Here is a 141,901-nt window from a genome sequence, read left to right on the forward strand (position 1 = left end):
GAAAGCATCCGAATGCCATGGCAAATTTTTCTGCACTTTGCTGTAACCTGTCCATCTGCTGTCTACACCAGTGTGTTGGTAAATACCTTGAGTCACGACTATCTCTTGTTCTATGACTATAGAAACATGCAAGCATTTTCCATGGTGGAATAGTTTATTCAGGGCAATCTGAATTCTGGGTTCCTCGGCTATGGCCACTCATATTTGGCTCAGAATAAAGTCTTCGGGTGACAGCTGTGGTCTGTGTCTACATACATGTGATACACCCCCCCTCACTACGTAGCCCTGGCTGGCCTGAGCTTCCCTTGCCTCTGTCTCCTGAGTGCTGGGGTTAAAGAAAGCTCTTGCCTCCACACATGGTTTAGACAGTGCGCCCACTCTGTGCCTTTCCCTTGCCACTTGATGGCACCTTTTGATGACTAGAAATCTTTCTTATAGTCCAATTCATCAAATAACTTTTATTTCAAGACAATAACTCTCAATTATGGAGTGACTTTTTTGTACCCTTCAGTAGAAAATCATATAAAATAGAGGATACTCAAGTAAATATGGATACTAGGTAAACAGTAAACAACAACAACAACAACAACAACAACAACAACACCTTTCTGATTAAACGTAGGGCCATGTGCCTCAGCCGTATCCCCAGCCCCAGTCTTCTTGTGTAAACTTACAACTTTGATTACGTTTTGTTTATTTAGTGTGAATGCACTTATGCTCGCACAGTGTGCGCATGAATGTGTTTGTGTATGTGAGGAGGTCGAAGGCCAGCTTGTAGGGTGAGCCATCTCCTTCCACTCTGTGGGTCCCAGGGATTGAACTCAGGCTGTCAGACCTAGCTCAGGCGCTTTATTCACAGAACCACCTTGATGGCCCCATAGACTTTTCTATCATTTTGAGGTGAGAGCTTTCTTGGTTGCTCAGGGAACCAAGGGTTGATCCCTTCTGCCACAGCCTCCTGAGAAACTGGAATAACAGGTCTGTGCCATGGAGTCCAGTGTGAAAGATACCTCACTATTTTTCTGTGTGTTTACATGTGTACGTGTGGATGTTTGTACTTTTTCTTCTTTATCCAAAGTTCAAATTTAATAGGACATCTTGTTTTTCCTCCTTCCCTTTTAGGTCTTTCAACTACAGACCTTTTTTGTTGCTGTCTTGGACACATTTTTGTCATAATGGGCGATAAACAAGGACTTCTGCTGCCATCTAGTGGACAGATGCACACATGCTGTATAGACAGGATGTCTTTTGTGGCAGGAATTTATTAGTCCCTACCGTGCGAGGCAGAGAGCTGGCTTCGTGCTGTTTTGTGTGTGGAGAAGAAATCTGCCTGACCTGCCACTTCCTAAAAAGTGATGCAGGTATCTTCTTAGTGCATCGTCAGGGAGTTCTGCTTTGTTATTCACCAGCTCACGATCAGGAATTGGTTTTTGAGTCCACAAATGGGAGTCAGATTTAATTCATGGCATAGTTGTCCTTTCCCCTCCCCTGAACATCCGAGTGCTTATATGCCAGTGGGTCCCTTTCTGGACTCCATCTCGATTTTTTTTATTGCTTTAGATGATGCCTTTACAATACCACATTATTTAACCACAATACAAATAGTTAGATTCCTGGGCCTATTTTAGATTGGTCGTTCCCTCCTAACCCCCACCCCAGAAACAATCCCTGAGACAAAGATCTGAATACAAGTATTTTATCAGTGATGTGATTCCTAGAACTATTCCTGGAGCAGGGAAGAAATGAAACAGAAGGAAAGAAGAAAGAAAGCACAGTGCATGTTGGTGAGAAATTAACCTCTGCGGGCAACTGAGGGGTTACATTGGTTACCTGGGGACTGTGGGAGAAAGTGATGAAACTGGGCTCTTCATGCGCTAGTCTTCAACCATTATGATGAAGCTACTTCAGGGACATTTACTTTCCAATGTTGGTTGTCTGCTCTGGTCTGCTGTGTGCTGGTTGAGAATATTCCTGTAACCGAATAAAGGTGGAAAGGAGGGAGAAAGGGAGGGAAGTTAAGGGGAGAGAGGGAGAGAGAAAGAAGCAGAGAGACAGAAACAGTGACACATACACACAGACACACACAGACAGACACACACAGACACAGCACACACACACAGACACACACAGACACAGCACACACACAGACACACACACACACACACACACACACACACACACACACACACACAGAACAAAGGGAACAAGAAGGTCTTCTCAAGATGTCTGCTCTGGTGAGTATCGTTGGCAACCCTGGTAGGACAGCACTGGCCCCAGCTGCCCTCCTCCTGTGCAGGGGTCTGCCCCACTGATGCCCCATACCAAGTTCCTTTCAGTTGCCTTTTCACTTTTTAATGAAAAGCTTTTGAACGGATAAAGAAAACAAGGTGCATATGCGCAATGGAATTTACTTGGTGGTAATGAAAAATAAAGTACAAATTTTGTGGGAAAATTAGATGGGATTGGAAAACATTATGTTAAGTGAGGTGACCCAGCTATGGCAAGCTAATGGTTCATGTCTTGCATATGCAGATCCCGGCTTTGGGTTTTTATGTGTGTGCATTAACGTGGGAGCGAGTGTGTACATAGACCAGGGAACTAGAGCAGGGTCCATGAGAGGGGAGGGGTTTCCTGGTAGTAGGAAGGGAGTCGAAGATGTATGATATGAAAGAAGGAGGTGGAATGCTGGGGATGGGATTGTTTAGGTGGGGGCGGGGCAGACAGAGGAGGAAAGGATGGGGATGCTGCAGGGTGATGGCTGGGCCTGCTGGTAATGACTACATCTGGAGTTAACTAAAATCCGAGGTTGGGGCCGCCAGTGAGGGATTTTTTTTTTTCCCTAAAATCATTTGAAATGTGAAGACCCACTTTTAATCTAGATCTTCTGAGTTGGGGAAATCCACCTTTAATCTGGGCCACACCTTCGAGTGGCAGCCATAAAGGATGTGGGAGAAGGAAGATTCTGCTCTTTGCCTGCTAGCCCTCAGTCTCACTGGCAAGCCCATTTCTTCAGTGGCATCAGAGCCCACGTCTTTGAGATTCTAGTGTGTGCCCCAAACCAGCAGAGACATTCAGTCCTGCGTATTCACCAAGAACTGAGTTCTTGGACCTTACGTTGGTAGACAGCTCTTGTTGGACCACAGTCTGTAAGCCACTCTAATAAATCATACATCTATGTCTACACACACACACACACACACACACACACACACAAACACACACAAACACACACAAACACAAAAACACACTTATTTTATAAGTTCTGTTCTCTTCAGAACCCCAATAATACGTTTGGCTCAAACTAAGAGTACATGAAAAGCTGACACTTAGCAAGCTAATGAAAAGATAAAATTAGTAGCAGAGAGATGGCTCAGGGGTTAAGCACACTGGCCACTCTTGAAGAATTCCCTTTCCAGCACCAGTGTCAGGCAGCTCACAGCAACTTGTAACTCCAGCTCCTGGGGATCTCACCCTCTTCTGGACTCTGAAGGCACCCACCCACATGTACACACATCCCATCCGCCGACGTGAAACTAGATTGGAGATGCCACGCATAGGCGGGTAATGCTGTCCCCAGAAGCTACGGGTTCTGAGATGAAAACCACAGTGTCAGGGGCAGGCTACCTTCTAGGCCCCCCAAAACAATAAGACGATTGGCAGGGCTGTTGGCTGCCCAGCAGAGCTAGACGGTACGATTGTGGCTGCTGCTGGGAAGACTGAGGAGATGGGCAGGACTGAGAAGGGGACAGACTGTCTTCCCCAGGGAAGAGCACACCAGTTGGTTATCTATACCAAGTGGTCAGCTCTGAAAATACAGACAAGTAACATTATAGAGAGCAGGATGCATTTGTATATGTATAGCTGTAACTAACTATATAAGACCTGAACAGGATCAGGCCCTTGGACATCCTGTCATGGGCGAGGGACTCGCAAGGCCCCCTCTCTTTCTCAGGATCAGATACTTAATGGTCGCTGGAAGAAGAAGAGGTATTTAGGTTTTCTTCAACGGTAAGGCACTCATGTTCCTGGAAGCAACCCAAAGAAACCCATTGGGTCACACACACAAATATGTGCATTCACACACATGCATATGTGCATGCACAGACATGCATGTGATTATAATCTCAAAAATAAAACAACAACAACAACAAACCCTTGTAGGCCAAAATGTCCCTCTTCCCTTACAAAACTGGAAGATATCAGCAGGAATAGGAACAGAAGAGAGAGAGATGGGGGTAACTGTGATCAAAATTCATTATATATGCATATGAAAATGTCATGATGAAGCCCATTATTATGTATGATTAATGTGTTAATAAAAACATAAAAAGAACCTTATAAAATCCTTATTAGGATTCTCCAGAGAAGCAGAGCCAACGGGATAAATTATATCCTCTGTACATTATAGGTATGTATACATGTAAATGTAATACACAGATATATGAGAGAGATTTATTTTAAGGATCTGTCTTACACCTTTTGGGAGCTAAGTCCAAAATCTGTAGTGATGACAAGCAAACTGGTTGGATATTCAGGTGAGAGCGGATTCTGTAGTCATGAGTCTGAACCTCACAGGGCAGCAGATGGAAATTAAAGCAGGGCTTATTTTGTGTGTGTGTGTGTGTGTGTGTGTGTGTGTGTGTGTGTGTGTGTGTTTGTGTCTGTGTGTCTCTATGTGTGTCTGTGTGTGTGTGTCTCTATGTGTCTGTGTGTCTCTATGTGTCTGTGTGTGTCTCTGTATGTCTCTGTGTGTGTGTGTGTCTGAGTGTGTGCGTGCACGAGCCTGCGTAAGTAGAGACCAGAGATCAACACTGAGTGTCTTCCTCCTTGTTTTTTTGAGGCAGCCTTTCTCACTGATTCCAGCTCTTTCGCTGGCGGGTGAGTGCCAGGGACCTGCCTATCTGCAGCGGCCAGTTAGGTACCACCACACCCAGATTTTTATGTGTGTGCTGAGGATCTGAACTCAAGATGAGAGGCCAAACCTACTTAGGGGGGGAAAAAACACAGAAAAGACAGTTTAAAGAGCGGAAGCAGCAGACTTATGACCTGACAAAGATCCTGTTGACAGCCACGGCTGGACTGAATCAGAAGTCTGTAAGAGATGCCCGAAACAGATGGCTTCCAGAAAAAGAGATAAGGGGGCCCCTAAAGATAAAACGCCTCCACTTGAGAAAGAACCAATGTGCTTTTTATAAGAAAGAGGGTCACTGGGCTAGATAATGCCCCAAGAAGAAAAAGCCTATTCAAACCATCACCTTAAAAGATGCCCAGGGTAGCCCTAAAAATAGAGGGGAAACCCACCAGCTTCCTTGTTGATCATAGAGCCAAATATTCTGTCTTGCTAGAACCTAAAGATAAAGTCTGTCCAACAGTTTATGAGTCATCTCTTGGTGACAGCAGAAACCAACCAACCAAAAAAAAAAATGCCTAGATGAGAGCCAGGAGCCTCTGCCAACCACAGGCAACCTCCCTAAACCTGGGAGAAACATATTAAGAGAAAGTCAGAGGTGGTTCTCCAAGGCCAGAGAGGAATTTCTTTTTTTTTTAATATTTTATTTATTTATTTATTTATCTATCTATCTATCTATCTATCTATCTATCTATCTATCTATCTATTTATTTATTATATGTAAGTACACTATAGCTGTCTTCAGACACTCCAGAAGAGAGCATCAGATTTTGTTACAGATGGTTGTGAGCCACCATGTGGTTGCTGGGATTTGAATTCGAGACCTTTGGAAGAGCAGTTGGCGATCTTAACCACTGAGCCATCTCACCAGCCCCAGAGAGGAATTTCTACACCAGCTTTGGGATTGCCAGAAGTGACTAAACCTTTCGATCTCTTTGTGGATGAGAGATCTGAGACCCCGTTGCTAGATGCTACCCCACCCCTGTTTGCACATCATTACACTCATTGTCCTCCTGGTTAAGGATACTGACAAACTGTCACTGGGCCAAAGCCTGACCATCACCAATGCCAGAATGACTCATTACCTGTCTCTCCTCTTAAATCCCCCTAAGATAACCTTTCAGGCCCCAGCTGCCATAAGCCTAGCTACTCTGTCCCCTGCCTCAGACCTTGACAGGCTCCTACATGACTACTCAGACATTTTGGCCCACATCCATGGGGCCAAACCAGATTTTCAGGATAGCCCCTTGATGGATGCAGAGGTAACATGGTTCACCAGTGGTAACAGCTTCATTCTGGGCGGACAGAGATATGCTGGGACAGCAATGGTCTCAAACACCGAGATCATATGGGTAGAGCCACTTACTTGAAGCTAGAAGGTCATCCCAGAAAGCTGAACTGATAGCTCTAACCAAAGCATTGGAACTGAGAAAAGACAAAAGACGTGGAGAGCCAGTGTGACTCATGTCCATGGGGCTAGTTATAGAGACAGAGGCCTTCTGACAGCAGAAAGAAAGACTATCAAAAATAAAAAGGAAATCCTCTCCCTACTAAGGGTTCTTTGGGGTCCTAAAAGCTGGCCGTCATTCACTTCTCAGGATACCAGAGAGGGAAGGACCCAGTTTCAGAGGATAACAACAGATAAAGCAGCCCGACACACTGCCCAGAAATCAGACCTCTCCTGCTCCTGACTTCTCTGGATCTGGGGGATCCTATGCTCCCTGACCACCCTAAGCATACAAAAGAGGACATAATCTGGACTAGGAATTCTCCTATGTCCTAATGTTATGCAGATGGTGGAGAACAACAGATTATAACTCATTGTGGCAGGAAAATGAGACTACACATACTTCCGAAGATCCACCGCTCTCCCAACATGGGCATCTGGAAAACATGACATACCAATATCAAGAATTAGAGATGCCAACTCAAAGATAGCTGAGATGGTCAAGAACTATAAAGCCTACCAGTTAGCTAACATGGTGACTAATAGAAAGAACCCCGGTGATAGATTCAGAGACACAACGCCTAGAGCCTACTGAGAGATGTCACAGAGATAAAACCAGAAAAATGTAGATATAAATATTTACTGGTGTCTATAGAAACCTTTCCAGGTTGGACTGAGGCTTTCCCCGTCAAACATCAAACTACATCGATAGTGACAAAGAAACTCTTAAAGGACATACTGCCAAGGTATTCTCAGATGATAGGGTCAGACCAGGTAAGTCAGGGACCAGCCAGTATTCTAGAGATTGATTAAAAAACTGTATTGTACGTACAGACCCCAGAGCTCAGGACAGGTAAAAAAGATAAACAAGACTCCAAAAGAGACTTTAACTAAGTTGACCTAAGAGACTGACAATGACTGAATAACTCTTTTCTTTTCACTGTCTACTGGGTATGAAACTTCCCTCACCAGATGGGACTCACCCCTTTTGAAATCATGTTCGGGATACAGGGTTCCTCTGTGTAGTCCTGGCTGTCCTGGAACTCGCTCTGTAGAACAGGCTGTCCTCAAACTCAGAAATCCACCTGCCTCTGCCTCCCAAGTGCTGGCATTACAGGCATGCGCCACCACTGCCCGGCTCCCATTATTCTTAACACACAGGCCGAGGTCATCACTGAATTTGAGGATGGCCAGTTGCTGGACAATCTCAAAGATGTCCAAGGATCTCATAAACATATTTGGCCTAAACTTCTGTGTTCTCTATGAAACAGGTCCCCCTCCAGCAGGGGCCATTAGAGCCTAGTTGAAAAGGTTCCTATGCTATCATCTTGACCACACTCACAGCTCTGAAGGTCGATGTGATTACATTGTAGACCTACAACACCCATTTATAGTTAAAGATGACCCCCGACCAACAGGAGAAAATTCAGCCTCAGGACTCCCCTCTATCTCCCACTGATGGGGGCCCTACCCAAACCCCAGGGACACCACAAGGATTGGACAATGACAACTGTGACCCCCTCTAAAATATGATGGTCAGGTCCTTTCAGGTCACCAATACATCCAGGCCTGAGTTAACTGAGTCATGGAAACACAGCCCTGTTCCTGGTTGTTTTCATGGGCTTAGTTAATACTACCAGTCCCTAACAAAGCCCAGGAGCTTCAGGAAGTCCAATGATTGGGCCTTCTAGTTACCAGAGAAGCAGGGAAATGCAAGGCCAAACACACTCCATCTTGGGACTGGCCTCCATCTTAAAAGGAAAAAAAAAAAAAAAAGCTTAAGAACTTGACTTGCAGCTGAACCCAAGCTACACCCAAGTCCCAGAAAGGACCCCATGGCTTGTCCTTGGCCCATCCCCCAGAGTTACTTCCTAACAACAGTCAGTCAAACATTAGTCTGACTGTTTCAGATATACTCTCAGACCATTTGTGAGTGTTCATGGTTTTGCTTTAGAGTACCCACCTGTCGGCTTACAACAGTCATTCAATTATATGTTTACTAGGCTAGACACCCACTTGCTTACTCCCATTTCCTATAAAATCTTGTCCCAATGAGGGTTCGAGGCTTTTTCATCAAACCATCCTGCTTCGTTAGGGTCGGAGGTAAAGAGGCCCAAGCTGGTAAATAAAGACTCTACTGTGATTACATCAAAGTTGGCTCCTGGGTGGGCTTTCGGGCCTCAGGAACAAGCCACAACCAAGTCCTCAGGCTTGCACAGCAGATAATTTACCACAGAGCCGTCTCCCCAGGTCCATAGATAGGGTCTCCGAGTTGTAGCCTTGAGAACCCACTCTGTTGAACTGCACCCCTTGCTTTAAGCCCACCCATATTATAAGGGATAACATGCTTCAAAATCTACTAATTAAAATGCAAATACTATCTCAAAACACCTTTATAGGGACAAGCTGCATTCTGTACTGTTACAGTTGATCCTGAAGTCTTTATCTTTCTCTGTTAGCACTGTTTCTGTCCCTCCTCTTTGACAGGCCCTTCTGTTGGTTTGGGTTGCCATCCATCGGGATAACAAAGACCTCTTTATCTCTGAGGTCATTGTGCCTTTATCAGGATAGGCTTTCAGAAGTTTCACATAATAGTTGTCACCAAGCATAGAATCACCAAGAAGGAGTCCTGCTACACCCTGAGCCATGATTGCATTGTTATGTAGCAACAGCATCTCTGTGATGACCAGGGTTGCATGGTCACTTCTCTGTTGTGCACACATTTGTCAAGAGAAGCTTGGGATGGCAGGTGGAAGCTGTAGCTTTAGATTTAGTCTAGCCCTGGTTGTATACCTGGCCCTGAAGGTGTCAAGCAGAACCAAAAGTTGTGGAGACAAAAGAGCCAGGCTCTCCCAGTGATCGCTAGGGTGCCTCCTTGGGATTTGGTGGCTCTGATATTCAGCTCACAATGGGCAGCTCTGTTCATACATCCAGTTATGTCCTGAGGTCAATCAGCATTGACTAGAGGCTGCTGGTGTTGCAGGAGTTCACTTCTCTGTGGTAAGTAGTTTCCTGCGGCATGTGGCATGGCCTTATTACAGTATTTCACCCAGGGACTTCCTTCTTTCAGAGAACCTACCTCGGTTTGCCATGGCAGCTATGGTGTCCTTTGGTCAAGAGCTGAGGCTGCTCAGCAGCCAGAACCTGATGCAGGACCTGCTCCTGTTTTGGGAGATATTCTGAAAACTGATAGTTATCTGAGGCACCCGAAAATGGTTCAGTTTAGTATTTCCAAGTGTGCTACATGCTAGCTGCAAACTCCAAAGAGACCACACACTGCCCCTCTTTGGGCTCCGTGCCATTAATATAGTGAAGTACCCTGATGCCATTGAACCATCTGAACAGAGTCCTTCTGGACTATGTCAGGGGAGAACACAGGATACGCACAGTGAGAAGAACGTTCTCTGTACCCGGATGGAGACTGGGAAGACACACACTTCATCATCAAAAGCCACACACCGCAGACTTATGCCATTTAATCGTAAGGATACAACATGCAAATCAGCAGCAGGAGAGGCTACCAGTTGGTGAAGTTGACGGGGTCCGTTGCCATCCATCACTGCGCATTTGGTTCCCAAGAGACCACTCTCTGCATTGGTTCAAGTTTCTGAGTGTGCTACTAAGCTGTTATTTTACCTAGAATGCATTATTTCTGAGTTATCATCTTGGCTGGTGTGTGTGTGTGTAGGAACTGTTTCTGGGAAGACATAAAGAAACATCTTCTCAGCCGGGCGTGGTGGCTAACGCCTTTAATCCCAGCACTCGGGAGGCGGAGGCAGACGGATATCTGAGTTCGAGGCCAGCCTGGTCTACAGAGTGAGTTCCAGGACAGCCAGGGCTATACAGAGAAGAAGGAAATGACGGGGCTGGAGAGATGGCTCAGTGATTAAGAGCACTGACTGCTCTTCCAAAGGTCCTGAGTTCAATTCCCAGCAACCACATGGTGGCTCACAACCATCTGTAACGAGATCTGGTGCCCTCTTCTGGAGTGTCTGAAGACAGCTACAGTGTACTTACATATAATAAATAAATAAATCTTTAAAAAAAAAAGAAGGAAATGACAACAAAATAAAGCAACAGTAATGCCAAAGGGCAGCTTGGTGAACCAGAGAGTCCCCTGGGAGCCTGGGTGACTCAAAGCCAGCCGATTGACTGTAAAGTCTTGGGTGATTCTCCAGAAAGCTGGAACACTGGGGCTCTCTGTACAACGTGTAGGAGGTTTGGTAGGTTGGAGAGGCTGTCTCCTAAGCAGTCTTTTGTTTATGCCACCTTGAAGAGGACAGGACCTTGGAAGACTTCTGAGTTCTTCACACACACACACATAGACATACACACAGACACATACATGTACACACACACACACACACACAGACACACACACACACACACACACACACACACACACACACGAGTGCCAGTGCCTGCAGAGTCCTGAGAATCCCCTAATAGCTGGTGTTACAGGTAGTTGGGAGTTGCCCAATGTGCTCGTGCTGGCAACCAAACTTGGGTCCTCTATTCGAGCAGGACATTCTCTTGATGGTTGAGCCCTCTCTAGCCCTGCTTCTGGAGTCTGCATGAGCCAGCTTAGGCACTGCCTGAGTTCTAGGAGTCTCCCTCCAGGGTAGAAAGTTTCAATATGGAGGAAATTGCTACCCAACAGTGGTGCAGTTACACAGATGTTTATTCGGTTCTTCCTATCCTGGCCTCCTAGTTTATACATCAGGTTAACTCACAAGTATATACATCTCTAACATGCATGCAGAGTACACGACTTGACCCACAGGGTGGTAAGAGGCCTGGGGTTATCTGTCCTCTAAGTTGCAACTAAAGCAACAGGCCAGATTCTCTTTATTTGTTACCCAGTATTGGGCATTCTGTAATAATAACACAAGAGAGACTAAGACACCACTTCGGGTTCACTCTCCACCCAGCCCTGGGATCCATATTGGTGGGCAGTTTTGTGGTTGGAGTTGGCTACTGGAAGCTCTGGCAGGGGTTGGGCAGGAGGTTGGATTTATCCTCATACTCTCTCTGCCAGACTATTGAGTCCACTCTGAGCTCTCCCTGGACTGCACACAGCCCACAGCTCCTATGCTGCAGCCACATAAAGAGGCAGAGATTCTCCTCTCTCCTCAGAGCTCCCATAGCCTCTCCCTGGCCAGACCTCTGTGTTGAAGAGGCTGAGGCAATATCCCTCTGCTGCTCTGGGGTGCACCACACACAACCCCCCCATCAGTCTCCAGAACGCTGTCCCCTTTGCAAATAGTCCCTTAAGTGAACTTTCCTCAAAGTTTCCTATGTCATTGTGCTATCTGTCCGGACTGGCCCCTGGCTGAAGGGTCCTTTGAGAACAAAGGTCTGAAGGAGAAGCCGAGGTGACTGTTTCAGAGTCCAGAGCTGATGCTGATAATGGAAAACACGTCGTTGGTCTTGGTGTAGTTTCCAGCGAAGATAAGGTCATGTGCTGGATGAAACCACAGCAGATTTTCATCATGAAAACTACAAAGGTCTCACTGTGCTGGGCAGCTGCTCGTGGGTATAATTTTTAACGAAATGAATTTGAAGTCACAAAGCCAACTTTTCTATGTTTCATTTGATGGCCTTAAGTCCACATAACCAAAATGCAAACAAACAAAAATACTTCAACTATCTGAAGAAGTTAGAGGTACTGAAAGCTTGGGTAAGGCCGGAAGCCTCTTGTCACTTAAAACCATGGGCACACTAATAACGGCTCCAGCCAGAGATCAAACAATCGGGAAGATCTGTAGGCTTCTCTTTCCACGCCCTTCTAGCCTGGCAGCCTGAGAGATCTTGTGCCCAGAAAGGCAACCACAGATGGTTTTTATAAGTAACGTTCACAATCACAGGATAGTTTACAGCTGACCCTGCCCTGGAAACTACACCTGCCCATTTCTTTTAACTATGTACCATGCTGTCTTGATTAGACAAGGCATTCATCTTAGTCAGAGCCTGTGTTGGACAGCCCTAGATGACCCCTTCCCAGGGGATACATGAAACTGATTTTGTTAAGGCGTGAGGCTCACACAACTACCCACTCTGGTTTTCAGTAACTCTGAATCAAATCTTAGTGCCAGATGCTCTCATCTCTCCTGGCTACAGGTCCATGGGGAACATGTGATGGGGCCACTGACATAGGACAGCAGGCCCTGGGCTGTGGGCATCAGGGTTCATTAGTGCCCAGCTTCCTCATGGCTTTTTCTTGAGTGGCTTCTAAAGCCATGGGCCTGGAGGGCCCTTTGCCCTGGGGAACTGGCTCTGTAGTCTTCTGGAAGGATCTTTCTGGTTTATGCTCTGTTTCAGTTTGTATTCTGGACCCATAGGGAGATGTTTCAGACAAGACCTCTTGTTCTTTTTGTGTTCTGTGCTAAACTGATCACTGATTGTAAAAATGAATATGGCAACTTAGAGATTGTAAAAAAAAATACCTAATCAACTATAATCTCACAACCAAACACCTCCAATTTCACATTGATTCCTTTTTTAAAAATTGCTTTAACATTTGTTATTTGAGGACCAAAGCCAGGACAATGGTTCCATGTTGGAGAGGAGATGGGTTTTAGATTGGCCTTCAACCGTCTTCTACAAGGGGATGCTTTTTGGTTCCAGTGAGAAAGGTGAGCAGTCATGTGTAATTAGACACTGTAACAATGCACGCCCCTCTCCCAACATCAGGGCATTGTTCCATGTTCCAGGCAGCTCTGCAACTCACGGCAATCTCCCAGCCTCAGCATTCTGAACGCTTGGGCTTCAGCTCTGTGCCACCAAATAGTCACTGGCAGTTGTTAGCTGTACGGAGGGAGAGAATCAGCTTTCTCTAAGAGTGTAGTCTCTGTTGCCCATCCTCCAGAGGACGGACACTCCAAGAATATTGGTTGCAGACTGGAGAGATGGCTCAGTGGTTAAGAGCCCTAACTGCTCTTCCAGAGGTCCTGAGTTCAAATCCCAGCAACCACATGGTGGCTCACAACCATCTGTAATGAGATCTGATACCCTCTTCTGGGGTGTCTGAAGATAGCTACAGTGTACTTACATAAAATAAATAAATCTTAAAAAAATAAAGAATATTGGTTGCACAAACTGGTTGCATGGATTAAAAAAAAAAGAGAGAGAGAGAGAGACAGGAAGTTGGCTTTTCTTACCTTTTCCTATTGTTTTGAAGTGTCAGCTCAGGTGGAGCCTTTGGTGGCCTGGCTAAGATCTGGGAAGTAGGATCTTGACTAAGGCTTACCAGGCATGAAGTTGTGCGTAAGGTCTGGTTGATGGTCCCCTAGGGTATTCGTCTTCTTCCCTCTGGAGCTAGTGGGGGACTCCAAAATACACATGTTCCTGTCTTTACTCAGAGTAAGGACACATGTTCATACCGGGAAGCACACGCAGGGCAGCAGACAAACGGTGTACCTCAGGATTCAGCGCTCCGAGTTGACTTTCCACTTCTGTTGTCAGTGTGAATTCCCAGGTTCAACTTTGCTTCTGGAACCCTACCTCAGACACTTTTTATTTTATCCCCCCCCCTTTGTGGGAGTAACAGAGAGGGAGTTATAATATCTAATTACTGGAGGCTGAGGGCCAGACCTGCTGTTCTTAGAACCCCGGGGGCGGGGGTGGGGGTTGATAGCGGCATCGGGACTCTCCCGTCCATTTTGTTCTTCCATGTGGGACCTGGGACAAGAGTGAGGCCGGGAAGCATCCAAACCCCGAAAAATCTTATCTTGAGACCAAAATCTCATCTTGAGACTGGCAAGAGTAAGGATTGCTCCCTCCATGTTCTTGGCCTGCTTGCCAAGTAGCCCCACAACCTGGTCTCAGTCCTTTGTGAGGAAGTCACATAGCCTCTTGGTTAAATTACATGTTTAAGCACCTGGAATCCCTCTTCATGCAAATAAAGCATTCCTAGTAACTTAGTTCCAGCCAATAATGTATGCTCTCCTTGAAAATCCACTCCCCAAGGTTTATAAAGACTTTGTTATACCCCGCCCCCAATAGAGCTGATGTTGGTGGGGTGGTACCCAAAGGGGCTTCCCCTTCTATAAGGAGAAGGGGATGGGGTAATGGGGGGAGGGACCGGTAATGGTCAGACTGGGAGGGGAGGATGTAGGGGGGAGGAGATTGGGATGTAAAGGGAATTAATAAATGAATAATACATACATACATACATACATACATACATTAAAAAAGAGCTGCTGTTTCATATATCATCTAGAAGAGCCGTTTTGCCTCTCCCTCAATGAAGAAGCACTGGAACACTGAAAACCACTCCTGAACCACCTCCTTGAACACCCCGAGGGCAGAAGCAGAGCCCTGGTGCTTGACCCCCCCCCCCCCACACCCCCTGAGGGCAGAGGTGGCCACACTTCCACTTTCTTATTGTCTCCTTCTTCCTTCCTCTCTACTCGTGAGAAGGAGAAATTCATCATTCACTTCTTTTGCTGCCACCAAAGGGTGGTTTGTGAGGGAGAAAACAGTTATGCATTTTAATATGCTTTCCTTAATCATTCTACCAGTAAATTTTAAATCAAATCACTTTATCTTCATGTTATTAATCTATTTTTTTTAATCCAGATAAGCTCCTCTTTCTTTCAGTCTATTCAGTCAATCATGGCTATTATCTTTTTAATTTTTCTCTGACTAACTTTAGCCTGTTGTTCATTAACATTTTGACTTTATTTTTATTTATATGAGAACACTGTAGCTGTCTTCAGACACTCCAGAAGAGGGCGCCAGATCTCGTTACAGATGGTTGTGAGCCACCATGTGGCTGCTGGGAATTGAACTCAGGACCTCTGGAAGAGCAGTCAGTGTTCTTAATTACTGAGCCATCTCTCCAGCCTCCAAAATTTGACTTTCTTATATTCAGGGGTGTGCTCTAAGTATATAAAATTGTACTGTTAAGTCTAATTTTGTTTTACTGAAAAAGTTTTGTTATGTGGCAGTTCTTTTATTGTGTAACATAATTAATGTTTGCTATAAAAAATGTTTATCCTTGTTTTTTAAAGTTCAAAACATGTTCCTTTGAATTTTAAATGCATGACTGTGGTGGCCAAGAGCATGTGTCAATTATTTCTGGTTTTTTTTTTTTTGTTATTTTGCTTTGTTTTGTTTGTTTTTGATAGGGTTTCTCTGTGTAGCCCTGGCTGTCCTGAAACTTGCTCTGTAGACCAGGCTGGCTTTGAACTCAGAGATCTGCCTGCCTTTGCCTCCCCAGTGCTGGGAATGAAGGCATGCACCACCCTGCCTGGCTTTCTGTTCTGTTTTTTGTTTATTTTTTGAGACAGGGTCTCACTATGTGGCCCAGATTGGCCTAGAACTCACAGAGATCTGCTTGCCTCTATCTTGTAGGTGCCGCATCCCATCCCTGGCTCTAAATACATATTAACTGCACACATATTAAGTGCTTATCTCCAGTGACAGCTGTCACCTGTATTTTGTTCCAGCCATTCGATAGCCTAGGGATCCAAATACAGATTTCCAAAAGATTCCCCAAGCTTCTGCATTTTAATGGTGTCTGTTATAATATCTTGTTTTTGCTTTAACTTTAATTTGTGTCTTCTCTCTCTTTTTAAAGGTTGATTTGCCTTAAACTTGATGCACCAAGCGGAGCCTGGTGAGGCTCTGCAGAGGGACCTGAGAACTTCACCTTTTAACTCAACACAGCCGTGCCAGCAAGTCCTTCACATGGGCTGGGGTCCAGGAGCTGGAAGCTCAAGTACAGTTCAAGGAAGGGTGGTTTACGATGCACTGCTGAAGTACTTCCTGCTAACGTCATGAGCATGGGAGACTGGGAAAGACAAAGCCCGGGGCCAGGGCTGAGCATGAGGTTGCGGGAACAGCCTGTCAGATCAGACAGGAAGGCAGAGGCTGCCAACAGATGGAGTTCTCCGGGAGCAGAGGCTTATGAAAGTGCTGAGAGCCCTTAGGTGAACTGGTCACAGGGAGGTGAAATGTAACTAATACAGTGTGTGTGAGTGTGTGTGTGAGAGAGAGAGAGAGAGAGTGTGTGTGTGTGTGTGTGTGTGTGTGTGTGTGAGTGTGTGTGTGTGTGTGGTGTGTCTGTGTGGTATGTCGGTGTGTGTGTGTGTGTCCTTGTGCACATGTGTCTATGTGTGCCCATGTATGTATCCATCTGTGTGTCTGTGTGTGTTCTCACATTAAATTGTTATTTGCAGAAAAAGTAGATAGTGGGCTGGGGAGACAGTTAAGGTTGGTAAAGGGTGCTTGCTATAAAACCACAATGACTGGAATTCAACCCCAGCACGCACCATGTAACAAGCTGGGTGCTCCCTTTGGGCTGTGACCCCAGCTCGCAGGTGTAAGAGAGAGGGTTTGATGGCTTCCAGGCTAATAGAGAAGACAGAAGCTTACAGTTCAGGGAGAGACTCTGCTGGAAAGGAATAGGTGGAGATAAATTGGTGAGGACACTCAGTGCCCTCTCAGGTCTCTGTATGCATATAAGCCCATGTGCCCCTTGTCTCATCTCTCCCAACCCCATCCCCACACATGTATACAGTCACATGTAAATAAATACATTGCTTTAGAAAAGCAAATAGCACTTGGTTGTAAAAGAAAAAGAAAGATTCCTCTTCAAAGGAGCTGTGCATTCTGTGTCAGAGGCAGAGAGCTGACACCGCCCTGTCTCCAGTCCTAGTGCTGCTGCTCAGTGACCACCCTGAAGCCCAAAGGTTTAAGCTATAGGTAGGACCTCTCTCCAAAGAAATGGAACAGCTTGCTTCAGAAGGGCCATAGACAAGAGGTGCCTGCGGCAGTGGACACACAGGAACTTCTATTATCAGTGTGAAGACACTGAATCCCCAAACAACACAAACCAACACAACACAAAACAAAAACAAAATCAAAAACCAACAACTTACAAAGGGCTAACTTGAAGAACTAACTGTCCTAAATTGGTTTCTTTTGCTGAGATAAACACTGATCAAAACCAATTTTGGGAGAAAATGTTTATTTCAGCTCAGCTTAAAGGTCATAGTCTGTCACTGAAGGAAGCCAGGATGGAAAGTCAAGGCAGAGGAACCTGGAGGCAGGAGCTGATGCAGAGGCCATGGAGGAGTGTTGCTTACTGGCTTGCTTCTCATGGCTTGCTTAGCCTGCTTCTTATATAGTCCAGGGCCACCTGCCTAGGGATGGCATCACTCAAAATGGGCAGGGCCCTCCCCCATCATGTAACAATGAAGGCAAAGTCCCACAGACATACCTTCAAGTCAATCTGATGGAGGCAATTTCTTAACTGAAGTTCTCTCTTCCCAGGTGACTAGTTTGTATAAAGCTGATAAGAACTAACCAGCATTCCAACACAAAACGGAAATCTCACCCTGGAAGAGCTGTTATTGAGGAGCGTAAGAGAAGTAATACCTCCCCTTAAATCTAATGAGTAATCTCAGAGGGGAAAAACAACACTGAGCCTAAACAGGCTATGACAGTACAAAGCTGTTCGAGAATAGGACAAGTGCACATAAGGGGGCAACCAGGGGTTAAACAGCACCAGAGAATTTCACCCTTCCAGATGAAATATCGCAGTGAAGCCCACTATGTTACTATGCATCGGTAAAACCATTTATGACGTCACACTCTATTTAATTGAGATATCATAATTAACTGACAACTCATTTATAGATGGGTAAATTGCCTAATGTTTCTCATAAAGTTATGATTCACACTTTAACGTGTGAGCACAGTTCTAACTTCTTTCTTTGTTCATAAAGAGAGAAAGGCTCTCTCTCCAAGAGAGTAAACAATGTGTCGTGCTGTGCCATGCCATTGCGGCTAACGCTGGGAACCGGTTCTCAGCAAGAACGGCCTTCTCATCACCTGATGATGATGGTCACTGATGCTGTCTGACCTTTCAGCAGCGGAGGTAAGAGGAATCCTCGAATGACACTGTTGGTGGGTGAGGGGTCCTGGTGGCAGATGGCTTATATTAGACTCCTTTCATCTCATTTTTAACTTGACAAATAAAAACTGTATGTAATTATGCCACACCACATGATTTCTCTGTTACATGTGAGCAGGAGCAATGACTAAATCAAGCTAATTAATATATTAATTATCTTAGATACTTTCCAAATCTAAAATCTCTCAGTGAGTTCTAGTTATAAAATAGAGTGTTATTAAGTGGGATGCGGTGGTACACTCCTGTAATTCCAGGACTTTGGAGGCTGAGGCAAGAGGACCAGAGATTCAAGATCATCCTTGCCTGCATAGTGAGTTCAAGACTAGCCTGGGCTACATGAGATCCTATCTCAAAAAGAAGACAAAAACTAACTAAACAAAACCCTCAAACCATTATTATTAATTATACTCGCCATGGTCTCCAACAGAGCTCTAAAGCAGATCTCTGGCTGTGTTAATTCTCCATGCTTAGTTATGTTTTACTTTAATTATGTTTTACTTAGGAAACAGTTTACCTCTAATGTTAAAAACCTATAAGGGAAAATCATACAGTAAATATTCTATTCTTAGAAACTCCTCGTGATACCAGTGAATAACACGCACATGGCTTGAGCAGCAAGTGGTTTGACCTTCTGAGACATCTTGCTAATCCCTATTTTCAGTTTTCAAAAACAATTTATCATATAACTGTGGCTCTCCTTGTCCTCGGGGATCGTCGGCTGATATGATCCACAAGTGTAACAGAGAGCAGAGAGTGTGAACAGGGGAAGGGTGAGTGGAGGGAAGGGGGTCAGGGTACGAGTGGGTGGTTCCGGAGCTCTGTGAATATGAATGATCACTCCTGGACCAGCTGCGGGGAGTCATACCAACTTTATGTAGGGTGGTTCAAGGCTTATATAATTTAGGGGGCTGAGGGTAGGAACATCCAGGATGGGCAAAGGTTATTGGCTGAGAGCATAGGGACTCAAATGCCTCATTAGCATGGGAAGCATTTCAGGAAGCTCAGGTTCTAGCTAGTTCTTATCAGGAGAAAAGAATCTGCAATCTAACTAAGGCTACGTGACATTCCGAAGGTAGAAGGTTTTGAATTCCCCAGACAAGGTCTGAGAAGAAGCCCTGCATATGAAGGGAGCCCTCCATATGGCACTGAGCTCAGAGGCTGTCTAGCCAAGGGTGAACTTTAACCTTAATTAGTGGAGTTTCCCCACATCTCCCCCTGATTTATTTTTTAATGAGAAACATCACAAAGTATTGAACTTCTGTATTGGGACAGCTTGGTACTGAACCAGAACCTGTTTAGCCATGGTTTTCCCAATGCTATTATCTGCTGTTTTAAAACTGGAGGAGGCAGGGATAAAACACAACATAAACCAGAAGGGGCAGAGAGGGGTGGGAGCCAACAATATAATTGAAATTATTGAAACAATATAATCGCTCAGTGGACTGAAACCTCTAGAGCAAGTCTGTACAGAGTTTTCTGAGGATATCACATTGGTCTTAAACAGCATTGGATTCATTTACATTGATATAACATTCTTCCTCACTACTATGAAAAATGCCCCTAAGTTTAGCAGTCATTAGGCCCCAGCAAGAGAGTTCACCTGCCGCTGGAGGGACCCAAAGCTGTCATCATCTGTAGATACCACTGCCTGCTTGTCTCAAAAGTCTATAGTCAGATGGTGGGCCTGGATAAAGGCAACTTTGTGACACCACAAAGGTCCAAGGGAGATGGTGGGTCAGTCTCCATCTTGCCTGCAGCAGCAGTGTTGCCTTCATTTCCTCACAGACACAAACCTGTGGAATAATCATAACAGAAGTGCAGAACCCTGGCAGGGCGGTGTCTGTTCTCTCTCTCTCTCTCTCTCTCTCTCTCTCTCTCTATATATATATATATATATATATATATATATATATATATATATATATGTACTGGCTAGTTTTGTGTCAACTTGACACAGCTGGAGTTATCAGAGAAAGGAGCTTCAGTTGAGGAAATGCCTCCATGAGATGCAATTGTAAGGCATTTTCTCAATTAGTGATCAAGGGGGAAAGGCCCCTTGTGGGTGGGACCATCTCAGGGCTGGTAGTCTTGGTTCTATAAGAAAGCAGGCTGAGCAAGCCAGGTGAGGCAAGCCAGTAAAGAACATCCCTCCATGGCCTCTGCATCAGCTCCTGCTCCCTGACCTGCTTGAGTTCCAGTCCTGACTTCCTTTGGTGATGAACAGCAGCATGGAAGTGTAAGCCGAATAAACCCTTTCCTCCCCAACTTGCCTCTTGGTCATGATGTTTGTGCAGGAATAGAAACCCTGACTAAGACAAATATATATATATATATAATTTTTTACACCAAAAGAAGAGAGTGGGTAGAGCACATGCTAAGCCTGTAAGAGTTTGATTGACATCACACTAGTGCTTCATTGCTATAGGCCTAGGAGAAAGGCAAGGGTGTTGAGGAATCTTAATCCTGGAAGTGGGAAATCACCTAGTTGCTTTAAGGAAAGCAGAGGGGAGAGTTGGGAATTATTTATCTCATTTGCTTAAGGTAGCCAAGCAAAGAAAATACCATGTTAATAATATATCCAGAATGGGCAATAGCCATTTGTCTGTAAAAAAATAAACTGCCTTCAGTAGATGATCTCCCTTTTTTCAAATTGAAGATTAAATAATAGTTGTTAATGCAATCCGTGTGACCTGTGGGAGGTAGACAAAGAAGCTTGACTACCTAAGACTCCTGGCCTGGCCGTGGGGGATACAGAGCCTGAACCAGTTATCTCCTGAAACCAGGCAGACTTCCAGTGGAGAGATTTGAACATCCCCCCAGCCACAACACCTTTGAATTTGTCCTGCTTACAAGATCTGCGGGGGTAAAGATGGCACAGAAATCGTGCAAGTGGCCAACCAATAACTGGTCCAGCTTGAGATCCATGCCCCATGCCATGAGATGGAGCGCCCCCCCCCCCCCCCCCAGTGCCTGGAGGGTCAGGATCCAGAGGCTAGATAGTCAGAGACCCATGATAGAATCAAACACGATTGGAAAAAAAAAAGGCAATGAAACTACTCTTAATGCTACTCTGCTGTACTCATAGACTGATGCCTAACTCAATTGTCATCAGAGAGTTCATCTAGCAACTGATGGAAACAGATGCAGGGACCCAAGGCCAAACATTAGGTAGAGCTTGGGAATTCTGTGGAGGATGGGGAGGAAGGATTTTAAGAGCTGGTGAGGTCAAGGACACAAAAAAACACACAGAATCAACTAGCCTGGGCTCACAGGGGATCATAGAGACTGAACCCACAACCAGGGAGCCTGCATAGATCTGACCTAGGCCCTCGGCACATATGGCATAGTTGTGTAGCTTGGTCTTCTTGTGGGATGCCTAACAGTGGGAGCAGGGACTGCCTCTGACTCTGTTGCCTGCCTTTGAGACCCTCTCCTCTTATGGGGTTTCCTCATCTAGCCTTTATAGGAGAGGAAGTGCCTGCTTTACTGCAACTTAATAAGCCATGTTTGCTTGATACCCATGGGAGACTGCCCTCTTCTGAAGGAATATGGAGGAGGAGTGGTTGGAGAGGGGGAGAGAACAGATGGGGGAGGGTTTAGGAAGAGAGAAGGGAGAGGAAATTGAGGTCAGGAGATAGAAATGAATTAAAAGGAAAGAGAAAAGTCTATCATTTCTGTTCCTTGGCCCAGGGGACCTCAGGAAGGTTCAGCTTCTCTAGTTTTCAGGATGGCTCAGCTGTGTGAGCCGTAAGCACAGGATGCCCATGGAGCAGTGCTGGACCAGTGGGGGACTGGAGACGAGTGTATGCACTTTCCTGGTGCAGAGTCTATGGTCAGGACACACAGGTGTATCAACAAAGCACAAACTGCTGTTAGTCCTGTCCTCTAGAGACTATTTCCAACATTATTTTGATATAGCCACTTCCAGCAGTTTTTAGGATGGCTACACACCATATATAATTAAAACTGAGACGCTACCATGGAAAGATTTTCAAATTGCTTTTAAAAAAGCATTGTACTGAAATTTCTGCATTATTAAATATGTCTGAGAACAAATTATTAACTATCAAAACACTCAGCCCTGTAAATCTACCATTTAAATTCTGTTCCATGGATGGTATTCCAGTGTGCTTTAAAATTAAGTATGTTGAGATTCAAATCTTTATACAACAGTCTTCACACATGTCCCTTTCACTTCTTAAGGAATCCCCGGAAATAACTTGATCAAAGGGATCCACCCTGCCCTCAGAAGCCATGGCTGTTGCCAGCCTTAGCCTCTGATTGGTGTCCTCATGCTACCACAGGCTCTCCTCCAGCCACTTCTTTATGGGCAGATGGTGTCCTTATCCTGCTGTGTGCTTTCTGACAACCATTGCTCTTGCGGACAAATGTCTGTACTGAGCAATTTGTGGATGGGTGGATGTTGCTCAAGCTGGCCTTGTGATCATTTCTCATCTTGTTGTTCCTGGCCATCTGTTCTATGGCAGCGTCTGAGGGGCAATCCCCTCTGCCTCCCCTTAGAGCTCTACAGATGGGAGATCGCTTTTCCAGATGAGCTCCGAGAAGACTGTTTGATCCTAGCTGTCCTACCTGTACCGACTGTGTACATCCTAAGTTATTTAAGATGAAGTTCGTTCTGCACCTTTGCCCTCAGGGACATGGATCAATAGCTGGAGGGATTTTGTCTGGGTGTGTAGAGTGTTGCTACTGACATCTACTGGAGAGAGGCCAGAAATACTTTAAAGATCCCACATCCAGTTTGCTATTTAAAATATTCTCAGTGATTCTGAATTATTATATAAATTGGAATTGGCATAGGGTTAGTAGTTAAGTTAGGGAATGGGAGATGGCTCAGTGGCTAAGAGAGCTTGCTGTGAAAGCATGAGGACCCGAGTTTGAATCCCCAACACCCTTATAGAAAATAGTGTGTGGCTAAGTTTGTGTGTAACCCCAGCACTTGAGACAGGAGGATCTTTGGGGCTTTCTGACCACCAGTGTGGCTTCAGGATCATTGAGGAGCCTGTCTCAAAGGGTTCTGGCAGAGAGTGATAGAATAAAAGAAGAAAATATTTGATATTCTCTTCAGGTCTACTTGTGCATGCATAGGCACACATATCTGTACACACACATACACATCACAACACACACACATTTTACACACACACACACACACACACACACACACACACACACACACACACACACACACACACACACACCGCTCACTGAGAGACAGGTGAGAGAGAAAGAGATAGAAAGAGAAATAGTAAAGAGAGGATGGGTGTAATTTCTTGTTTAAGCTGGACATACAGACCTCGCCTACCCAGGAATACACTTAGTTTTACTTTGTTATTCCATATCTCTACCTTTTTCTTTAAGTATCTTTCTGTCTCTGCCTGGTCCTTCATACCACGCCCAAGCCCCTCATACCCTCTTCCAAATCCTAAGTTAGTTAAGGTGAGAATCAGATTGTTGTACACAGGGAGAAGAGAGCAGCTGAGAGGAGAGACACATTGCAGTTGACAATCTGGGTCTTTATTGAGGTTAATGAAGATGGTGGCTTTTAGGAACATTCTGTGACTTGTAAGAACCTTCTGGAAGCTCAGGGACCAGGCAGGGCTTCAGCAGGAACTACAGACAGGCCAGATCGCATGGCACACAAAACCTGCACTATTCCAGTTCCAGATTTCCTCACAGGCTGGCAAAAGCTCCAGAGTTAATTCTCCCTCAAGATCTTATTGATCCAGGGCCTGTAATGGGAGATTCTGGTAAAGACAGCAGGGGGCTTTGCATTCCGATGTACATAGGATGCAATGCCTTGGGCTATCCCAGCACACAGCAGAGGTCCTCCAGAGTCTCCCTGTTGGGGGTGGGGCAGAGAGGAAACATGAATGGATAGGAGGGCAGCCTCTACCTCTACCCACCCATTTCATCTTGCAGTTAGGTCTAGAGCCTGATGCCACATCATTGCCTTGGGGGGCAGCCTACTTATCTTCCTCATATCACCCCATGTTCTCTGTCTGAACAGCAGAAGAGGTGACCCAGGATAGCCCTGGGAAGATGGATACTTTGTTTCCTCACTTGGTGATTCCTAAACACTATGATTAGCTGACAATCTTCCACCCCACCCTGCTTCTAGAACTCTGGCTCCCAGGAGTGCTTTTAGGAAAACCTGGCAAGAGACTCACCTTGTATACATTTTGCATCTTCTTGGGGTTGCCCACACACAGCTGGGAATTGTGTCGAAAACTGGTGAAGTGTTTGCAGGCTTGGGGCTCCTGGAGTCTCATCTTTACTTCCTGCAGTGTGTCGGAGGCTGGCTCATTCACGTTTGTTCTGCCCCAGCCAACTGCCCTGCACATTCTCCCGGGTGGGATAAAGTTGAAGTTGGCAGAGAGTGGGAGGGTTCCCACACCTAGGGTTAGCTTGGCTTTCTCCTTCAACTGTGAAGGGAATGAGGGACTCTTAGCCAGGGCTGTGGACTAGGGGGTAGTTCCAGGCAACGTACCAAGTCTAACAGGGGAATAAGAGGGAGTGCTGTCCAAGGCAGGGCAAGGGATATTCAGGGCAATGGGGACCAGAAGAAAAAGTCTCCAGGAGTACAATGGAGGGAGAAGCCTGTTACCTTCAGTAGCATGATGTCGTGGACAACCAAATTCTCATCATATTTTGGATGAAGGAATTGCTTTTCCACCTCAAGCTTCTGCCACGTGTCTTCTTTAGATGTTTTGTTATGGGCTCCTAGGAGGACTGTTATAGACCTGTTGTGAGAAAGGATAGGGCCTGAGGATGGAGCAATGGGTAGAGTGCTTGCCTAGCATTCGGGAATCTTTGAGTTTGAGGCACAGCACTGTATAAACTGGCATGGTGGTTCATGCCTATAATCTCTGCACTTGGGTGGTGGAGGCAGGGGGATTAGAAGTCAAGGTCATCATCCTTAGCTACATAGTTGGTTTGAGGCCAGCCTGAGCTACAGGGGACTGTGCCTCAAAAGCAAGCCACCAATAAACCCAACATTGGCAACAACAAAAAGAAAGGGCAAGCAGAGACAGTGACAGGCTCAGAGATGAATGTATTTTGGAAAAAGGCTGGAATTCTTCCCTGGGTCAGGGGCCTCTTCCAATCCCCACTTTCTGGGCTCCTTGTGGTGTTGACAGGCTCAGTGTTTAATCGGGAGAGCAATGTGGAAATACCTGCACTTGGGCCTGAGTCAGGAGAGAAAAGGCTTGGAGAAAGGGTATTTTCTGGAGCAGACACACTTCCCAGAGCTGGCTCCCCAGGAATTGCTGGGGAATGAGCAAGAAATGGAGGCCCTGGGGGTAGGGTTAATCCTCCCCAATTTGGAGAATTTGAAGGGGGTCCATTTTCTACAACAAAAACTAGTCAGGAGTTCAGGAAATAGAAAGGGTCCTGTGGGCTTGTTCCTCCTTCCTTAAAAATGTTGGGCTGTGGACCTTGGAACTGATGGCCGGTGTTCTTGAAAATAGCAAGGAGAGACCCCCAGAAAACTACTGGGTAGATCCCGACAAGTGAGCTGTGGGCATCTTCCAGGTTTAAGGGGACATGGAGGGGCCATATTGGAGAATCCTCTCTCTCCTCTGAGGGGAGCTGCATTTATAGTGATTGAGGCTCATGGCATCTATTTAATGACATTTGTCAGTTGACCTAGGCTCAGGATCCCTCTCAGGTCCACTTGCATGTGTCCCAGGTTGCTATCCCGTGGTTTACTTCGTATTAAGGATAAGCAGCGCCTTGTCTCACCTTCCCGCACAGTGAGCTGCAGTCAGCACAAAGTTTCTTCTTATCAGGAAGCCACTGCAGGCCGACAGGTAGTTCTCAGAAGTGACAATTTCCAGATAGGCCATGTAGGGGCGGGAGTGTGGTATGCACTCCGTGCCTCCAATGATCTCTCCTAGAACACAGAACCCCACGACCTGAGATAGGCATGGGTGCTCTCTTTCTCGTACACAGTCGGGGAAAGGTTGAGAGCGGCTTCCCTTGGCTTCTTGCCCTAAACTCTGCCATACTTCTCTCAGGCATCTCTGTCAGCTCCTCTCACCCACAGCCCGCCCTCTGCCACAAAGTCACTTCTTTCTCAAGGATCCAATCCTGCCTTAGACTTAGGCAGTCTCCTACTTCTGATATTTTACACTCTGCTGTGTCCCTAGCCCATCTTCCTTCCTGCAGCACATGCTGTCCAGGTTCCTCTTGCCCTGCCCTGCTCAGAGGCACAGAACAGCAACATCACAAGGTGATCTTCTGTCTTGGGACTCAAAGATGAAGAGAATGTGCCTGGTATCCTGGATCTGTCTTTCTCCCAATGACTTTAGGATTCTCTGTCAGTCAGCACAAGCACCTGTGTTCCTAGAAACCATGCCAGCCTTAAAGGATGGGCAGGACATCCCACAAGAAGACTTCACTCTGAAGGTCTTGAGAAGGGCTATGAGTCCCATTTGAGAGTCCCAAATGACACACTAAGCTTTGTTCTTTTAGGAGCTGACCCTGCAGATTGGAGAGGGAGCGACCCCAGCACTCACCAGCTTTGGTGCTGGAACCCAGGAGAAGGAGCAGCAGATGAAGAGTAAGAAGATGCATCCTCTCAGAGGGCCTCCTCAGGGCTGCTGCAGGCTTCATATTTGGGCCTTAGGCTTATTACTCCCAGCGGGCAGGGGAGTGGCAGAGCTGTTATCACAGGAACTGTGTGGTCAAGGCGTCTTCTTTAAGTTGTCTTCATAACTGGACACTCCCCGGGAATACCACTGTTTTACTAGAGGTGAAACTGAAGCCTGGACTCTTGGATCCCAGATACTCAGATAGGTCCTCAACTGTGCCTCTGTGTGGGTTAGGAGTGTCAGGACGGAATATGAAGGGATCTTACCTTCCTAGTTAGGGCAACTTGTTATAGATCCCTAGAATCTTGGGTAGAGGATAATCTTTGCAGTGAGACTCCAGGAGCACAGAGGCTGTGATTATTATAGCCCTCACCAGGAAATGTGTTTTGGAAAAAGACTCTAAGGACATATACATGTATAGACATGTACAGGGGTTGAGTTAGGAAATGGATATGATCATATTTTGATGTATGGAAAATTTAAAAAGTAAAGAAAGAAATACAATATACACAGTTAGTTTTTATGCTATTTCATTCCATGTTATTTCACTATTTATTAAAACTTGAACAGCATTCTCCTTAAATAAGGGTTACCTAAAATCTGACATTAGCTTGCATTTCTTTTTCTTGGAACCTGTGGTTATTGCCTGAAGAAGAGACAGAGAGAAAAAACAACAAACACTAAAGGAGGAAGCCAAGTCTAGGATAGGACCTCAGGGACTTCAACCTGAAAGAGAAGAGATGGCATGACCATTTCCTCAGACTGTGTATGCAATTTAGTGTCATTCCGTTAGGAACATTGTTACTTTCATAGCAACCTCATCAAATACTTATTACTGTTTCAATTTGTTGACCTGACCTTTAGCTCTTACGGTTTAGAATTAGATCTTTCTGATTTCAAATTAAGGGTCCTTTCTGCTTAACCATCCTAGAGAAATATTCTTGGTAAGTGTGAGAGGAAGTTAGGGTTATGGGTATGAGGTAGGCAGTTTTCTCCAGAAGCCTGGATGGTTCTAAACTATGTCACTGTCTGAGAGTTAGCACCTTTTCTTTTGTTGTTAAAACTACCCTGGGAAATACCACTACTGTCTGTTTACAAATGTAGACTAGAAACTGAGACCATGATCATTCTACCATTAACTGTTAAACACATTTTAAGTATCTTCTCGATGCTTCTCTGGACTCAGAAGGAGTCTAATGAAGAGAAGGCCACACAGTGCAGTGCCATTTCTCTTGGAGACCGACTGGAGGTTTAGTTCCTAGGTGGGAATGTAACTGCAGGTCCTGTGTTTTCCTTTGCTAATGCTGAGAGCTGTCCTCTGACCCTGCATCACTAGCAGGGAAGAGGAGGAGCTGGAGCTGGAGATGTCTTGTCTGGCGGCTCTGCATCGGTGAGAGCAAGCCCCAGAGCCCAAGGCAAGGTTTTCCTCTTGTGTCCTTGAAAACGGAGGGATAGGTCATATAGAACTAGGGAGCTGGCTCCACAACACCATGGCTCAGGTCCACCAGCATTGGCTTATATCTCTTGGCTTGGCTGTAGGTGGGGGAGGAGATAAGGTTCAGTCCCCAGCAGGGCATCAACCTCATAAACACCGATCCCATGATTTTCCTGCATTCTCTTTGTCTGCTACAGTTTCCCAGAATTCTGCTTTCTCTGCTGCCTCCCTTGGCTGCTGTCTATGTTGTGCACTTCAGAGTTCAATTATGGTTTGAAGATCAGGAAGCTGGGATTGTGATTAGTTACAAAGCAATGGGGGTCAGTAGGAGATGCTGCCTTTACTTAAGGCAGTGACTGATGAAACCTGTTGTTTTTGTTGCTCCTTGAAAGGTGTGATAAGAAACCTCATGGCTACAGTTTGAGGACACAGTTCATGATGGAAACACATTGTGGCAGAACTGTGAAGGGCGAGTCGCACTGTATCAGCAGACAGGAAGTGCCACTCTGACATAAAACTTCACAACCAGCCTGCACCAAACAGCTTCCTCCCATGAGACTGCACCTCTTAGGGTTCTACAACCTTCCAAAGGCAGTACCACTACCTGGGGACCCAGTGTTCCAAGACATGAGCACAAAAACTGTTCAAAAGGTTTGATTAATTTACAGTGTAATAATTTATACAGAATATATTCAAAATTTCAATTATGTACATCATTGTAAGCCTGTTGGGAAAACTGACCTATCACAATGGAATGTGTTATAGAGTGCATGCAGCTCTGGCTGGGACAGCTGTCACCCAGGAGTGACTCATATCCTCCTTTCCTCCCTCCCTCCCCCCTTCCCTCTCTCCCTCCCTCCCTCCTTCCCTCTCTCCCTCCCTCTGTTCCTCTTCTTTCCTTCCTACTCTTTCCCCTCCCTTCTCAGCTGTTATTTTGAGGCAGGCAGGCTTTCTTGTAGCCCAGGTTAGCTGTGAACTCCATATGTAAATGAGACCATGCCTCAAATCGTGTTCCTCCTGCTTCTGCCTCCCTAATGTTAGCATTACCTGCATGCAATCCTATGTCAAGTTTAGGATTTGTTTCTGAGGAAATAATTTAGTAATGTAGCACTAGAAGAAATTGAGATGTTCAAGATGTATTCTGTGCACAACGGCGACTCCATGCTAACATGGAGTAGCTTTGCATTATAGGATGAAAAGCTGGGCAGAGTGGTGCACACTGGCATCCTCAGTACCCAGGAGACTGAGGCAAGAGTATGGTATTTGTTCAAGGCTAGCCCGGGCTTCAAGCAAGACCTTATATAAAACAAATCAGAATGAAACATAACTCAAACATTGTTTGTGCTTAAAAATGATATAAGGTCATATTCTTTCCTTCCTAAAAATGTTTCCAGAGCTACTAGAAATTTTCATTTACAAACTAATTAATAAAACCATTCCTTTGGGTGTCAGAAGAACAGATGGGGTCAGGTGGTAACATCTGCTGCAGGAGAGTAATAACCCCTGCTCACCAGAGGCTGGATTCTCCTCATTGTGAGCTTTTTGTTTTTGTTTTTGTTTTGTTTGTTTCTGAATGTGACTCTCCGTTAGTCACCGGTTAGCACTTACATCCCTTCCGTTGCACTCTTGTGTTTTCTGCACCTTCAGATTTACCTGTTTTTGCTTCTGGGCTATGTTTCTACTTTTGCCAAGCTTGGGTGAACACCTGCTGACTTCTTGGACACTTTCTTCAGCTGCTGTTGGCTGAGCTGTACTTTGTTTTGGACACTGTCTGTGTGTATCTGCTGCTAGGATACTCTTTGAGGTTTTCTTAAGCTAGGCTGCCCAGCACTGCTACTGTACCCATAACGGGTGCCTGTGTCCTTATCTGCATGTGTCCCTCGCTGACCCTGGGAGACCATGACTGTTCTCTTGTTCCCAATGTCCACTGGGCCTGCAGCTTTTGCCCCCCTTCCACCGTGCCTAAGCATGACCGTTAGAAGTCATGAGTACTGATGAGTCTCTTATCTTGATTTTGGAGCCTTTGGGTCACCAGAGGACCATGTGATGGAGTTTGCTCTGTAGAGGTGACTTTTCTGGAAGCCATTCAGCCTGTGCCCTCAGCTCAGCTCTCAGGAGTCTCCACCTTCTCCCCTATTACTGTGGGCCAGGCTACAGGATGGGACAATCACTCTCTCCTCACCTCCAGTTGCCCAACTTCAGGGAGGAAGACTGTCCCAAGTACATGTCCTTCCTAGACTGTGGGGAAAGAGGCAGTGTGCCCTCAGCTGCAGGTTAGTGAGTATTCACCTCTGCTAAGAAAAGACACCGCTCCTGTCTCTGATTTGTATTTCACATTTTGAGACTTTTGTATAAGCCAGGGGTGGTGGAGCATGCTTTGGGTCCCAGCACTAGGGAGGCTGAGGCAGAAGCATCATGAGTTGGTAGTCAGTCTGAACTACACTGTGAGACTATGTTCAAACCACACCAATCTAAGTAAAAATGGAAAAAAAAGGTTGTGCCATTTAGTTATACAACTATAAATAAGAGTTAGAAAAAAAAAAGGTCACTTATGTATATATAATCTGACAGATTCTTTAATTTCTTTTTTTGATTTTTCGAGACAGGGTTTCTCTGTATAGCCCTGGCTGTCCTGGAACTCACTTTGTAGACCAGGCTGGCCTCGAACTCAGAAATCCGCCTGCCTCTGCCTCTGCCTCCCGAGTGCTGGGATTAAAGGCGTGCACCACCACGCCCGGTGATTCTTTAATTTCTTAAAGATTCTTTTAGGTTCTTTAATTCCCATGTATGTTCCCTGCTCCCATAGAGTTAGAACAGAACTTATAGTCAGTATTGTATTTGATAGCTATCTTTACATCTGTACTGAACAGTGCTGAAGATGGAAACCCATCCATGAGTCTTGCAGGCTGTGGGGAGGGCTAAGGTGCTGAGGTTCTAGTCAGGGGCTGGTCATGGCAGCAGTTTTCATTGTATAGTAGTAGCCAGAGGGCCACGCCCATCATATTAAGCCTCTTTAGGGCACAGCAGACCTCATGTGTGGTCTTTTCCCCTTGAGAATCCACAGAACCCTGTAGTTAAAGCATTGCTTCCCTTGACTAAGGACAATGAGCACTTTGGCTCGTAAGAGGAGAGCAGGCCACTTAGAAGTTCGTCCAACTCAGGCATCCTTCTGAAAGCCTGGATCTTTGAGGAAGATGGCAGTTGAATGGGTGTGGCTCAGATGCAGGTCTAGAGCCACCATGCTGAATACTAGTACATGCAAAGTACTCGAGGGTCTCTTCCCATCACAGGCTAGTTCTGCCCTGTGTTTGGCTCCAGAAAGTTCTGATGCTCTCCATTGTGACTGCTACAGCCACAGTCATGCTCCAAGGACTTCCGAGGGCAGGCTCTGCTCTAGCTGCAGGTGCAATACTGAGAGGATGGTGATGGCAGGGTAGGTGGTGAGGACACAAGGATCAGCAGCCATATCTGACCTAGGCATGGAGTCTGTTATGATGTGTGGGAAGATGCAGTGGCTAAGGCATGGGGTTTGTGAGCAGAAGAGCTGAGAGACGAGGAGGGAGAAGATGAGAAGACAGGACAGTGGAGGGAAGAATAGAACAGTGCACATTACCCTGGATGTGAAATCTTACTGTTCACAGTCATGCGTGTTAGATAATATTCAATAATCCACAGTGTCACACCCTATGCCAGTAGCTGAGATTGCTAACATGGCAAGATAGTAGCTCAAATCAATTCTTCATTGAGCATAGAGAGAGACTGAGTGTTTAGAGCCCAGAGTGGAGTCACACAGCTGCTGGAGGTTAGGGCTTTACTGAGGTGCATTACAGGGAACAGTCCATCATCACAGACTTGTGTATTTTTGAGATCCTCCAAGGTTCAGACAGGCTGGGGTGAAGCCGGGGGAAGGCTGGGGACCAGCTGGGAACAGACTGGGAACAGACTGGGAACAGACTGGAGACAGCCTTGGAACAGCTTCGGAAGGCCTTTGTTGAACCCATGGGTTATCAGAAGAGCTCTCTCTTGGAGACTCTGACTCATGCAGGTCAGGCTTCTTACCTACAAGCTCTTTATGACTTTATTAATCCAGGGTACATATGAGGAGATTCGGGTGAAGACTGCAGGAGCTTTGCGTCTTCACAATCGTGAGATACAATACCATGGGCCATCCCAGCACACAGTAGAGGTCCCTCGGAGTCTCCCTGTATGTAAGAAATGACAGACTAAGATCAACGATTACTCTCCTGCAACTATGGACCCCCTCCCATAGCTAATTCCAGAGTGAAATAAGAGGTCCTGGCTCCCTGTAAGAATAAGTTAGCGATTGTACTGTCTGATTCCAGCCCCCTCCTAACCCCCCTCCCCTGCCTTGCCCCAGTGCTAACATGTCTCCCTTTACTCCCTTCTGTTGTTTTCTGGCGCCTCATGGGAAGGTTGTGGGCAGGGCTTTGGCACAGGGACATGAGACAGAGAGGGAGAATGTCAGTTCTCAGAGCCTCAGGGATAGGAGCTAAGAACACAGGTATTAGTCACTGCCATGGAGGGCTGTTTGGCACACTTCCTCCACTGATGCTGTTGCCTGATGAGGGGAGGAAGAGCGGGTGTGTCCTCACCTCATATGGTGATCTCTTCCTTCTAGGACTGCCCACGAAGACCTGGAAGCTATTGTCATAATGCCTTTATCCTTTACTGGCCTCTTCATTCATGATTCTCAGTTTCACTTTCTTGAGTGTATCTGAAGAAGGATCTGCCACTCCAGTTAGGCCCCACCCAGCTGTCAGGCACATCTTCCCAGGCTTGATAAGGTCAGAGCGACCAGGCAGGGAAATTACATCCACAGCAGAAGTCAACTCAGCTTGCTCTTCAAGCTGTTGGGGGAAGGAGAGAAGAGATGGCAAAGCACTGAAGGATGCTGGGAAATGGGTCCTTTCCCAGTGGGTCCTTAATGACATAGAATTCAGGATTGGGTTCTGAGGAAAAGGATTGGGCAAGAGAGAATTCAAAGACCCGAGTCGGGAGGAGAGTTAAGGATGGGAGACTTAAGCAGGGCAAAATAAGGGCACCTTCAGTAACATGATGTCATGGAGCTTAGAAGAGAAGTTGTATTTTGGGTAAGCAATTTGTCTTTCACCTTTTATCTTCTGTTGTGTGGATTCTGTCTTGTTCACATCATGTGCTCCGAGGGTGACAGTGATTTCTCTGTTGACTGAGAAAAGAAGCAATGAAAAGACCTGGTCTTAGGAGGAGGCATCCTTCCAAGGAGAGGGGCTGCAGGGTCTTTCTTCTCTATCCCATGGCAGAGTCCCTAGAGAGACTTGAGATGGTGCTCCCAGGACCACAGCCTTGCCAGAAGGACATGGCTCAGGGAAACACAGGGCTGGGAACTCTCCCCACTCTCAGTACTAGAATTGAACGCATGGTTTTTCACATGGTGGACAGGCACTCTAAACTGAGTTATACACTGCCCATATCTGCGCTCTGGTGAAACCAGGACCACACATGAGATGGTTCAGTGAGTGACCTTGTGCTCCCTTTTCCTCTCTGTGTAAGGAGAGCCCATCTGCAGATGAGCAGCGCTCAGAGACTCTCAGGCCTCTGCTGCTCTGGGACTCTGGTTCCTGCATTTCCTCACAATTAGAAAAGCCTCTTACCTTCCTCTATAGTGTGCAGCAGTCATCACAAATTGTGGGGCTATGAGAAACCCACCACAGTTGACTGTGTAATTTCTCTCAGTGCTGACTCTAGATAGGCCATGTAAGGATGGGGGTATGGTCCAGACTCAACACAACCAATAATCTCCTCTGGAACAAAGAAGCCCCTGTCCCTAGTCACAGAGTTTCAGGACCCCCCCCCCCCAACACTGTGCTGACACAGGAGATTGGAGTTAAAGCTGAGCGACTGCTCCAAGCCCACCCCACCTCACATGGGGCTCAGGCCCCTCCACATGTCCTTTGGTCTTTTCTCTCCTGTTGATCTTTGCTCCCCAGTCCTCCCTGTCCACCATCATCCTTCATTCAGAACACAATGCCCATTCATATTTCTGGGTTTCCAATCCATTAGGCATTTCTCCTCACCCTCATCCTGTCTTCCTCAACACTAAGGGAAGGCCACAGAAGAGCTGCCCATCAGAACAGAGAGTAATTTGATGAAGGGGAATTAGTTTTTCATTCTTGACCTACAGATTTCCCCTGGACTATGTTATTTTAAGATCCTGCCTCATGTTAGGGTCTCTGTTGCCAAAGATAAGAGATTAAGGTTGGTTTCTGAAAACTCAGAGGTTAGGGAGATGAAGACAAACTCACCAGCTCCAGCTCCAGCAGGCAAGAGAAGTGCCATCAGGAATAGTAGGGCCTGCATTTTGCCAGTGTTGAGGCCTTGGTGAGCTTCTAGGCTGTTCCTGTCCTGGTTCCTGCTTTTATAGATCCAACGTGGGAGAAAGGCAGGGCTGGGAACCACAGATCTGGCTTGGACAAGCTTTGTTTCCTTATCAGAAATTCTCATGACTCTTCCCTCTGGTGGTGTTGAATCTGTGGCTAGGTCTTGACACTCCTGGATCCCACAATGACGTGGTAAGTGCATCCTTCAAAGTGGCTCCCAGGAAGCAGGACAGCAACACAAAGGGAGGGGGACCTTGATCAGGGATCATGGAACTGTTCTTCTAAGCATCCAGGTATTAGTGTCAGCTTTTAGACTCATGTTGCATATGTGTAAAGTCTCATCTCTGCTGCTGAAGCACAAACACAGGCATCTGTAGTGTATGAGAATATGGGGGAGAGGAAGTACATTTTTACTACATCCACTCCAGTAGTGACTTGTGTGACAGGTTTAAAAACCTGGAAGCAGTCCTGAGGCAGAGTTTCAAGGAAACAGCTTCCTAGAACCTTGGCATTCCCAGAGCTAGAATGCCCCAGATTTGTTCCTGCAATATTGTGTAGGATCTTGCATGCTTTCTTACAGTATTTTACTGGATAAGAGTTAGAAGTCTCAGGGCAAGCTTAGGAAAGTATACTTAAAATCTTCATTACATCCAGGTATAGTAGACTACATTACATATTAGAAGAAAGTTGGTGAATTCTTCTGACAAATGGAGATTCTCTACAGATACTTAAAAGAACAGCCAAGTTACTCTCATATGCAAGAATTTACCAAGACCTAGGAAATGAGGGGTGGCTGTGGTATTGCATTATTCATGAGAAGGTCTGCTAGAGCAGAGCCCCCTGGTGCTAGCTTTCACAAGGCTCAAAGGAGTAGCATAAATTGTGACTAGGGTGTGAAATCCTTACCTGACATTACCTGACTCTAGGCAGGGCTGTTTTATCTTTACTGTAAACATTACCTGGTTCCTGTCAGTCCTTTGAAGTCATTCCTCTGTTTTGTGTCAGATTCTTCAATGTACTTTGCCTGCTGTGACACACTACTTCTTTGTTTTCTGTATTATATAAGACTGGTGTTTGCTTTGTGAAAAATTACATCCAGATACAGTAGTCCCTGTGTCTGTGTCCCTTTGTCAATTAGTGCCAACTCCATTCCCACCTGCTGGAACCCCTAATTCCCACGGATTGAGGGGGCCCAACTGAGCCTGGTCCATGGCACATTTTATTTACAAAAACTGGTGATGGGCTGATTCAGCCTGAAGGCCATTGTTTGTGTTGACCATCATGAGGGCACTTTATCTTTATTGAAATAAGTAGGACATGATAGAACGTGGCTGAGAGGTATGAAGGTGTGGGGAGAGTGTATTGAATACTCAGCATGTAGGGCATGACTAAGACCTCAATTAAGTCAGTGTTTCCCAACCTTCCTGATGCTTTGACTCTCATGTTGTAACCTCAGCCACATCATTTTTACATTTCTACCTCATAACTCTAATTTTGCTACTGTTATGAATCATATTGTAAAATATCTGATATGCAGGGTATCTAGTATTTGACATCCAAAGGGTTTTGAGAACCAGAGGTTGAGAACAGCTGCTGTAAATTCATGTTCTGATTTAATCATACTAACAGTCCCTTTGGTATATGTAGTAATACATGTTTAGGGAGAACTCAATGGACTTTTAGGATATCACAAAACAGGAAGATCATACATTTAATTAGTTACTTTCTATGACTTATTGTTTTCATTCCAGTGGGATGAACAGAAAACACAGTGGAATGTTTAAAGTACCCCCTCTGTGTTCCACAGGGGATCACAGGCTTGCTAGTTATACACGGAGAGTTCACTTGCTTGAGAACAATGTTGAATCTGTACAGATCAGTATTGAGACTTGGTGCTTTCATCCTTTCATGTGTTACTGGAAATTAAACACAGCTGGCAGGTACACAGGAACGTATCATTGATTATAAAGTTTATTCTTGCTTAATTAATGACCATTTGAAATTTTGTGCATTTTGGAGTAATTGACACAGTGTTTTATTTTTGGTCTGTTCTTTTTTAAGACCTCACCAACCCTGAGTATTGCTGTTTCCATTTTACAGATGAGGAAATTGAGCCTTGCTGAGATGTCATAGTCATTGAAATATCAGAATTTGGTCTCAAATTAGTGGCTACCTGATTCCACTCCAATAATTTTTTTTTTTTGTGCAAGCCTGCTTTACCTGGTTGCAAAGACAAAGTGAGAAGAAACAATCACAAAGATCCCAAGAGATCAGTTCACCTGTCCACAAGCTTATCAAGAACAACCTTAGAGCAGATCCTGTGTGTTGCTGTGTTGCAAAGCTTATACCACTTTCCTTCTCCAAGTCCAAATGAATGAGGAAAGAGAATGGGGGCAGGAGAAAAGCACTGTTCACATCTGCTTTGCCTTCTCTGTGGACTCTGTTGCATAGAGATCCTCATTGGAAGGAAGAATCAATGCATACAGAATCAATCTTCTGAAGAGATGAAGCCTTCATGGTTTGCATGAGGTCTCTTACTTAGGTCTGAGATGCTTCTCTTATGATCCTGTGATACTATCTGTCTGTTTGTCTGATAGTCTATCTGTTTCTCAGTTCTCAGCATCAGCCCTGGCCTCAGCAGACATCTTACCTCCAATCTATTAATGGTTTTCTCATATCTGGTAGGCTTTGGAGACCTACACTAGCTCAATCAGTCCTTTTCCCACGCCTCCATGAAGATCATTTAGCATACCATTGCTGCTGCGTGAAGTTCCCCAGTTTCTGAGCCAGTGTGACAGAGTCAGAGGCCCTGACCTCAGTGAATGTGCTGTGTGCTCCCTCCTGTGGTATCAAGTAGGGTGGGTACCTCCTCAATGGCGGATCCACTTGGAACATGTCCATTAGCTTGGGATTCCCTGTCTCCCACCCTCTTTCTCTTTCCTCACTCATTTGGATGTGGAGAAGCAAAGTGGTATAATTTTCATAACCTTGTGGATTAGACCACAGGGAGAGGTGATAAACCGAGGCTTCATCTTGAAGCTTGTGGAATGAAGTTCCTAGTCTGTGTAGAGACACCATGGAACCTCATCCCTCCTCCATTTGAGAGTCTCACTTTTCAGAAGAAAGTGAACCATGAATAGTATACCCAGGAAACCCCTCACTTCTGCCTTTTTAAAAAAATGCATCAACACCATCATCCAGAAAGATCTTTCTCTTAAAAACAAAAGTTCCTGAATTTTTGATCTTAGCCATTCTGACTGGTGTGAGGTGGAATTCTCAGGGTTGTTTTGATTTGCATCTCCCTGATAATTAAGGATGTTGAACATTTTTAGGTGCTTCTCAGCCATTCGGTATTCCTCAGGTGAGAATTCTTTGTTTAGCTCTGAGCCCCATTTTTTAATGGGGTTATTTGATTTTCTGGAGTCCACCTTCTTGAGTTCTTTATATATATTGGATATTAGTCCCCTATCTGATTTAGGATAGGTAAAGATCCTTTCCCAATCTGTTGGTGGCCTTTTTGTCTTATTGACGGTATCTTTTGCCTTGCAGAAGCTTTGCAGTTTCATGAGGTCCCATTTGTCGATTCTCGATCTTACAGTACAAGCCACTGCTGTTCTATTCAGGAATTTTTCCCCTGTACCCATATCTTTGAGGCTTTTCCCTACTTTCTCCTCTATAAGTTTCAGTGTCTCTGGTTTTATGTGGAGTTCCTTAATCCACTTAGATTTGACCTTAGTACAAGGAGATAGGAATGGATCAATTCGCATTCTTCTACATGATAACCGCCAGTTGTGCCAGCACCATTTGTTGAAAATGCTGTCTTTTTTCCACTGGATGGTTTTTGCTCCCTTGTCAAAGATCAAGTGACCATAGGTGTGTGGGTTCATTTCTGGGTCTTCAATTCTATTCCATTGGTCTACTTGTCTGTCGCTATACCAGTACCATGCAGTTTTTATCACAATTGCTCTGTAGTACAGCTTCCACCTCACACCAGTCAGAATGGCTAAGATCAAAAATTCAGGTGACAGCAGATGCTGGCGTGGATGTGGAGAAAGAGGAACACTCCTCCATTGTTGGTGGGATTGCAAGCTTGTACAACCACTCTGGAAATCAGTCTGGCAGTTCCTCAGAAAACTGGACATAGTACTACCGGAGGATCCCACAATACCTCTCCTGGGCATATATCCAGAAGATGTTCCAACCGGTAAGAAGGACACATGCTCTACTATGTTCATAGCAGCCTTATTTATAATAGCCAGAAGCTGGAAAGAACCCAGATGCCCCTCAACAGAGGAATGGATACAGAAAATGTGGTATATTTACACAATGGAGTACTACTCAGCTATTAAAAAGAACTAATTTATGAAATTCCTAGGCAAATGGATGGACCTGGAGGGCATCATCCTGAGTGAGGTAACCCAATCACAAAGGAACTCACACAATATGTACTCACTGATAAGTGTATATTAGCCCAGAAACTTAGAATACCCAAGATATAAGATACAATTTGCTAAACGCATGAAACTCAAGAAGAATGAAGACCAAAGTGTGGACACTTTGCCCCTTCTTAGAATTGGGAACAAAACACCCATGGAAGGAGTTGCAGAGACAAAATTTGGAGCTGAGAGAAAAGGATGGACCATCTAGAGCCTGCCATATCCGGGGATCCATCCCATAATCAGCCTCCAAATGCTGACACCATTGCATACACTAGCAAGATTTTGCTGAAAGGACCCAGATATAGCTGTCTCTTGTGAGACTATGCCGGGGCCTAGCAAACACAGAAGTGGATGCTCACAGTCTATTGGATAGATGACAGGGCCCCCAATGGAGGAGCTAGAGAAAGTACCCAAGGAGCTGAAGGGAACTGCAACCCTATAGGTGGAACAACAATATGAACTAAACAGTACCCCCCGGAGCTTGTGTCTCTAACTGCATATGTATCAAAAGATGACCTAGTCGGCCATCACTGGAAAGAGAGGCCCATTGGTAGTGCAAACTTTATATACCTCAGTACAGGGGGACACCAGGGCCAAGAAGTGGGAGTGGGTGGGGGAGTGTGTGGGGGAGGGTGTGGGGGAGCGTGTGGGGGACTTTTGGGATAGCATTGGAAATGTAAATGAAATAAATACCTAATTAAAAAAAATAAAAGCACAGATAATAAGATGCCTGGGAAAAAATGTAAATGAAGAAAATATCTAATAAAAATTGTTTAAATAAAACACACACACACACACACACACACACACACACACACACACACACACAGAGTTTAAGTCATTCTGCTTCAGACTCTCAGTATGTTCCTATACATGGTGATGATGCTTCCCTTTACTAGTGTTTGGTCTTCTTTCTTGAGGTTTATCCTGCTGGTATTGGAACTTCATCATGGCCTCGAAGGACAATAGATTCAAGAAAGGGCAGGTCCTATGGGGAATAAAAGAAAATCTATTTAAAAAAAAGTTCCATGGGTTACTGAGAAGGAAGCGTATTCTGTAGTGTTTGGTTAGACAGTTTTGTAGATGTCTATTAGTTCTATTTGATTTATAATATTAATTAACTCCAACATTTCTTTGTTTAGTTTTTATCTATATGACCTATCTATTGGCAAGGATAGGGCATTGAAGTTACTCACTATCATTGTGTGAGGGAGAATTGTGATTTTAGCCATAGTAGTTTCTTTCATTTAAGGTGTCCTTGTGTTTGGTGCATAAGTGTTTAGAACGGAGATGACCTCCTGGTGGATTTTTCCTTTAATGGACATGTAGTGATTTTCCCTATCTGTTCTGATCAGTTTTGATTTGAAAATAGCTCTTCTTCTTTGCTTCTTGGCTTCCTTTGCTTGGAATACCACTTTCTATTTTTTTACCCTAAGCAGAGCAGATGTCTGTCTATGGTGGTGATGTATGTTTCTTGGCTGTCGTCAAAGGATAGATCTTGTTTTCACATCTGTTCTGTTAGTCTATATCTTTTTATTGGGAAATTGAGACCATTACTATTGAAGAGTTATCTATGGGCAGTGTTTGTTGACTCCTATTATTCTGTTGTTATGTTGTATCCCCCACTCCAGATGCCTTTGACTTGCTGGTTTGGTATTATTTATTATTCCTTGAAGTGGAAGTTTCTGGTTTTGTAGGAGACTCAGCTGTGTCATGTGATCTTTTTCTGGAAGCTGCCTTCTGAGAGGATATTTTACTGAAGCAGACACATGAGAGGGTGTTTTGCTGAGAACAGACGTAGTGTTTTTTTCTGGAAGCTGTCTTGTGAAAAGGCAAGTGATGTTTTGCTGGGATTCACAGTTGAGAGGACACATGATGTGATGTTTGGAAAGGGTATAAGTACAACCCAACAGACAGTGAACGACGTTCTGGCATAGTTTTGCCATTCACTGTTCTTTTTTTGTTGTGACTTCAAAGAGAGAAACACACCAAAGAGCTTCTTGTGATATTCCGGTGGCTTCTTGCTGTTTCTGTGGACTTGTGTTGACTGAGCCACAGCTACTGATTCACAGACTGAACTATTGCTGTAGATTCATGCTCGGTGTAAGGCTACTGGACTGGATGGCTGACATCAAAGATTGAAGTCTCCCCAAAGATCCACATCTCCTCTGTCCTGTTTACCTTCCTTCCTCTCCAACGTTTGGCTGGTGGGCTATATGGGAGGTTGAAGCATTTAAGAATCCTTGTTAAAGTAGGGTTTTGAAAAATTTAAGCCTACAACTCCTTGTTTTCTTTTTTGAGTGTGGTTGACCCCTTCAGATTAAAGTTTTCCTTCTAGTGCCTTCTGTAAAGCTGGGTTGGTGGATAGAAATAGCTTAGATTTATTTTTATCATGATATGCTTTTCTTAGTTTTGTTGTGTGTAATAGTCTGCATTTGCATCTGTGATCTCTTAGAGCTTGTACAACATCTATCTAGGCCCTCTGGCTTTCAGAGTCTCCATTGGGAAGTTAATATTATTCTAATGGGTTGTTATCATCAAACATTCTTACATGTTCTTCAATTTTAGCATAGTTTTGTGGGTTATAAGAATCTGAATATTATTCTTATTCACAATAGCCAGTAATTGGAAACAACCTACATGTGGCTCAATCAAAAAATGGATAAAGAATATGTGGTACATATACACAATGGAATACTATTCAGCTACTGAAAACAAAGATGTCATGAGTTTTGCAGGCAAATGGATGAAACTTTAGAATATCATTCTGAGTGAGGTAACCCAGACCCAAAAGGACATGCATGTTATGTGCTCACTTATAAATGGATATTAGCCACAAAATACAGGATATTCATGCTGCAATCCACAAACTCAAAGAAGTTAAATGAGAAGGAAGGCACAAGAAAGGATGCTTGAATCTCACTTAGAATGGGGAATAAGATAGTCATAGGAGGCAGATGGAGGGAAAGAACTCGGTAGGAGAGGGGATAGTGAGAGGAATTGGGGAGTTTCAGGATCTCGTGTGAGGAGAGACAGGGAATATGTCCAGTTGGCCATCAAAATGCTTGGAAATCTGCAGCTGTTGGGGGTGGGGGCTATGGGGTTTGTGAGGTAGGGACACCTCAAGGATGTGCCAGAGACAGGGGGAGGCTCCCAAGAATCAATCGGGGTGACCTTATCTAAGACTCATAGCAATGGGGAGATAGAATCTGAAGAGACCACCTCTTGTAGCCAGACAAGAACCCCAGTGGAATAATAAAGAAAACAACCCAGCCACAAAACTTTCATGCCCAAATTTATCCTTCCTTCAAGAAGCCCAGGGATGAGGGATGGAGCAGAGACTGAGGGAATGGTGAAGCAATAACCAGCCCAACTAGAGACCTATCCCATAGGCAAGCACCAATCCATGACACTACTAACTGTTTTGCTTACAGTTAGGAGGCTAGCATGGCTGTCCTCTGAGACTCCACCCAGCAGCTGACTCAGACAGATGCAGAGACCCACAGCCAAACATTGGATGGCGCTTGGAGACTCTTACGGGAGAGTTGGGGGAATGATTGAGGGCCCCAAAGGGGATAGGAACTCCACAGGAAGACCAACAGAGTCGTCTAACCTGGACCCTTGGAGTTCTCAGAGAACAAACCACCAACCAAAGAGCACACATGGGCTGGACCTAGGCTTCTGCACATATTTAGCAGATGTAAAGTTCTGTCTTCATGTGGACCCAAACAACTGGAATGGGGGCTATCTCAAAAGCTGTTGTCTGTCTGTGGGATATATTCTTCTAGCTGGGCTGCCTCGTTTGGAGTCAGTGGGAGAGGTTGCACCTATCCCTGGAGATACTTGATGTGCAAAGGTGGGGGAATACCCAGAGAGGCTTCTACCTTCTCAGAGGAGAAGGAGAGGGGGGAGGGACTATGGGAGGGAATGATTAGGTGGGGGATTGTCAGGAGCCATCTAGAATAGGCTAAGGCTAGCAGGTGACTTTCCTGAGATGGTCTACTGTTTTTCCTTTTTTCTTCCTTTCCCTTCCCTTCCCTTCCCTTCCCTTCCCTTCCCTTCCCTTCCCTTCCCTTCCCTTCCCTTCCCTTCCCTTCCCTTCCCTTCCCTTCCCTTCCCTTCCCTTCCCTTCCCTTCCCTTCCCTTCCCTTCCCTTCCCTTCCCTTCCCTTCCCTTCCCTTCCCTTCCCTCCCCTCCCCTCCCCTCCCCTCCCCTCCCCTTCCCTTCCCTTTCCTCCCCTCCCTTTTTTCTCCTTCTCCTTCTTCTCCTTCTTCTCCTTCTTCTTCTCCTTCTTCTCCTTCTCCTCCTCCTCCTCTTCCTCCTCCTCCTTTTCTTCTTCTTCCATGGCCTGTGATGGATGAGTTCTGGGAATGAAGGCCCTAAGAGACCTTGTCTCAGGATTGAATCTTGCAGATGATATGCCTTTCCTGTCATTATTAAATTAATGTAATAATTCCTTAGCATTAGCCCACCCTATTGGATAGATTTCCTGCAGATCAACAAAGATGTACTCATTTGTAGCAATGCTATGTAGACAAATAGATGATTTCTTAATTCCTAATAAGTGGTTCTATAGACTTCTTAAGTTTATAATAATAATAATTGAACCTTTTTTAGAAAGGGATATAATTAAGTCTTTATGTGTTATGAGCTATTTGCACTAGGATAGGAAGCAGACATGAGATAGATTTACAATCTAGGAAAATATTTGTCTTAGTCAGGGTTTCTATTCCTGCACAAACATCATGATCAAGAAGCAGTTGGGGAGGAAAGGGTTTATTTAGCTTACACTCCCACATTGCTGTTCATCACTGAAGGAAGTCAGGACTGGAACTCAGGCAGGTCAGGAAGCAGGAGCTGATGCAGAGGCCATGGAGGGATGTTCTTTACTGGCTTGCTTCCCCTGGCCTGCTCTCTCTCTCTCTCTTTTTTTTTTTTAAAGATTTATTTATTTATTACATGTACACTGTAGCTGTCTTCCGACACTCCAGAAGAGGGAGTCAGATCTCATTACGGGTGGTTGTGAGCCACCATGTGGTTGCTGGGATTTGAACTCCAGACCTTCGGAAGAGCAGTCGGGTGCTCTTACCCGCTGAGCCATCTCACCAGCCCCTGGCCTGCTCTCTTATAGAACCAAGACTACCAGCCCAGAGATGGTCCCACCCACAAGGGGCCTTTCCCCCTTGATCACTAATTGAGAAAATGCCTTACAGTTGGGTCTCATTTCCTCAACTGAACCTCCTTTTTCTGTGATAACTCCAGCTGTGTCAAATTGACACAAAACTAGCCAGTACAATATTCATTTTTAGCTAGTTGCAAAACTATTATCTGATAAAAAGGTCATAAAAGGGAATGAACAATTTATTGTAGGTGCAAGGACAGAAGATAAAATATTGACTGGGCTTATCTATACAAAACTTCAATCAATACTAATGTGACACTAGGCAGATGAGTTGCCTTTTAACTTAGATATAAGAAATGTAGTTTAAAATTTTTAATGAACCTGTGGAGCTAGTGGCAGGTAATCAGTGTTTAATTAGATAACTACTCTTAATGGAAATTCACATAAACATCTCTGCTGTAACTCCTTATGCAATTTCTGATTTAAATTTATGTTTGAGGTTGTTGTGAACTTTTGAAAAAAGATACTTGGGGGGCTGGAGTGATGGCTCAGCAGCTAAGAGCACTGACTGTTTTTCCAAAGGACCCAGGTTCAAATCCCAGCACCTACATGCCGCATGACAGTTCACAACTATTTGCAACTCCTATTCCAGTGGATCTGAACCCTCACACAGAGATATGTGGAGGCAGAATACCAATGTAAATAAAACTATATATATATATATGAATGATACTTGGTATGCCATGTGATCATGTATTCTGCAAAAGTAGAGGAACTAAGAATGATAGAAAAAAGACAAAGCCGAAGTCAGAGAGAACAGAGAGCAGAGCAGAAGGAGCTGCAGAGAGAGCAGGCAGGCTTTTTCTTACCGTGGGACAGTTTTTCTCTTTCTTTTTTCTTTTTAGTATGTATTTATTTTATTTATATGAGTGCATACCAGACATACCAGAAGAGGGCATTAGATCCCATTAGAGATGATTGTGAGCCGCCATATGGTTAATGGGAATTGAACTCACAATCTTCAGACTAGCAATCAGTGCTCTTAACCACTGAGCCATCTCTCCAGCCCAGCCCAGTTTTTCTTAACAGCAGGGCTTCTTATTGACAAGGACAGGGTTTTTTTTTCTTACAGACTAGGGTTTCTTTCATTTAGCAATAAAAAGGTAGAAGCTTTCTCCTTTCTCTATGCAGTAAAGGTTGGAGCTTATTTTTCATCCAGAATGAGTGAGATTTTCTACACTGTTGCTTGGGTTTTGCTCCATCCACCATGTGTGTGTCTGTGTTTAAGTATGTAAGTTGATTAGAAAGATGGCTGGGCCTGACTAGAGTATGTATGTAATGAGTGTATGTGTGTATGAATGTATGAGTGTTTTTTTTGCATATTACTTGTGTAAAAATGCTTCATTCTGTGAGGACTTTCTCTAGCTGACAAGGAGTTAAATAAACTCCCAGCCTCAGGGCCTGGGGCCAGGGAGGACCTGCTGGGGTGGGGGTGGGGGGAGAACAAAGGGCCTCTTTTCTTAATCCCTGCTGTTTAACAATTGAGTGTTAATTGCTTGAGGTCTGCAGCTTCTGGTCTCACGATAACTTAGAGGCTAGACAAGTAAAAACCAACTTTTACTCTCCCAAGACCAAACCAAATTTTGTCCTCTGCTAACCTTTTTTTTTTTTTTTTTTTTTTTTTTCCATTTTTTATTAGGTATTTAACTCATTTACATTTCCAATGCTATACCAAAAGTCCCCCATATCCACCCACCCCCACTCCCCTGCCCACCCACTCCCCCTTTTTGGCCCTGGTATTCCCCTGTACTGGGGCATATAAAGTTTGCAAGTCCAATGGGTCTCTCTTTCCAGTGATGGCCGACTAGGCCATCTTTTGATATATATGCAGCTAGAGTCAAGAGCTCCGGGGTACTGGTTAGCTCATAATGTTGTTCCACCTATAGGGTTGCAGATCCCTTTAGCTGGGCTGGTGAGATGGCTCAGTGGGTAAGAGCACCCAATTGCTCTTCTGAAGGTCTGGAGTTCAAATCCCAGCAACCACATGGTGGCTCACAACCATCCGTAACAAGATCTGACTCCCTCTTCTGGTGTGTCTGAAGATAGCTACAGAGTACTCTGCTAACCTTTTATCCTTCAATCACCTCCCAGACAGAGCTTGGGCAGGTCCCCAGCAGAGGGCAGCAATCAGGATGTAAAGTGAGTTAAGGGAAAAAAAAAAAGATTCTGAGTTGGTAGTTGCCCAAAATTTGTGAGTTTAGTCTGTTCATAAAATCTCCGTGACTTGAATTTCATCTAAGCTCTTTTCCATTGGGGACATAGCTATAGAACTGGATATTTAGTAGGTTGGCAGACTGTATGGATTTTTCACATTGTTTGTGTTTTTCTGAGAGGAACTGGATATGTTAATTCAGACTGTTGGCTGTGTGTGTGTGTGATTTTCTCCAATAGGCTTGAATCCTAAGGTGGCCTTAGACTGGGTGTCTTGGTGTGTCTGAAGGGATGAAGCAGGAGCTGGGAATCTGGGTCTAGGGCAGTGTCCTACCACATCTTAGACTGGGCTAGGCCCACAGTAATTCTGTGGAGTGGTTGAGTCTGAGGTTAGAGGAGGGTTGTGAGATGGTATCACATTTGGGCTGGGATGAGGTCATGATGGTGTGGAAAACCCACCTGAGTAAAGGAACAACGTGATAGGAAACTGGAGGTGGAGTGGGCTTAGATTTCTGGGAGAAGATCACTGGTCTCAGGGTAGCATTGTGGTAAGGAACCAGAGGTCAGCCATGGCAGGTCAGGATCTTGCCTGGTTTGGAGAATTCATCAGAACTGGCAAAGCCACGTTGAATGTATCTTTTATTTTTAGATTTTTAAAAAAGATTTATTTATTTATTTTATGTATATGAGTACACTGTAGTTGTCTCCAGACACATCAGAAGAGGGCATCAGATCCCATTACAGATGGTTGTGAGCCACCATGTGGTTTCTGGGAATTGAACTCAGGACCTCTGGTAGAGCAGTCAGTGCTCTTAACTGCTGAGCCATCTCTCCAGCAAACATATCTTGATTAATCCCATTCCCACCAAATATTAACTGAACTATTAACCAATATCTGGTATTGTAACCCTGGCTAATAAGACACAGGGAAGGCAGTAGGCCTACATGGGAAGTACATATACTCCCCTGATGGTAAACTAAATTTACACAGCAGCAAACTTCCTTCCAAATACCCATGCTTTCCCCTCATAGAAGAAAAGGCTCCAGGCCTTACTCAGAGACGCCTCTCCTTCTGATGAATGCAGAGAAGCACAGGGGTCCAAGATGCACAGATAAGTGGTGGTTGTGGGACCCCTAAACAAGTCACTTAGCCCACCTCTTCTAAGGCCCAGGGAACATTAAGGTGAGAGCATGAGAAGTATGTGAGACCTGGAAGACAGGGGGGAAGGGCTGCAAATTCGATTCTCTAGAACTGGATATAGTTCACACCAACTGTAGTTTCTAGCACTGGGCCCACATAAGACTAGCCCAATCAACAACCAGTCAAGGAAGGGGGAGGGACTTACGGGGGTCTTACTCTTTATCTCTTGAAATATTGACTATTGATAGTTTCTGGGAGGGGAGGAGGAAGTCACTGTCTTTTTTGTTTTTTTGTTTTTGTTTTTTTGAGACAGGGTTTCTCTGTGTAGCCCTGGCTGTCCTGGAACTCACTCTGTAGACCAGGCTGGCCTCGAACTCAGAAATCCGCCTGCCTCTGCCTCCCGAGTGCTGGGATTAAAGGCGTGTGCCACCACCGCCCGGCGAAGTCACTGTCTTTAGCTGTGTATCCACTGCTGAAGCAACCAGGCTCCAATAGATATATGTAAACTCAGTCACACAGATGGTCATTGCTAATCTTAGTGGGTTACTAAACTAAGCACACAGACAAGAACACGAGAGCGATAGCTGTGAGGAGAGCCTAGGGTGTCCAGGGATGGTAGGGAGGTGAGAGGGGTTGAGAATGTTCACTATGCATGGAGTACATGGGAAAGATTGTTTTAAAAAGGTATCAGGCTGCCCCCATGACGAGGTACACAGGTGACTAAGACAGTAGCTATTGAGTGGATTGCTCATGACTCTAAGCTCACACCAGGGATCTGAGCCACGGTATACTATATGAGAGGTGCTGGCCTGGTCCCGCTGCAGAAGAAGTGAGTCTACATACTGGATTGAACATTCAACCTTTTGGTCCCTTTCTAAAGTATCTGATCTGCATACTGGGGCTGTCCTGTGTCATCTCCTGAGTCTCTTTGGGCAAGGTGAAGAGATGTGGCTTCAGTTCTGAGAAGAGATGACATCTTGGTAGAGAGGCCTTGCTGGAGCTGGACCAGGACCAGGGGGAGTCTCAGAGAACACTGGACTTCCCAGGATCATAGGCCTTCCTTAGAGGAATGAAGAGAGTGGGAGGTTAATGCTTTTGATCTTTCCCAGCCTTGGTAGTCTGTTAAATGTGAAGAATTAGAAAGAAAGAAGGCACCCTTGTCAGACAAAGGCAGGACATTCCCGTACTGACAGCACTGGCCTTTGTATGTGCTGTTATGATGGGGTCAGTACACAGGTATGGTGTAAAAGGTTAATGAGAGTATCTGAAGAGAGCAGCCAGGAGACAAAAGAGGGTGAAGAAGGGAGTGTACAAGTATGTTTTATGCTCCATATCCATGAAAGGAAGCAATGTCATGTTTTTCCTGCAGACATATTTCTTTATTAAGACTCAAATATCTATACCCCAAGATGCTAGAGTCTGGCCCAGACACAGCTTTGGTATTTGAGGATTGATGAAAGACTTTCATTGTTTTCTGAATCCAAGGTATAAAGCTGGAGATTCTAGTGAATACATGAGGAGGTGTTCAAGGACAGAAGTGATAACTGGCAATGCCTTGGGCCACGTTGTTGCACATAAGTGTCCCCAGAGAACCCATGTGAACAGAAAAAGGGAAAGTCTTAGTAAATACCCTCTTATCACCTCTTTCCAGACCCATTTTGTCCCTGTTCTTCTCTGTTCCCACTTAGGCCTGGGTTTCCAGAGGGAAAACACTAAGTGAGCACATTGACCTCCACCCAGGCATAGAGCTGAGGCCTTGGTTTATCACCTATCACCTTGGTCTAGTCCACAAGGTTATGAAGATTATACCACTTTGCTTCTCCAAGTCCCAATGAGTGAGGAAAGAGAAAGAGGGCAGGAGACAGGGAATCCCAAGCCTATGGAGGGGTCCCCAGTGGGTTCTCCACTGAGGAGGTACCCACCCTACTTGATACCACAGGAGGGAGCACACAGCACGTTCACTGAGGTCAGGGTCTCTGACTCTGTCACACTGGCTCAGAAGCTGGGGGCTTCCCATAGCAGCAATGGTATGCTAAATGAGCTTCAGGGAGCCGTGGGAAAATGACTGTTTGTGGTAGCATAGCTCCCTAACAGCCTACAGATATGAAAAAACCATTAATAGATTGGAGGTAAGATGTCTACTGAGGCCTGGGCTGATGCTGAGAACTGATAGTCAGTCAGTCAGTCAGACAGACAGAGAGACAGACAGTATTAGATAGTATTTCAGGATCATAACTGAAACATTGCAGACATACATAAGAGAAATTACCCAAACTGTGAAGGCTTCTTAAACACGATCATCATTGCCAAACACATTATGATTCTAAACAATCTCTCAACAATTAGACTAACATTTTTGAGCCTATCCTTATGTGAGCAGGGCACATCCCTGTGAGTCCCACTCCCATCTCTGCGTTCTGGGTGCACTGGGAAAGGACTGTGCCATCATCCACATGGCATTCCTTATGAATGTTAAGATACTCACCGAGTTCATCCTAGTCTCCTCCTCCCAATCCCCTGCCTGCTCTCCTCCTTCCTTCTCCAGCAGTTTCAGAGTCTCTAAGAAGAGACACTTTTTCTGTTATTATGGGTGAATAGTTTTCCTTTGAAAGGTAAGATCCCCAAGAGACTAGAGGTAAGGATCAGTGCTGTGTCCCAACAAACTAGGATCCTATGCCATGGGCTTGGAGCTGAAGGTCTCCATTCATCGCCCCTCATCCCCCATGTGGTGACTATTGACAAGATGATGGCTCTGTTTTTGTTTTGTTTTGTTTTGCTTTACAAGTGCACAGGCATCTATCATTGTCCAAAAGAAAACAGGAGTCAAGAAATAAAATTTTGGGTTGGACTTGTTATTATGGTTATAGATCAGGTGTTTTTTGTTTGTTTTTTTTTTTTAAGTTTGAAGATGTTTCTATTTTGGGTTTGAAATCTGTACATCGCTGTATTCCATGAAACCATGAGGTAGGATTGTATTATTCTAAACATCCACACTCAAGTTGGATGCTACTTAGGGAGCCATTCTGTGTGATCATTTTTTCCCCTCAGCCCACTTCCCTTCTAATATATGGAGAAGATTTTCCCTTTTCCCCAGAGATGGATCAGCCAGATGCAACAACCTGACTCAGGAAGAAAAATCTGGATATATGAAATATCACTGACCATGAATAGTTCTCTAAAGTCAATGTTCTTAAATGTATTTCCTACTCTGAGGCAAGAGTGTGTCTTCCCAAGGTGTCTGCAGTAGGTGCTACCTCCTGCACTCTAATCCCAATGACCACGGTACCATCAGTGTGACATGACTGGGTTTCCTGCAATAGACATGACTGCCCCTGATGGCGTACGCTGATGTGGTTCCCAGATTCTTAGCTGCCAGGCATGCGTCATTTGTAGCAACAATAAAACTACACCAAGAGCATCTACAACTAGATTCACCACACACACGTAAGTTTACAATAATCCACTGTAGTTCTCCAAGATGTGAATAGATATCCTGAAAGGAGATATAGCCGAGATCACCTCGTCTGCATCATTCAATAACACGTAACCACACTGTCCTCTGATAGCTCCATATATAGCATTGCCCTGGTTTCCTTTTTGGTAAGGAGAGGCTGTTGTGAAGTTTTCCACTAGTTTCTATCTCAATGCCCCCTCCTGACTCAGCCAACCACTATGGGGATGATACCAGTTGGTGACTATGCCTCTCCTACATCTGTCTTCAGGAATTGGAAAAAGGGATTGTTTGTTTGGAACCCAGTGTGTGTACCACCTTCAAAGCCTGTCCTAAAACTGAGGCTTCACAGAAGGATTTGAGGTCTTTACAAAGTATTATCAGGTCAGATACAATGCCCAGTAATAAAAAATATTGATTTACTTTTCTGTAATTCATATCACTGTGGTTTTATAGACCCTTGTAGTTCCAAGGAAGCAAAGGGAGGAAACACAGAAGGGTAGAGTTGGTGCCAGAACTTTCCTCAATGGTACTCAGTCTCCATCATGCGAAGAGATCTGAGTTGTCAGGTCCAAGAATGGAAACTAGTTGCGCCTCTATATGACAGTCAATGCCTCTTTTGTCAGACCTAGATTCTTTCTGTAAAGCTCTATGACTCTAGAACTTTGTTTCCAACTGTATGATTCATTGAGATGCATAGTTTTTAGTCTGCACAAATGCTTTTTTGAGTGGCTACATTAATCTAGCTGCATGATATCTTTTTACTTGTAATTTCTTCACAATAATTTATTTTCATCTTTCAGGAAGGAAGTAAAACTTTTCATTATTATGTAGACCAAAGATAAAGTCTAAAGCCCAGAATTTTCTTTGCCTATGTTCTTGAGTACTTAGACACAGTGAAGAACCACTGTACACTCTTATGATCTGTGGTTATAAATACCTGGTCACACAAAGTCTTATCTTGCATTGCAGACACCTATGGATGACATCATTTAAGTGGCAGGTTTGCTCTACAGGACCTAGAAATAATCTCACCCCTACAACTATGACTTTTTATCACTTACAACAGGATCTGCAAAGCCTTTAAATTACATCTAGATTGGTGAACAAAAACAATCCCCTGTTCTTCCTTACATTGAGGATCTCTGTTCTATAAGGTCCAGCCAGGAGGGAAAGCATGTATGAGCAGTTCAACACATGGGGTCAGTTCTAAGGTCATGCTCCATGAGCTTGTGGACAGGTGAGCTGACTCTACTGGGCCTTCGTGTTTGCTTTCTCTTGCTTTGTCTTGGCAATCAAGAAAAGCAGCCTTCCACAGAGAAAGGCTATTAGAGGGGGATCTTGTAGTTACTCTTTCGAGACCAAATTCTGATATTTCAGTGGCTGTGACACTCTGGAAAGGCTTGGTTTCCTCAACTGTAAAATAGAAACGGCAATAGCCAGGGATGGTGGGGTCTTAAGAAAGTAAAGACCAGAAAAGTGATAATATGTCAGTTATTCTAAAATGCACAGAATTCCAAATTGTTATTATTTAAGCAGGAATAATTTTTTAAACCAATGGTGCATTTCTGTGTAACTGTGAGCCATGCTTAATTTCTAGTGACACATGAAAAGATGAAAGCTCCAAGTCTCAATACTGATCTGTACACATTTGATATTGTTCTCAGGCAAGGAGACTCTCCACATATAACTAGCAATCCTGAGATCCTCTGTGGAACACAGAGGGGGTACTTTAAACATTCCATTGTGTTTTCTGTTCATCCCACTGGAATGAAAAGAGTAAGTTATAGAAACCAACTTAAATGTATGATCTTCCTGTTTTGTAATATCCTGAAAGTCCATTGAGTTCTCCCTGAATGTGTATTGCAACATCTATCAAAGGGGCTGTTAATATGACTAAATCAGAACATGCATTCACAGCAGCTGTTCTCAACCTGTGGGTCATGACCCCTCTAGGGGTCAAATATCAGACATTCTGCATATCACATATTTTACATCTTAATTCACAACAGTAACAGAATTATAGATATGAAATAGCAATGAAATAATTTTATGGCTGGGGTCACCACAATGTGGGAACTGAATTAAAGGCTCATATCATTAAAGTTGAACACCACTGATTTAATTAAGGTGTTGGTTATGCCTCATATGCTGTGTATTCAATACGCTTCAAATCTTTCTTCTCTCACAGCCACATTCTATCATCTCTGATTTATTTGAATAAAGATGAGATGCCCTTACACTAGTTAACACAAACAAGAACCTTCAGGCTAAAGCAGCCCACCACCAGTTTTTGTAAATAAAATGTCCTTCCTCTCACCCATATGTTCACAAACCACAGACCCCTGTGTTACAGGAACAGAGATGAGTCTTCACACATATGCAGCATGGGTCTATAAGCTGACAATAATACCTGGATGCTTTCAAGAACAGTTCCATGATCCCTGATCAAGGTTCCCCTCCCTTTGTGTTGCTCTCCTCCCTTCTGGGAACTACTTTGAAGGGTGCAGTCACCACCTCATCATGGGATCCAGGAGTCTCATGATCAGGCCACAGATTCAACACCATCACAAAGCAGAGTTGTGAGAATTTTTGATAAAAAACAAAACAAAAAAACTTGACCAAGGCAGACCTGTGGTTCCCAGTCCTGCCTTTCTCCCACGTTGGAGCTATAAAAGCAGGAACCAGGACAAGAACACACCAAAATCTCTCTCCAGACTGCGACCGACACTGGCAAGATGCAGGCCCTACTATTCCTGATGGCACTTCTCTTGCCTTCTAGGGCTGGAGCTGGTGAGTTTGTCTTCATCTCCCTAACCTCTGAGCTTTCAGAAACCGACCTTAATATCTTAGCTTTGGTAACAGAGACCCTAATATGAGGCAGGATCTTAACCTAACATAGTCCAGGGGAAATCTGTAGGTCAAGAAAGAATGAAAAACTAATTTCCCTTCATCAAATTACTCTCTGTTCTGATGGGCAGCTCTTCTGTGGCCTTCCCTTAGTGTTGAGGAAGACAGGATGAGGGTGTGGAGAAATGCCTAATGGATTGGAAACCCAGAAGTATGAATGGGCATTGTGTTCTGAATGAAGGATGATGGTGGACAGGGAGGACTAGGGAGGAAAGATCAACAGGAGAGAAAAGACCAAAGGACATGTGGAGGGGCCTGAGCCCCATGTGAGGTGGGGTGGACTTGGAGCAGTCGCAGGGCCTTAGCCCTATCTTTCCCTGAGAGTGCTGTGTTGGGGTGTTCCACAAGTCTGTGACTAGGTACTGGGGGTTTTGTGTTTCAGAGGAGATTATTGGTGGTGTTGAGTCTGAACCACACTCCCGACCTTACATGGCCTATGTGAATACCTTCAGAAGGAAAGGTTATGTGGCAATCTGTGGTGGGTTTCTCATAACGCCCCAATTTGTGATGACTGCTGCACACTGTAGTGGAAGGTAAGAGGCTTTTCTTTCTGTGAGGAAATGCAGGAGCCAGAGTCCTAGAGCAGCAGAGGCCTGAGGAAGTCTCTGAGTGCTGCTCATCTGCAGATGGGCTCTCCTTACACAGAGAGGAAAAGGGAGCACAGGGCCACGCACTGGGCCATCTCATGTGTGGTCTCCATTTTCAGAGGTCAGAGCTTTAAGCAGGGCTCTAGTCAGGAGGAAAACTACAGCTCTGGCTTGTCCTGGTGTCAGCAGAGCTCAGACAAAGGCTGGGGTGTAAGTCAATGCAGAGTGCCCATCAGCCATGCCCAAAGCCATGATTTCAATCCAAGCACTGGGGGTTGGGAGTGGGGAGAGTTCCCAGTCCTGTGTTTCCCTGAGCCACATCCTTCTGGCAAGCTGTGGTCCTGGAAGCTCCATCTCAAGACTCTCTGGGGGCTCTGCCGTGGCATAGAGAAGAAAGACCCTGCAGCCCCTCTCCTTGGAAGAAATCCTACCCCAAAGACCAACTCTTTTCACTGCTTCGTTTCTCTTTCAACAGAAGAATGACTGTCACTCTTGGAGCTCATAATGTGAGAAAGAGAGAATGCACACAGCAGAAGATAAAAGTTGAAAAGTACATCTTGCCTCCAAATTACAATGTGTCTTCCAAGTTCAATGACATCGTATTACTGAAGGTGTCCTTATTTTTCTTACCCATCTCAAGTCTTCCATCCTTAACTCTCCTCCTGGCTCAGACCTTCAAATTCTCTCTTGTCCAGTCCATTTCCTTAGAACTTAACTGCTGAATTCTATGTTGTTGCTGCCCCAATGGGAAAGAACCCATGGCCAAGCATCCTTTTTGTTTTGACATCTCTTCTCTCTTCCTTCATCAGCTTAAAAAGCAAGCTAACTTGACTTCTGCTGTGGATGTAGTTCCCCTGCCTGCCCCCTCTGACTTTGCCAAGCCTGGGACGATGTGTTGGGCAGCTGGCTGGGGGCGAACTGGATTGAAAAAAAGTATCTCACGTACCCTGAGAGAGGTAGAACTGAGAATCATGGGGAAAAAGGCCTGTAAAATATTTAAGCATTACAAGGATAGCCTCCAGATCTGTGTGGGCAGTTCCACAAAGGTGGCATCAGTATACATGGTGAGTACACACCTGCTTTTCCTCCCTTCATCAGGCAACAGCATCAGAGGAGGAAGTGTGCCAAGCATCTCTCTGTGGCAGTACCCAATGCCTGTGTTCTTAGGCTGCTATCCCTTAGGGAACTGAAATTATCCCTCTTGTTTCCATCTGCCTATGCCGAAGCCCTTCCTTAACCTTCCCATGAAGCTCCAGAACAGAAATGAAGGGAGCAAGGGAAACAGTCTCAACACTAGGACAAAGCCGGGGGGGCGGGGGGAACAATCATTAAATTCCTAACTTAAAACCCAAAGGGAGCCTGGAACCCTTACTACCCCATGGAGTTAGCTATGATGGGGGGGGGTCTGTAGTTGGGGGAATGTGATCTATGCTCATAGTCTGATTTTTCTCACCTACAGGGAGACTCTGGAGGACCTCTACTGTGTGCTGGGGTGGCCCATGGTATTGTATCTTCTGGACGCGGAAATGCAAAGCCCCCTGCAATCTTCACCCGAATCTCCCCACATGTGCCCTGGATTAACAGAGTCATAGAGGGCAAGTAGTGAAAAGCCTGACCTGCGTGCATCAGAGTCTTCAAGCCAGAGCTCTTCTGATAACCCTTGGGTTCAACAAAGCATGTGTCCATCCTGTCCCCTGCCTGCCCCCAGCATGTCCCTAGCATGTCCCCCGCCTGCCCTCAGCCTGCCCCCAGTCTGTCCCCAAGATGATCTGAAAAATAAAGTCTGTGATGATGGACTGTTCCCTGTAATGCACCTCAGTAAAGACCTAACCTTCAGCAGCTGTGTGACTCCACTCTGGGCTCTAAACACTCAGTCTCTCTCTATGCTCAATGAAGAATTGATTTGAGCTACTATCTTGTCATGTTTGCAATCTCAGCTACTGGCATAGGGTATGACACTGTGGATTATTGAATATTATCTAACATGCATGGCTGTGAACAGTAAGATTTCACATCCAGGGTAATGTGCACTGTTCTGTTCTTCCCTCCACTGTCCTGTCTTCTCATCTTCTCCCTCCTCGTCTCTCAGCTCTTCTGCCCACAAACCCCATGCCTTAACCACTGCATCTTTCCACACATCATAGCAGACTCCATGCCTAGGTCAGACATGGCTGCTGATCCTTTTGTCCTCACCACCTACCCTGCCATCACCATCCTCTCAGTATTGCACCTGCAGCTAGAGCAGAGCCTGCCTTCAGAAGTCCTTGGAGCATGACTGTGGCTGCAGCAGTCACAATGGAGAGCATCAGAACTTTCTGGAGCCAAACACAGGGCAGAACTAGCCTGTGATGGGAAGAGACCCTCTAGTACTTAGCATGTACTAGTATTCAGCATGGTGGCTCTAGCCCTGCATCTGATCCACCCCCATTCAACTGCCATCTTCCTCAAAGATCCAGCCTTTTAGAAGGATGCCTGAGTTGGGTGAACTTCTAAGTGGCCTGCTCTCCTTTTACAAGCCAAAGCCCCCATTGTCCTTAGTCAAGGGAAATAAGGCTTTTACTACAGGGTTCTGTGGATTCTGAAGGGGAAAAGACCACACATGAAATCTGCTCTGCCCTAAAGAGGCTTAATATGATGGGCGTGGCCCTCTGGCTACTACTATACAATGAAAACTGCTGCCATGACCAGCCCCAGACTCAGCACCTTAGCCCTCCCCACAGCCTGCAAGACTCATGTCTGGGTTTCCAATTTTAGCACTGTTCAGCATAGAATGTAAAGATAGCTATGAAATACATGACTGACTATAAGTTCAGTTCTAACTCTATGGGGGCAGGGAACAAATATGGTTTTATACAACCTAAAAGAATCCTTAAACTATGGAGAATCCATGTTGGATTAGGGTTACATATGTGACTATTTATGGTTTCTAACTGTTGTTCTTACCTGTGTAACTAAATGAGTCTTTTCTCACTTTGACTTAGATTGGTGTGATTTGGGCACAGTCTCACTGTGTTCAGACTGACTTTCAACTCATGATCCTTCTGCCTCAGCCTCCTTAGTGCTGGGACCCCAAGCACACTCCACCACCCCTGGCTTACACAAAAGTCTCAAAATGTGAAACACAAAGCAAAGACAGTAGTTGTGTCTTTTCTAAGCAGAGGTGAATACTCACTAATCTGCAGCTGAGGGCACACTGCCTCTTTCCCCACAGTCTAGGAAGGACATGTACTTGGGACAGTCTTCCTCCCTGAAGTTGGGCAACTGGAGGTGAGGAGAGAGTGATTGTCCCACCCTGCAGCCTGGCCCACACTAATAGGGGAGCAGGTGGAGACCCCTGATAGCTGGGCTGAGGGCACAGGTTTAATGGCTTCCAGAAAGGTCACTTGTACAGAGCAAACCCCAACACATGGTCCCCTGGTGCCAAAGGAGCAGTTGGTGACCAAAGGCTCCAAAATCAAGACAAGAGCCTGATCCCCACCACAGTGTTTATTCTTATGCATGTATTGGATTATGAATTATGGATGTGTGCACAGGAGGAGCAGGCCCAGTGCATTCTGGGAACAAGAGAACAGCCATGGTCTCACAAAGTCAGCAAAGGAAACATGCAGAGAAGATTTCCCCCAGGTGGGTGCAGTAGCAGTGCTGGGCAGCCTAGCTTAATAAAGCCTCCCAGTGCACTGTTAGCAGCAGATACACACTGAGGGTTTCCAAAGGGAAGATCAGCTCAGCCTCTAGCAGCTGAAGAAAGCATCCAGGAGGTCAGCAGGTGCTCACCCAAGCTTTGCAAAAGTGGAAACAAACCCAGAAGTCAGAGACTATGGGTCAGTCTTTAGACCAAAGCAATTGCAGTTGAGAGGAATGTGCAGGTCAAAGCCCTAAACAATGACTGAAGGAGATTTACATTCAGGAAACAAAAAAGCTTGCAATGAGGTGAATCCAGTCTCTGGTAAGCCAGGGTCATTTCTCTCCTGCAGCAGGTGTTACCACCTGACCCCATCTGTCCTCCTGCCATCCAAGGAATGGTTTTATCAATTATTTTGTAACTAAAATATTTTAATAGGTACAAAAACACTTTTAGGAAGGAAGGAATATGGTTTTGTGTCATGCTTAAGCCTAAACAACTTTTGAGTTTTGCTTCATTCTGATTTATTTTATTAAAGGTCTTGCTTGGAGACCTGGAACAAGTACCACAGTCTTGCCTTAGCTTTCCAGGTACTGAGGTCTGCAGAGTGCAATGCTTTTCACCCCGTATGTAAAAGTACTAAACTGTAGCATGTAGCCACCTTTATGCACCGAACAGGTCTTGAGCATCTTAATTACTCCTGGTGTCATATTACTGAATTACCCCCCCCCCCCCCCACCTTTTGGTGCAAAAGCTAGAGGTTCATTTTCTGGCTCATTGTGGTCAACCTCAATCAGTCCTCGGCAAGTGATGAGAAGGAGACCTCGAATGCCTATTACAAGCAGTTTTTATGTTTTTTAGGGGCACAGGTTACATCAGCAAGGTTATAATTCAAACTTACTGGTTAAGCATATTGACCTCTAAATCTATTGGCTAGCAAGCGTGACATGCATTTGAACTCTACCTGGGACTTTCCAGAGAGTCAGGTGACCATCAGTCAGTACATTTTGAGATTTCTTTACTCAAGAATGTCCTGTGGCCAGGTGGTGGTGGTCCATGCCTTTAATCCCAGCACTTGGGAGGCAGAGGCAGGCAGATCTCTGAGTTCGAGGCCAGCTTGGTCTACAAAGTGAGTTCCAGGACAGCCAGGGCTATACAGAGAAACCCTGTCTCAAAAAACCCAATATATATATATATATATATACATACATACACACACACATATATATACATACATATATATATGTTTCTGTGGGAGAATGGAACTTGGCCTAGCCTTGACCCCAGGAGGGAGGGAGAAGTTTTTAGGTGGATGTGGGACTGGAAAAAGCCCTTAGGGTCCCCCATTCCTCCTTTTTTTTCTTGTACAAACTCCAATTCTGGAGCTATGCTCAGGGGTCTTAGGTAACTAACTCATATTCTTCAGGTCCTGGCCTAAGAGTCTCATATTGTTGGCACAGGACCATCAGCTTCACTGCTCCTATTCAAAAGGTTTGATCAATTCACAATGTGATAATGTATACAGTATATGCTTAAAATTTCAATCATCTATAACATTGTAAGGCTGTTGGAGAAACTGAACTATCAAAATAGAAATGTTGTAGAATGAGTTCAGCACTGGCAGGGACAGTGGCAACTCAGGAGAGATTTATTTCCTTCCTCCCTCCCTCCGTCCCTCCCTCCCTCCGTCCCTCCCTCCCTTCCTTCCTTCCTTCTTTTTTTCCTCCCTCCCTCCGTCCCTCCCTTCCTTCCTTCCTTCTTTTTTTTCCTCCCTCCCTCCCTCCCTCCCTCCCTTCCTCCCTCCCTCCTTACCACCCTCCCTCTGCCTTTTCATTTTCCCCTTCATCCTTTCTGGTCTACTGCCTCCTCTTTGAGACAGGTTTTCATGCAGTCCAGGTTAGACTTCAACTCCATATGTAGATGAGGACTTGCCATGAATCCTGCTCCTTCAGGCTCTGTCTTTCATGTGCACACTACTATTTCAAGTTTAGGATTTGTTCCTTAGGAAATAACTCAGTGGTCGCCTTCTCATCACTCTCCTAGAAGGACTGATTGAGGGTTGACCCCAACAGGCCAGAAAATAAACTCCTTGCTTTTGCATCGATCTGCATCTCAGTGTCTCACTTGGAGGCATCTTGAAGTAAGTACCACTGTTTGAGGGTTGGTGTCTTTCATTTGGGGGCTTCTTCCGGGATTCTAGGAGAGACACCCTCCCCCCAGTGACCACTGACTAGGCTGACAGGGGAGTTGGAGACTGAGCTCAGCAAAGGCAACAAGCAACTAAGTAAGTGTCTCTCTGTCTTCTGTCTTTTGCTTTCACTTTTGGCTGTGCAGTGGTGGTGCATACCTTTAATCCTAGCACTTGGGAGGCAGAATCATGCAGATTTCTGAGTTTGGGGCCAGCCTGGTTTACAGAGTAAGATCCAGGACAACCAGGGCTACACAGAGAAACCTTGTCTCAAAAAACAAAACAAAACAAAACAAAACCAAACCAAACAAAACGGTGTCAACAGTAATACCTCTGGTCTAGTGCAGTCAATTGCAGAGGACAGACAGACCTGCTTTAACACTGTGACTGTGGGGAGTCTGGAGGATGCTTCAGCCCCCACCCCCGGGGGGGGGGGAATCAAGAGAATGCTGCTCCTTTTGGAAATGGCAGGACACAGTCTAGGTGGGAGCCGAGAGTCTTGCTATAACCAGGTTTCTGCGCCTGTGGCAGGTGTGAACTGTCTGTGTGTTGATTGTCTTTCTCTGTGTTTGTTGGTATTGGTTATCTTATTCTGTGTTCTTGGACTTGGACTGATGACATTTCTGGATATTGGACAAACTGAATCTACCCCATAAAACATCCTAGTTACCCACTGGAGGGAAGTTAGGGAAAGAGGAGGTGAAAGGAAATAAAACTGTAATTCATGTAATGTATGTTAAATAGCCCAAAGAGTTGTTTCTGAGCTTTGAAACCTGGGGCTGAGAACATAGCAGAACAGACCAGGACATGCCCGGGCAAGCCCATCACCTCCCTAGCTCCCACCCCTCTGACCTAAGTTAAATGTTACAGGCTGCTGATGTTTAAATGGACCAATCATGTGAAACCGCGCCAATTCCTCCCCCAGCCCCACTCCTTTTCTATAAAAACCCCTAGCTTCCAAGCCTCGTGGTCGAATCCACTGTCTCCTGTTATGTGAGATACGTTTTGACCCGGAGCTCCGCCATTAAAAAACCTCTTGTTGTTACATCAAGGTGTTGTGTTCTATTCGTGATTCTTGGGTGCACGCCGAATCGGGAGCTGAGTGGGGGTTTCCCCACTGAGTTCTTTCATTTGGAGGTCCCACCGAGATCTGCGTGACACCCAGGAACCCCGAAGGACCCCTTGGAGGTGCGTTTGTTTGTGTGAGTCTTGTTATGTTGTCTGTTGTCTAAGTGTCTAAGTGTGGCACTGCTGAATTTGTGTCTTAGTTTTTCAGTTCTGAGATTGTGGGTTTGAGCCCCACCTGTGTTACCAGTTCTGGTATTCTGTATTCTGGCAGCTGCCACTGCGGACCGTAAGGACCCTAGTGGCTGTGGGAAGACGACGGTCTATTTCCCCACAGGCTGCACCCTTGGAAGACATTCCGAGGGAGACCCTGGAGTGCCCGGGGTACGGAACAGTCAGGAGGACCTGGCTGTTGCCTGGCAGAGTGAAGAAGAGTGAGTGCTCTTCCTGCCAGAGGAGTGGAGCGGAATCCCACTCCATCAGAGGTAGCGTTTGGCTGGTTGTGTAAGTCCAGACGCAGACGAGTGTGCTTGGATGTCTTAGTGTTTTCCGTCTCTGTCATTGTGTTGTGTTTACTCTTATTCTTCACTATGGGACAGACCGTGTCTACTCCTTTATCTTTGACTAAGGACCATTGGACGGACGTTAGGGCTAGAGGACAAAATTTGTCAGTAAAAGTGAAGAAAAAGCCATGGATGACTTTCTGTTCCTCAGAATGGCCTGTTTTTGGGGTAGGTTGGCCAGCAGAAGGAACTTTTTACTTACCCACCATAAGGGCTGTGAAGGCCATTGTTTTTCAGGAAGGGCCAGGGTCGCATCCAGACCAACAACCGTACATCATGGTATGGGAGGACTTGGCACGCTACCCACCCCAGTGGGTTCGCCCATTCCTCCCGCCTCTCCGCCCTGGCACCAAGATTCTAGCCATCCGAGAGAATGGTGAGAAAGAGAAACCGAAACCACCGCTCGGGAGAGATGATGATCGCAGCACACCAGTGACGAAACCCCCCAAGATCTATCCAGAGATTGAAGAACTCCCTGAGTGGCCCAACACCCCTCAACCCCCACCGTATGCTCCCCAGCCCCAACCTTTAGCTCCCTCGGGACCCCTGCCTCAGGCCCCGGCCGGAGGAGGGGGTCCCTCCACAGGAAGAAGGAGTCGGCGAGGAGTCACCCCTGAGGGGCCTGCGGATTCAACCATGGCGCTCCCCCTCAGGGCTATTGGGGCTCCCCCTGCCGATCCAAATAGTCTACAGCCCCTACAGTATTGGCCTTTTTCCTCTTCTGACCTTTATAACTGAAAAGCTAATCACCCCCCTTTTTCAGAAAACCCTGCAGGACTCACTGGGTTGGTTGAATCATTAATGTATTCACACCAGCCGACCTGGGATGACTGCCAGCAGCTTCTGCAGACTCTATTCACAACCGAGGAGAGAGAGAGGATTCTCCTCGAGGCTCGGAAAAACGTCCGAGACGAGGCTGGGCGCCCTGTCCAAACTCCAGCTGAGATAGATGAAGGCTTTCTGCTAACACGGCCCCGATGGGATTATAATACGGCATCAGGTAGGGAACGACTGTCCAATTATCGCCGGGTCCTAGTGGCGGGTCTCAGAGGTGCTGCCCGGCAGCCCACAAATCTGGCCAAGGTAAGAGAGGTTATGCAGGGAGCGACTGAGCCCCCCTCAGTCTTCCTTGAAAGGCTCATGGAGGCTTATAGGAGATATACCCCATTCGACCCCACGTCTGAGGGTCAAAGGGCCTCAGTAATTATGGCCTTCATTGGCCAGTCAGCTCCTGACATTAGGAAGAAGTTACAGCAAATTGAGGGCTTGCAGGATTACACCATAAGGGATGTAGTTAGAGAGGCAGAAAAAGTGTATCATAAGAGAGAAACAGAAGATGAAACGTTAGAGAAAGAGAAAAGAGAGAAAAAAGAAGAGGAGGATAGGAGAGACAGGAGGCAAGAAAAGGTTTTGACTAGGATCCTGGCCGCAGTAGGAGAAAGAGATAATGGAAGAAGAGGTAGACAGTCAAGGAACCTGGGAGACAAAAGGCAGCAGGGACCAAGGAGACCCAGAAAAGGCGGGCAGCGCCTAGAGAGGAACCAATGCGCATATTGCAAGGAAATGGGCCACTGGAAGAGCGACTGTCCGAAAAAAAAAACAAGAGGTAAAGGTGCTTTCTCTTGGAGAAGATGAAGACTAGGGGGAACGGGGCTCGGCCCCCCTCCCCGAGCCTAGGGTAACTTTAGAAGTGGAGGGGACCCCTGTGGACTTTCTAGTTGACACGGGAGCCGAATTTTCAGTACTCAAAACACCTCTAGAAAAAGTAAAAAAAAAAATAAAAAAACCTTGGTGATCGGGGCCACGGGACAAAAATCGTATCCATGGACCACATCCCGAGTAGTAGACATAGGGCGAAATCGAGTAACTCATTCGTTTCTAGTCATTCCAGAGTGTCCTATGCCTTTATTGGGGAGAGACTTACTAACCAAGTTAAAAGCACAAATAACTTTCACCTCTCATCGACCAGAGGTTTTCTGGGGAATAAAAGCGCCCCAGACTCTAGAGCTGTCTTTACAACTAGGGTAAGAATATCGACTTTACCAAAATAAAGTAAAGCCCCCTGAGGGATTACAGGACTGGTTAAATCGATACCCTCAGGCGTGGGCAGAGACGGGAGGAGTGGAGATGGCAAAACTGGTCCCCCCTGTGGTGATTGAACTTAAGTCCGGGGCCACCCCTATAGGGTCCGACAATATCCCATGAGCAGAAAAGCTCAAGAGGGTATACGCCCCCAAATCAACAAACTGCTCCAACAAGGGATTTTGGTCCCATGCAAATCCCCTTGGAACACTCCTCTACTTCCAGTAAAAAAACCAGGGACCAGGGACTACCGTCCAGTACAGGACCTTAGAGAAGTCAACAAGAGAGTTCAGGACATACACCCCACGGTGCCAAATCCTTATAACCTCCTCAGCACCTTGCCACCTGGTCGGACATGGTACACAGTCCTGGATCTCAAAGACGCTTTTTTTCTGTTTGAGGTTACACCCCAACAGCCAGCCCTTGTTCGCTTTCGAATGGTGAGACTCCGAGAGTGGACAAGCCGGACAGCTCACATGGACGAGGCTGCCTCAGGGATTCAAGAACTCGCCCACTTTGTTCGATGAAGCCCTACACCGAGATCTTGCTCTTTTCCAAGCCAATAACCCACAGGTGACTCTTCTGCAATATGTAGATGACCTGCTCCTAGCTGCAGAAACACGTGAGGACTGTGAAATTGGGACCCAAAACCTCCTGGGCGAGTTAGGTAAGCTGGGGTATCGGGCCTCTGCTAAAAAGGCTCAGTTATGCCAGATAAAAGTGACCTACCTAGGATATGTCTTGAGAGATGGACAACGGTGGCTCACAAAAACCAGAAAACAAGCTGTTATGCAGATCCCGACCCCAACCACTGCTCGCCAGGTAAGAGAGTTCCTGGGGACCGCCGGGTTTTGCAGACTCTGGATTCCCGGATTTGCCACACTAGCAGCTCCCTTGTATCCACTAACCAAAGAGAAAGGGGAATTCACCTGGATAGAGAACATCAGCTAGCCTTTGAAACTCTCAAAAAGGCACTGCTGCAGGCTCCGGCATTGGCCCTGCCAGATTTAAACAAACCTTTCACCCTATACATTGATGAAAGAAATGGAGTGGCAAGGGGAGTCCTTACCCAGGTTTTGGGACCATGGAAGCGCCCGGTAGCCTACTTATCAAAGAAACTGGACGCTGTGGCCAGTGGATGGCCCTCCTGCCTGCGAGCGATAGCAGCCACGGCTGTGCTAGTAAAAGATGCTGACAAACTGACTATGGGCCAGAATGTTACTATAGTGGCCCCACACTCTCTTGAGAGCATCATCAGGCAACCACCGGACCGCTGGATGACCAACGCCTGAATGACGCACTACCAGAGCCTATTGCTGACAGAGCGAGTAAGTTTTGCACCCCCAGCCATTCTCAACCCCGCCTCCTTACTACCTGAGGCTGACGAGGCCCCTGCACATAAGTGTGAAGAAATACTGGCAGAAGAGACTGGAATCCGGCCAGACCTCACAGACCAACCTTGGCCAGGGGCGATGACTTGGTTCACGGACGGAAGCAGCTTTGTGGTAGAAGGTAAGCGGAAGGCTAGGGCGGCAGTAGTAGATGGAAAGGCTGTCATATGGGCCAGCAGTCTGCCGGAGGGTACATCAGCTCAAAAAGCAGAACTAATCGCATTAATTCAAGCCTTAAGGCTGGCAGAAGAAAGGGCTCTTAATGTCTATACCGACAGCCGGTACGCTTTTGCCACGGCTCATGTTCACGGAGCAATATACCGACACCGTGGACTGCTGACGTCTGCCGGCAAAGATATCAAAAATAAAGAAGAAATTCTCAGCTTATTAGAAGCTGTTCATTTGCCCCGTAGGGTGGCAATTATCCATTGCCCAGGACACCAGAAGGGAACTGGGCCCGTTGAAAAGGAAAATCAAATGGCAGACCAAGAAGCTAAAAAAGCAGCCCAAGGGCCAATGACTCTGGTGGTGAGAACCCAACAGCCCGCTGCTGAGGAAATAAATAAAAAAACCCTCACAGAAGAAGAGGGGCGAGATTACTTAGCTAACATACACCATCTGACTCATTTAGGAACTAAAAAATTACTAAAATTGGTTAGTAAGTCCCCCTATTACATTCCTGGATTAAAAGAAATTGTAAAAGAGATAGTAAAAAACTGCCGTGCTTGTGCACTTACCAACGCTGGGTCTAGCAGGCTCCAGGAAGGAAAACGACTGCGAGGAGACAGACCTGGAGCCTACTGGGAAACTGACTTCACTGAGGTGAAACCGGCTAGGTATGAAAATAAATATCTCCTAGTTTTTATAGACACCTTTTCAGGATGGGTCGAAGCGTTCCCCACCAAGAAAGAAACGGCTAATGTAGTGGTCAAGAAGATACTTGAAGAAATCCTTCCCCGCTTTGGGATACCTAAGGTAATGGGGTCAGACAACGGACCTGCCTTCGTCTCCCAGGTAAGTCAGGGATTGGCCAGACAACTGGGGACAAATTGAAAATTACATTGTGCATACAGACCCCAGAGTTCAGGACAGGTAGAAAGGATGAACAGAACGCTAAAGGAGACTCTGACTAAAATAGCCTTAAAATCCGGCGGAAGCGATTGGACAGCCGTTCTCCCTTATGCCTTGTTCAGGGTTCGAAATACACCTGGACCCCTTGGCCTAACTCCATTTGAATTAATGTATGGGGCGCCCCCACCCATTTTTATGACCGTAGGGGATAAGAATCGCCCGGATGTGTCTTTCTCTCCTTCTTCTAGTCTTTTGGCTCGATTAAAAGCTCTCGAAATAGTAAGAAAAGAGGTCTGGGAACAGCTAAAAAAACCTATGTTACTGGTGACACACAGGTGCCGCATCAGTTTAAAGTAGGAGACACAGTCCTGGTGAGGAGACACCGAGCGGGAAACCTAGAACCGAGGTGGAAGGGACCCTACTTGGTGCTACTGACAACGCCCACCGCGGTCAAAGTGGAAGGAATCCCCACTTGGGTCCACGCATCCCACGTCAAGAGAGCACCCCCTGGAGTCAGCCATGATGAGTGGACTTTAGAGAAGACTACTAATCCTTTTAAGTTGCGCCTGCTTCGTAGAAGCGATCCCAAAAGACTTCAACCCCCACAGTCCTGTTCAACAAACGTGGGAGGTACTCAATGAGGGGGGTAGGGCTGTATGGACAATCGCCGAGGTACACCCTCTGTGGACTTGGTGGCCTGATCTTTTCCCTGACATCTGTAAGTTGGCTATAGGAGCCCCTCCTAGATGGGACTTGGAGGGGTACTCTGACATTCAGAGGGCACCTTTAACACCCCCTCCGTACGTAAAAAAAACATTCGAGAGACCCATGGGGTGGTTGCTCTAACCAAAGGGATAAAAGTATGCTTCGAACCCATCCCTTCTATGTCTGCTCCGGGCCCCACCGAAGTCAGTCCCTCAATCCAACGTGTGGAGGTAAGGCTGACTTCTTTTATAAGAGCTGGGGTTTCGAGACTTCAGGTACAGCCCGCTGGAAGCCCTCCTCAAGCTGGGACTATATTAGAGTAACAGCCAACTATTCCCTAGCGTCTTATGTACCTAGAGGATTTGACCTAGACGAGTGTACTGACTGGTGCCATCCGCTCCGTGTCACCTTCACTGAACCAGGGAAGAAAGCTCTGGGATGGACAAAAGGGTATACCTGGGGTCTTAGGATTTACAAGAAAAGATATGATGAGGGATTATTGTTCACTATCAGATTAAAAATAGAGACCCCCTACAATCCTTTAGGCCCCCCAACCAAATTCACACCCCTCACCCATACAATTACTCAGCCTACTCCAGTGATTGCGGACCCCCTTAATATCACCCAACCTCCCACTCTTCAGGTACCTCTAACTATTACCCCCGCGATTCCTTCAAGACAGAGGATGTTTAACCTAGTGAGAGGAGCCTTTTATGCCCTTAACAGAACTGATCCAAGCGCTACTGAGGACTGCTGGCTATGCCTGTCCTTGGGTCCGCCTTATTATGAAGGAATCGCCTTCAATGGAGATTTCAACAGAACCAGCAGCCATACTTCCTGCTCTTGGGGTACAGGACAAAAACTGACCCTGACTGAAGTATCCGCGAGGAATCCAGGTCTCTGTATAGGTACCCCACCTTCCACTCACAAACACCTATGCGGTCAAATTCAGTCCGTGTCCAGAACGGAAGCTAATTACTATCTTGTACCTTCCCCGGTTGGATGGTGGGCTTGCAATACAGGACTTACTCCCTGTGTATCAACTAAGGTTTTTAATTCATCTCATGATTTTTGTGTCATGATCCAGCTGTTACCCCGAGTATATTATCACCCTGCATCCAGTTTAGAAGAAAGCTATGCTGGCCGGCGGTCAAAAAGAGAACCAATTACTTTAACCCTGGCTGCATTCATGGAAATAGGTATGGCAGTAGGAGTGGGGACGAGAGTGTCAGCTTTGATAGAAGGAAGACAGGGAATTCAGTCTTTGAGGGATGCTGTCAATGAAGACCTAGCGGCAATAGAGAAGTCCATTGACGCTTTAGAAAAATCTTTGACCTCCCTGTCTGAGGTAGTTTTACAGAACAGGAGAGGTCTTGATTTGTTGTTCCTAAAGGAAGGAGGACTGTGTGCTGCCCTTAAAGAAGAGTGCTGCTTCTATGCAGATCATACAGGAATAGTTAGAGACTCTATGCAGAAACTGAGAGAAAGATTAGAGCGAAGGAAACGGGAACGGGATGCTCAATGGGGGTGGTTTGAGTCGTGGTTTGAATCACGACCATCTTGGATAACTTCTTTAATTTCCGCTGTAGCCGGACCAATCCTTATGATATGCTTAGCTTTAGTTTTCGGCCCTTGTATAATAAATAGAAGAATGGCTTTCATCCAGAGTAAAATTGATGCAGTAAAACTCATGGTTCTTCAAAGGCAATATCAACCTATAGTTCAGGTAGATGAAGAGTTAGGGGACACCAATCTCTAAAATTCTATGATTAGAATTAGTCTAAACAGAAGAAGAGGGGAATGAAAGGAAATAAAACTGTAATTCATGTAATGTATGTTAAATAGCCCAAAGAGTTGTTTCTGAGCTTTGAAACCTGGGGCTGAGAACATAGCAGAACAGACCAGGACATGCCCGGGCAAGCCCATCACCTCCCTAGCTCCCACCCCTCTGACCTAAGTTAAATGTTACAGGCTGCTGATGTTTAAATGGACCAATCATGTGAAACCGCGCCAATTCCTCCCCCAGCCCCACTCCTTTTCTATAAAAACCCCTAGCTTCCAAGCCTCGTGGTCGAATCCACTGTCTCCTGTTATGTGAGATACGTTTTGACCCAGAGCTCCGCCATTAAAAAACCTCTTGTTGTTACATCAAGGTGTTGTGTTCTATTCGTGATTCTTGGGTGCACGCAGAATTGGGAGCTGAGTGGGGGTTTCCCCACTGAGTTCTTTCAGAGGAAACTTGCCAGTAAAGAAGGGCAAGTTAGCTATTGTCTGCTTCTCCAAATGGTACACTTTTAGAGTAGGGTGGCTACCTGTAGGGACCTTCGATTTGCAGGTGACCAAAGCAGTAGAGGAAAGAGTCTTTAGGACAAGATTCCCCCAGGCACCCAGACCAAGTGCCCTATATAGTTACCTGGAAGAATCTAGTAGAGGATTCCCCCCACCTCATGCATAAGTCTTTCTTTACCCAAGACCCACCTCATAGGTTCTGGCCATCAGAAAGAAGGGAAAAATGGGAGGAAGGATCTGGACCTGAGAAGAAGTCGATCCTCCAAGACCCTTCATCAGCCGACCTGTTGCTCCAAGAACCTCTTCCTGTATATCTCCTTTCCCTTGCCCCCATAGCCCCACCAGCATCAGCACCAGCCCTGGGATCCTCAGCCTATATGGGACCGGGTTTTACTAGAGGGAGGAGTAGGAGTAGAGCCCCAACTTCCCAGTCCTACCATGGAGACCTAAAGTCTGAGAGCCACCTCCCCTGAAACCATGATGACTCTCCTGCTGAGGGCATGTGGGTCTCTAGATAAGAGCAATCAGGCTATATAATATTCGTCCTTCTCTTCAGCTGACTTGGACAACTGGAAGATGAACACACCCTCTCTTTCAGATAACCCCAAGGGGCTGATTAATCTCTTTGAGACTGTTTTGTTTACTCACCAGCCCACTTGGGATGATATCCAACAACTCATGAGAGTGTTCTTCATAACCAAAGAATGAGAAAGGATAATGCAGGAACCCAGAAAGAATGCCACCTCAGACAAGGGGGCACCATCAATTGACCAGGCTGTCATTGACAGCGTGTTTCCCTTGACTAGACCTGACTGGGACTTTAATACAGCAGAAGGTAAGGGGCACCTGAAGGTCTACTGCCAGGCTCCATTGGCAGGTCTTAAGTGGGGCCACATGATGACCCACAAATTTGATCAAGCTAAGAGATATAACCCAACACTGGTGGACCTGAGCCATGGTGTTGTGGAGCTGGCTCCCTAGTTCTATATGACCTATCCCTCCATTTTTAAGGGCACAAGAGGAAAGCCTTGCCTTGGGCTCTGGGGCTTGCTGTCACCGATGCAGAGCCGCCAGACAAGACATCTCCAGCTCCAGCTCCTCCTCTTCCCTGCTAGTGATGCAGGGTCAGAGGACAGCTCTCAGCATTAGCAAAGGAAAACACAGGACCTGCAGTTACATTCCCACCTAGGAACTAAACCTCCAGTCGGTCTCCAAGAGAAATGGCACTGCACTGTGTGGCCTTCTCTTCATTAGACTCCTTCTGAGTCCAGGGAAGCATCGAGAAGATACTTAAAATGTGTTTAACAGTTAATGGTAGAATGATCATGGTCTCAGTTCCTATTCTCCATTTGTAAACAGACAGTAGTGGTATTTCTCAAGGTAATTTTAACAACAAAGAAAAGGTGTTAATTCTCAGACAATTTTGTTGTAGTTTGTAGTTTAGAAGCATCCCAGCCTTCTGTAGCAAATTGTTTACCTCATACTTCTAACCCTAACCCTCCGCTCACACTTACCAAGACCCGTTCTCTAAGATGGTTGAGCAGAAAATACCCTTAATTTGAAACCAGAAAGATCTCATTCTAAACCATAAGAGCTAAAGGTCAGGTCGACAAATTGAAATAGTAATATTTGATGGGGTTGCTATGAAAGTAACAATGTTCCTAACGGAATGACACTAAATTGCATACACAGTCTGAGGAAATGGTCATGCCATCTCTTTGCTCTCACACTGAAGTCCCTGGGCTCCTATCCTAGTCGCTTCCTCTTTTACTTGCTCTTTTTCTCTCAGTCTCTTCCTCGGCCAATAAATGCTGGTTCCAAGAAAGAAAAATGCAGATTAATGTGCAGGGCATTTGTCTGGGGGCAGAACACACATGAATGAACCAGCCTCTGACACACTGCAGGAAGTAAAGATGAAACTCCTGGAGCCCCAAGCCTGCAAACACTTCACCAGTTTTCGACACAATTCCCCGCTGTGTGTGGGCAACCCCAAGAAGATGCAAAATGTATACAAGGTGAGTCTCTTACCAGGTTTTCCTAAAAGCACTCCTGGGAGCCAGAGTTCTAGAAGCGGGGTGGGGCAGAAGATTGTCAGCTAATCACAGTGTTTAGGAATCACCAAGTGAGGAAACAAAGTATCCATCTTCCCAGGGCTATCCTGGGTCACCTCTTCTGCTGTTCAGACAGAGAACATGGGGTGATATGAGGAAGATAAGTAGGCTGCCCCCTAAGGTAATCATGTGGCATCAGGCTCTAGACCTAATTGCAAGATGAAATGGGTGGGTAGAGGTAGAGGCTGCCCTCCTATCCATTCATGTTTCCTCTCTGCCCCACCCCCAACAGGGAGACTCTGGAGGACCTCTCCTGTGTGCTGGGATAGCCCAAGGCATTGCATTCTATGTACATCGGAATGCAAAGCCCCCTGCTGTCTTTACCAGAATCTCCCATTACAGGCCCTGGATCAATAAGATCTTGAGGGAGAATTAACTCTGGAGCTTGTGCCAGCCTGTGAGGAAATCTGGAACTGGAATAGTGCAGGTTTTGTGTGCCATGCGATCTGGCCTGTCTGTAGTTCCTGCTGAAGCCCTGCCTGATCCCTATTCTTCCAGAAGGTTCTTACAAGTCACAGAATGTTCCTAAAAGCCACCATCTCTATAAATCTCAATGAAGACCCAGATTCTAGACTGCAATGTGTATCTCCTCTTAGCTGCTTGCTTCTCTTTGGGCACAGCAACCTCATTCACAGCTGATTTGGAAGAGGGTATGAGGGGGTGTGGGTAGTATGAAGGAACAGGCAGAGACAGAAAGAAACACATTGAAACAGGCTGAGAGATGGAAAATAACAAAGGAAAACAATAAGAATTTGCACAGAAAGGCAAGCTCTGTGTGTCCAGCTTAAACAAGAAATCATACTCATTCCTTATGTTAATCTCTCTCTCTCTCTCTCTCCTTCATTCTCATGTCTCTTTCTCTCAGTGAGTGAGTGTTTGTGTGTATGTGTACAGAGGTGTAGGTGCCCATGCATACACTAGCAGACCTGAAGAGAATGTCAGGCATTTTCTTCTATCACTCTCTGCCAGAATCCTTTGAGACAGACTCCTCAATGACCCTGAAGCCACACTGGTGATCAGAAAGCCTCAAAGATCCTCCTGTCTCAAGTGTTGGGGTTATATACAAACTTAGCCACACACTATTTTCTATAAGCGTGTTGGGGATTCAAACTCGGGTCCTCAATGCTTTCACAGCAAGCTCTCTTAGCCACTGAGCCATCTCCCATTCCCTAACTTAACTACTAACCCTATGCCAATTCCAATTTATATAATAATTCAGAATCACTGAGAATATTTTCTTTTTAAAATTAATTATTTTATCTATTTACATCCTAAATGTTGCCCATTCCCAATCCCCTGATCCCAGAGTTCTTCAACTCATCCCCCCTCCCCATCTCCTCTGAGAGGATGCCCCTCCCAGACATCCTGTACCTGGTACATGAAGTATCTACAGGACTAGATGCATCCTCTTCCACTGGGGCCAGACAAGGCATTCATCTGCTACATATGTGCCAGAGGCCTTGGACCAGCCTATATATGTTCTTTGGTTGGTGGCTTAGTCTCAGGAAGCTCCCAGGAGTCCAGGTTAGTTGACATTGTTGGTCTTCCTATGGGGTTTCCACCCCTTTAGTTCCTTCAATCCTTCCTCTAACTCTTCCATAAGGGTCCCTGGCCTTAGTCCAATGGTTGGCTGTAAGTATCTACATCTGTCTCAGTCAGCTGCTGGTAGAGCCTCTCAGAGGACAACCATGCTAGGCTCCCATCTGGAAATACAACATAGCATCAGTAATAGTGTCAGGATTTGGTGCCCTCCCATGGGATGGATCCCAAGTGGGCAGGTTACTGGTTGGCCATTCCTTCAGTCTCTTGCTCCATTTTTGTTCCTGCATTGTTTTTAGATGGAACAATTCTGGGTCAAAAATTTTGAAGGTGGGTTGTTGTCCCCATCCCTCCACTGGGGATCCTGTCTAACTACTGGAGGTAGTCTCTTCAGGTTCTATCTCCCCACTGTTGGGCACTGTGGCTAAGGTCACCCACATTGAGTCCTGGGCATCTCATCTCAGGTCTCTGGGATTTTCTAGAGGTTCCCCCAAGCCCCACCCAAACCCATCCCCAGCTGCTGCTTATTTCCATTCATTATCCTGGACCTATGGGGCTAATATCCAAAATATATAAAGAAATCAAGAAGTTAGACTAAAATAAAAACCCAATTTTAAAATGGGGTACACAGCTAAACAAAGAATTCTTAACATAGGAATCTTGAATGGTCAAAAAGCACCTAAAGAAATGTTCAACATCCCTAGTAATCAGGGAAATGCAAATCAAAATGACCTGAGATCCCACCTCACACCAATCAGGCTGGCTAAGATAAACCTCAAGGGACAGCAAATGCTGGTGAGAAAGTGGAGCAAGGGGAACACTCCTCCATTGCTGGTGGGATTGCAAACTGGCACTATTATTCTGGAAATCAATCTGGCTGTTCCTCAGAAAACTGGAAATAGTTCTACCTGAAGACCTAGCTTGTGGGCATATACCCAAAAGATGCCTCACCCTACCACAGAGGCACGGGCTCCATTATGTTTGCAGATGCCTTATCTGTGATAGCCAGATGCTGATAACAACCCATATGATCCACAACAGAAGAATGGATCAGAAAATGCATTCTTTTACACAACGGAATAATACTATGTAGCATGTAGTTAATAAAACAATCCACGCTAAACTGGCTAAGCATCGGCAACTTCAGTCTTGCCTCAGTAATTGCTTGCTTCAGTAATTTCCACGGCTAGCTTACTGCAAAGCTGATGGCACTTCCCTGGTTCCCGTGGCTAGCTGTGGGTGCTCTCACCAACCCATGCTCTGATGCGATGTGTCCTTTGACCAATCTCCCATTCCAAAGTCTGGTCGAATTCTGCCCTGGCTAAATTCTTTCCCTCTGGCCCATCTGAGTTGCCCCAGATGGAAAACACCAAGACAATCTTAGTTTAAAATCATCAGATGACTCAACCACTGAGCAAAGAATTTATCATCCTAATCTTATCAGCTACTCTCTGTTGGAAATCTCCTGGTGATGGAATTCACCTCCAGGCCTAACAGTTCTTGGTCTACATTTTTCCCTCTAGCTTCCCACCTAACCAAGGTTCCTTTCTCTGGCACCCCCTTCCCTCTCTCGGACCTGGAAGGCCTGCTTCCTCCTTTTTACCCAGCAATTGGCTTGTCATCCTTATTATCCAATTAATTAATTAATTAATTAGGGGAAAATTCCTCTACACTACTCAGCTATTTAGAATGAAGACATCATGAGTTTTACTGGCAAATGTATGGAAACTAGAAAATATCATCATCCATAGTCTCAGACCCAAAAGTATATGTATGGTACGTACTTACTAATAAGTGGATATTAAACAAAAAATACAGAATACCCAGGATACAATCCACAGAATTCAAGAATATTTAACTAGCAGAAGGGCCCAAGTGAGAATGCTCCAATCCCACTTGAGAGGGAGTAGAAAGCAGTCAGAGTAGGCAGAGGGAGGGAGGGGCCTGGGTAGGAGTGGGGAGGGGAAGGGGAAAAGGGGAACAGGGGAACATGGTCAGGTATTGAAGGGGTAAAGGAGAGAAGTCCAGCAGAATGAATGGAAATATGCAACCCCAGGGTGGGGTGGGAGGTGGGGGAACCCCTCTAGAATGTATCAGAGACCTGGAAGGTGAGAGACTTTCAGGAATCAAAGGGAGGGACCTTAGATAAAATGCCCAACAGTGGGAGATGAAACTTTTAGAGTCTACCTCCAATAGAGAAACAGGGCATCAAGTAGAGGGATGGGGTTGCCATCCCACAGTCAAAAACTCTGACCCAGAATTGTTCCCATCTAAAAGAACCACGGGGGGTGGGGGTGGGGGATGGAGAAGAGACTGAGAGAATGGTGGTCCAGTGACCAGCCTAAATTGTGATCCATCTCTAGGGACGGCTCCAAAGCCTGACACTATTACTGATGCTATGATGTGCTTACAGACAGGAGCCTAGCGTGGCTGTCTTCCAAGAGGCCCAACAAGCAGCTAACTTAGACAGACTCAAATACTTACACCCAACCAATGGACTGAAGTCTGAGACCCTTGTGGTTGAATTAGGGAAAGACTGGAAGAAGCTGAGGAGGAGGGTGACCCCATAAGAAGAGCAGCAGTCTCAAACTAACCTGCAGCCATGGAAACAGAGAGAAGAATAAAACATTTTCAAATAATCCTGACTGGAACTCGAATTTGTCGAGTCCCCATTTTCTTTTTGTTATTTTCATTTTTGTACGTATGTCTCTATATATGCATGAGTATGTAAGTTTACATGTGAAACTGTACATGGGTGTACATGTGTGCATGCATGTGTGTGCTGCTTCTGCAGGTGATAGGCAGATGCCAATCTCAGTACTGTTCCTAACGGGTCACCCACCTTGAGTTTTTCCAGGAAGGGTCTCTTACTGGTCTGGCACCCACCAGGTAGACTAGACTGGGTGGTCTAGTGAGTGAGCTCCAGCAATGCCCACCCCACTCTGTGCTTAAAACAAGCACCTGCCACTACACAAGGCCTTTGTGCTTGTTTCCAAGAGTTCTGAAGATCAAGTTCAGGTCCTCAGGCTTGCGCAGAAAGCATGTTGCCAACCTCCCCAGCACACCCCACCCCTGACTCCAGCTTGCCTTTCAAGCCTTGAGCTAATCAGAACTGTACTGGGGTCCTGTACAAGTAGATGCACAATAAATGCCCAAATATGGAGGCCACCATCCCCTGGTGTTCTTCCCAAAACACCAAGACCTGATTCCTGCCTCCTGTAACCCTTCAGATAAGGAGACAATGACATTTCAGCTCAACACCTTATTTCAAAGACAGATATGAAGTATTAATGTTTACATTTTATCATGTTGGCCTGGAGAGATGGCTCAGTGGTTAAGGACACTTCTTGTTCTTGCAGAGGACGGGTGTTTGATTTCAAGCATCAACCTAGTGCCCCACAACCATTTATAACTCCAAACCTAGGACCTCTTCTGACCTCTGCACACACATATGGCAAATATACATACATGCAGGCAAGACACTCATACACATAAAATAATACAATTTTTAAAAATTGTTTCAATTTTGACATTTTACAAATTGCTATCAGCTGATCTGAAATAAATTCACTGAGGATTTTTTTTGTGTGTAAAATGTGTTGTTAATGTGAATGTATAGCCAGATTATATTTCATTTGTTTTACATGAAATGTGCTTTGTGATATAATAGTAATATCACTGTAACTTTAATTGAATAAATATACTTGCTAGTGGTCATTCTCAAATAGTTTTGGCGACTGCTAAGAGAATAACTCAGTTGACAGAATTGTCTTCCATGCATGTAGTCCTGAGTTTGATATAAGCAGCATGACCTTGGCATGGTGATACACGCCTGTAATCATTGCACGCAGGAGGTGGAGGGAAAAAGATAGAAAATTCAAGGTAATTTTGGGGTATAAGAAAATTGTTCCAAAACACTGGCTCAGGTAAAAGTAGTCACATTTGGATTTGTATAACAACAAAACAGTGACTTCTATATTCTGGTGGCAAGAATTAGTAACTTAACATTCTTGAATCAGTAAGGTTGTCTATAGTGAATTAGATTATAGCATCTAACAAATAAAATAACTGAAACCATTTGGAAGTTAAATGTCTAAGGAACACCCAGCCAGTAATAGGCCAAGACCCAATATGCTGCCAAAAGAAAATCTTAATAAATTTTGCAGTTTTACTACCATGTAAAGTGGTGTGTAAAACTCACATGGGACTTTCTGATAGAGATGATATGGGCTCTACTGGTCCCACTTCTTAAACAAAGCAGATAAACATCTGCCAAAAGATGTTCTAAAGTAAGATTTTTAAATCTTTTTTTTTTTTTTTTACTAATTTTTGAAAGCTCAGTGCGTGTTTTGATCATATGTGTTATATTGTGTTATGATAAAAATCTGCTTCATTCTAAGAGACTGGGAGCTTTGCTAGACTTTACAGCCAAGTTAATGATACACCTTGAAGTCACAAAGACTTAAGACTGCTGTCCTACTGTGTGCTCACACTGCTGGCTTAACCTGCCTTTCAAAGAACAATGTAACAACCCAGCCTACTTGCCTTGGGTTCCCATGTAATCAGCTGTCAGAATCTAAGCTGTTACTTCCTTGCCCTGACACAGACCCATGCATGTGTATCATTTGCTGAAAGCAAGAATCACACAGTTTGAAAGGTATCTTCTCAAGTGAATACACCAGAAATGGTTAGCACATTTGTGTATATTGGTTGATAAACGGTGATGGCTGTTGTCTGAGTCAGTTGGGGTCTGAGATTTAATTCCTTGTACATTTCTGTTAAAGTTGTCTGTAAAGTCTCTCATTCCTCCCCTGTGTGATGCTTTCTGTGTTGTTCAGTGCATAGCGAGCAAAGCCCTTTGTGAAGGACAGACACACAGACATATTGGCACAGATACAGACATGGACAGAAATTTCATGCAGGAGTATTGTATTTAAAGCACTATCACACTTCCCTTTCCTCCTCAAACTCCTTTCATGCTGTACTTGACATTGCCTTGTGGGGAAAACCACATGGTAGGGGGATGAATGGAGCCCCTTTAGCTCTAAGCCAATGGCAGCGTAGGGTCCTAGTTTGTTGGGACCCAGCAGAGATCCTCACCTCCAGCTTCTTGGGAATCTTGCTCTTCAAAGGGAAACTAAACACCCACAATAACAGGAAAAGATGCCTCAATCTCTAGAAACACTGAAACTGCTGGAGAAGGAAGGGAGGGAGCAGGCAGGGGATTGGCAGGGGATGACTAGGATGAACTTGGTGGATATTTTCAACTTTCATTAGGAATGCCATGTGGATGATGGCACAGTCTTTCCCTGAGGTATCCAAAAAGCAGAGGCTGGAGTGGGAATCTCAGGGATGTGCAGTGCTCACACATGGGCAGGCTCTAAAGTGGCTGTGTTCTTGTTGAGAGATTGTTTAGGATCATAATATGTTAGGCAATGATGATCAGGTTTAAGAGAAGCTTTCATGGTTTGGGTAAGGTCTCTTATGTATGTCTGGGACAATTCTCTTATGATCCTGTCATGTGATATGTCTATCTGTCTATCAGTTCTCGACATCAACCCAGGCCTCATCAGACATTTTAGCCTTCAAACTATTAATAGTTTTCTTATATCTGGTAGGCTGTTGGGAAGCTATACTAACACAAACAAACATTTTCACATGCCTCCACAAAGCTCATTTAGCATACCATTGCTGCCAGTGGAACCTATCCAGTCCTAAACCAGTATGACCGAGTCAGAGAGCCTGGACTCACTGTATATACCCTGTACTCCCTCCTGTGGTATCAAGTAAGGTGTCTACCTCCTCAGTGGAGGGTTCACTAGGGACTCCTCCATTGCCTCCCCAGGATCAGAAATCAATTCGTCCTTAAATATGGTATTGGGATTCCCTGTCCCCCGCTCTCTTTCCCTTCCTCACTCATTTGGACCTGGAAAACAAAGAGGTACAATCTTCATAACCTTATGGATTGGACCACATTGGGGACTAATAACCAAGGCTACATCTCAGAGCTTGTGGAATGGAGGTCCTGGTCTGTGTAGAAGCACAGCTTATCCAAACCCTTCCCCATGTTGAAAGCTGTACTTTACAGAGGAAAGTTAGCCACTTGTAGTACACCCAGGAATGCCCACATTCTTGCTTTTATCTTGGATCAACACAGTCATCCAGAAAAGCCTTTCATGTAGAGACATTGTTCCATGGGTTACTGAGACGAAAGCATATTCTGTAGTGTTTGTAGAATGTTCTATAGATGTCTATTGGATCCTTTTGCTTGGAATACCACTTTCTACCCTTTTAACCTAAGTTGACATCAGTCCGTGGTGTTGATGCACTTTTTTTTTTGGATGCAGCCATAGGATGGATCCTGATTTCTCATCCATTCTCTTAGTCTATATCTTCTTATTGGGAATTGAGACCATCATTATTGAGCAGTTATCAGTGAGCAGTGTTTGCTGATTCCAGTTATTCTGTTGGTTTTTTTTGTGTGACCCACACAACATATTGTATTTAATGTATGATATTAGTTAACTCCAGCATTTCCTTCTTTAGTTTTTGTCCTGATGACCTGTCTGGTTGGCAAGGGTAAGGTACGGAAGTGACAAATCACTGTGACTATCACTGTGTGAGTGACTGTCACTGTGTGAGTGACTGTCACTGCGTGAGTGACTGTCACTGCGTGAGTGACTGTCACTGCGTGAGTGACTGTCACTGCGTGAGTGACTGTCACTGTGTGAGTGCCACTGTGACTTTAGCTGAAGCAGTTTCTTTTCTTTTTTTAGATTTGGGTGTCCTTATGTTTGATGCATAAATATTTCGAACTAAGATGTCCTTTTGGTGAATTTTTCCTTTAATGTGTATGTAATGTTTCTCCTATCTTTTCTGACCAGTTTTGATTTGAAGTCTGCTTTGCTGTATATTAAAATAGCTACACCTGTTTGCTTCTCTGATCCTTTTGCTTGGAATACCACTTTCTACCCTTTTAACCTAAGTTGACGTCAGTCCGTGGTGTTGATGCACTTTTTTTTTTGGATGCAGCCATAGGATGGATCCTGATTTCTCATCCATTCTCTTAGTCTATATCTTCTTATTGGGAATTGAGACCATCATTATTGAGCAGTTATCAGTGAGCAGTGTTTGCTGATTCCAGTTATTCTGTTGGTTTTTTTTGTGTGACCCACACAACATATTGTATTTAATGTATGATATTAGTTAACTCCAGCATTTCCTTCTTTAGTTTTTGTCCTGATGACCTGTCTGGTTGGCAAGGGTAAGGTACGGAAGTGACAAATCACTGTGACTATCACTGTGTGAGTGACTGTCACTGTGTGAGTGACTGTCACTGCGTGAGTGACTGTCACTGCGTGAGTGACTGTCACTGCGTGAGTGACTGTCACTGCGTGAGTGACTGTCACTGTGTGAGTGCCACTGTGACTTTAGCTGAAGCAGTTTCTTTTCTTTTTTTAGATTTGGGTGTCCTTATGTTTGATGCATAAATATTTCGAACTAAGATGTCCTTTTGGTGAATTTTTCCTTTAATGTGTATGTAATGTTTCTCCTATCTTTTCTGACCAGTTTTGATTTGAAGTCTGCTTTGCTGTATATTAAAATAGCTACACCTGTTTGCTTCTCTGATCCTTTTGCTTGGAATACCACTTTCTACCCTTTTAACCTAAGTTGACGTCAGTCCGTGGTGTTGATGCACTTTTTTTTTTTTGGATGCAGCCATAGGATGGATCCTGATTTCTCATCCATTCTCTTAGTCTATATCTTCTTATTGGGAATTGAGACCATCATTATTGAACAGTTATCAGTGAGCAGTGTTTGCTGATTCCAGTTATTCTGTTGTTTTTTTTTTTTGTGTGACCCACACAACATATGCCCTGATGGCTGTGACTCACTAGTTTAGCATTGTTTATTTATTTTCTCCACTATTTTTATTGGATATTTTCCTTGTTTACATTTCAAATATTATCCCTTTTCCTGGTTTCCCCTCCCAAAAAACCCTCCCCCATCCCATCCCCACTCCCCCTGTTCACCAACCCACCCACTCCTGCTTCATGGCCTTGGCATTCCCATACAATAGGGCATAGAGCCTTCATAGGACAAATGTCCTCTCCTCCCATTGATGTCCGACTAGGCTAGGCTATCCTCTATTGCATATGCAGCTGGAGCCATGAGTCCCACCATTTGTGCTCTTTTGTTGGTGGTTTAGTCCCTGGGAGCTCTGGGGGTACTGGATAGTTCATATAGTTGTTCCTCCTATGGGGCTACAAACCCCTTCAGCTCCTTAGGTCCTTTCTCTAGCTCCTTCATTGGGGACCAATGGATGGCTGTAAGCATCCACTTCTGTATTTGTCAGGCACTGGCAGAGCCTCTCAGGAGAGAGTTATATCAGGCTCCTGTCAGCAAGCACTTGTTGGCATTCACAACAGTGTCTGGATTTGGTGATTGTAAATGGGATGGATCCCCAGGTGAGTCAGTCTCTAGATGGTCATTTCTTCAGTCTCTACTCCATACTTTGTCTCTGTAACTCCTTCCATGTGTATTTGGTTCCTCCCTTCTAAGATGGATAGAAGTATCCACACTTTGGTCTTCCTTCTTCTTGAATTTCATGTAGTTTGTGAATTGTATCTTGGGTATCCCAAGCTTCTGGGCTTCCGGGCTAATATCCACTTATCAGTGAGTGCATATCATGTGTGTTCTTTTATGATTAGGTTACCTTACTCAGGATGATATATTCTAGATTGATCCATTTGCCTACAAATTTTATAAATAGCTGAGTAGTACTCCATTGTGTAAATATACCACATTTTCTGTATCCATTTCTCAGTTGAGGGACATCTGGGTTCTTTCCAGCTTCTGGTTATTATCAATAAGGCTGCTATGAACATAGTGGAGCATGTGTCCTTATTACAAGTTGGAGCATCTTCTGGGTATATGTCCAGGAGTGGTATTGCTGGATTCTCAGGTAGTACTGTGTCCAATTTTCTGAGGAACCACCAAACTATTTCCAGAATGGTTGTACCAGCTTGCAACAAACTCACCAGCAATGGAGGAGTGTTTCTCTTTCTCCACATACTCGCTAGCAACTGCTGTTTCCTGAGTTTTTGATCTTAGCTATTCTGACTGGTGTGAGGTAGAATCTCAGGGTTGTTTTGATTTGCATTTCCCTGATGACTAAGGATGTTGAACATTTTTTAGGTGCTTCTCAGCCATTCAGTATTCGTCAGTTGAGAATTCTTTTTTTTTTTTAACCTAATTTAAACATTTAATGGTTCAGGGAAGGATAATCTCAGCACAATGTAAAGCCAAGGGTCAGGTGATCCCTCTTTGCTTTTTCAAGAAAGGAGGGATGAAGGCATGATCAAAATTATGGCTGACAACTTGGACTCATGTGAATTACTTGTGGGTCATTTTGTAGGTAACTGGCAGGTGAAATGTTGGAAGCAAACCCACTGTTCTTAGAAACAACAGTATGCTTAAAAAAGAAAAAGAAAAGACAAACATTAGAGATCATATCTGAAAACAAAGAAAAATATCCACCAAATATCATGTACCCTATTTTTTTAAATAGGGTTATTTGTTTCTCTGGAGTCTAACTTCTTGAGTTCTTTGTATATATTAGATATTAGCCCTGTATTGGATTTAGGATTAGTGAAGATCTTTTCCAATCTGTTGGTTGCCTTTTGTCTTCTTCTTCTTTTTTTGTTTTTTGTTTTTTGTTTTTGGTTTTTGGTTTTTTGAGACAGGGTTTCTCTGTATAGCCCTGATTGTCCTGGAACTCACTTTGGATCCCAGGCTGGCCTCGAACACCTTTTGTCTTCTTGACAGTGTCCTTTGCCTTACAGAAGCTTTGCAATTTTATGAGGTCTCATTTGTAGATTCTTGATCTAACATCATATGCCATTGGTGTTCTATTCAGGAATTGTTCCCCTGTGCTCATATGTTCAAGGCTCTTCCCCACTTTTTCTTCTATAAGTTTCAGTGTATCTGGTTTTATGTGAGGGACCTTGACCCTTTTGGAATTGAGCTTTGTACAAGGAGATAAGAATGGGTTGATTTACCTTCTTCTACATGCTAACTGCCAGTTGAACCAGCACCATTTGTTGAAAATGCTGTCTTTTTTCCACTGGATAGTTTTTGCTCCTTTGTCAAAGGTCAAGTGACCATAGGTGTGTGGGTTCATTTTTGGGTCTTCAATTCTAGTCCATTGGTCTACCTGCCTGTTGCTGTACCAGTACCATGCAGTTTTTTAATCATAATTGCTCTGTAGTACAGCTTGAGGTTAGGGATGATGCTTCCTCCAGAAGTTCTTTTATTGTTGAGAATAGTTTTCACTATCCTGGGTTCTTTGTTATTTCAGATGAATTTGGACATTGCTCTTTCTAAATCTATGAAGAATTGAGTTGGAATTTTGATGGTGATTGCATTGAATAGGTAGGTAGCTTTGGCAAGATGACCATTTTTACTATATTAATCCTGCCAATCCAAGAGCATGGGAGATCTTATCAACTTTTGAGATCTTCTTCTATTTCTTTCTTCAGAGACTTGAAGTTCTTATCATACAGATCTTTCACTTGTTTGGTTAGATTCACACCAAGGTATTTTATATAATTTTGACTAATGTGAAGGGTGTTGTTTCCCTAATTTATTTCTCAGCCTGTTTATCCTTTGTGTAGAGGAAAGCCACTGATTTGTTTGAATTAATTTTATATCTAGCCACGTTGCTGAAGTTGTTTATCAGGTTTAGAAGTTCTCTGGTGGAATTTTTGGGGTCACTTATGTATACTATCATATCATCTGCAAATAGTGATATTTTGACTTCTTCCTTTCCAATTTGTATCCCCTTGATCTCCTTTTGTTGTCTAATTGCTCTGGCTAGGACTTCAAGCACTATATTGAATAGGTAGGGAGAGAGTGGGCAGTCTTGCCTAGTCCCTGATTTTAGTAGGATTGCTTCAAGTTTCTCTCCATTTAGTTTGATGTTGGCTACTGGTTTGCTGTAAATTGTTTTTATTATGTTTAGGTATGGGTCTTGAATTCCTGATCTTTCCAAGACTTTTATCATGAACGGGTATTGGATTTTGTCAAATGCTTTCTCAGCATCTAATGAGATGATCGTATGTTTTTTTCTTTGAGTTTGTTTCTATAGTGGATTACTTTGATGGATTTCTGTATATTGAACCATCCCTGCATCCCTGGAATGAAGCCTACTTGATCATGACGGATGATACTTTTAATGTGTTCTTGGATTTGGTTTGCAAGAATTTCATTGAGCATTTTTGCATCAATATTCATAAGGGAAATTGGTCTGAAGTTCTCTTTCTTTGTTGGGTCTTTGTGTGGTTTAGGTATCAGAGTAATTGTGGATTCATAAAACAAATTAGGTAGAGTACCTTCTGTTTCTATTTTGTGGAATACTTTGAGGAGTATTTGTATTAGGTCTTTGATGGTCTGATAGAACCATCTGCACTAAACCCATCAGGTCCTGGAATTTTTTTTGGTTGGGAGATTATTAATGACTGCTTCTATTTACTTAGTGGATATGGAACTGTTTAGATCATTAATCTGATCCTGATTTAACTTTGGTACCTTGTATCTGTCTATAAAATTGTCCATTTCATCCAGATTTTCCAGTTGAGTATAGGCTTTTATAGTAGGATTTGATGATTTTTTGGATTTTCTTCCTCGGTGTCTGCTGTAATGTCTCCATTTTCATTATTGATTTTGTTAATTAGGATACTGTCTCTATGCCCTCTAGTTAGTCTGGCTAAGGGTTATCTATTTTGTTAATTTTCTCAAAGAACCAGCTCCTGGTTTGGTTGATTCTTTGTATAGTTCATTTTGTTTCCACTTGGTTGATTTAAGCCCGAGTTTGATTATTTCCTGCTGTCTACTCCTATTGGGTGAAATTGCTTCCTTTTGTTCTAGAGCTTTCAGGTGTGCTGTCAAGCTGCTAGTGTATGCTCTCTCCAGTTTCTTTTTTGAGGCACTCAGAGCTGTGAGTTTTCCTCTTAGGACTGCTTTCATTGTGTTCCATAAGTTTGGGTATGTTGTGGCTTCATTTTCATTAAACTCTAAAAAGTCTTTAATTTCTTTTTTGTTTCTTCCTTGACCAAGTTATCACTGAGTAGAGTGTTGTTTAGCTTCCACGTGTATATGGGCTTTCTATTATTTATGTTATTATTGAAGATCAGCCTTAGTCTGTGGTTATCTGGTAGGAAGCATTGGGATCATTTCAATCTTCTTGTGTCTGTTGAGGCATGTATTGTGACCAATTATATGGTCAATTTTGGAGAAGGTACCATGAGGTGCTGAGAAGAAGGTATATCCTTTTGGTTTAAGATAAAATGTTCTATAGATATCTGTTAAATCCTTTTGTTTCATAACTTCTGTTAGTTTCATTGTGTCTCTGTTTCCATGATCTGTCCATTGATGAGAGTGGGGTGTTTAAGTCTTCCACTATTCTTGTGTGCAGTGCAATGTGTGCTTTGAGCTTTAGAAAAGTTTCTTTAGTGAATGTGGATGCCCTTGCATTTGGAGCACAGATGTTCAGAATTGAGAGTTCATCTTGGTAAATTTTACCCTTGATGAGTATAAAGTGTCCCTCCTTATCTTTTTTGATAACTTTAGGTTGAAATCAAATTTATTTGATATTAGAATGGCTACTCCAGCTTGTTTCTTGGAAAATTGTTTTCCAGCCTTTTACTGTGAGGTAGTGTCTGTCTTTGTCCCTGAGATGGGTTTCCTGTATGCAGCAAAATGTTGGGTCCTGTTTATGTAGCCAGTCTGTTAGTCTATGTCTTTTTATTGGGGAATTAAATTCATTGATATTAAGAGATATTAAGGAAAAGTCATTGTTGCTTCCTGTTATTTTTGTTGTTAGAGTTGAAATTCTGTTCATGTGGCTATTTTCTTTTAAGCTTTTTTTTTTTTTTTTGAAAGTTTACTTTCTTGTTTTTTCTAGGGCATAGTTTCCCTCCTTGTGTTGGAGTTTTTCCTATATTATTCTTTGAAGGGCTGAATTTGTGGAAAGATGCTGTGTAAATTTGGTTCTGTCATGGAATACTTTGGTTTCTCCAGGTAGGGTAATCGAGAGTTTTGCTGGGTATAGTAGCCTGGACTGGCATTTATGTTGTTTTAGGGTTTGTATGACATCTGTCTAGGATATCCTGGCTTTCATAGTCTGTGGGGATAAGTCAGGTGTAATTCTGATAGGTCTGCCTTTACATGTTACTTGGCCTTTTTCCCTTACTGCCTTTAATATTCTTTCTTTGTTTTCTGCATTTGGTGTTTTGATTATTATGTGACGGGAGGAATTTCTTTTCTTGTCCAAAATATTTGGAGTTCTGTAGGCTTCTTGTATGTTCATGGGCATCCCCTTTTTTCAGGTTGGGCAAGTTTTCCTCTATAATTTTGTTGAAGATATTTACTGGCCCTTTAAGTTGGAAATCTTCCTTCTCGTCTATACCTATTATCCTTGGGTTTGGTCTTCTCATTGTGTCCTGGATTTCCTGGATGTTTTGGGTTAGGATTTTTTTTTTTTTTTTTTTTTGCATTTTGCATTATCTTTGATTGTTGTGTCAATGTTTTCTATGGTATCTTCTGCACCTGAGATTCTCTCTTCTATCTCTTGCATTCTGTTGCTGATGCTTGCATCTATGGCTCCTGACTTCTTTCTTATATTTCCTATCTACAGAATTGTCTCGATTTGTGATTTCTTTATTGTTTCTACTTCCATTTTTAGATCCTGGATGGTTTTGTTCAATTCTTTCACCTGTTTGGATGTGTTTTCCTGTAATTCTATAAGGGATTTTTCTGTTTCCTCTTTAAGGGCTTCTACCTGTTTACCTGTGTTCTCCTGTATTTCTTTAAGGGAGTTATCTATGTCCTTCTTATAGTCCTCCATCATTGTAATGAGAAGTGACTTTAGATCCATATCTTGCTTTTCTGGTGTGATGGTGTATCCAGGACTTGCTATGGTGGGAGAGCTGGGTTCTGATGATGCCAAGTAACCTTGGTCTATGTTGCTTCTGTTCTTACTCTGCCTCCCACCATCAGATTATCTCAAGTGCTGCCTGCCTAGATATATCTAATTGGAGCTTGTCCTTTTGTAATCCCATTTGAGTCAGACTTCCTCAGAGTCCAGCTTTCTCTGAGATCTTGTGCTTCTGTGGTCCCGTGATCCTGAGATTCTGGGTGTGTCAGAGTTCTTGGCAGTCAAGCTTCCTCTGAAACCCTGAGATCCTGGTATGATCAAGCTCCTGGGATCCCGGGATCCTAAGATCCTGGGCGTATTAGAGCACCTGGAAGTGGTACCTTCTCTCAGGGTCATGGGGCCATCCAATGAGTTTTAAACTAAGGTAGACCAGTGCCGACTTGAAGAAACCCAAGCCACTGGTTGGGAGGTGTTCTTGTGTCCCTGCTCCTGCTAGTACCAGGCACTCCTGGTGGTGTTGGAGCAGATGTTGTGTTCTACTTACCAGTGATCCTAAGATCCTGCGTGTGTTAGGGCATCTGGGGAGTGAAGAGTCCTCTCAAGACTATGGGACTGTCTGCCCAGTTCGTGCCCAAGGTGGCCTGGAGATGGTGTCACTAGTATTGTTTATCATTCCTTGTTTTTTCTTGAGTGTGGTTGACCCCTTCTGATTGAAATTTTACTTCTACTGCCTTCCATAAAGCTGGATTGGTGGATAGAAATTGCTTAGTTTTATTTTCATTATGGTATGTTTTTCTTTCTCCATCAATTGTGATAGATAGTTTTGTTGGGTATAATTGCCTGGATTTGCTTATCTGGTCTCTTAGAGCTTGTAGAACATCTATTTAGGACTTCTGGCTTTCAGAGTATCCATTGAGAATTCAGTACTATTGTAATGGATTGTTATCACCAAAAGTTCTTATGTCATCTTCAATTTTAGTATACTTTTGTGGGGTATAAGTATCTGAGTTTGTACTTGTACATAATTTATTAGTTTAGTCTTTTCATAGACTGTCAGAGTTCTGTGTCTTGGATTTTATCTGAGTTTCCCTCCTTAGGGGACATTGTTATAGAATTGGTTATTTAGTAGTTGGGCACATTTTATGGATATTTCACATTGTTTTTATTTTAGTGATAGGAAGCAAACATTTAAATTTAGATTTTGTCTGTTATTTGGTGAGATTTTACCCCTAGGATAGAATCCCTATAGGATTCTATATTTACCTATAGGATAAAAGGTGGCCTTCAACTGAGAATCTTGGAGTATCTCAAAGGATGAGGCTCTGGCTTGGAATCTGGGGACTAGGGCTAGGTGTCCTACCAGATCCAATTCTGGTTTAGGTCCATGGCAATCCTGTGGAGTATTGGGTCTGGGATTAGAGGAGTGTTACTACATTGTACTAGAGGTGGAGCAGGCTGGGATCATGATGGGGTAGGAAAATTCACCCAAGTAGAAGAGCAATTGGAAATGGACTGGGCTAAAATTTCTGGAGAGAAATTCAGGATTCAGGGTAGCATTGTGCTAAGAAACCAGAGGTTGGTAACAGCAAGTAAAGATTTTGTGTGGATGGTAGAATGCACCAGAGCTTGAGGAATCATGTTAAGCATATCTTAATTAATCCTTTCTCAACACTGATTAAGTATTAAGGGTGGCCTTCTGTGATTGAGATGTGATAGGTGACCTCCAAAGAGCTATTGGCAGTAGAGGTTTCCAAGAAGGAGATAATCACTGGTGGCCACTGGGATGATTCCCATACTCTACTGCACTGGTTCTCAATCTTCATTGATTCTCAATGGTTCTTGACCCCTTCAGTGGTCAAATGGCTCTTTTACAGTGTTGCATATCATAATTCTGAATATCTGATATTTATAACCATAACAAAACTACAATTATGGAGTATCAATGAAATAATGTTTTAGTATGTGGTCACCACAACACGAGGAAGTCTATTAGAGAATTACAACATTAGGAAGGTTGAGAGTCCCTCCTCTAGTGGATGGATCCACACCCATAAATATATGGGAAGCACTAATTAGACTTGTGGGTTATAAGAAGAAATCCCTTCTGGCTTTAAATGTCTCCATCAAGTAATTAGCAATATGTGTGATGTATCTGCCCATGTTGTGACTTGGCCCATCTCTCAGGAAGCTTTCAGCACCCTTTCTTAGCCATATTACTTTTAGCATTTTGACCATAATGCACCATATAAATTTTATCTTCTTTCATGTTCCTCGGGCCTAGCTGCCCAGCAACTGATGAGTAGATAATAAAGATGTGCTACAAAGAAGAAAAATTAAAATTTAAGCACAATAGATGGAACGGGAATTTTATTTTATTTTTCTGAGTGAGATAACCCAGGACTCCAAACACAAAACCTGCATGTTCTCTCTCATATGAGGATCCTAGCTATGTGAATGTATGGTTTTGTGTGTCTAACATGGAGTAATTGTGGAAGCCAGGAAAAAGCAAAAGAGACAGCAGAAATTACCTTCAAGGAGGAGGAATAGAAAACAGGTAGTAAGAAGGGGGAATACAGAAGTAGAAAGATTTAGGCAGTAAGAGAGGCAAGGGGTTGAAAGCTGAGGGTTCAGGTTGGAGGGAAGAATTAACCAACATAAAAAAGTATAAAGGAACCATATGAAAGGCCAGATGTGCTCACATGTGTAATATCAGCTTCTCTATTTTGATGGTAACCAACTGCCTGTAATAAGATTCAAGACCCACACCATGGGGTTGGAAGGGATCAATGTTTGGTACTGCAAACCTGGCTAATAACATCCAGGGAAGTAAACTTAGGTAGCAACAAACCATCTTTCAAAGACCCATGTGTTGTGTCTGACTAGCGGCTCACATGTCTGGGTTCTGTTCTGGGAAGGCATCTTGGAATCTGGAAGAGAAGAGGGAGCTAGGTGGATGAGAGAAAGACAAAGCTAAGACAAAATTCTGATCAAAGCTCAATTTTACTATTTCTGACACTTAGTTATGAAGGAGGGGAAGGGGCCCGATACCCACCAAATCATCTTGGAGTAAGGTTGCAGGTGAACATGTGATAGGTCTGGAACAGCTAGTTGGCAGGCAGCGGCAGTGGGAGTGGCAGGATGATAGGGCGGCAAGCTCCGCCCGGATGCTCTCTAACACTGAAACCTGAGCAAACAGGTTTCAGGCTGGGGAGGGGAGGCTACATCTCCTCCCTGTTGTTAATATAAAAAAGAAAAGGCTGGGCTGAGGCATAACATTTATTTATGCTCTATAGTTCTGCCTGAATTTTAGGGCTAATGAAGAAACCCATCTCCGTGGGATTTCTTAACTTTTCTTATGGTAAGCCATCTGGATAAGACTGTCCTTTCTGTTTCAGTAAACGTCTAGCAGACTAGCCCTGAGCAGTAGGCTCCGACTTTTATAATGCTAATTGGTACTGAATAGGTAACTTCCTTGTTGAAAATTTTATCTGAATACCAAGTAGTCAGCTACACAGCATTGGAACCCTGGCGAAGGCTGACTGTACGAATTGAAAGGCACTTTATTATGAATAACACTGAAGAGAGTACATGGATATTCCTCCGCATTCTTGGATGACAGGCAGGGAACAGGGAGGAGGGGGTGACGACCGACCGGCTTCGTAGTACAAGGCCAATTGGCTTTTTAGGGTGGGAGGCTGTGAAGGGCTTGCCCTTCTAGCGGTATGGTCTCCAACCTCTTTCCCCCCTAATAATTAAGTTTAATAAGGCCATGCTTAACTGAGGTGATCAAATGATTTTCTCATTCGTAGATGAGTGGGCTTTAACTTTGGCTTGGGGGGAAATTGACCTGATTCCTCCCGTGGGTGCTGTCACGACCTACACTTGTGGCTCTTGGTATCTTTTGGGGAGGGGAGGCAGAGCCTTAGAAAGATATTTTTGGTTGTAACTGGAGCTAGATACCAACCTCCATCCAAACCGGGTGTATCTCACAGGGAACCCAGAAATGGTCAAGCTGGACCTTCCCCTGCAGTAAATTTCTGCACCCAAGCAGTACCCATACTGTATTCGTATGATCACGAATCAGTATGCACAGTTCTGAGTACTGTGCAGCTCCTAAAGGAGAATTGTCAACCTCAGATTTAGCAAGGCCTCAACAAGAATTATGTCACTAGTAACACCACAATTTGTGGCTCTTAGGCTATATTAGGAGCTGGAGGTCACCCTCCTCATCTCTGTTATTCCTACATCCTGAGGAACTAAGGGGACCTTGCAATAACAGCAAGGGTGGAAAACCAGAGACCAACTAAGGGACTAAGCCCGTCTATCAGAATAAAAACCAATCTCTTCTAATATTTGAAATTTTCGCCTTTCTAGCCCTTGTAGTAAACCTAAATCTCAAATCAGACCTAAAGCCACGAAACGTGCTGGAATGTCTTTAGAATGAAAATAGCAGTTGCTACCTGTATGCTCTTGGGGGCGGGGATGCATGCCCACTGCAGTCAGGCTGAAGGTGTTGATTGACCTGCTTGAAAAAAACCAAAACCAAACCAAACCAAACCAACCAACCAACCAACCAACCAACCAACCAACCAACCAACCAAACAAACAAACAAACAAAAAAACCGAGATCTAGACAATGAGAAAATAGCAATGCAAAGCTTCTTTTGGGGAAGTCCAGGTACTTTATTCAGTTGCAAATTAGCAAGGCTCAAGCTCAGTCTCTAGGCTGGTTTTAGAATAGTAAAAAGGCCAGAGATTCTCTGGAAGTGGGGGGTGTGCTCAGAATTAACTTTGCTAGGTAATTGAGAATATAGTTATCTACAATAGGAATCTCTAATATTGGACTGAATATTAGACCAGTCTAAGATTGAGTTAGAATGACTGGTCACACTGAAGAAAAGAGAAAAATCATTATGACTCTATTAAATGAAAAGTTAAAAGTCTTGAAGCTAGTCTAAACTGAAAAAATGGCAAGCAAGGATGGATCTAAAATATGAATCTAATTTAGTTTCTTAGTCATTTCAGTCAGGGCACTGAGTCAACTTACCTGCCAGCTTGTCACATAAATTAACCATCATGCTTCTGCGGCGTTCTGTGGAGAGAACCTGATTTTCCCTTCCCAAATAAGGTAGCTGTTCAGGATCAATCTATAAGCCAATAAGTAGATCCTTTTAAGATACTATAAAGCATTTATTAAATTCTTTGACAATTAAATTTTAAAATTTGAAAATAAAGGTATGATTTAAATAGTGTGCATGGGAATGCACTAAATAGAATGTACGGGGATACAATTTTCCCCTTCTTTGTCTTTTAAGAAGTTAAAGTTTTAAAGTTTCACAATATCTAATCCTTCGAATTAATAACTTGTTGACAAAACATTTTATTTTATTTTTTTTGATAGGCATTAAAGTTTTATATTTTTAAGTGACCAAATCTAATAAAATGAAAAACAAAACAAAACCAACCAAACCAAACAGGTTTACTAAACAGGGTGAAAAGACAACACAGGAGATAAGCAGTAAAACCAGAGCTCGAGTGGCTCCGTCCAGTCAACCTCAAGAGGGAGTTGAGAACCACCAGTCTCCCTCCTCCAGATCACATTTTGGTTTTTGCTTTCTCTTTAAGGTTTGTAAAAAGTGAAGCCCGGGAGTCCGGCAGGCCACCCTGTGCTCAGCAGCACGTCCTTCACGCCTGCATCAAGCTCTGGCCCTGTGTCCCTCGGCAGCAACTGTAGGCTGTGGCTTGTGACCCTCACTCCTGTGCTATGCTTCTCAGCACGTACTTGACCGTGTAGGCAAAGGCTGCAAACCCAACTATAACAAACAAGTTCGCCAACGCGCCGCCCAGGAGTCCATGATGCCTGTTGGCCTGTGGGAGCCCAGCGAGGTTGGGGCCAGCAGCGGGTGCGTGCCCATTGAGGAGCTGGATCCCATGCTGGCCACCGTGCAGCTCCCCATCAGGAACCACGTCTGGCAAAGGAAGATTCTGGGGCCTGTTACTTAGTTCATCTTGTGCTTTCTGTTTCTGTTTAATTTCCTCCACAACTTCAGGAAATAATTCACAAAAGACTTTATCTTTTAAATTAAACACTAGACTCTGTGCTGCCAGCTGTTTTTTCGTGAAGTCCGACGTCTCTATGCTTCCCAGGGTGGGGCCTTTCTCCACCATAAAGCTCAGGAGCCCTGTTAGAATGGTGGAGACGGACCACGCTGGATTCCATGTATCTGGGTGGAAATCTGTGATGGAGAGACACAGCCTCGTGTTGCACTTAAATCTTCCATTGGGGGTTATCATGTAAATACTAGGAGGCTTAAATGGAAATTCTCTGGGAAAAATTAGTTTTCCATGATAATAGCTACCTTCATAAGGAGTCATCTCAGGGCCTCGGACAACATAATGCCATTCAAGAATATTTGAAGGGAGGGGCTCTGCACAGATGTAAGGCACTGGGTCTTTCTTAATTCGAAGGTAGTCCTGCTTCAACCTTTGTGTTGCTGTTGTTGGAGCTCTCTTATTGCTGTTATTGCTCATCTTTCTGGCAGAATCAAGGGCTTTTGCCTGATGCATCCAAGAATGCTCACACCAGGAACAAGGTTACAGTCCAGCATGGCCAAGAAATGCTTCCAGAAAGCATTGTCCCTAAGTTCTTAGCTTCAGAAGCCATGTGGGCCAGAGAGCTCAACTTGCCCAGCACCTCTCCCTGAGGCCGCGGCAAACCAGATTGTAATGCCTTGATAAATTTTACCGTCTGATTGACTCTTTATAAACTATGAATTTGAACTTCATTAAAACAGCATCTGGCTAGATCTGTAAGAATTATTAAGTTTCTTTTGTAACATTAACTTTGGGAAAGTAAAACTCAATTTTAAAACAATTTATTACTTATAGAATTAATATTAATATTAGAAGCATTACTATCATATTATGAAGTTTGGCTGCCAATTAATACCTATGAATACATGTAAGCTTTAATGCTTTAATAAAGAGACATTGTTTTAAATCTTATCTTTGGTTTTACTTTTTAGGATAGGAACCACATTAATTATTATCTCAACTAGAAATATCTTTAGAGACCCAGCTTCTTGGCCTGCCTTATGCCACGTGTTGGAAAGACATTAAACTTGAGTTATCAATTTTAAGATTAACCATTTATAGCAATGTAACAATTATTAATCTTAACCAACAACTTATGAGCTGATTGTGAAAACACGCAGAGCACATTACCAATTTAAAAAAAAAACAAATGAAGCAGTTACATTTAGACCAATCAGAGAATATTAATTTTACTAGCTACAATCATGGAATAAAAAGCACTTTATCATTTGTCAAACAAAGCATGGCACTCCTGAAATTTCTCTCTGCTTTTTGGGACATTTTCCTCCTGCATGATGCAGTTTTTAACTGCGGACATCCGCCTGATTATTAATTTCCTTTTAATAAACACTTTCTTTTCTCACGCCTAAAAATGTAGCATCTGGGAAGCTAAGACAAAATTCTAATCAAAGCTCAATTTTATTATTTCTGACACTCAGTTATGAAAAAGGGGAAGGGGCCCGATTCCCACCAAATCATCTTGAAGTAAGATTGCAGGTGAACACGTGATAGGTCTGGAACAGGTAGTTGGCAGGCAGCGGCAGTGGGAGTGGCAGGACGATAGGGCGGCAAGCTCCACCCCGATGTTCTCTAACACTGAAACCTGAGCAAACAGGTTTCAGGCTGGGGAGGGGAGGCTACACCCATGCTCTTACCCATAGACAAAATTGGATCCTAGCCTTGCTCAGAGACACCTGTCCTTCTGATGAATAGTGGGGTGGATGCAGAGAATCACAAGGGCCCAGGATGCACATATAAGTGGTGGTTGTGTGTCCCGTAAACAAGTCATGCAGTCTACACTTCTAAAGGCCCAGGGAACACTGAGGTGAGAGCATGAGAAGTATGTAAGACTTGGAAGACAGGGGAAAGGGATGCAAAACTCCATTCTCTAGTCTGGATACAGTTCACACCAACTGTATTTCCCAATACTAGGCCCACATAAGACTAGCCCAATCAACAACCAGTCAAGGAAGGGGGAGGGTCTTGCAGTGTCTCACTCCTTATCTGTTGAAATATTGGCTATTGATAGTTTCTGGGAGGGGAGGAGGAAGTCACTGTCTTTAGTTGAGCATCCACTGTTGTGCCAACCAGGCTCCAATATATAGATCTAAACTCATAGTTATAAGATACCAAACTCAGTTACACAGATGGTCATTGTTAACCTTAGTGGGTTACTAAACTAAGTACATAGACATAAACATGAAAGCTATAGTTGTGAGGAGAGCCTAGGGTGTCCAGGGATGGTAGGGAGGTGAGAGGGGTTGAGAATGTTCACTATGCATGGAGTACATGGGAAAGATGGTGTGTGTGTGTTTTTAAAGGTATCAGGCTCCCCCCATGACTAGGTGCACAAGGTGACTAAGACAATAGTTACTGAGTGGATTGCTCATAACTCAAAGCTCTCACCAGGGCTCTAAGCCAAGATATACTATGTGAGAGGGGCTGCCTGGCTCCGCTGCAGAGGAAGTGAGACGACCCTTTTGTCCCTTTCTAAAGTTTCTGATTTACATACTGGGGCTGCCCTGTGTCATCTCCTGAGTCCCTTTGGGCAAGGTGAAGAGAGGTGGCTACAGTTCTGAGATGAGACGACAGCTTGGTAGAGAGGTCTTGCTGGAGCTGGACCAGAGGACCTGGGGGGAGTCTCAGAGAACAGTGGACTTCCCAGTACCATAGGCCTTCCTTAGAGGAATGAAGAGAGTGGGAGGTTAATGCTTTTGATATTTTCCACCCTTGGTAGTCTGCTAAATGTGAAGAATAAATAGAAAGAAAGAAGGCACCCTTGTCAGACAAAGGCAGGATGTTCCTGTACTGACAGCACTGGCCTTTGTATGTGCTGTTATGATGGGGTCAGTGCACAGGTATGGTGTAAAAGGTTAATGAGAGTATCTGAAGAGAGCAACCAGGAAACGAAAGAGGGTGAAGAAGGGAGTGTACAAGTATGTTTTATGCTCTATATCCATGAAAGGAAGCAATGTCATGTTTTTTCCTGCAGACATATTTCTTTATCAAGACTCAAATATCTATACCCCAAGATGTTGGAGTCTGGCCCAGACACAGCTTTGGTATTTGAGGATTGTTGAAAGACTTTCATTGTTTTCTGAGTTCAAGGTATAAAGCTGCAGATTCTAGTGAATACATGAGGAGATGTTCAAGGACAGAAGTGATAACTGGCAATGCCTTGGGTCATGCTGTCACACATAAAGTGTCCCCAGAGGACCTATATGGACAGAAAAAGGGGAAGTGTTACTAAATACCATTTTATCGCCTCTTTCCAGACCAGGTTTCTCCATGTCCTTCTCTGTTCTCATTTAGGCCTGGGTTTTCAGGGGGAAAACATTAAGTAAACCTATTGACCTCCAATCCACAAACATAGACCTGAACCCTCAGTTTATCACCTATCGCCTTAGTCTAATCCACAAGGTTATGAAGATTATACCACTTTGCTTTTCCAAGCACAAATAAGTGAGGAAAGAGAAAGAAGGCAGGAGACAGGGAATCCCAAGCTAATTGAAGGGTCCCAAGTGGGTCCTCCATTGAGGAGGTACCCACCCCAAAAATTACCACACTTGGGGGAACAAAGTACATTCACTGAGGTCAGGGTTTCTGACTCTGTCACACTGGCTCAGGAGCTGGGGAGCTTCACACAGCAGCAATGGTGTGCTGAATGAGCTTCATGGAGGTGTGGGAAAATTACTGATTGAGCTAGTGTAGTTCCCCAACAGCCTATCAGATATGAGAAAACCATTAGTAGATTGGAGACTAAGATGGTGAAACTGTCTCAGAAGCCTGGACTGATGTTGAGAACTGATAGACACATTATCAGACAGACAGATAGTATCATAGGATCAGCATCCCGGACTTAAGAGACCTTACCAGAACTGTGAATATTCTTCTTAAACAGGATCTTCATTAGGTAACATACTGTTTTCCTAAATGACCTATCAACAAGGAAGTAGCGGCTTTTGTGCCTAGCCATATGTGAGCAGGCCACATCCCTGAGATTCCCACTCCAGCCTCTGGTTGTTGGATGGCTCAGGAAAAGACTGGGCCATTGTCCACATGGCATTCCTCATGAATGCTGAAGATATTCACTAAGTTCATCCTAGTCTCCTCCTCCCAATCCCCTGCCTGCTCCCTCCCTTCCTTCTCCAGCAGTTTCAGTTTCTCTAGGGATTGAGACACCTTTTCTTGTTATTATGGGTGAATAGTTTTCCTTTGAAAGGTAAGATTCCCAAGAGGCTAGAGGTAAGGATCAGTGCTGTGTCCCAACAAACTAGGACCCTATGCTGCCATTGGCTTAGAGCTAAAGGGCTCCATTCATCTCCCTATCATGTGATTTTCCCCACAAGGCAATGTAAAATACAGCATGAAAGGAGTTTGAGGGGGAAAGAGAGGCACAATAGTGCTTTAAATACAACACTCCTGCATAAAATTTCTAAAACCAAACAGTTTACATTTAAAAAGTTGTCTCTTCATAAGATGAAGTCAAAAATAGCCCTGGTTATGCTTTACAATTGCACAGACATCCACCAAAAGAAAAAGGGATTTTTCAACAATATGATTTTGGCTGCTACTTGTCAGTATGGTTATAGACTACGTGGTCTTTCCTAGAAGTATGAGGATGCTTTTATTTTGGGTTTGATCTTCTATACATCACTGTCTTCCATGACGCCATCAGGTAGGATTGTATTATACCAAACCTCCACTCTCAGGTGTGCTACCAGAGGGAGCCGTCCTGTGTGAGCAGTTTGATTCTCAGTCGACCTCCCATCCACAGAGTCAGGGAAACCTTTGCCTCTTCCTTAGATATGGATGAGCCAGATGCAGCCGCCTCATTTAAGAAATGATGACTTGACATGTGACAATCACTGACCATGGGTACTTCTCTATAGTCAATGCTCCTAGGTTTTCTTTCCTACTTTGTGACAAAATGCCTGTTCCCCAGGTGTCTGCAGTAGGTGCTCCCTCCTGCACTCCAAACCCAATGAACACGATGCCATCCTTGTGACATGATTGGGTTCCTGTGAGAGATGCTCTTGCCCCTGATGATGCATGTTGATGCATCATGTTGATGCATGATGATGCATGTTGATGCATTCTCCAGATTGATAGGTGCAACAGATGTGTCATTTCCAGCAGCAATAAAGCCACATCAAGATCAACTTTTGCTGGAGTCACTACCCACTCGAGTTTACATTAATCCACTGTAGTTCTCCAAGATGCAAATAGATATCCTGATTGGGGATGTAGCAGGCATACCCACATCCTTATTGTTCAATAATGTGTTATTTGCACTGATTCCTGGATAACTTCATGTTTACCAAGGCCCTGGTTTACTTTTTGGCAAAAAGAGACAGTTGTGAAGTTTTTGACTGGCATAATGTCACTTCCTAAATCAGGGAGCCAGTATGGGGATGAGGCCTATTGATAACTATGTCTGTCCTACCTCTTAATTCATAAGCTGCAAAATGAGAATATTCATTTGGGATACTGTGTATAGACAGTATCAAGGCCTGTCCTCTAACTGGGACTACACAGAAGAATTTGGGGTCTTTATAAAGTATTATCAGGTCAGTTTCAATGCACAGTAATAAAGAAGTACATTAATTTACTCCTTTCTAATTCTTATTGCTGTGCTCAGACAGCCTCTTGTAGCTCTCTGAAGCAAAGGAAGGAACTACAGAAGGACAGAGATGGAGCCAGAACTCTCCTCAAGGGCAGCTGGTCTCAGTAATGCAAAGAGATCTGAGCTGTCTGGTCCAAGCATGGGAACTAGCTGAGGCTTCATAAGATAGTCAATGCCTCTAGAAATTTTCTGCAAAGCTTCATGATTCTAGAACATCAAGTCCAATTATATGGTTCATTGAGATGCACAGTCTTTGAGTGTGAACAAGTGCTTGTGTGGGTTACTACATTACTCTAGCTGCATAATATCTTTTTCTTTGAAATTTCATCCTAATAAATTGTTTTTATTCATAGAAAATTTTTCATTCTCATATTGAACCAAAAATAATGTCCAAAACAATCACCTTCTTCGACTCTGTTTTGAGTACTTGAACACAATGAGCCAATCACTGTGCACTCTTATGATCTCTGGCTATGAATACTTAATCCCCCAAAGCCTCGTGTTGCATTGCAGATTCCCAAGATCTTTTATTTTGTGATATTCTGAAATTCCATTGAATCCTCCCTCAATATGTATTACAATGTCTACCAAAGAGACTATTCGTATGATTAAATCAGGACATTTACTTATAGTAGCTGTTCTCAACCTGTGGGTCATGACCCCTTTAGGGGTCAAATATCAGATATCCTGCATATTACGAATTTCCTGTTAAAATTCATAACCATAGCAATATTAAAGTTATAAAGTAGCAATGAATTAATTTTGTTGGTGGGGTTACCATAATATGATCAGTACTGGCCATATTGGCACCACAATGGCTCCATTTAATAACTGTATTAAAAGGTCAGACCATTAGGAATGTTGGGAACCACTGACTTAATTAAGGTGTTGGTCATGCCTTACATGCTGTGTATTCAATACACTCTCCCCACACCTTCATCCCTCACAGCCACATTCTATCATGTCCTACTTATTTGAATAAGGATGAGATGCCCTCAAAGTGTTCAACAGAAACAATGGCCTGCAGGCTAAATTAGCCCTCCATCAGTTTTTGTTTTTTAAATAAAATATATGTCCTCTCCTCCATGTGCTCATACACTACAGATGCCCGTGTTTGTGTTTAAGCAGCAGAGGTGAGACTTCACACGTATGCAGCATGGGTCTCAAAGCTGACAAAAATACCTGGATGCTTAGAAGAACCATTCCATGATCCCTGATCAAGGTCCCCCTCCCTTTGTGTTGCTGCCCTGCTTCCTGGGAGCCACTTTGAAGGATGCACTTACCACGTCATTGTGGGATCCAGGAGTGTCAAGACCTAGCCACAGACTCAGAACCACCAGTGGTCAGAGTATGAGAATTTCTGATAAGGAAAATAAGGCTTGTCCAAGCCAGATCTGTGGTTCCCAGCCCTGCCTTTCTCCCACGTTGGATCTATAAAAGCAGGAACCAGGACAGCCACACCCTAGAAGCTCACCAAGGCTGCACCACTGGCAAAATGCAGGCCCTACTATTCCTGATGGCACTTCTCTTGCCTTCTGGAGCTGGAGCTGGTGAGTTTCGTCCTCATTTCCCTAGCTTCCGAGTTTCAGCCGGGAACCATAATCTGTTAGCTTTGGTAAAAGAGACCCTAAGATAAGGCAGGGTCCTAAATTGAGGTAGTCCAGGGGAAATCTCTAGATCAAAGAAGAATGAAAAACTAACTCTTCTTCACACCATTTCATCAAAATACTCTCTGTTCTGATAGGCAGCTCTTCTCTGGCCTTCCTTTAGTGTTGAGGGAGACCAGATGAGTGTGTGGAGAAAAGTCTAATGATGTTGAAAGTCAGAAACAAGAATGGTCATTGTGTTCTGAATGAAGGATGATGGTGGACATGGAGACCTGGGGAGGAAATATCAACAGGGGAGAAAAGACCAAAGGACATGTGGAAGTTCCTGATCCCCACTCGAGGTGGGATGGGCTTAGAGTAGTCGCTCAGTTTTACCGCATCTTCCCTTGCTGGTGCTGTGTTGGGGTGTTCCACATGTTTGTGACCAGGGACTGGGGTTCTTTGTTCCAGAGGAGATTATTGGTGGTGTTGAGGCTAGACCACACTCCCGTCCTTACATGGCCCATCTGAAGATCATCACGGACAGAGGTTCTGAGGACAGATGTGGTGGGTTTCTCATAGCCCCCCAATTTGTGTTGACTGCTGCACACTGTAAAGGAAGGTAAGAGGTTTCTCTTTCTGTGAGGAAATGCAGGAGCCAGAGTCCCAGAGCAGCAGAGGCCTGAGGAAGTCTCTGAGCCCTGCTCATCTGCAGATGGGCTCTCCTTACACAGAGAGGAAAAGGTGTGGGGAGAGTTCTCATTCCTATGTTTTCCTGAGTCCTGTCGTTCTAGGCACGCTGTGGTCCATCTCAAGAGTGACCAGGGGCTCTACTCTGGGCTCAAGAAGAAAGACCCTGGTGCCCCTCACCTTGGAATGAGTCCTCCTCATAAGACTTTTCACTGCCTCTTTTCTCTTTCAACAGAGAAATCACTGTCACCCTTGGAGCTCATGATGTGAGCAAGAGTGAATCCACACAACAGAGGATAAAAGTCGAAAAACAAATCATTCACAAAAATTACAACGTCTCTTTCAATCTCTATGACATCATGTTACTGAAGGTGCCTTTCTTTTTCTGGCTCTGCTTAAGCCTCCCCTCTTTAACTCTCTCCCGGCTTAGGACTTTGAACACTCTCTTGTCCAATCCTTTTCCTCAGAACCTAATCCTGAATTCTATGCCATTATAGACCCACTGGGAAAGGATCCATGTCCAAGCATCCTTCTCTGGTTTGCCATCTCTTCTTTCTTTCTCCCAACAGCTTGAAGAGAAAGCTGAGTTGACTCCTACTGTGGATGTAATTCCCTTGCCTGGTCCCTCTGACTTTATCGACCCTGGGAAGATGTGCTGGACAGCTGGCTGGGGGAAAACTGGAGAGAAAGAACCTACCTCAGAAACCCTGAGAGAGGTTGAACTGAGAATCATGGATAAAGAGGCCTGTAAAATGTATAAGCATTATGACTATAACTTCCAGGTCTGTGTGGGAAGTTCCACAAAGTTAAAAACAGCATACATGGTGAGTACACACTTGTGTTTCCTCACTACATCATGAGACAGCATCAGTGGGGGAAGTGTGCCAAACAGCTCTCCATGGCAGTGACTAATACCTGTGTTCTTAGGCTTCTACTCTCGAGACTCTGGGAACTGATATTCTCCCTTCTTTCTCAACTCCCTATGCCCAAGCCCTGCTCACAACCTTCCCATGAGGTTCCAGAAGAGAAAGGATGGGAGTAAAGGGAGACATGTTAGCACTGGGACAAGGACAGTGGGTAGGGAATCAGGCAGTAAATCTCTAACTTCAGACTCTAGACAGACAGGACCTCATACACCATTCCATGTTAGATTTTTTTGAGCTCATATTTAGGGGAAAGAAATTTTTGTTCATATTCTGATTTTTCTTACTTACAGGGAGACTCTGGGGGACCTCTTCTGTGTGCTGGTGTGGCCCATGGTATTGTATCTTATGGGGATTCACATGGAAAGCCCCCTGCAGTCTTCACCAGAATCTCTGCATATGTGCCCTGGATTAAAACAGTCATAAATGGCAAGTAGCTGAGAAGTCTGACCAGCCTGAGACAGATTCTCCAAGCCAGAGCTCTCTGGTACTCTTTGTGTTCAACAAAGCTTGTCCCCAGACTATCCCCAGTCTGCCCCCAGCCTCACCCCAGCCTATGTGCAGCCTGCCTTTAGCTTGCCCCCATTCTGTCCCCAGCTGTCCCTTTGAGGATCTCAAAGATACAGGAGTCTGTGATGATGGTTTGTTCCCTGTAATGCACCTCAATAAAGACCTAACCTCCAGCAGCTGTGTGACTCCACTCTGGGCTCTAAACACCCCATCCCTTTTCTAAGCACAATAAAGAATTGATTTGAGCTACTATTTTTCCATGTTAACTAACTTGACTCCTGACATCCTGGTACAGGGTGTGTCACTTTGGATTATTGAATATTATCTAACACGCACGGCTGTGAACAGTAAGATTTAACACCCAGGGTAATATGCACTGTTTTGTTCTTCCCTCCACTGTCCTGCCTTCTCATCTTCTCCCTCCTCGTCTCTCAGCTCTTCTGCCCACAAACCCCATGCCTTAGCCACTTTCCACACATCATAGCAGACTCTATGCCTAGGTCAGACATGGCTGCTGATCCTTGTGTCCTCACCACCTACCCTGCCATCACCATCCTCTCAGTATTGCACCTGCAGCTAGAGCAGAGCCTGCCTTCAGAAGTCCTTGGAGCATGACTGTGGCTGTAGCAGTCTTAACAGGAGAGCATCAGAACTTTCTGAACCAAACACAGGGCAGAACTAGCCCATGATGGGAAGAGACCCTCTAGTACTTAGCATGTACTAGTATTTAGCATGGTGGCTCTAGACCTGCATTTGAGCCACACCCACTCAACTGCCATCTTCCAAGGTTTTCCTTAAAAATGGAGGGATAGGTCATATAGAACTAGGGAGCCAGCTCCACAACACCATGGCTTAGGTCCACCAGTGTTGGGTTATATCTCTTAGCTTGATCAAATTTGTGGGTCATCACGTGGCCCCCCTTAAGACCTGGCAATGGAGCCTGGCAGTAGACCTTCAGGTGCCCCTTATCTTCTGCTGTATTAAAGTCCCAGTCAGGTCTAGTCAAGGGAAACACGCTGTCAATAACAGCCTGGTCAATCGATGGTGCCCCCTTGTCTGAGGCGGCATTCTTTCTGGCTTCCCGCATTATCCTTTCTCATTCTTTGGTTATGAAGAACACACTCATGAGTTGTTGGATATCATCCCAAGTGGGCTAATGAGTAAACAAAACCGTCTCAAAGAGATTAATCAGCCCCTTGGGGTTATCTGAAAGAGAGGGTGTGTTCATCTTCCAGTTGTCCAAGTCAGCCGAAGAGAAGGACGAATATTATATAGCCTGATTGCTCTTATCTAGAGACCCACATGTCCTCAGCAGGAGAGTCACCATGGTTTCAGGGGAGGTGGCTCTCAAACTTTAGGTCTCCATGGTAGGACTGGGAAGTTGGGGCTCTACTCCTACTCCTCCCTCTAGTAAAACCCGGTCCCATATAGGCTGAGGATCCCAGGGCTGGTGCTGATGCTGGTGGGGCTATGGGGGCAAGGGAAAGGAGATATACAGGAAGAGGTTCTTGGAGCAACAGGTCGGCTGATGAAGGGTCTTGGAGGATCGACTTCTTCTCAGGTCCAGATCCTTCCTCCCATTTTTCCCTTCTTTCTGATGGCCAGAACCTATGAGGTAGGTCTTGGGTAAAGAAAGACTTATGCATGAGGTGGGGGGAATCCTCTACTAGATTCTTCCAGGTAACTATATAGGGCACTTGGTCTGGGTGCCTGAGGGAATCTTGTCCTAAAGACTCTTTCCTCTACTGCTTTGGTCACCTGCAAATCAAAGGTCCCTACAGGTAGCCACCCTACTCTAAAAGTGTACCATTTGGAGAAGCAGACAATAGCTAACTTGCCCTTCTTTACTGGCAAGTTTCTTCCTCTTTCCCTAACTTCCCTCCAGTGGGTAACTAGGATGTTTTATGGGGTAGATTCAGTTTGTCCAATATCCAGAAATGTCATCAGTCCAAGTCCAAGAACACAGAATAAGATAACCAATACCAACAAACACAGAGAAAGACAATCAACACACAGACAGTTCACGCCTGCCACAGGCGCAGAAACCTGGTTATAGCAAGACTCTCGGCTCCCACCTAGACTGTGTCCTGCCATTTCCAAAAGGAGCAGCATTCTCTTGATTCCCCCCCCCCCCCGGGGGTGGGGGCTGAAGCATCCTCCAGACTCCCCACAGTCAAAGTGTTAAAGCAGGTCTGTCTGTCCTCTGCAATTGACTGCACTAGACCAGAGGTATTACTGTTGACACCGTTTTGTTTTGTTTTGTTTTGTTTTGTTTTGTTTTGTTTTGTTTTGTTTTGTTTTGTTTTTTGAGACAAGGTTTCTCTGTGTAGCCCTGGTTGTCCTGGATCTCACTCTGTAAACCAGGCTGGCCCCAAACTCAGAAATCTGCATGATTCTGCCTCCCAAGTGCTGGGATTAAAGGTATGCACCACCACTGCACAGCCAAAAGTAAAAACAAAAGACAGAAAACAGAGAGACACTTACTTAGGTGCTTGTTGCCTTTGCTGAGCTCAGTCTCCACCTCCCCTGTCAGCCTAGTCTGTGGTCACTGGGGGGGGGAGGGGGTCTCTCCTAGAATCCCAGAAGAAGCCCCCAAATGAAAGACACCAACCCTCAAACAGTGGTACTTACTTCAAGATGCCCCCAAGTGAGACACTGAGATGCAGATCAATGCAAAAGCAAGGAGTTTATTTTCTGGCATGTTGGGGTCAACCCTCAATCAGTCCCTCTAGGAGAGTGATGAGAAGGCGACCACTGAGTTATTTCCTAAGGAACAAATCCTAAACTTGAAATAGTAGTGTGCACATGAAAGACAGAGCCTGAAGGAGCAGGATTCATGGCAAGTCCTCATCTACATATGGAGTTGAAGTCTAACCTGGACTGCATGAAAACCTGTCTCAAAGAGGAGGCAGTAGACCAGAAAGGATGAAGGGGAAAATGAAAAGGCAGAGGGAGGGTGGTAAGGAGGGAGGGAGGGAGGGAGGAAAAAAAGAAGGAAGGAAGGAAGGGAGGGACGGAGGGATGGAGGGAGGGAGGGACTGAGGGAGGGAGGAAGGAAATAAATCTCTCCTGAGTTGCCACTGTCCCTGCCAGTGCTGAACTCATTCTACAACATTTCTATTTTGATAGTTCAGTTTCTCCAACAGCCTTACAATGTTATAGATGATTGAAATTTTGAGCATATGCTGTATACATTATCACATTGTGAATTGATCAAACCTTTTGAATAGGAGCAGTGAAGCTGATGGTCCTGTGCCAACAATATGAGACTCTGAGGCAAGGACCTGAAGAATATGAGTTAGTTACCTAAGACTCCTGAGCATAGCTCCAGAATTGGAGTTTGTACAAGAAAAAAAAGGGGGAATGTGGGACCCTAAGGGCTTTTTCCAGTCCCACATCCACCTAACAACTTCTCCCTCCCTCCTGGGGTCAAGGCTGGGCCAAGTTCCATTCTCCCACAGAAATATATATATATATTGGGTTTTGTTGAGACAGGGTTTCTCTGTATAGCCCTGGATGTCCTGGAACTCACTTTGTAGACCAGGCTGGCCTCGAACTCAGAGATCTGCCTGCCTCTGCCTCCCAAGTGCTGGGATTAAAGGCATGGACCACCACCACCTGGCCACAGGAACATTCTTGAGTAAAGAAATCTCAAAATGTACTGACTGATGGTCACCTGACTCTCTGGAAAGTCCCAGGTAGAGTTCAAATGCATGTCATTCTTGCTAGCCAATAGATTTAGAGGTCAATATGCTTAGCCAGTAAGTTTGAATTATAACCTTGCTGATGTAACCTGTGCCCCTAAAAAACATAAAAACTGCTTGTAATAGACATTCGGGGTCTCCTCATCACTTGCCGAGAAGGACTGATTGAGGGTTGACCACAATGAGCCAGAAAATGAACCTCTAGCTTTTGCACCAAAGGGGGGGGGGGTAATTCAGTAATATGACACCAGGAGTAATTAAGATGCTCAAGACCTGTTCGGTGCACAAAGGTGGCTACATGCTACCGTTTAGTACTTTTGCATACAGGGTGAAAAGCATTGCACTCTGCAGACCTCAGTACCTGGAAAGCTAAGGCAAGACTGTGGTACTTGTTCCAGGTCTCCAAGCAAGACCTTTAATAAAATAAATCAGAATGAAGCAAAACTCAAAAGTTGTTTAGGCTTAAGCATGACACAAAGTCATATTCCTATCTTCCTAAAAGTGTTTTTGTACCTATTAAAATATGTTAGTTACAAAATAATTGATAAAACCATTCCTTTGGATGGCAGGAGGACAGATGGGGTCAGGTGGTAACACCTGCTGCAGGAGAGAAATAACCCTGGCTCACCAGAGACTGGATTCACCTCATTGCAAGCTTTTTTGTTTCCTGAATGTAAATCTCCTTCAGTCATTGTTTAGGGCTTTGACCTGCACATTCCTCTCAACTGCAATTGCTTTGGTCTAAAGACTGACCCATAGTCTCTGACTTCTGGGTTTGTTTCCACTTTTGCAAAGCTTGGATGAGCACCTGCTGACCTACTGGATGCTTTCTTCAGCTGCTAGAGGCTGAGCTGATCTTCCCTTTGGACACCCTCAGTGTGCATCTGCTGCTAACAGTGCACTGGGAGGCTTTATTAAGCTAGGCTGCCCAGCACTGCTACTGTACCCACCTGGGGGAAATCTTATCTGGGTGTTTCCTTTGCTGACTTTGTGAGACCATGGCTGTTCTCTTGTTCCCAGAATGCACTGAGCCTGCTCCTCCTGTGCACACAATCCATAATTCATAATCCAATACATGCATAAGAATAAACACTGTGGTGGGGATCAGGCTCTTGTCTTGACTTTGGAGCATTTGGTCACCAACTGCTCCTTTGGCACCAGGGGACTGTGTGTTGTGGTTTGCTCTGTACAAGTGACCTTTCTGGAAGCCATTAAACCTGTGCCCTCAGCCAAACTATCAGGAGTCTCCACCTGCTCACCTATTACTGTGGGCCAGGCTGCAGGGTGGGACAATCACTCTCTCCTCACCTCCAGTTGCCCAACTTCAGGGAGGAAGACTGTCCCAAGTACATGTCCTTCCTAGACTGTGGGGAAAGAGGCAGTGTGCCCTCAGCTGCAGGTTAGTGAGTATTCACCTCTGCTTAGAAAAGACACAACTACTGTCTTTGCTTCGTGTTTCACATTTTGAGACTTTTGTGTAAGCTGGGGGTGGTGGAGTGTGCTTGGGGTCCCAGCATAAGGAGGCTGAGGCAGAAGGATCATGAGTTGAAAGTCAGTCTGAACTACACAGTGAGACTGTGCCCAAATCACACCAATCTAAGTCAAAGTGAGAAAAGACCCATTTAGTTACACAGGTAAGAACAACAGTTAGAAACCATAAATAGTCACACATGTAACCCTAATCCAACATGGATTCTCCATAGTTTAAGGATTCTTTTAGGTTGTATAAAACCATATTTGCTCCCTGCCCCCATAGAGTTAGAACTGAACTTATAGTCAGTCATGTATTTGATAGCTATCTTTACATTCTGTGCTGAACAGTGCTAAAATTGGAAACCCAGACATGAGTCTTGCAGGCTGTGGGGAGGGCTAAGGTGCTGAGTCTGGGGCTGGCCATGGCAGCAGTTTTCATTGTATAGTAGTAGCCAGAGGGCCACGGCCATCATATTAAGCCTTTTAGGACACAGCAGACCTCATGTGTGGTCTTTTCCCCTTCAGAATCCACAGAACCCTGTAGTAAAAGCCTTGTTTCCCTTGACTAAGGACAATGGGGGGGGGTTTGGCTTGTAAGAGGAGAGCAGGCCACTTAGAAGTTCACCCAACTCAGGCATCCTTCTAAAAGGCTGGATCTTTGAGGAAGATGGCAGTTGAATGGGGGTGGATCAGATGCAGGGCTAGAGCCACCATGCTGAATACTACTAGTACATGCTAAGTACTAGAGGGTCTCTTCCCATCACAGGCTAGTTCTGCCCTATGTTTGGTTCCAGAAAATGCTGAAGCTCACCATTGTGACTGCTGCAGCCACAGTTATGCTACAAGGACTTCTGAAGGCAGGCTCTGCTCTAGCTGCAGGTGCAATACTGAGAGGATGATGATGGCAGGGTAGGTGGTGAGGACACAAGGATCAGCAGCCATGTCTGACCTGGGCATGGAGTCTGCTATGATGTGTGGAAAGATGCAGTGGTTAAGGCATGGGGTTTGTGGGCAGAAGAGCTGAGAGAGGAGGAGGGAGAAGATGAGAAGACAGGACAGTGGAGGGAAGAACAAAACAGTGCATATTACCCTGGATGTGAAATCTTACTGTTCACAGCCATGCATGTTAGATAATATTCAATAATCCACAGTGTCATACCCTATGCCAGTAGCTGAGATTGCAAACATGACAAGATAGTAGCTCAAATCAATTCTTCATTGAGCATAGAGAGAGACTGAGTGTTTAGAGCCCAGAGTGGAGTCACACAGCTGCTGAAGGTTAGGTCTTTACTGAGGTGCATTACAGGGAACAGTCCATCATCACAGACTTTATTTTTCAGATCATCTTGGGGACAGGCTGGGGGCAGGCTGAGGGCAGGCGGGGGACATGCTGGGGACATGCTGGGGGCAGGCAGGTGACAGGATGGACACATGCTTTGTTGAACCCAAGGGTTATTAGAAGAGCTCTGGCTTGAAGACTCTGATGCACGCAGGTCAGGCTTTTCACTACTCGCCCTTTATGACTCTGTTAATCCAGGGCACATGTGGGGAGATTCGGGTGAAGATTGCAGGGGGCTTTGCATTTCCGCGTCCAGAAGATACAATACCATGGGCCACCCCAGCACACAGTAGAGGTCCTCCAGAGTCTCCCTGTAGGTGAGAAAAATCAGACTATGAGCATAGATCACCTTCCCCCAAATACAGAACCCCCCCCCGTCCCCCCCATCATAGCTAACTCCATAGGGTAGTAAGGGTTCCAGGCTCCCTTTGGGTTTTAAGTTAGGAATTTAATGATTGATCCCCCCCCCCCCCCCGGCTTTGTCCTAGTGTTGAGACTGTTTCCCATGCTCCCTTCATTTCTGTTCTGGAGCTTCATGGGAAGGTTAAGGAAGGGCTTCAGCATAGGCAGATGGAAACAAGAAGGATAATTTCAGTTCCCTAAGGGATAGCAGCCTAAGAACACAGGCATTGGGTACTGCCACAGAGAGATACTTGGCACACTTCCTCCTCTGATGCTGTTGCCTGATGAAGGGAGGAAAAGCAGGTGTGTACTCACCATGTATACTGATGCCACCTTTGTGGAACTGCCCACACAGATCTGGAGGCTATCCTTGTAATGCCTAAATATTTTACAGGCCTTTTCCCCCACGATTTTCAGTTCTACCTCTCTCAGGGTATGTGAGATACTTTTTTTCACTCCAGTTCGCCCCCAGCCAGCTGCCCAACACATCGTCCCAGGCTTGGCAAAGTCAGAGGGGCCAGGCAGGGGAACTACATCCACAGCAGAAGTCAAGTTAGCTTGCTTTTTAAGCTGATGAAGGAAGAGAGAAGAGATGTCAAAACAAAAAGGATGCTTGGCCATGGGTTCTTTCCCATTGGGGCAGCAACAACATAGAATTCAGCAGTTAAGTTCTAAGGAAATGGACTGGACAAGAGAGAATTTGAAGGTCTGAGCCAGGAGGAGAGTTAAGGATGGAAGACTTGAGATGGGTAAAAAAAATAAGGACACCTTCAGTAATACGATGTCATTGAACTTGGAAGACACATTGTAATTTGGAGGCAAGATGTACTTTTCAACTTTTATCTTCTGCTGTGTGCATTCTCTCTTTCTCACATTATGAGCTCCAAGGGTGACAGTCATTCTTCTGTTGAAAGAGAAACGAAGCAGTGAAAAGAGTTGGTCTTGGGGGTAGGATTTCTTCCAAGGAGAGGGGCTGCAGGGTCTTTCTTCTCTATCCCAGGGCAGAGCCCCCAGAGAGTCTTGAGATGGAGCTTCCAGGACCACAGCTTGCCAGAAGGATGTGGCTCAGGGAAACACAGGACGGGGAACTCTCCCCACTCCCAACCCCCAGTGCTTGGATTGAAATCATGGCTTTGGGCATGGCTGATGGGCACTATGCATTGACTTACACCCCAGCCTTTGTCTGAGCTCTGCTGACACCAGGACAAGCCAGAGCTGTAGTTTTCCTCCTGACTAGAGCCCTGCTTAAAGCTCTGACCTCTGAAAATGGAGACCATACATGAGATGGCCCAGTGCGTGGCCCTGTGCTCCCTTTTCCTCTCTGTGTAAGGAGAGCCCATCTGCAGATGAGCAGCGCTCAAAGACTTCCTCAGGCCTCTGCTGCTCTGGGACTCTGGCTCCTGCATTTCCTCACAGAAAGAGAAGCCTCTTACCTTCCACTACAGTGTGCAGCAGTCATCACAAATTGGGGGGCTATGAGAAACCCACCACAGATTGCCACATAACCTTTCTTACTGAAGGTATTCACATAGGCCATGTAAGGTCGGGAGTGTGGTTCAGACTCAACACCACCAATAATCTCCTCTGAAACACAAAACCCTCAGTACCTAGTCACAGACTTGTGGAACACCCCAACACACCACTCTCAGGGAAAGATAGGGCTAAGGCCCCGCGACTGCTCCAAGTCCACCCCACCTCACATGGGGCTCAGGCCCCTCCACATGTCCTTTGGTCTTTTCTCTCCTGTTGATCTTTCCTCCCTAGTCCTCCCTGTCCACCATCATCCTTCATTCAGAACACAATGCCCATTCATATTTCTGGGTTTCCATTCCATTAGACATTTCTTCACACCCTCATCCTGTCTTCCTCAACACTAAGGGAAGGCCACAGAAGAGCTGCCCATCAGAACAGAGAGTAATTTGATGAAGGGGAATTAGTTTTTCATTCTTCCTTGACCTACAGTTTTCCCCTGGACTATGTTAGGTTAAGATCCTACCTCATATTAGGGTCTCTGTTACCAAAGCTAAGATATTAAGGTCGGTTTCTGAAAGCTCAGAGGTTAGGGAGATGAAGACAAACTCACCAGCTCCAGCCCTAGAAGGCAAGAGAAGTGCCATCAGGAATAGTAGGGCCTGCATCTTGCAAGTGTCGGTCGCAGTCTGGAGAGAGATTTTGGTGTGTTCTTGTCCTGGTTCCTGCTTTTATAGCTCCAACGTGGGAGAAAGGCAGGGCTGGGAACCACAGGTCTGCCTTGGTCAAGTTTTTTTGTTTTGTTTTTTATCAAAAATTCTCACAACTCTGCTTTGTGATGGTGTTGAATCTGTGGCCTGATCATGAGACTCCTGGATCCCATGATGAGGTGGTGACTGCACCCTTCAAAGTAGTTCCCAGGAGGAAGGAGAGCAACACAAAGGAAGGGGAACCTTGATCAGGGATCATGGAACTGTTCTTGAAAGCATCCAGGTATTATTGTCAGCTTATAGACCCATGCTGCATACGTGTAAAGACTCATCTCTGTTCCTGTAACACAGGGGTCTGTGGTTTGTGAACATATGGGTGAGAGGAAGGACATTTTATTTACAAAAACTGGTGGTGGGCTGCTTTAGCCTGAGGTTCTTGTTTGTGTTAACCAGTGTGAGGGCATCACATTTTTATTCAAATAAATCAGAGATGATAGAATGTGGCTGTGAGAGAAAAAAGATTTGAAGCATATTGAATACACAGCATATGAGGCATAACCAACCTTAATTAAATCAGTGGTGTTCAACTTTCCTAATGGTGTGAGCCTTTAATTCAGTTCCCACATTGTGGTGACCCCAGCCATAAAATTATTTCATTGCTATTTCATATCTATAATTCTGCTACTGTTGTGAATTATGATGTAAAATATGTGATATGCAGAATATCTGATATTTGACCCCTAGAGGGGTCATGACCCACAGGTTGAGAACAGCTGCTGTAAATGCATGTTCTGATTTAGTCATATTAACAGCCCCTTTGATAGATGTTGCAATACACATTCAGGGAGAACTCAATGGACTTTCAGGATATTACAAAACAGGAAGATCATACATTTAAGTTGGTTTCTATAACTTATTCTTTTCATTCCAGTGGGATGAACAGAAAACACAATGGAATGTTTAAAGAACCCCCTCTGTGTTCCACAGAGGATCTCAGGATTGCTAGTTATATGTGGAGAGTCTCCTTGCCTGAGAACAATATCAAATGTGTACAGATCAGTATTGAGACTTGGAGCTTTCATCTTTTCATGTGCCACTGGAAATTAAGCATGGCTCACAGTTACACAGAAATGCAACATTGGTTTAAAAAATTATTCCTGCTTAAATAATAACAATTTGGAATTCTGTGCATTTTAGAATAACTGACATATTGTCACTTTTCTAGTCTTTACTTTCTTAAGACCCCACCATCCCTGGCTATTGCCGTTTCTATTTTACAGTTGAGGAAACCAAGCCTTTCCAGAGTGTCACAGCCACTGAAATATCAGAATTTGGTCTCGAAAGAGTAACTACCAGATCCCCCTCTAATAGCCTTTCTCTGTGGAAGGCTGCTTTTCTTGATTGCCAAGACAAAGCAAGAGAAAGCAAACACGAAGGCCCAGTAGAGTCAGCTCACCTGTCCACAAGCTCATGGAGCATGACCTTAGAACTGACCCCATGTGTTGAACTGCTCATACATGCTTTCCCTCCTGGCTGGACCTTATAGAACAGAGATCCTCAACGTAAGGAAGAACAGGGGATTGTTTTTGTTCACCAATCTAGATGTAATTTAAAGGCTTTGCAGATCCTGTTGTAAGTGATAAAAAGTCATAGTTGTAGGGGTGAGATTATTTCTAGGTCCTGTAGAGCAAACCTGCCACTTAAATGATGTCATCCATGGGTGTCTGCAATGCAAGATAAGACTTTGTGTGACCAGGTATTTATAACCACAGATCATAAGAGTGTACAGTGGTTCTTCACTGTGTCTAAGTACTCAAGAACATAGGCAAAGAAAATTCTGGGCTTTAGACTTTATCTTTGGTCTACATAATAATGAAAAGTTTTATTTCCATCCTGAAAGATGAAAATAAATTATTGTGAAGAAATTACAAGTAAAAAGATATCATGCAGCTAGATTAATGTAGCCACTCAAAAAAGCATTTGTGCAGACTAAAAACTATGCATCTCAATGAATCATACAGTTGGAAACAAAGTTCTAGAGTCATAGAGCTTTACAGAAAGAATCTAGGTCTGACAAAAGAGGCATTGACTGTCATATAGAGGTGCAACTAGTTTCCATTCTTGGACCTGACAACTCAGATCTCTTCGCATGATGGAGACTGAGTACCATTGAGGAAAGTTCTGGCACCAACTCTACCCTTCTGTGTTTCCTCCCTTTGCTTCCTCGGAACTACAAGGGTCTATCAAAGCACAGTGATATGAATTACAGAAAAGTAAATCAATATTTTCTATTACTGGGCATTGTATCTGACCTGATAATACTTTGTAAAGACCTCAAATCCTTCTGTGAAGCCTCAGTTTTAGGACAGGCTTTGGAGGTGGTACACACACTGGGTTTCAAACAAACAGTCCCTTTTTCCAATTCCTGAAGACAGATGTAGGAGAGGCATAGTCACCAACTGGTATCATCCCCATAGTGGTTGGCTGAGTCAGGAGGGGACATTGCGATAGAAACTAGTGGAAAACTTCACAACTGCCTTTCCTTACCAAAAAGGAAACCAGGGCAATGCTATACATGGAGCTATCAGAGGACAGTTTGGCTACGTGTTATTGAATGATGCAGACGAGGTAATCTCGGCTATATCTCCTTTCAGGATATCTATTCACATCTTGGAGAACTACAGTGGATTATTGTGAACTTAAGTGTGTGGTGAATCTAGCTGTAGATGCTCTTGGTGTAGTTTTATTGTTGCTACAAATGACGCATGCCTGGCAGCTAAGAATCTGGGAACCACATCAGCGTACGCCATCAGGGGCAGTCGTGTCTATTGCAGGAAACCCAGTCATGTCACACTGATGGTACCGTGGTCATTGGGATTCGAGTGCAGGAGGTAGCACCTACTGCAGACACCTTGGGAAGACACACTCTTGCCTCAGAGTAGGAAATAAATTTAAGAACATTGACTGTAGAGAACTATCCATGGTCAGTGATATTTCACATATCCAGTTTTTTCTTCCTGAGTCAGGTTGTTGCATCTGGCTGATCCATCTCTGGGGAAAAGGGAAAATCTTCTCCATATATTAGAAGGGAAGTGGGCTGAGGGGAAAAAATGATCACACAGAATGGCTCCCTAAGTAGCATCCAACTTGAGTGTGGATGTTTAGAATAATACAATCCTACCTCATGGTTTCATGGAATACAGCGATGTACAGATTTCAAACCCAAAATAGAAACATCTTCAAACTTAAAAAAACAAAAAACAAAACACACCTGATCTATAACCATAATAACAAGTCCAACCCAAAATTTTATTTCTTGACTCCCGTTTTCTTTTGGACAATGATAGATGCCTGTGCACTTGTAAAGCAAAACAAAACAAAAACAGAGCCATCATCTTGTCAATAGTCACCACATGGGGGATGAGGGGCAATGAATGGAGACCTTCAGCTCCAAGCCCATGGCATGGGATCCTAGTTTGTTGGGACACAGCACTGATCCTTACCTCTAGTCTCTTGGGGATCTTACCTTTCAAAGGAAAGCTATTCACCCATAATAACAGAAAAAGTGTCTCTTCTTAGAGACTCTGAAACTGCTGGAGAAGGAAGGAGGAGAGCAGGCAGGGGATTGGGAGGAGGAGACTAGGATGAACTCGGTGAGTATCTTAACATTCATAAGGAATGCCATGTGGATGATGGCACAGTCCTTTCCCAGTGCACCCAGAACGCAGAGATGGGAGTGGGACTCACAGGGATGTGCCCTGCTCACATAAGGATAGGCTCAAAAGTGTTTGTCTAATTGTTGAGAGATTGTTTAGAATCATAATATGTTTGGCAATGATGATCGTGTTTAAGAAGCCTTCACAGTTTAGGTAATTTCTCTTATGTATGTCTGCAATGCTTCACTTATGATCCTGAAATACTATCCAATACAATCTGTCTCTCTGTCTGTCTGTCTGACTGACTGACTATCAGTTCTCAGCATCAGCCCAGGCCTCAGCAGACATCTTACCTCCAATCTATTAATGTTTTTTTTTCATATCTGTAGGGTGTTGGGGAGCTATGCTACCACAAATGGTCATTTTCCCACGGCTCCCTGAAGCTCATTTAGCATACCATTGCTGCTGTGGGAAGCCCCCAGCTTCTGAGCCAGTGTGACAGTCAGAGACCCTGACCTCAGTGAATGTGCTGTGTGCTCTCTCCTGTGGTATCAAGTAGGGTGGGTATCTCCTCAGTGGAGAACCCACTGGGGACCCCTCCATAGGCTTGGGATTCCCTGTCTCCTGCCCTCTTTCTCTTTCCTCACTCATTTGGACTTGGAGAAGCAAAGTGGTATAATCTTCATAACCTTGTGGACTAGACCAAGGCGACAGGTGATAAACCAAGGCCTCAGCTCTATGCCTGGGTGGAGGTCAATGTGCTCACTTAGTGTTTTCCCTCTGGAAACCCAGGCCTAAGTGGGAACAGAGAAGAACAGGGGCAAAATGGGTCTGGAAAGAGGTGATAAGAGGGTATTTACTAAGACTTTCCCTTTTTCTGTTCACATGGGTTCTTTGGGGACACTTATGTGCAGCAACGTGGCCCAAGGCATTGCCAGTTATCACTTCTGTCCTTGAACACCTCCTCAAGTATTCACCAGAAACTCCAGCTTTATACCTTGGATTCCAAAAACAATGAAAGTCTTTCATCAATCCTCAAATGCCAAAATGTGTCTGGGCCTGAGTCCAGTATCTTGGGGTACAGATATTTGAGTCTTAATAAAGAAATATGTCTGCAGGAAAAACATGACGTTGCTTCCTTTCAATGGGTGTAGAGCTTAAAATGTTCTTGTGCACTATTTTCTTCTTCACCCTCTTTTGTCTTCTGGTTGCTGTCATAACCTTTTACACCATATCTGTGCACTGACCCCATCATAACAGCACATACAAAGGCCAGTGCTGTCAGTACGGGAAAGTCCTGTCTTTGTCTGACAAGGGTACCTTCTTTCTTTCTAATTCTTCTTCACATTTAGCAGACTACCAAGGCTGGGAAAGATCAAAAGTCTTTACCTCCCACTCTCTTCATTCCTCTAAGGAAGGCCTATGGTACTGGGAAGTCCACTCTTCTCTGAGACTCCACACAGGTGCCCTGGTCCAGCTCCAGCAAGGTCTCTCTACCAAGCTGTTATCTCATCTCAGAACTGAAGCCACCTCTCTTCACCTTGCCCAAAGAGACTCAGGAGATGACACAGGGCAGCCCCAGTATGTAAATCAGAAACTTTAGAAGGAACAAAAGGGTTGTCTCACTTCCTCTGCAGCGGGGCCAGTTCCGCCCCTCTCATAAAGTATATCTTGGCTCAGAGCCCTGGTGTGAGCTTTGAGTCATGAGCAATCCACTCAATAAGTACTGACTTAGTCACCTTGTGTACCTAGTCATGGGGGTAGCCTGATACCTTTAAACACACACACACACACACACACACACACACACACACACACACACACACCCCATGTTTTACTATTCCTCCTCCTTGAAGGTAATTTCTGATGTCTCTTTTGAGTCTTCCTTGGCTTCCACAGTTACTCCATTTCAGACACACAAAATCATACATTCACATAGCTAGGATCCTCATATGAGAGAGGACATGCAGGTTTTGTGCTTGGAGTCCTGGCTTATCTCATTCAGAAAAAATGAAATTCCCATTCCATCTATTTTGCTTAAAATTTACTTTTTCTTCTATGTAGCACATCTTTATTATCTACTCATCAGTTGATGGGCAGCTAGGCTGCTTCCCTTTCTTAGTTACTGTGAATATGGCAGCAATGAACACAGATGGCATGGAGATATCCACGTCAGAGATTATAGAGTCCTTTGGATAAGTGCTCAAGAGTGACTTAGCTGGAACTCTGGTAGTTTTATTTTTTTGGGATGTGGTGTTGTTATTGTTATTGCTGGTGGTGTTTTTTGAGAAATATCCTAACTTATTTACAATTTATCTGCACCTAGTTTATATTTCAAAGGAAAATGCAATGGATTCCCCTTTCTATATATCCACTCTAGCATTTGTTTTTGCCATTCTTCATGATGGTCATTGTACTGTAGTAAAATCAATCTTAAAGTGGCTTTAGTCTGGATTTCCCTGTGGCTAAGGAGGGTGAAGACTTTTAAAGTGTTTCTTCCTGACCCTTTACATTTATTCTCTCTCTCTCAAAGATTTATTTATTATTATACATAAGTACACTGTAGCTGTTTTCAGACACATCAGAAGAGGGAGTCAGATCTCCTTACAGGTGACTGTAAGCCACCATGTGGTTGCTGGGATTTGAACTCAGGACCTTAGCAAGAGCAGTCAGTGCTCTTTCCTGCTGAGCCATCTCACCAGCCCCCATGTTTATTCTCTTGAGAGCTTTTTGTTTGGTAATGTTGGAGGATATTTCTTTACCTCTTTTCTTTATTTCTTATTCTCCTTTACCTTTGTGAATTCCACTGAGAATTTATATTATATACAGTATGATCATATGTATTCCCCATTTCCCCCCATCTAACTCCCACCATGTGCTCCTTGACAAAGCCCTTCCCAACTTCATGACACAGGAGACAAAGAAGAACTCCAGGCCAAAGTCATGGGCAATGTTCTTCAATAAACTCATAGAAGAAAAATTCCAAACACAAAAAAAGAGCTACTCATCCAAGTACACAGGCCGGAGGAACATGAAAGAAGATAACATTTATATGGTGCATTATGATCGAAATGCTAAAACTAATAAGGCTAAGAAAGGGTGCTGAAAGCTTCCTGAGAGATGGGCCAAGTCACAACATGGGCAGACGCATCAAAATAATAGCTAATTACTTGATGGAGACATTTAAAGCCAGAAGGGATTTCTTCTTATAACCCACAAGTCCCATATATGTATGCTCTAGTGTCTCCATCCACTAGAGGAGGGGTTCTCAACCTTCCCAATGTTGTAATCCTTTATGTTGTAATTCTCATGATGTCATGACCCCAAACCATAAAGTTATTTAATTTCTCCTCCATTTTTACCCCTAGTGGGGTCAGGACCCCAGATTGAGAACCAATGCAGTAGAGTATGGGAACTATCCCATTGGCCACCAGTGATTACATGTCTCCCAGAAACCATCTATTGCCAACATCTCAGGCATAGAGGCCACCCTTAATAGATAATCATTATTGGGAATAGATTAATTAAGACATCCTTAACATGGTTCCTCAAGCTCTGTCAAGTTCTCCCACCCAGGCAAGATTTTTGCTTGCTATTGTTGACCTCTGGTTCCTTACCTCAGTGCTATCCTGAACCCTGTATTTTGCCCCAGAAATCTAAGCCCAGTCTACTTCCAATTTCATTTCACATTGCTCCTCAACTCGGGTGAATTTTCCAACCCCATCATAATCTCAGCCTGCCCCCGCCTCTGGTACAATGTCACAACTCTAATCTAATCCTAGACCCACCACTCCATAAGATTGATATGGGCCCAGACCACATTTGGATCTGGTAGGAAATCTTGCCCTAGTCCCTGAATTCCAAGCCAGGGTTTTATCCTTTGAGATATCCACCTTGGAATTCCAGCCTAGTGGGGTAAATCTCACCAAATATCAGACAACAGTCTAAATTTAAATGCTCACTTCCTGGGACAAAAATACAAACAATGTAGAAAACCTATAAAATGTGCCTACCTACTAAATAACCAATTCTATTGCAATGTTCCCTAAAGAGTAAAACTCAGATGATATCCAACTCACAGAACTCTGAGAGTCTATGAAAATATGAAACTTATAAATTATGTATAAATGCTAACTCAGATTCTTATACCCGACAAACGTATACTAAAATTGAAGATGACATAAAAACTTCTGGTGATAACAATCTATTAGAATAGTACTGAATTCTCAATGGTGACTCTGAAGGCCTAGATAGAGGTTTTACAAGCTCTAAAAGACCATAGATGCAAATCCAGACTATTATACCCAGCAATACTATTTATCACCATTGATGGAGAAAGAAAACATGTCATGATAAACATAAAACTAAGCAATTTCTATCCACCAATACAGCTTTATGGAAGGCAGTAAAAGGAAAATTTCAATTGGAAGGGGTCAAGCACAATCAAGAAAAAACAAGAAATAGTAAACAATGCTAAACTAGTAAGTTACAGTTATCAGGGCATACGTTGTGTGGGTCATACAACAAAACAACAGAATAACTGGAATCAACAAATACTGCTCAGTGATAACTGTTCAATAATGATGGTCTCAATTTCCAATAAAAAGATATAGACTAAGAGAATGGTTGAGAATTCAGGATTCATCCTATGGCTGCATCCAAAAAAACGTGTGCATCAACACCACGGAATGACATCAACTTAGGTTAAAAGGGTAGAAAGTGGTATTCCAAGCAAAAGGATCCAAGAAGCAAACAGGTGTAGCTATTTTAATATACAGCAAAGCAGACTTCAAATAAAAACTGGTCAGAAAAGATAGGTAAGAACACTATATACCCATTAAAAATAGATCCATCAAGACGACTTCTCAGTTATAAACATGTATGCACCAAACACAAGGATACTCAAGTTCATAAAAGAAACTCTCCTAAAGCTAAAATCACAATGGCTCTCACATAGTGATAATATGTCACTTCGGTACCCCCACTATTGCTAATAGACAGGTTGTCAAGACAAAAACTAAAGAGAAAAATGTTGGAATTAATATCATACATTAAATAGACCTAATAGACATCTATAGAACAATCTATCCAAATACTAGAGAATGTTTTTTCTTTTCAGTAACCCATGGAACAATATCTCTACAAGAAAGACTTTTCTGGATGATTGGGTTGATACAAGATAAAAGCAGGAATTTGGGGATTCCTGGGTATACTACAAGTGACTAACTTTCCTCTGCAAAGCAGAACTCTCAACATGGAGAAGGATTTGGATAAATTATGTTTCTACACAACTAGGACCTCCATTCCAAAAGCTTTGAGATGAAGTCTTGGTTATCAGCCCCCGATGTGGTTTAATGCATAAGGTTATGAAGATTGTACCCTCTTGCTTCTTCAAGTCGAAATGAGTGAGGAAAGGAAAAGAGGGTGTGAGACAGGGAATCCCAAACCCATAATTGAGTTCAGATCCTAAAGACCTAATGTCCACTGAGAAGGTACCCACCTTATTTGATTCTACAAGAGGAAGTACAGAGTATATACAATGAGTCCAGGCTCTCTGACTCAGTCATACTGGTTTAGGACGGCATAGCTTCCACTGGCAGCAATGCTATACTAAATTAGCTTTGTGGAGGCATGTGAAAATGTCTGTTTGTGCTACTATAGCTCCCCAACAGCTTACCAGATATAAGAAAACCATTAATAGATTGGAGGTAAGATGTCTGATGAGGCTGGGCTGATGTTGAGAACTGATAGACAGACAGACAGACAGACAGACATATCACATGACAGGATCATAAGAGAATTGTCCCAGACATACATAAGAGACCTTACCCAATGAAAGCTTCTCTTAAACCTGATCATCATTGCCTAACCTATTATGATCCTAAACAATCTCTCAACAAGAACACAGCCACTTTAGAGCCTGCCCATGTGTGAGCACTGCACATCCCTGAGATTCCCACTCCAGCCTCTGCTTTTTGGATACCTCAGGGAAAGACTGTGCCATCATCCACATGGCATTCCTAATGAAAGTTGAAAATATCCACCAAGTTCATCCTAGTCATCCCCTGCCAATCCGCTGCCTGCTCCCTCCCTTCCTTCCCCAGCAGTTTCAGTGTTTCTAGAGATTGAGGCATCTTTTCCTGTTATTGTGCCTGTTTAGTTTCCATTTGAAGAGCAAGATTCTCAAAAAATCTGTAAGTTTGGATCACTGCTATGTCCCAAATTAGGACCCCATGCCATGGGCTTGGAGCTGAAGGGTTCCATTCATCCCCCCACCCCCAATGTGGTCTTCCATACCAAACAATGTAAAATACAGCAGGAAAGGAGTTTGAAGGCAAAAGGGAGGCATGGTAATATTTAAATACAATACTCCTGCATGAAAATTCTAAAACCAAACGTTTTAAACTTAAATAATTGTCTCTTAACAAGATGAAGGTGAAGATGTCTCTGGTGATTTCATATATTTGCACAGGCATCTACAATTGTCCAAAGAAACAGGGAGTCAATAAACATAATTTTGATTTGGACGTGCTATTATGGTTATAGATTAGGTGTTCTTTTCCTAGAAGTTTGAAGATGTTTTTATTTTGGGTTTGTGTTTCTGTACATCTCTGTCTCCATGACACCATCAAGTAGGATTATATTATTCCAAACATCCACACTCTTTTAAGTTGGATGCTACTTAGTGAGCAGTCCTGTGTGATCATTTTTTTTCTCAGCCTACTTTCCTTTCAAATACCCAGGGAAGATTTTCACTCTTCCTTATAGATGCATAAGCAAGATGAAACAACCTGACTTTAGGAAGAGAAAACTGTGTATATGAAAGAACACTGACCATGGATACTTCTCGAAAGTCAATACTCTTAGATTTTTTTCTCTACTTTGAGAGAAAAGTGTTGTCTTCCCAAGGTGTCTACAGTAGGTGCTACCTCCCGCACTCCAAGTCCAATAAGCATGATACCATCAGTGTGACATGATTGAGGTCCCTGCATTCGATGTTACTGCCCCTGATGATGCATGCTGATGCATACTCCAGATTGATAGCTGCAACAGATGTGTCATATGTGCCAACAATAAAACAATAAAACTAAACCAAGAGCAACTTTCCCTAATGTCACCACCCAGTTAAGTTTTCAATATTCCACTGTAGTTCTCCAAGATGCAAATAGATATGCAGAAGGGAGATAAAGCAGAGATCACCTCGCCTGCATCATTCAATAGTGCATTATTTGCACCAACTCTGGAGATCTCCACATATACTAAGGCTCTGGTTTACTTTTTTGGTAAAAAGAGACAGTTGTGAAATTTTCCACTAGTTTCTTTCATAATGTCACTTCGGGAATCCGACAACCACTGAGGGGATGAGGCCAATTGATAACTATATCTGTCCCACCTCTTCATTCATGAGCTTCAAAGTGAGAATGTTCATTTGGGACACTGTGTGTAGACCATCTCAAGGCCAGAATCACCTAAATGGGGCCGCATAGAATAATTTGGTGTCTTTACAAAGTATTATCTGGTAAGATCCAATGCACAGTAATAGAAAACATTAGTATATATTTTTCTCTAATTCATATCACTCTGCTTAGATAGCTCCTTGTAGCTCTGAGGAAGCAAAGGAAGGAAATACAGAAGGATAGAGTTGGGGCCAGAACTCTCCTCAAGGGCACCCGGTTTCTGTCATGTGAAGAGGTCTGAGCTGTCTGCTCCAAGCCTGGGAACCAGCTGAGGCTTCATAAGATGGTCAATACCTCTTTTTACCAGACCTAGAATTTTTCTGCAAAGCTCCATGATTCTAGAACATCAAGTCCAATTATATGGTTCATTGAGATGCACAGTCTTTCAGTTTGAACAAGTGCTTGCTCGAGTTACTACATTAATCTAGCTGTACAATATCTTTTTCTGTGAAATGCATCACAATAAAATAGTTTTTATCTGTTAAAACAAGTTGTCTTTCTTATTTTGAACCAAAAATCATGTCCAAACCCATCATCTTAATTGACCAGATTCGTGAGTACTTAGACACAATGAGCCAACCTCTCTCTCTACACTGCCTGCTCCGTCACCCAAAGCTGTGCCTTACATTGCAGATACAAAAGACATTTTATTCTGTGATACCCTGAAAGTCCATTGAGTTCTCCATAAATGTATATTATAATGTTTATAGAAGAGACTTAGTAGAGGCCCATTGGACACACAAACTTTATATGCCCCAGTACAGGGGAACGCCAGGGCCAAAAAAACGGGAATGGGTGGATAGGGAAGTGGGGGGAGGCTATGGAGGACTTTTGGGATAGCATTGGAAATGTAACTAAGGAAAATATGTAATAAAAATATTAAAAATTAAAAAAAGAGAGACTTAGTATGATTAAACTTACAGAAGCTGCTCTCAACCTTGCGTCAGAGGGGTCAATTATCAGATATCCTTCACATTACATATTTTACATTAAATTCATAAAACTGTAGCAAAATTTTACTTATAAAGTGTCAATGAAATAATTTTGTGGCTGGGGTCACCACAATATGAGAAACTGTATTAAAGGGTCACACCATCAGGAAAGTGGGGAACCACTGACTTAATTAAGGTCTTGTTCATGCCCTATATGCTGTGTATTCAATATACTCTCCCCACATCTTTATCCCTCACAGCCACATTCTATCATGTCCTACTTATTTGAATAAAGATGAGATGCCCTCACACTGGTCAACACAAACAATAGCCTTCAGGCTGAATCAGCCCACCATCAGTTTTTGTAAATAAAATGTACTTGCTCTCCCCCACATGCTCATACACTACAGAAGTCTGTGTTTGTGTTTAACAGCAGAGGTGAGACTTCCCACATATGCAGCATGGGTCTCAAAGCTGACAATAATACCTGGATGCTTAGAAGAACCATTCCATGATCCCTGATCAAGGTCCCCCTCCCTTTGTGTGCTGTCCTGCTTCCTGGGAGCCACTTTGAAGGGTGCAGTCGACACCTTATCATGGGATGCAGGAGTCTCAGAATCTGGCCACAGACTCAACACCACCAGAGAGCAGTCATGAGAATTTCTGATAAGGAAAGTAGAGCTTGTCCAAACCAGATCTGTGGTTCCCAGCCCTGCCTTTCTCCCACATTGGATCTATAAAAGCAGGAACCAGGACAGCAACACCCTAGAAGCTCACCAAGGCCTCAACACTGGCAAAATGCAGGCCCTACTATTCCTGATGGCACTTCTTTTGCCTTCTGGAGCTGGAGCTGGTGAGTTTGTCTTCATCTCCCTAACCTCTGAGTTTTCAGAAACCAGCCTTCATCTCTTAGCTTTGGCAATAGAGACCCTAACATGAGGAAGTGTACTAAACTAACATAGTCAAGGGGAAATCTGTAGGTCAAAGAAGAATGAAAAACTAATTCCTCTTTAGAACATTTCCTCAAGTTGCTTCCTGTTCTGATAGGCAGCTCTTCTCTGGCCTTCCCTTAGTGTTGAGGAAGATCAAATGAGGGTGTGGAGAAATGTCTGATGAAGTAGAATGTCAAAAACATGAATGGGCATTGTGTTCTGAATGAAGGCTGATGGTGGACATGAACACTAGTGAGAAATTTAGACCAAAGGGCATGTGGAGGGGCCTGATTACCATGAGCGGTGGGGTGGGCTTAGAGTAGTTATACAGCTTTACCTCATCTTCCCTTGCTGGTGCTGTGTTGGGGTGTTCCACAAGTTTGTGACCAGGGACTGGGGTTTCTTTGTTCCAGAGGAGATTATTGGTGGTGTTGAGGCTAAACCACACTCCCGTCCTTACATGGCCTATCTGAAGTTCACCACTAAGAACGGTTCGAAGGAGAGGTGTGGTGGGTTTCTCATAGCCCCACAATTTGTGATGACTGCTGCACACTGTAATGGAAGGTAAGAGGCTTCTTCTCTTCCTGTGAGGAAATGCAGGAGCCAGAATCCCAGAGCAGCAGAGGCCTGAGGAAGTTTCAAGATGGGCTCTCCTTACACAGAGAGGAAAAAGGAGCACAGGGCCACATACTGGGTCATCTCATGTGTGGTCTCCATTTTCAGAGGTCAGAGCTTTACCAGGGCTCTAGTCAGGAGGAAAACTACAGCTTTGGCTTGTCCTGGTGTCACCAGAGCTCAGACATGGTGTGGGGTGTAAGTCAATGTAGAGTGCCAACTTGCCATGTGCAAAGGCATGGGTTCAATCCAAGTAGTGGGTGTGAAGTGTGGGGAGAGAGTTCTCAGTCCTGTGTTTGTCCAACCTGCCTCCTTCTCGCAAGGCTGTGGTCCTGGGAGCTCCATCTCTAGTCTCTCTCATGCTGCACTGGGACAGAACCTAGAGCCTGGTGCCCTTCTCCCTGGAAGGAGTCCTCCTCCCAAGAGCAGCATGCTTCACTGCTTCTTTCTCTGTCAACAGTGAAATCAGTGTCATCCTTGGAGCTCATAATATAAACAAGAACGAACCCACACAGCAGATAATAAAAACTGAAAAAACATTTGTTCACCCAAAGTTTCAGTACCTTTCGGGTTTCTATGACATCATGTTACTGAAGGTACCGTTATTTTTATTGCACTGTTTAAGTCTCCCAATTCTAACTCTCCTCCAGGCTCAGGCCTTCAAATTCTTTCTTCTCCAAATCATTTCCTCTGAACCTACTACTGAATTTCCAAGGGGAATGGCCCCTCGTCCAAGCATCCTTCACTACTTTGACATCTCTTCTCTCCTTCCCCCAACAGCTACAAAAGAAAGCAGAGTTGAATTCTGATGTGGATGTAATTTCATTGCCTAGTTCCTCTGACTTCATCAAGCCTGGGAAGATGTGCTGGACAGCTGGATGGGGGAAAACAGGAAAGAATAACCCTCTATCAGTTACCCTGAGAGAGGTTGAACTGAGAATCATGGATCAAGAGGCCTGTAAAGACCACAGTGATTACGATTATCAACTCCAGGTTTGCGCAGGCAGTCCCACAACATCAAAATCAATAGGACAAGTGAGTACACACCTGCTTTTCCTCCCCACTTCAGGCAACAGCATCAGAAGAGGAAGTGTGTCAAACAGCTCTCCAAGGCAGTGACTAATGACTGTGTTCTTTCATCTCCCTGTTCTCAAGCCCTTCCTGCAACCTTCCCATGAGGCTAGATATGAGACAGGAAGGGAGTAAGGGGAGACATGTTAGCAATGGGGTAAGGCCAGACAGGGGTGGGGGCAAATCAATCATTAACTCCCTAAATTATGAATAACATGAGCCAGGACTTCTTACTTGAATCTGGGATTGGCTAGGGCATGCCTTTTGAAATTGAGTGAAAGCAATCTTTGCTCATAGTCTGATTTTTCTCACCTACAGGGAGATTCTGGGGGACCTCTAGTGTGTGATAGTGTGGCCCATGGTATTGCATCTTCTTATGAAGCAAAGGCCCCTGCAGTCTTCACCCGAATCTCCTATTACCTGCCCTGGATATATAAAGTCTTAAAGAGCAAGTAGCTGAAAAGCCTAACCAGCCTGAGTCAGACTCTTCAAGATCAAGCTCATCTGGTACCTCTGAGTTCATCCCAGCCTGTTCTCATCCTGCATCAAGTCTGCCCCTAGCCTGTCCCCAGTCTGTCCCCAAGATCATATCAAAGATGCACATGTCTGTGATGATGGATTGTTCTCTGTGATGCATCTCAATAAAGACCTAACCTCTTGCACCTGTGTGACTCCATGTTGCACTCAAATTACTCAGTTCCTCTGTATAAGCCCAATGAAGAGTTGATTTGAGCTACTCTCTTGACATATTAATAATCTTGACTACTGACTTCCTGGCACAGGGTATGCCACTGTAGATGACTTAATATTATCTTGCATGTTTGGGTGTGTAGAGTATTATTTCATATCCAGATAGTGTGCACTAATTTGTTCTTCTCCTCCACTGTCCTGTCTTCTCATTTTCTCCCTCCTTACCTCTCAGCTCTTCTCCCCACAACCCCGTGCCACAGCCACTGTGTCTTTCCACACAGCATATTAAATTCCATGTCTAGGTCAGACTTGTCTGTTGAGAGCTTGTGTCCTCAACATTTATGCTGCCATTTTCATCTTAGCTCTCAGTGATGCACCTGCAGCTAGAGGAGAGCCAGCCCTCATAAGTCCTTAAATTATGACTGTCGCTAGAGCAGTTACAACAGGAGAGCGTCAGCACTTTCTGGAATAAGACACAGCGCAGAAGTAGCCATCATTGGAAAGAGAACCTCCAGTTTTTAGCATGAAGTAGTACTTCCCATAGCGGCTCTAGACCTGCTTTGAGCAACCCAAGCTTAACAGCCTTTTATTAGAATGTCAGGGTTAAGGAACTCCTAAGTGGCCTGCTCTCCTCTTACAAGCCAAATCCCCATTGTCTTTAGTCAAGGGAAAGGACACATTAGTTGCAGCCTGAAATGGAAGAGATCACTTGTGACGTCTGCTATGCCTCACATAGACCTAATATGATGAGTGTGGCCCTCTGACTACTGTGCCATGATTATTGTTGCTAATAGCTGCCCCAGACCAGGACCTCAGCACCTCAGCCCTCCTCACAGCCTGGAAGCCTCATGTCTAGGTTTCCATCTTCAGCACTCTTCAGCACAGATGTAAAGATAGCTATCAAATGCAATACTGACTATATGTTCTGTTTTAACTCTATGAGGACAGGGAGCACATATGGGATTAAACAACCTAAAAGGATCTTTAAACAATAGAGACTCCATGTTGGTTTATTGTTACATAGGCATGACCATCTCTTATTTTTTCTAGCTTTTGTTTATAGTTGTATACCTAAACCATAGGGTCTTTTCTCATTTTGATTTAGATTGGTGTGGTTTGGACACAGTCTCACCATGTGGATCCGACTGACGTCTACCTCATGATTCTTCTGCCTCAGCCTCCCTAGTCAAGTGCTGGGACCCCAAGCATTCTACACCACCCTCGGCTTATACAAAGGCCTCAAAATGTGAAACACAAAGCAAAGACAAAGTTGTGTCTTGTCTTAGCAGACGGGAATATTGACTAATCTGCAGCTGTCTGGACACTGCCTCAATTCCCACAGTCTAAGAAAGTCATGTACTTGGGACAATCTTCCTCCCTGAAGATGGGCAACTGGAGGTGAGGAGAGATTGCCCCACCCTGCAGCCTGGCCCAGAGTAATAGGGTAGCAGGTGGAGACTCCTCAGAACTGGGCTGAAGGCACAGGCTGAATGGCTTCCAGAAAGGTCACCTCTACAGAGCAAACTCTATCAAATGGGTCTCTGGTGTCAAAGGAGCAGTTGGTGACCCAAAGGCTCCAAAATCAAGACAAGAGCCTGATGCCCACCACAGTGTTCATTCTTATGCATGTATTGGATTATGAATTATGGGTTGTGCACAGGAGGAGCAGGACCAGTGCACTCTGGGAACATGAAAACAGCCATGGTCTCCCAAAGTCAGCAAAGGAAAGGCACAGAGATTTCCCCAAGGTGGGTACAGTAGCAGTGTTGGGCAGCCTAGCTTAATAAAGACTCCCAGTGCACTATTAGCTGCAGATACACACTGAGGGTGTCCAAAGGGAAGATCAGCTCAACCTACAGCAGCTGAAGAAAGCATCCAGGAGGTCAGCAGGTGCTCACCCAAGGTTTGCAAAAGTGGAAACAAACCCAGAAGTCAGAGACTATGGGTCAGTCTTTAGACCAAAGCAATTGCAGTTGAGAGGAATGTGCAGGTCAAAGCCCTAAACAATGACTGAAGGAGATTTACATTCAGGAAACAAAAAAGCTTGCAATGAGGAGAATCCAGTCTCTGGTGAGCCAGGGTTATTTCTCTCCTGCAACAGGTGTTACCACCTGACCCTGTCTGTTCTCCTGCCATCCAACGGAATGGTTTTATCAATTATTTTGTAAATAAAAATTTTAGTAGCTCTAGAAACATTTTCAGGAAGGAAGGAATATGACTTTGTATCAAAACATTTCTCAAATGACACTGTTTGTGGGTGAGGGGTCCTGGTGGTAGACTGCTTATCATAGATTCCTTTCATCACATTTTTAAGTTGACAAAAAAAAGTGTATATGACACACAACATGTTTTCTTTGATACATATGTACAAGAAGAATGACTAAATCAATCCAATTAATGCACTAATTATTTTAGATACTTTCCATGTTAACATCTATAATTGCTCAGTGAGTTTATTTATAAAATAGATTGCTATTAAGTGGGATGTGGAGGCATAGGCGAGAGGACCAGAAATTCAAGAATATTCTTGGCTGCATTGTGAGTTCAAGACCAGCCTGGGTTACATGAGAAGGAATTGTTCTCCCTCTCCCTCTCCCTCCCCCTCTCCCTTGCCCTCCCTTTCCCTTTCGCTCTGTCTCTGTGCCAGTCTACCCTCACTCTCTCTGGCATATAAATCTTACCTTTAATTATGTTCTAGTTTAATTATGTTACACTTAGGAAACATTTCACCCTATAGTTAACAACCTGTATGGGAAAGGCATACAGGGAATATTTTGCTCTTTGAAACTACTTGTATGCAGCCCCTGAGAAGGTAAGCATACTCCAGTGGAAAGCCCCAAAGAATATTTGGGCTGCTGAAATTTTCTTCTGGAAAAAAAATGCCTCAAAATTTGGTCAGAATGGAAGTGGGGTAAATCTGGGAAGAACTGGGGGAAGAGAGGTCAATACAGACTAAATTATCATGATTGCCAGGGTTCTCTAGAGGATCAGAATTGATAGAACTCATTAGGGTAGTGTACTAGCTCGTTTTATGCCAGGGGGCCAGCTCCAGTGTGGGGTTCTTCTTTCCTGTTGGTTCTTCTTCTTCTTTCTTTTGTATATCCCATGGTCCAAGACAAACTTGGGTGGTTTGTCACTCTCTCTTTATTTTTATTAGATATTTTCTTCATTTACATTTCAAATGCTATCCCGAAAGTCCCCTATACCCTCCCTTTGCCCTGCCCCCCAACCCACCCACTCCTGCTTTCTGAGGAGAGGCCCTTGGTCTTCTTGAGGCAGCAGAGGGGGAAGAGCGTCAACAGTGGTTTAGGGTTGCTGTATAATAAAAAGTTTACTTATCTAAGTCTAAGCTACTATGATATTGTAGCTGACCTGCCTTCTGTGATCTCCTGAGGCCAGAAACAGAAGTTTCTGACACTTAGTACCTCATCCTAAAACAGCAGGAGATTAAGTAAAGGATTAATTTCTAGTGCCTTTTCCCTATTGTCCAAATGCCTCTTGCTTGTGCTAGGGGGAAGTTTGGAGCAACAAACTTCCCTTGACCCAGGAGAAGAGAATACCACTTGCAGAAGTAAAAACTTTTACATAAGCAACTATGCATGACCTCATATAAGTTCATATACAGATTCATGCATGCTCATTTCTTCATTTATACATTTCCATTCATCCCAGTTGGGTTCAGCTTGCATGCATTCTCACAATTACATCGTTACACACACACACACACGCATACATCGTTACAATTACATACTTACACACACATCTATACTTACATATGCATATGGATCAAAATACCAAGCACCAGTGCAGAAAGAACTCACTCATTCTGGATGAAAAATGAGCTCCAATCTTTATTACCTAGAGAAAGAGAAGGCTTCTACCCTTTTAATGCTAAATGAATTAAGAAATGTAAGAATGTAAGAACAAAAAGCTTTGTTTCTTTTAATAAGACTAAGCCTGCTTTGTCCTTACCATGGGATCTCTTCTGTCCATGGTAAGGAGAAGCCTGCCTGCTTTTTCTGCTCACTGCACATCTTCTTTTTTCCTTGTTCCCTCTGCATTCTGTACATTTCTCTATTAGTATTTTATGTTAGCTCTAGTTTCTAAGTTATTCCACTCTGCAACCTCCTTCTAATCTAAAGTGTTCTGTCTAAAACCTTCTCCTCAGCCCAGTTCCTCTCTCAGCTCATTTCTCCTCACCTCCATTCCTCTCACCTCAGTACCTCCAGACTCTTCTCTTTGTCCTCCGCCCGTAAACATCTTTCAAAATACATGATCACATGTTTAAAAATTCATCCACAGTTCACACAGAAAATCAAATCATAAATTGAAACAGAAGTTTACAGCACAGAATATTTCATGCATATCCATTAGGAGTAATTATCTAGCTAAACAGCCATCACCTGTCTCAGCTCCACAGGTTCACCAAAGGTTTAAAACCATAACTAAGTTAGAGGTGAAATTTTGTATAGATAAACCCAGTCATTATTTTATTTTCTGACAAAGCACCTATAGTAGATCATTAATTAGTTCCCTTTTTATGACCTTGGGTTAATTGTTTTACAACCTCTTGGAATGTGCACTGAGTAGGAGAAAGTCTAGTTACCATCTAAGAGCAATTAACTGGTGACTCTTAGGTGACTGGCAGAGTTATCATTGCAGTTTTGACTATCAGAAAAGGACCTAATAGTAGTCCCACTATAAAAGAGCTTAATAATCACATATGATTTTAGGAATTCTTATAGGATCATCATTAAGACTTAAGTTATCTATTTGTCTATCTATCTATCTATCTATCTATCTATCTATCTATAGCATCTTTACAAGACAGTTCATATTCATAAATCTGCACAGATCAACTCCAAAGGGGTGTGCAACTATTTAGTGATTGTTATATATGTTTAATTACAACAGGAAAAGCATATTAATATCAGGAATCTTTCCTAAAATGTATCCCTTACAGCCTTGCTTTATAAAGGCACACCTATCATAGATTGTATAATAATCTGAAGCAGGCCATCTCAAGACAAGCACGTGCTAGTTACTAGCTTGTCCTATTATGGCTCCTGACATGTACGCATCTGAGTCTGTCTCAGTCAGCTGTTTGCTGGGCCTCTTAGAAGACAGCCATGCTACGCTCCTGTCTGTAAGCACAATATAGTATCAGTAATAGTGTCAGGCTTTGGAGCATCCCCTTGAGCTGGATCCCAATTTGGGCTGGTCACTGGACCTCCTTTCCTTCAGTCTCTTCTCCATTTAATCCCTGCAGTTCTTTTAGACAGGAACAATTCTGGATCAGAGTTTTTGGACTAAGGGATGGCAACTCCATCCCTCCACTTGATGCCTTGTCCTTCTACTGGAGGTGGACTCTACAAGTTCCCTCTCCCCACTCTTGGGCATTTCATCTAAACTCTCTCCCTTTGATTGCTGAGCATCTCTCATCTCCCAGGACTCTGTTATATTCCAGAAGGTCCCACACACACCCCAAAATTTCATATTTCCATTCATTCTGCTGGCCCTCAGGGCTTTTCTCCTGTCCCCCCGATACCTGATCACGTTCCCCTTTTCTTCTTCCCCTCCCCTCTCCTACCCAGGTCCCTCTCTCTGCCTCCTGTGATTGCCTTCTTCTCCTGCCCAAGTAGGATTGGATCCTCATTTGGGCCCTTTGGCTTTTAACCTTCTTGAGTTCTGTGGGTTATATGCCAGGTATTCTCTACTTCTTTTTTTTGTGGGGGGGACTAATACCCAATATTAGTGAGTGCATACCATGCATATTTTTTGGGGTCTGAGTTACCTCACTCAGAATGATACTTTCAAGTTTTATTCATTTACCTGTAAACTCAGGAAGTCCTTGCTCTTAATAGCTGAACAGTATTCCATTGTGTAAATGAACCTCATTTTCTGTATCCATTCTTCTGATGTGGGACATCTTGTTTGTTTCCATCTTCTGGCTATCACAAATAAGGCTGCTATGAACATAGTGGAGCATATATTCCTGTGGTATGGTGGGGCATCTTTTGGGTATATGCCAAAGAATGATATAGTGGGTGTTCAGGTAGATCTATTTAAATTTTCTGAGGAACATCCTGTTTGCAATTCCACCAGCAATGAGGAGTGTTCCTCTTTCTCCACATCCTTGCCAACATGTGCTGTCACCTGAGTTTTTTATCTTAGCCATTCTGATTGGTTTAAGGTGGAATTTCAGGGTCATTTTGATTTGAATTTCCCTGATCACTAAGGATGTTGGACATTTCTTTAAGTGCTTCTCAGCCATTTGAGATTCCTCTGTTGTGAATTCTCTGTTTAACTTTATATCCCATATTTTGACTGGTTGTTTGGTTTTAAGAGGTTAGCTTCTTGAGTTCTTTATATACCTAGGATATTAACCCTCTACTGGATGTGGGATTAGTGAAGATTTCTTTCCCAATCACTTTTTTTTTCTTAATGAGAAGTCTTCACCTGGAAGTCCAGAATCTTGGTGTTTTATAAGCCATTGTTGGTTCTAAATAACATTTCTAGATAGAGGATGGAGAATGTTACACCCCTTTCCACTTCCTACCACCTGCCTCCTGTCAGTTGTCAGCTTATTAAACTACAGTATTCCCACTACTTGTCCTGCACCTTGCTGCCTAGTGTGGAAAATAGGTCCCACTTTGCTGTCACACACTTTTCAATACAGAAACTGGCATGAAGCATCATCAGAACTCAGCAGAGATGCTGACTGGGTTCCCTCAGCACACAAGAGTAAGAGGAGTCCTCGCTGGGTCCAAGGCCTGGATGGACCACAGCCCATGAGCAGCAACCAGCTAGCTGCTGATCACTCTGTGTGTCTGACCCCAACCCTTCAAATCTCTTCATGCTGTACCTCAGAGGGTTTTAACCTGCACATCCTCATGTAGGAAAGAAGAAATGACATCTTGTTCCCAACCAAGGCTGAATCAGGACTGTTGTGGGCACTATCCTGATCAGCACAACCAGCTTTCTCACTTCAGGCAGTTCCCATGTTCATAAACATTTATGGACATCCCTGGACACCACTGTATTTGCTAAGGACCAAAGAACTCCCAGGCACAGCAGCAGCTGATAAGAAAAGACTACAAACCTACACAATGGAAACTCAAGGAATCTATGAGTGTGATCCTGCTAAGATTCCTGGCAGTGGGGGATACAGAACCTGAGCCAGCCATCTCCTGCAACAGGCAAGACTCTCAGAGGAGGCATTGGAACACCAACCTATCCCCCAACCTAAGACCTACAGTTTGCCTCCCCTTAGAGCTTTACGGATGGGAGATCTCTTTTCCAGATGAGCTCTGGCAAGATTGTTTGACCCTAGCAGTCCTACTTGTACCACCTGTGTAAATCTCAGCTGAAGCTGCACCTTTGTCCTCAGGGACATTGATCAATAGCTGGAGGGATTTTGTTTGGGTGTGTAGAGGGTGTTGCTACTGGCATCTACCAGAAATGCTTTAAAGATTCCACATCCTGTTTGCTATATAAAATGTTCTCACATGTCTCCCCATATCCGATCCTGCCCCCATTTTCCTCTCTCCTTCCCCTCTCCACTCAGGTCCTTCCTTTCCTCTGTCTCCCATGATTATTTGTTCCCCTTCTAAGTGGGATTGAAGCATCCTCACTTGGGCCTTCCTTCTTGTTTAACTTCTTACAGTCAGTGTGTTTTGGGGGGGTATTATGGGTATCATATACTTTTTGGCTATTATCTACTTAACAGCACATATATACGCTGCATGTCCTTTGAGGTCTGGGTTACCTCACTCAGGATATTTCCTAGTTCTATCCATTTGCCTGCAAAATTCATGATGTTCTTGTTTTCTAATAGGTGAATATTATTATATTGTGTAAATGAACCACATTTTTTGTATCCATTCTTCATTGAGGGACATCTGGGTTGATTCCAGTTTCTGGCTATTACGAATAAGTCTGCTATGACCTTAGTGGAGCATGTGTCCCTGTGGTATGGTGGAGCATCTTTTGGGTATATGCCCAGGAGTCATATAGCTGGGTCTTCAGGTAAAACTCTTTCCAGTTTTCTGAGGAACAGCCAGATTGATTTCCAGAATGGTAATACCAGTTTACTGGTAATACTAGCAGTGGAGGAGTGTTCCCCTTGCTCCACATCCTTGCCAGCATGTGCTGTCCCTTGAGGGTTTTTTTTTTGTTTGTTTGTTTGTTTGTTTTTATCTTGGCCAATCTGATTGGTGTGAGGTGGAATCTCAGGGCCATTTTGGGTCATTTTGATTTGCATTTCCCTATTGACTAAGGATGTTGAACATTTCTTTAAGTGATTTTTGATAATTCAACATTCTTCTGTTGAGAATTTTTTGTTTAGGTGTGTACCCCATTTTAAATTGGGTTTTGTTTTGTTGTTTTTGTTTTTTGAAGGGTCTACCTTCTTGAATTCTTTATATATTTTTGATATTAGCCCCAGAGGTCCAGGATAATGAATGGAAATATGCAATTGCTGGGGATGGAGTAGGGTGGGGGTGGAAGGACTCTCCAGAAAGTCCCAGAGAGTTGAGATGTGAGAGATTCCCAGGATTCAGTGTGGGTGACCTTAGCTGCAGTGCCCAATACTGGGGAGATGGAACTAGAAGAGTTCATATCCAGTAGCTAGACAAGGTCCCCAGTGGAGCGATGCAGATACCAAACCACCTTCAAACTTTTTGACTCAGAATTGTTCCATCTAAAAGAAATGCAGGAACAAAAATGGAGCAGAGACTGAAGGAATGGTTGACCAGTGACCTGCCCGACTTGGGATCCATCCCATGGGAGGGCACCAAATCTGACACTATGACTGATGCTTTGTTGTACTTCCAGTCAGGAGCCTAGCAAGGCTGTCCTCTGAGAGGCTCTACCAGCAGCTAACTGAGACAAAGCAGACACTTAGAGCCAACCATTGGACTGAGGTCAGGTACCCATATGAAAGAGTTAGAGGAAGAATTGAAGGAACTAAAGGGGTGGACACCACATAGGAAGACCAAGATCATACTGCCTTTAACTGTTTTTTTAAAAATATATTATTTATTACATATTTTCCTCAATTACATTTCCAATGCTATCCCAAAAGTCCCCCATACCCCCCCCCCCACTTCTCTACCCACCCATTCCCACTTTTTGGCCCTGGAGTTCCCCTGTACTGGGGCATATAAAGTTTCCATGTCCAATGGGCCTCTCTTTCCAGTGATGGCCGACTAGGCCATCTTTTGATACATATGCAGCTAAAATCAAGAGCTCCAGGGTACTGGTTAGTTCATAATGTTGTTGCACCTATAGGTTTGCAGATCTCTTTAGCTCCTTGGGTACTTTGTCTAGCTCCTCCATTGGGGACCCTGTGATCCATCCAATAGCTGACTGTGAGCATCCACTTCTGTGTTTGCTAGGCTCCGGCATAGTCTCACAAGAGACAGCTATATCAGGGTCCTTTCAACAAACGCTTGCTAGTGTATGCAATGGTGTCATCATTTGGAGGCTAATTATGGGATAGATCCCTGGATATGGCAGTCTCTAGATGGTCCATCCTTTTGTCTCAGCTCCAAACTTTGTCTCTGTAACTCCTTCCATGGGTGATTGTTTCCAATTCTAAGAAGGGGCAAACTGTCCACACTTTGGTCTTCGTTCTTCTTCAGGTTCATGCGTTTTGCAAATTGTATCTTATATCTCGGGTATACTAAGTTTCTGGGCTAATATCCACTTATCAGTGAGTACATATCATTTGAGTTCTTTTGTGATTGTGTTACCTCACTCAGGATGATGTCCTCCAGGTCCATCCATTTGCCTAGGAATTTCATAAATTCATTCTTTTTAATAGCTGAGTAGTATTCCATTGTGTAAACGTACCACATTTTTTGTATCCATTCCTCTGTTGAGGGGCATCTGGGTTCTTTCCAGCTTCTGGCTATTATAAATAAGGCTGCTATGAACATAGTAGAGCATGTGTCCTTCTTACCGGTTGGAACATCTTCTGGATATATGCCCAGGAGAGGTATTGTGGGATCCTCCGGTAGTACTATGTCCAGTTTTCTGAGGAACTGCCAGACTGATTTCCAGAGTGGTTGTACATGCCTTTAACTGTTAAACACATTTTAAGTATCTGCTCGATACTTCCCTGGACTCAGAAGGAGTCTAATAAGAGAAGGCCACACAGTGCAGTGCCATTTCTCTTAGAGACCAAAGGGAGGTTTAGTTCCTAGGTGGGAATGTAACTGCAGGTCCTGTGTTTTCCTTTGCTAATGCTGAGAGCTGTCCTCTGACCCTGCATCACTAGCAGGGAAGAGGAGGAGCTGGAGCTGGAGATGTCTTGTCTGGTGGCTCTGCATCGGTGAGAGCAAGCCCCAGAGCCCAAGGCAAGGCTTTCCTCTTGTGTCCTTGAAAACGGAGGGGTAGGTCATATAGAACTAGGGAGCTGGCTCCACAACACCATGGCTCAGGTCAACCAGCATTGGGTTATATCTCTTGGCTTGGCTGTAGGTGGGGGAGGAGATAAGGTACAGTCCCCAGCAGGGCATCAACCTCATAAACACTGACCCCATGGTTTTCCTGCATTCTCTTTGTCTGCTACAGTTTCCCAGAGCTCTGCTTTCTCTGCTGCCTCCCTTGGCTGCTGTCTATGTTGTGCACCTCAGAGTTCAATTATGGTTTGAAGATCAGGAAGCTAGGATTGTGATTAGTTACAAAGCAATGGGGGTCAGTAGGAGATGCTGCCTTTACTTAAGGCAGTGACTGATGAAACCTGTTGTTTCATTGTCTCAGGAAAGTCATGTCATGTACACTTCTCATGGCTACAACTTGAGAACACAGTCCACGATGGAAAGACATTGCAGTAGGACTGTGAGGGGCGAGTCACACTGTATCAGCAGACAGGAAGTGCAACTCTGATATAAAACTTCACAACCAGCCTGCACCAAACAACTTCCTTCTGTGATGCTGTGTCTCTTAGGGTTCTGCAACCTTCCTAAGGCAGTACCACTAGGTGGGGACACAGTGTTCCAAGACATGAACCACAACAACCTGTTCAAAAGGTTTGACCAATTCACAACATACTATTTTAAACAGTATATACTCAAAATTTCAATCATCTACAAGGTTGTAAGGCTGCTGGGAAAACTGACCTATCACAGCGGAATGTGTTATAGAGTGCGTGCAGCTCTGGCTGGGACAGCTGCCAACCAGGAGGGGTTCATTTCCTCTCTTCCTCCCCTTTTCCCTCCTCTTTCCATCTTATCATCCTCTTTCCCTTCTACCATACTCCCCCACTTCTCATTTTTTATTTGAGACAAGCTTTCATGTAGTCTAGGTTAGCCTTGAACTCCATATGTAGATCACCCTATATCTTGAATCCTGCTCCTCCTGCCTGTGCCTCCCAAGAGCTAGGGTTACATGTGTTCACTGCTGTGTCCAGTTGAGGATTTGTTTTTTGTTTTGTTTTTTTTTTTTTTTTTTTTTTTTTTTTAGTAGTGTGACTCTAGATGTAATTAAATGTTCAAGTTATTTTCTGTGCACAAAAGTGACTCCAAGCTTAACATTTAGTAGCTTTACATTATAGGATGGAAAGCTGGGTATAGTGGTGTGTAACTTTAGTTTTTATCAAGGCCTACTTCTGATGATAGTTCTTAAACATTTTAATGTGTCTTGTAGCCCACCACCCACTAGTGGTAGTGGAAAAGAAAGGATATTGGGGAAGTGGACCTGTTTAGAAATAGTTCTTTGGAACAGATCCCATCTGCATTGTCAGGAAATCAGCAGTTTAGTTCACAGGTCAGCAATAGCAGCCAACACTTGCTAACACTTCACCGCTATTCCAGCAGTCCAGTTAGGTAGAGTTGGGATAGCAGCAGCGGTTTCATGACCTAACAGGAACAGCCAGGCCTCAGCAGAATTGGCATCAGTCAGCAGAAGGGACCAGGACTGGCAGGAACTTTAATAACAGTTCTTGGCTATGCTTCTCTCAGCAAAGTGAAGATCCATGAAGACCAGAGAGCAGCAAGCATTGCACAGCTAGCTCTATAGGCAAGCCAAGATTGCCAAGGCAAGCCTCAGGCTCCCTTCACTCTGTTGGGTCCTTTTTATACTCAGTTCAAGCAACATATGTCCTCCACAGGTCCTGCCTCACCATGGGTCTTGCTTTAGCATGTGAGTCTGACTTAGCAAAACTCGACATGAATCTGTTTCAGCTTACATCATTCTGTCAATCAACCCTAGTCTGCAGAATCAGCAAGAAGCCACAGCACACTACCAGAAGTTCTTTTTTATGTGTGTTTCTCTCTGTGGAGTCCTGACAAATGGAGCTCAACTACATAATGTAAGGCGGGTCAATACATGCGTGTCTTTACTGAAGAATCCTTCATCAAATGTTCTTTCATGTGCTTGCTTTAGCAGAACATCCTTTCACCTGTATCTGCTTCAGAAAAATGTTCCTTTACAAGTCTGCGTTAGCAAAGCCTTCAACTGTGTCTGCTTCAGCAGACTATTCCTTCACATCTTTGGCCCCAGTTAAAACACCATTCAACCAAACTGACTTTCCAAAGAATCCTTAAGTCTCCACGTCAGTGGTGCATACTGCAAGCCTCAGTACCTGGGAGGCTGAGGGAAGAGTGTGGTACTTGTTCCAGGTCTCCAAGCAAGTTCTTATATAAAATGAATCAAAGCAAAGCAAAATTCAAAGAGGGTTTAAGCTTAAAAGTGACACAAGGTTACATTCCTTCCTTCCTCAAAATGTTTATTGGGCTAGTAAAAGTTTTCATTTGCAAAATAATTGATCAAAACATCCCTTTGGAAGGCCGAGAACACATGGGGGCGAGGGGTAACACCTGCTGCAGGATAGTAATAACTCTTTTTTTTTTCTTCTTCTCCCACTTCACCAGAGACAGGACTCTGCTCATTGTAAGGCTTTTCTGTTTTCTGAAGGTAAATAGCTTTTAGTCACTGTTTAGCACATAAACCTCCACATTCCTCTCAATTTTTTGGTCTAAAGATTTACCCACTTTTGCTGGCTTGTGGTTTGTTTCCACTTTTCCGAAGGGTGAGCCTCTGCTGACTTCTTGGACACTTTCTTCAGCTACTGTCGGCTGAGCTGATCTCTTTGCACACCCTCAGTAGGTATCTGCTGCTAGGTCACTAAGATTCCTTATTAAGCTACGCTGCCCAGGACTGCGACTGCACCCACCATGGGAAAATCCCTCTTATCTGCATGTTTGCCTTGCTGACTCATGAGACCATGGCTGCTCTATCTTTCCAGTGTCCACTGGGCCTGCAGCTTCTGGCCTCCTTCCACCATGCCTAAGAACGGATGCTGTGGTGGTGATAAAGCTCTTGTCTTGATTTTGGAGCCTTTAGGTCACCAACTGCTCCTTTGGCACCAGGGAACCATGTGATGGGGTTTGCTCTGTAGAGGTGACCTTTCTGGAAGCCATTTTAGCCTGTGCCCTCAGCCCAGCTCTCAGGAGTCTCCACCTGCTTCCCTTTTACTGTGGGCCAAGCTTCAGGGTGGGGCAATCACTCTCTCCTCGTCTCCAGTTGCCCAGCTTCAGGGAGGAAGACTGTATCAAGTACATGACCTTCCTAGACTGTGGGGAAAGAGGCAGTGTGCCCTCAGCTGCAGGTTAGTGAGTATTCACCTCTGCTTAGAAAAGACACAGCTTCTGTCTGTGTTTCACATTTTCAAACCTTTATATAAGCCAAAGCAGGTGATTAGTGCTTGAGGGTCCCAGGACTAGGGAGGCTGAGGCAGAAGCATCATAGTTGGAAGTCAGCCTGAACTACATGGTGATAATATGCCCAAACCACACCAATCTAAGTCAAGAAGAGAAAGACCCATTTAGTTACTCAGGTATAAACAACAGAAAGCCAAACCAAACCAAATTAAACCAAAGCAAACCAGTCACCCATGTATCTATAATCCAAATCAGATGCTTTAATTTTAAAAGATCCTTTTAGATTTCTTAGTGCTCCCTCCCTCCTGAGTTAGAATAGATTTTATAGTGAGTCTTGCACTTTGAAAGCTATCTCTGCATCTCTCCTGCACTGTGCTGAAGCTGGAAACCCAGAGGAGAGGCGAGCAGGGCAGGAGGAGGGTGGAGGTGCTGAGTTCCTGGTCTGAGGCTGGTACTGGCAGTAATCTTGCATTGTACAGTAGTTAGAGGGCCACACCCTTTATATTACACCCCCTTAGGCCTAGTAGACATCATGTGTGGTCTCTTCCTCTTCAGAATCCACAGGACTGACAGCAGTTTTTCATGGTGCAGTAGTCAGAGGGCCAAACCCATCATATTGGGTCCCTGGGCCTACTAAACCTAATGTGTGGTCTCCTTTATTTCAGACTCTACAGAACCCGGTAGTTAAAGTATTGCTTCTCTTGACTAAGAACATTGGGGGCTTTGGCTTTTAAGAATAGAGCAGGTCATTTAGAAGTTCACCTAACTCAGACATTCTTTTGAAAGGCTGGATCTTTGAGGAAGATGGCAGTTTTATGTGGGTGGCTCAGAAGCAGGCCTAGAGCCACCATGCTAAGTACTAGTACCTGCTAAGTACTAGAGGGTCTCTTCCCATCATGGGTTAGTTCTGCCCTGTATTTGGTTCCAGAAAGTTCTGATGCTCTCCTATTATGACTGCTGCAGCCACAGTCATGCTCCAAGGACTTCTGAGGGCATGCTCTGCTCTAGCTGCAGGTGCAATACTGAGAGGATGGTGATGGCAGGGTAGGTGGTGAGGACACAAGGATCAGCAGCCATGTCTGACCTAGGCATGGAGTCTGCTATAATGTGTGGAAAGATGCAGTGGCTAAGGCATGGGGTTTGTGGGCAGAAGAGCTGAGAGACGAGGAGGGAGAAGATGAGAAGGCAGGACAGTGGAGGGAAGAACAGAACAGTGCACATTAACCTGG

The 141,901-nt window shown here is 44.3% G+C and overlaps 5 protein-coding genes and 2 pseudogenes across 10 annotated transcripts; 3 read left to right on the plus strand and 4 right to left on the minus strand.

The window, feature by feature from the left end:
• Positions 1–23,792: 23,792 nt before the first annotated feature.
• Positions 23,793–27,017, minus strand: Cma1 (chymase 1, mast cell). The gene is made up of 5 exons (NM_010780.3): positions 26,817–27,017; positions 26,041–26,191; positions 24,905–25,040; positions 24,468–24,722; positions 23,793–24,139 (listed from the first exon to the last, which is right to left on the minus strand). Exons 1-5 carry the CDS (start codon positions 26,872–26,874, stop codon positions 23,996–23,998), a joined length of 744 nt encoding a protein of 247 aa, NP_034910.2. The 5' UTR covers positions 26,875–27,017; the 3' UTR covers positions 23,793–23,995.
• Positions 27,018–32,150: 5,133 nt separating this feature from the next.
• Positions 32,151–34,713, minus strand: Mcpt-ps1 (mast cell protease, pseudogene 1; annotated as a pseudogene). Its single transcript, NR_028284.1, has 4 exons — positions 34,629–34,713; positions 33,458–33,532; positions 32,940–33,194; positions 32,151–32,528 (listed from the first exon to the last, which is right to left on the minus strand). The product of NR_028284.1 is annotated as a mast cell protease, pseudogene 1 (transcript).
• Positions 33,322–72,127, plus strand: Cma2 (chymase 2, mast cell). 3 transcript variants are annotated; one of them, XM_017316086.1, is made up of 6 exons: positions 53,785–53,860; positions 54,360–54,510; positions 55,040–55,175; positions 55,374–55,473; positions 71,401–71,555; positions 71,884–72,127. In XM_017316086.1, the coding sequence occupies exons 1-6, from the start codon at positions 53,806–53,808 to the stop codon at positions 72,025–72,027; spliced, it is 741 nt and encodes a 246-aa protein (XP_017171575.1). In that variant the 5' UTR covers positions 53,785–53,805; the 3' UTR covers positions 72,028–72,127. The 3 variants fall into 3 exon arrangements, with proteins under 3 accessions (NP_001348566.1, NP_001019885.1, XP_017171575.1); NM_001024714.3 differs by lacking the exons at positions 71,401–71,555; positions 71,884–72,127 and adding an exon at positions 56,024–56,373 and having other exon boundaries at positions 53,770–53,860; positions 55,374–55,628; NM_001361637.1 differs by lacking the exons at positions 53,785–53,860; positions 54,360–54,510; positions 71,401–71,555; positions 71,884–72,127 and adding exons at positions 33,322–33,437; positions 56,024–56,373 and having other exon boundaries at positions 55,374–55,628.
• Positions 72,128–92,633: 20,506 nt separating this feature from the next.
• On the minus strand, positions 92,634–93,822 carry Gm5801 (predicted pseudogene 5801; annotated as a pseudogene). The gene has a single exon (NR_002889.2). The product of NR_002889.2 is annotated as a predicted pseudogene 5801 (transcript).
• A 6,483-nt stretch (positions 93,823–100,305) lies between these two features.
• On the plus strand, positions 100,306–102,733 carry Mcpt1 (mast cell protease 1). The gene is made up of 5 exons (NM_008570.1): positions 100,306–100,395; positions 100,903–101,053; positions 101,357–101,492; positions 101,691–101,945; positions 102,338–102,733. The coding sequence occupies exons 1-5, from the start codon at positions 100,341–100,343 to the stop codon at positions 102,479–102,481; spliced, it is 741 nt and encodes a 246-aa protein (NP_032596.1). The 5' UTR covers positions 100,306–100,340; the 3' UTR covers positions 102,482–102,733.
• A 1,192-nt stretch (positions 102,734–103,925) lies between these two features.
• Positions 103,926–126,977, plus strand: Mcpt2 (mast cell protease 2). 2 transcript variants are annotated; one of them, NM_008571.1, is made up of 5 exons: positions 124,465–124,550; positions 125,043–125,193; positions 125,705–125,840; positions 126,025–126,279; positions 126,634–126,976. In NM_008571.1, the coding sequence occupies exons 1-5, from the start codon at positions 124,496–124,498 to the stop codon at positions 126,769–126,771; spliced, it is 735 nt and encodes a 244-aa protein (NP_032597.1). In that variant the 5' UTR covers positions 124,465–124,495; the 3' UTR covers positions 126,772–126,976. The 2 variants fall into 2 exon arrangements, with proteins under 2 accessions (XP_011243282.1, NP_032597.1); XM_011244980.1 differs by lacking the exons at positions 124,465–124,550; positions 125,043–125,193; positions 125,705–125,840 and adding an exon at positions 103,926–104,169 and having other exon boundaries at positions 126,634–126,977.
• On the minus strand, positions 109,206–112,837 carry Mcpt9 (mast cell protease 9). The gene is made up of 5 exons (NM_010782.3): positions 111,556–112,837; positions 110,906–111,056; positions 110,241–110,376; positions 109,788–110,042; positions 109,206–109,381 (listed from the first exon to the last, which is right to left on the minus strand). Exons 1-5 carry the CDS (start codon positions 111,608–111,610, stop codon positions 109,238–109,240), a joined length of 741 nt encoding a protein of 246 aa, NP_034912.3. The 5' UTR covers positions 111,611–112,837; the 3' UTR covers positions 109,206–109,237.
• Positions 126,978–141,901: the final 14,924 nt, after the last annotated feature.

This window comes from Mus musculus, chromosome 14 (assembly GCF_000001635.26).
Source record: "Mus musculus strain C57BL/6J chromosome 14, GRCm38.p6 C57BL/6J".
In the NCBI taxonomy this organism is placed as follows: Eukaryota; Metazoa; Chordata; class Mammalia; order Rodentia; family Muridae; genus Mus; species Mus musculus.

What these genes read in the sequence shown, in the direction of transcription:
- Cma2 (NM_001024714.3), top strand. Translation starts at nt 53,806, where the DNA reads ATGCAGGCCCTACTATTCCTGATGGCACTTCTCTTGCCTTCTAGGGCT. An exon ending in GCTGCACACTGTAGTGGAAG is followed by an intron (nt 54,511 to 55,039) that starts GTAAGAGGCTTT and finishes CTCTTTCAACAG; the next exon opens with AAGAATGACTGTCACTCTTG. An exon ending in ATGACATCGTATTACTGAAG is followed by an intron (nt 55,176 to 55,373) that starts GTGTCCTTATTT and finishes TTCCTTCATCAG; the next exon opens with CTTAAAAAGCAAGCTAACTT.
- Mcpt1 (NM_008570.1), top strand. Translation starts at nt 100,341, where the DNA reads ATGCAGGCCCTACTATTCCTGATGGCACTTCTCTTGCCTTCTGGAGCT. An exon ending in ATGACATCATGTTACTGAAG is followed by an intron (nt 101,493 to 101,690) that starts GTGCCTTTCTTT and finishes TTCTCCCAACAG; the next exon opens with CTTGAAGAGAAAGCTGAGTT. An exon ending in AGTTAAAAACAGCATACATG is followed by an intron (nt 101,946 to 102,337) that starts GTGAGTACACAC and finishes TCTTACTTACAG; the next exon opens with GGAGACTCTGGGGGACCTCT.
- Cma1 (NM_010780.3), bottom strand. Translation starts at nt 26,874, where the DNA reads ATGCATCTTCTTACTCTTCATCTGCTGCTCCTTCTCCTGGGTTCCAGC. An exon ending in GCAGCTCACTGTGCGGGAAG is followed by an intron (nt 25,041 to 26,040) that starts GTGAGACAAGGC and finishes TTCTCACAACAG; the next exon opens with GTCTATAACAGTCCTCCTAG. An exon ending in ACGACATCATGCTACTGAAG is followed by an intron (nt 24,723 to 24,904) that starts GTAACAGGCTTC and finishes TTCCCTTCACAG; the next exon opens with TTGAAGGAGAAAGCCAAGCT.
- Mcpt2 (NM_008571.1), top strand. Translation starts at nt 124,496, where the DNA reads ATGCAGGCCCTACTATTCCTGATGGCACTTCTTTTGCCTTCTGGAGCT. An exon ending in GCTGCACACTGTAATGGAAG is followed by an intron (nt 125,194 to 125,704) that starts GTAAGAGGCTTC and finishes CTCTGTCAACAG; the next exon opens with TGAAATCAGTGTCATCCTTG. An exon ending in CATCAAAATCAATAGGACAA is followed by an intron (nt 126,280 to 126,633) that starts GTGAGTACACAC and finishes TCTCACCTACAG; the next exon opens with GGAGATTCTGGGGGACCTCT.
- Mcpt9 (NM_010782.3), bottom strand. Translation starts at nt 111,610, where the DNA reads ATGCAGGCCCTACTATTCCTGATGGCACTTCTCTTGCCTTCTAGGGCT. An exon ending in GCCTTCTAGGGCTGGAGCTG is followed by an intron (nt 111,057 to 111,555) that starts GTGAGTTTGTCT and finishes TTTGTGTTTCAG; the next exon opens with AGGAGATTATTGGTGGTGTT. An exon ending in ATGACATCGTATTACTGAAG is followed by an intron (nt 110,043 to 110,240) that starts GTGTCCTTATTT and finishes TTCCTTCATCAG; the next exon opens with CTTAAAAAGCAAGCTAACTT.